The sequence below is a fragment of the Panthera tigris genome, chromosome A1, assembly GCF_018350195.1.
Source record: "Panthera tigris isolate Pti1 chromosome A1, P.tigris_Pti1_mat1.1, whole genome shotgun sequence".
Classification (NCBI taxonomy): Eukaryota; Metazoa; Chordata; class Mammalia; order Carnivora; family Felidae; genus Panthera; species Panthera tigris.
This window is the reverse complement of record NC_056660.1, coordinates 18,996,240-19,106,774: the sequence shown is the minus strand read 5'-3', so window position 1 is coordinate 19,106,774 and position 110,535 is coordinate 18,996,240. Positions and strand designations below refer to the sequence as shown.

Genomic DNA, 110,535 nt, shown 5'->3' with positions numbered 1-110,535 from the left:
CTTAAATACCAAATTTGAGTATTTTGCTTAGCATAACATACTCTAGTTCCATCCATGTTGTTGCAAATGGCAAGATTTCATTCTTTTTGATGGCCAAGTAATATTCCATTGTGTGTATATATGTGTGTGTGTGTGTGTGTGTGTGTGTGTGTGTGTGTGAGTGTGTGTGTATACCACATCTTAATCCATTCATTAGTCGATGGACATTTGGGTCCTTTCCACAATTTGGCTATTGTTGGTAGTGCTGCTATAAACATTGGGGTGTATGTGCCCCTTCGAATCAGCATTTTTGTATCCTTTGGATAAATACCCAGTAGTGCCATTGCTGGATGGTAGGGTAGCTCTGTTTCTAATTTTTTGAGTAACCTCCATATTGTTTTCCAGAGTGGCGTAACCTCCATATTGTTTTCCAGAGTGGCTGCACCAGTTTGCATAACCACCAACAGTGTAAGAGGGTTCCCCTTTCTCTGCATCCTCAGCAAAATTATTGTTTCTTGAGTTGTTAATTTTAGCTGTTCTGACAGGTGTGAGGTGGTAGCTCATTGTGGCTTTGATTTGTATTTCCCTGATGATGAGTGATGTGGAGCATCTTTTCATGTGTCTGTTAGCCATCTGGATGTCTTCTTTGGAAAAATGTCTATTCATGTCTTCTGCCCATTTCTTAATTATATTGCTTGTTTTTTGGGCGTTGAGTTTGATAAGTTCTCTATAATTCTGTAGAATCTATAGATTCTCTATACTAACTGTTTACCAGATGTGTCGTTTACAAATATCTTCTCCCAGTTGCCTTTTAGTTTTATTGATTGTTTCCTTTACTGAGCAGAAGCTTTATATCTTGATGAGATCCCAGTTGTTCATGTTTGCTTTTGTTTTCCCTGTCTCCAGAGACATGTTTAGTAGAAAGTTGCTGTGGCCAAGTTCAAAAAGGTTGCTGCCTGTGTTCTCCTCTAGGATTTTGATGGTTTCATGTCTTACATTTAGGTTTTTCACACATTTTGAATTTATTTCTGTGTATAGTATAAGAAAGTGGTCTATTTTCATTCTTTTGCATGTTGCTGTCCAGTTTTCCCAGCACCATTTGTTGAAGAGACTGTCTTTTTTCCATTGGATATTCTTTCCTGCTTTGTCAGCGATTAGTTGGTTGTACATTTGTGGGTCCATTTCTGAGTTCTCTATTCTGTTCCATTGATCTGTGTGTCTATTTTTGTGCCAGTACCATACTGTCTTGATGATTACAGCTTTGTAATGTACCTTGAAGTCCAGAACTGTGATGCCTCCAGCTTTGGTTTTCTTTTTCAACATTACTTTGGCTATTTGGGGTCTTTTCTGGTTCCATACAAATTTTAGAATTGTTTGTTCTAGTTCTGTGAAGAATGTTGTGCTATTTTGATAGGGATTGCATTGAACGGGTAGATTGCTTTGGGTAGTGGTAGTATAGATATTCTAACAAGATTAATTCTTCCAATCCATGAGCATGGAATGTCTTTCCATTTGTTTGTGTTGTCCTCAATTTCTCTCGTCAATGTTTTAATAGTTTTCAGAGTATAGGGCTTTCGCCTCCCTAGTTAAGTTTATTCCTAGGTATTGTATTCTTTTTGGTGCAATTATAAATGGAATTGTTTTTTAAATTTCTCTTTCTGCTACTTCATTATAAGTGTATAGAAATGCAACCGATTGCTGTGCTTTAATTTTGTAATCTGCAACTTTACAGAATTCATTTATTCTAGTAGTTTTTGGTTGGAGCCTTTAGACCTTTCTATATATAGTATCATGTCATCTGTAAATTGTTTTTAATCCCCAAACTACTCAAGTAAAACTTTTACCTGAGAATACTTTGTTCCATTAGTCTCACTTTATAGCTATCAAGATGAGTAATTTCTAATGTCATTTTTTCATGATCTCTTCTCTTAGAAAAAGAGAATTAGTGATGATGAGACTCCCCCACCCCACTTTTTTTAAAGTAGGCTCCACACCCAATGTGGGACTTGAACTAATGACTCTGAGATCAAGACCTAAAATCAAGAATTGGATGCTCTACCAACTGAGTCACGTAGGTGCCCAGAGACTCCTTTCTTTATGAATGAGAATGGCCATGCTCCCTGGAGGCAAAAACACATCATGCTTGTTCAGCATCACTATTTATTAGGGAAGTGCAAATCAAAAGTACAATGAGATATCACCTCACACCGCTTAGATTGACTATCATTGAAAAAAAAAAAAACAACCCAAGTATTGGCAAAGATGTGGAGAAAAGGAAACCCTTGTACACTGTTGGTGGGAATGTAAATTGGTTCAGAAATATGTTTACTTCTCAAAACTTTAAGAATAGTACTACCATGGGGTACCTAGGTGGCTCAGTCGGTTAAGCATCTGACTTCGCCTCAGGTCATGATCTCACAGTCCGTGAGTTCGAGCCCCGCGTCGGGCTCTGTGCTGACAGCTTGGAGCCTGGAGCCGGCTTCCAATTCTGTGTCTCCCTCTCTCTGACCCTCCCCCGTTCATGCTCTGTCTCTCTCTGTCTCAAAAATAAATAAATATTAAAAAAAAAAAAAGAATAGTACTACCATATGACCCAGTTACTCCGCTTCTGGGTATTTATCCAGAGTATGAAAACACTAATTCAAAAATATATATCACCCCTATGTTTATTGCAGCATCATTTACGATAGTCAAGATATGGAAGCAACCTAAGTGTCCATCGATGGCTGAATGGATAAAGAGGTGGTGGTGTGCATACACACACACACACACTCACACATTGACAGTGGAATATTAGTCATAAAAAGGTTTGCAATCTTGCCATCTGCAACAACATGGATGGATTTGAGGGTGTTATGTTTAGTGAAATAAGTCAGAGGGAGAAAGATAAGAAAACATATGATTTCACTCCTATGTGGAATCTAAAAATAAAAGAAAACAAAACAAATGAGCAAACAAAAGAAAAACTTATAGACACAAAGAGCTGATGGGTGGTTACCAGAGGGGAGGGGGTAGGGGTGGATCAAATGGGCAAAGGAGGTCAAATGTATGGTGATGGATGATAGCTAGACTTTCAGAGGCGATCACTTTATAATGAATAGAGAGGTCAGATTATACATACCAATTTCACCTCAGTCAAAAAACAAACACATCCTGCTTTTAGTTAAGAACTAGAGTTCCAAAAAATATAGCAACTATGATGATCTATATAGTCTTTTTTTAAAAAATGTTTATTTTTGAGAGAGAGAGACAGACAGACGGGGGGTGGGGGGCGCGGTGGGTAGGGGCAGAAACAGAGGGAGAGAGAATCCCTAGCAGGTTCCACACTGCCAGCGCTGAGCAGGGTCTGAACTCATGAACCGTGAGATCATGATCTGAGCCGCAAGACGCCTAACCGACCGAGCCACCCAAGTGCTCCAATGATAATCTATATAGTCTTATAACAACAAAAATCTTCCCATTACGTACTTCAAGAAAATCATAATGTAGAATAATTTTAAGCAGTGATAGTAGCAATACATGTACCAGTTGTTTTAAACACTCTACCACTATTACAGAGGCATATCGTAATTAAAAAATTATATTTTAGAAGGGGAACATAATGCCCACAGAAAAACAAAACTCAAAAATTAAGTTCTTCTACTATCTCTAGCTTTCTTCTCATATTTTTGACCTGGTTTTGGTCTCAAGTTTCTTGAGCTATGAAGATACTTAACTCAAAACATGTATAACCTGTGGTGTGTGGGGGGGGGGGCGGGGAGTGTAGTTTTGGTCATGTGATTGCATTCTAGGGCTTTCTCTCCCACAGCTCACAAGACACAGGGGTCCTGTACCATTTTCCATACATGGAGTGGAACCCTCGGATCACAGAACTCAACTGTCTACACTTTTATTATCTCTCTTCTTTTTAGGGAGCCGGGTTGAACAATTTTAATCTTGATTGTTGCATCCTGAGGAAAAGAGGGTCTTTTTCCTGTCCCTGCTGGCTTCTCAGATTTCCTTCTCCCTGGCTCTCATGTTTGAGCACTTCTCCTAAGTCAGCCCTGGGAATACTGACAGCCCTGTGCATTGGATTTCAACAACTTTCTGCTTTCAGCTAGTTGCAATGATGGTTAATTTTATATCAACTTGGCTGGGCCACAGGGTGCCCAGATATTTGGTCAAATATTATTTTTTTAAATGTTTTTATTTTTGAGACAGAGAGAGACAGAGCATGAGCAGGGGAGGGGCAGAGAGAGAGGGAGACACAGGATCTGAAGCAGGCTCCAGGCTCTGAGCTGTCAGCACAGAGCCTGATGTGGGGCTCAAACTCACGGACCACGAGATCACGACCTGAGCCGAAGTCAGATGCTTAACCAACTGAGCCACCCAGGCGCCCCTGGTCAAATATTATTCTGAGTGTTTCTGTGAGGGAGTTTTTGGGTGAGAATGACAGTTAAATTGGCAGACTCTGAGTAAAGCAGATTGCCCTTCATAATGTGGCGGGCCTCGTCTAATCAGCTGAAGGCCTGGACACAATAAAAGTCTGACTCTCCCCATTCCCAGCAAGAAAAATTCTGCAACAGATGGCCTTCAGATTCAAACTGGAACATCTGCTCTTTTTAGTTCTCCAGACTGATGGCCATGATGGCCTTTGGACTTGTACTGTACCATTAGCTCTCCTGAGTCTCCAGCCTGCCTGCCCTTACTGTAGATTTTGGACATGCCAGCATCCATAACCATATGCATTAATTCTTTATTCCATCTCTTTCTCTGGAGAACTCTGACTAATACAGATGCCCTGTTCTCATTCTTGGACGAACTACCAGGCAGGTACTCTGGCCTACTCCATTCTTATCTCTTAACATGTCTGAGACACATGACATTTTTCCTTGCTCCAGCCTAGAAAGAGAAAACCCTTGTACAGGCGTCTATCCCAGCAGCTGTCATGTGTCAGGCACATTTGTTTACTGTGAAGTGTATGCCCTTCAAGGGTAGGGTAGAATGCATACCTTGTTTTCATGTCCATACTACCCAGCATTTTGATCATTGCAAAATCCAGGAGAAACTGCACAATTCCACATCAGACTAGGACACTTAGCTTACATGATGCCACTTTTAATAGGAGAAAAGGCAAAAAGATATAAATAATCTAACGGTAAAAAATCAGGAAATGACAGTAAATGGTCACAGGTAATGATGGCATATTACCATGATTAAAATGTCAAATAGGGGTGCCTGGGTGGCTCAGTCATTTGAGCATCCAACTCTTGATTTTGGCTCAGGTCATGATCCCAGGATTGCTCCACACTCAGTGTGGATTCTTTCTCTCTCCCTCTGCCCCTCTCCCTTGCTTGCATGCTCTTTATCTCTAAAATGAAAATAAAAAATAAAATGTCAATGTTTAGTGCTTTGGGATACAGTCACGATATAAAATGAAAAGTATGAAAAGACAGAAGAAAAGAGTCATAAATAGACCAGAACATACACAGAATTTTAGAACATGATATCGGTGGTGACTTAATTCAGTGGAGAAAAGATGGTTTCTGTATGTTGGAAAGAGTCTTACCTTTCTTATAAAAACTCTGCTACAGATCAGTGACTCCATGATTAGGAGAAATGCAGAGCCATGGGAAAAGAGAGGGAGTCTTTCCTCCATCCCTCGGTCACATGGGCTGGCATGCAGCTTTGGGACTTGAAGGACAGACCAGGGTAAGGCAAGTAAGTGCCCTCACATGCATGGCCTGACTTCACTCTCCTTGCCGTAGTCCTGGACTGTTGATTTTGCCTTTAAAATGAGTATTTTGCTTATCATAGATTTTTTTTAATTCATCTTGTAAAAAAAAAAAAAAACATTGCTTTACTACACCAAAATAAAAAGCTTTTGGACAGCAAAGGATAGCATCAACAACACAAAACAACCTACTGAATGGGAGAAGTTATTTGCAAATGATACATCTGATAAGGGGTTAATATCCAAAATATATAAAGAACTTATACAACTGAACCCCCTCAAAAACAAATAACCCAACTAAAATGGGCAGGGGACCCAAATAGACATTTTTCCAAAGAAGATATACAGATGGCCAACACACACATGAAAAGACATTCAACATCACTAACCATTGGGAAAATGCAAACTAAAACCACAATGAAATGTCACCTTACACCTTTCAGAATGGCTACATTCAAAATGACAAGAAGTAACATGTGTTGGTGAGGATGTGGAGAAAAAGGAACCCTCATGCACTTTGGTGGGAGTGCAAATTCATGCAGCCACTGTGGAAAACAGTATGGAGGTTCATCAAAAAACTAAAAATAGAACTACCTTATGACCCAGTAACTCCACTACTGGGTATTTACCCAAAGAAAGTGAAAACGCTAATTCAAAAAGATATCTGCATCTCTATGTCTATTGCAGTATTAATTATAATAGCCAAGGTATGGAGGCAGCTCTACTGTCCATCGATAGACCAATGGATAAAGAGGTAGTATATATATACAAGGAGTATACACAAGGAGTATTACTCAGCCATAAAAAGGATGAGATCTTACCATTTGTGGCAACATGGGTGGATATAGAAGGCATGACACTAAGTGACATAAGTCAGACAGAGAAAGACAAATACCACATGATTTCACCCATATGTGGAATCTAGAAAACAAAATAAGTGAATACACAAAAAGCAGAAAGGGACCCATAAATACAGAGAACAAGATGATGGTTGCCAGAGGGGAAGGGGATGGGGGGAAGGGCAAAATGGGTGACGGGAGTGGGAGACACAGGCTTCCAGTTATGGAATGAATAGGTCATGGGGATACCAGGTACAGCATGGGGAATATAGTCAATTAAGAAAAAAGAATTTAAAAAAAAAAAACCAAACCTATTTCTTTAACATATCATTTTTCTCGATTACTGAATTTTTTTGGCACCTCCTCAAGTTTTGCACCTGTGAGGAGTGTCTCCCTCCCCTCGCCTGAGTGCCAGGCCTGCCCAGCTTGGGAGAAATCAGCGGCTTCTCTTGCCAGCAGCACTGGAAAGGAGTTGAACAGTGCCTGACACATAGCGGGTATTTAATGAGTAGTTTTTGAATACTGGTTTAATGAGTGAGTAGGTTGAAGTCAGAGAAGCCTGTCTTTAAATAGCTCCAAAGAGATGTTCTCAACTCACTGACCTACTTGCCTATGGTTCCCTGGGAAAAACCACCTGTCAGTCCTTGCCATGTGAGATTCTAGTAGGGTGCCTTGCATAGGCACCGGGAGATCTCACAGATATAGAAAAGCAAAAGCGATTATAAGACGCTTAAGGAAACAGCAGCTTTAAGAAGGAACAAGATGAATTAGAATAGGAGGCTACTGTGGAGTGTGAATTCAGGGATGTCATAGAAGAAAATGTTATTAAAAATGTGGTAAGAATTCTGTGTAGATATAATCAGAACATTCTAGTGTTTCTGGAACTAAAAAATATTTGAGAACTTCAAAAAGTCCCAATTAAAAAATTCAACAGAAGAATTGGAAAAATGAGTGGTCACTATTAACACAAATTTAGTCCCAAAATATATAGAAATGAACATGATAGGGTGAGAGGTAGGGGTCATGGGAAACAGCTATGATGGACCTAAAACACACAAGTAATCAAAGGTCCTAAAGGGGCAAAAAAGAACACATAGACCAGAAGTAATAATCAAAGAAATAACAGAGGAACACTTTCCTGAAGGGGACAGAAACTTGAGCCTTCAAATTTAAAAGGACCATCATCTCACAGGCAGGACAATGGAGAAGGATACAGGCCCACAATCTCTGACCTGGTGAAATTTCTGGACCTCAGGGGTAATGAGAAACTCTTAAACAGGTTCCAGGCAGAATGGATCACTTACAGAGAACGAAGTAATCTAGTACTGGGCTTGCTTATGCTTCGTTGCCTCTTTCAAGCCGTGGCGTGGCAAAACCACATGCCAAATCAAATTCATGTCTTTCCTACTCTCCCATTAGGTTTTGCCCCTGAATGGGGCTGGAGTATTGCTTCTCTGGCGTCACTTTAACTGCGTGTTAGCAAACTTCGAGCAGGCCAGGCAATCATAGTATCCTTAGGTATGCGCTCATACCTCCTCATGCCTCCCCCCCCTCTTCCAGTCTTGCTTCCTCCTCCGAGAAAATCAGTCCAGGGAATTTTTGCAGACTCCCACTGCAAAATCTCTCCGCCTCACATACCCTGCTCTCCTCTGATGATAGAAACGTCTCTGACCCTCTCTTGTGCCTTCTCATCTTCTCAAGGACGTCACCCAAGCACATCCCCCTCTCTCACCACCTACCAGTGCTTTGCCTTCAATCACTGCTCTCGGCATTCAGACATATGATTATTTTTTTCTACCTGGAAAATAAATGAACAAACAATCCAAACTTCTCAGCCTCACTCTGCCTTCCTGTTACCAACCCATTTCTTTGCTCTCCTTTGCAGCAAAGTCCTCAAAGGAGTGGTCTCTATTCCCTATCTACAATTCCTCTCCTCTTTTTCTCATTTAAGACCGCTCCATTAGGACTTGTTCTTCTGCCCCTCCATTGCACTCACTCTTGTCAAGGCCACCAATAACTCCACCAATAAGTCAACGCAGTGAGGAATACTCACTCCCATGGTCTTGACCCATGAGCAGATTTTTACACAGGCTCTTTCCTTCTCCTTAACAGTCTGTCTTTATTTGGCTTCCAGGACACCACGCTCTCCTGGTTGAATTCCTACCTCACCAGCGGCTCCTTCTCCATCTCCTTTTCTGTGCCTCTTCTTCTCCTGACCAGTTTAATTTGGTCTAAATTAATAATCCTATCCTCTTAAGTGGAGGCTGTCCAACTTCATATGGTGTTAGCCATTCTTCAGGACAAGGATTTTCTTTCGATTAAAAGGCATTGAGAAACAGCCTCATCAGTAAATGAAAAATAAAAGAATAAAATCACTATCAAGTAGCAAACATAACAAAAGTGATAACATCTAATATAGACAGAGCTACTTAGCCTGGGAAAAAGACCAATTTGCTGGTGGCACTGCATCCTGGTTAAATAAGTCCCCAATATGTAGCAAGCTAAAATTTGTGCAAACTCTTTAAATTTTTTTTTTTTTCAACGTTTATTTTATTTTTGGGACAGAGAGAGACAGAGCATGAACGGGGGAGGGGCAGAGAGAGAGGGAGACACAGAATCGGAAACAGGCTCCAGGCTCCAAGCCCTCAGCCCAGAGCCTGACGCGGGGCTCGAACTCACGGACCGCGAGATCGTGACCTGGCTGAAGTCGGACGCTTAACCGACTGCGCCACCCAGGCGCCCCTGTGCAAACTCTTTAAAGCAATAATTCTATTTTGGAAAGACCCGCTAAGAAAATAATCCTAAAAGTCAAAAAATATATCAATTGTAGCACTACAAATAATGCAAAGTGTATAAATAAAAGGAAAGGGGTAGCGACAGAAGCCCTGCAGGTGGGAGCCGCCAGGGTTTGTGGCGTTTGTGTTAATTTTTTCCAGATAAATTATGGAAGATGTACACATTAAAATATCGTCTAGAGTAAACTCATGATACTGAAAATGTTTAAATGAAAATGATTTTTTTTTTTAAAAGCAGGCTCCACTCCAGTGTGGGACTTGCACTCACCACTCTGAGATCAAGAGTCACATGCTCTACCAACGGAGCTAGCCAGGCACCCCTAAATGAAAATGGTTTTAATGGGGAAAAAGGAGGGGGGGGAACCAAGGTAGTACTTCCATACAGTGTGGAGAGAACAGTTCAGGCCACAAATCTTCATTTGGAAAGAAAAGTTCCAGTATTATTTACAGCCTTTTACGAACGTGGCAACATGCTGGGCAGTGACAAGAAAACGGCACAAATACAAGGGATAATGCACGATAAGGAAGTCCAAGCTGCGTCCTGGCCTCCCTTAAAGTCCCTTGCAAGCTCCGGGTTTGTGCCCGAACTGGACAAAGGATGGGGTGGACGACCCCGCCGGGCCACCGGCCGACTGACCGCCAGGAGGCGCTCCACGCACGACCCCAGGTTTCCCGGGCACGCTCCCTCCCTGCCCGCCTCCGCCCCGCCCGCCGCCAGGGGGCGCCGCAGGCTATTCAGCGCTGGGCTCGCGTCCCCGGAGCGCCGGCGCGGGCGAGCGGCGGAGGCCGGCCTGCCGGCGGCCATGGACCGCTTCGTGTGGACCAGCGGCCTCCTGGAGATCAACGAGACGCTGGTGATCCAGCAGCGCGGCGTGCGCATCTACGACGGCGAGGAGAAGGTAGAGGCGGCCTCGGGGACGGGTGCGCGGTCTGGCCAGCCTGAGGGGCCTCCGCCCGGGTGCCGGGTCCGCACGCCTCGGCGCTTGGGCGGCCGCGCTCAGGGAAGCGGCGGGGACGGCAGACGGCTTGGCCGGGTGCCTGCTCCTCGGGCCCGGATCCGGCGCGGTGACGGCGGGCCGCGCCGGGCCGGTGCCTCCTTTGTCCGGCTCGCTGGCCGGGGTGCCTCGCCGAGCCGGGTGCGGCCGGCGGGCGTGCGGTCTGCCCCAGCGAGCGGCGGGCAGTGCCCCGCAGGGGTTTCTGAGAAGCGTGTCCGGGTCTCACTGGTCGCCTTTCCGCGCCCCCCCCCCTTTTTTTTTCTTCCTGGAATGACTTAAGGAAGGAGTCTTGAGCGTTTGTTTAGTGAAGTGATGTGGTAGGCCATGCCTTGTCACCCGGGCGCAAACCTTGGGAGAGGCGCTTGCGAATGGAGACAAGTGTTACTAGCCCGGCGTGAGCGTCTGGTGGAGACTTCCGTCCGACTGTTACCTCCCGGGGAACCGGCTCGGCTCAGCCCGGGCGGCGCCCCGCGGGAAGATCCGTACTCCAGACACGAGCGCTGGGGGGACAGGCTGCTTTACTCAGGAGGCAGGCGGCCTGGGAAGACGGTGGACTCACATCCCGAAGCCTATCCTCCCCGTCCGGGCGAAGCCAGAAGGATTTAAAGGGGCGGGAGGGGGGGGGCGAGTAGGGGAGAGGGAGGGGTGCTCCGTGCAGGAGAAGCAGGTGCCCTGGCTTTGTCCCAGGTGGACGTGACCCTGAACAGACTTGCTGGCCTCAGCCGCAGCTGTTTGCCAATGCAGTCAGGCCGTATCTTCTGGGGAAGTTTGGTCCTGATCAGAAAAATGTTCAAAACCCGCTTATTCTAACCAGGATTTTTAGTTTCCAGAAGTTTTCACCTGCTCTCTCATCTTCTTTGTGGTGTTACTGATGAAACTTCCTTCCGTACTTTTGCATTTGTTCCTTGACCCATAGCTTTTCCTGGTCGGTGCTTGCAGAAGCTCGAGGCTTCCTTCCTCCTAGGTCATGGAGGGCAGGGGTTACCCAGCTGTCTACAGGCGCAGCTGACATGACACCGGACCCAGGTGCTCTGCCTCCCTGAGGGCATTTTCCACGTACTGTTTCCTCTCTTATCAAGGCAGGGTCTATTTTCTTAAATAACTTGCTTGGTTTTACTCCATTTCCTGCCTCAGCACTTTGGTTAACTTGATCGCAATTGGGTTTGCATCTCTTGGTCGGAGTGACAAGCTAAATGGTTTTTGAATGAAGGTTACACCCTTGGAACTGTTTTAAATAGGAAGCATGATCAACTTCAGCATTCAGAACTGAATGCTGACAATGATAGATTGGTCTTCAGAAACTCCCCTAAAGACAGTCCATGCTGGAAGTCACACTTTTGCAGAACACCACCCTCTGTTGTTGTATGTAACTCCAGTATGCAAATTAGGAGCATCTTGGCCGGCACATAATACAACCACGTCCGTTTAAGACCATAACAAGTCAAAACCATTAGGACCTGTATATGCAAAACCATTGCTCAATCAGTGAATTCTAGTGTTTCCTTTAAGGTTTTTGTTTTTGTTTTTGTTTTTGCCTATTTTAATGGACAAGTAGATATGGTTATCAGAGGATTAACAAAAAAAGTACTGGGAAGAATTTAGTTAAGATCCTTTGATCTCGTCGAGAATTCTTAACTGTTCTAAAGGCTGAGGGTAGTGAGGGAGGAATGTAGGTGTCCTGAAATGGAAGCAGAGCTCTAAGACAAGCTTGCTCACCGCTGTGGTCCCTGAGCTGCATCTAATGAGTCACTTGCTGAGCTGTCCCCAGTGTGACTGAGGGCTAGACTGATTCCTAGGGGGAAGTCCCATGTCCTGGCTTCCTCCATCTGCTGGAAAGCTTCCAGACCTCATGCAGTCTGAAGACTCTAGGAAGCGCCTTATCAGCCTCCAGATCTGGTCAAGTTCCCTTTCAGTGTCTTTCCCTGGCTCCCTTGGGCTAGGACACTCCAGTCCAGACTGCTTAGCCTTCGTAGCTTTGCGTCCCAACACGTTCCTCAGGCAGGCATGCACGTGGCTGTCTCATAGGCCAGGTGGACGCTCCTGGAGGGCAGAAAGTGTGCCTTACTCATCCTTCTATCTTTTGGCTCATCGTGGGTGTGAAATACGTGGAAAAAAAAAAAGACCTGAATAATAGGAGTACCTACTATGTGCCAGGAGCTTTACGTACAATCTCATTTAATCCTATTACTGGGCATATGAGGTGAGTATTTTATGGATGAGAAAATAACTCTTAGAAAGTGACTTGCCCACAGAGTTGGTTATCAGGAGAGACAGGAGTTAAATCTCTGTTGATCAGACTCCCAAAGGCTCTGCTTGATTGACTGTGCTACAATGCTTTCACAAATGTAGCAGTCACCAGTGCCAGACTCTTTATGTAATGCTTAATATAGTGAATCCTCCCAAAGATGAGGGCACTCAGTTGACAGTTGAGAAAACTGTGACCCATCTGAGGTGACACATTTAGAGTAGACTGGGCTCTTCCCACCGCCCAAGCGTCTCTTGTGAATAAATGAGCACCTGCTTGTTTCTACAGGCACAGTTTTCATGGGCCCGTTATGACCACACAGTATGTTTTCTTAAGTAGCGTAGACAGGTCATTTGTTTAAATTCACAAAAGCTTCTATAGCCTCAGCTAATTTAAATAATAATGAAAGCAGGTTAGTAGTGTATAAAGTGGCAAGTTGGCAGCATATACTGGGAGACTTAGAAAATGTTTATTTTCTTCCAGCTAGCTGTTTGACTTTTAGGGATTTACCCTTGGGAAGTAATCAGAGATGCATAAACATATAATGAATGAGGATGCTCATCTCAGCACTATTATATATATTATATATTATTACATATAGGGAAAATTGGAAGCAATCTCAGTGACCACCGTAGGGTTTTGTTAATTAAAATGGGATATGCCTTAATCAGCATGAGGAATTACTAATGAGAGGTTGCTAACTGAAAAAAGCTACTTATAAAACTACAAACATAATGGCTTCATTTTATTTAAAGATTATTTACACCTGCACACACATATACACACACACATACACACACCCTGGCTGGTATGATTATGAGTGATTTCATTTTCTTTTTTAGACTTCCATTTTTTTCTTCAAATTTTCTACACTGTATTCCTTTTATAAAAGAAAAATGTTGACTAAAAACAAAACAAAACAGGGTAAGAGCTTGTCCAGCAAAAGCCTAAGTTACATCAACTTTGAAGTAGTTAAAATTGTTCTAGCTCTGAGTGGCTGGAGCAAACCAGCCTAAACTTGTCTATCAGGTTCAGCTCATAATCCCTTGGAATCCCTGAAGGGAACTATTACACAATTTCTTCACTTGGAGCATCAGCATTACATGCGCACATTGTTAATTGACACGGGAATGGAATATACTCTGCCTTCAGCTTTAACTTACATCCTTATGCTTGAATTTCAGTGCGAGAAAGTGCATCTGCTTAATCAGAACTGTTGTGCTGTAACGTAGCACCAGGTACTCAAGTTGATAAAGTACTTGCTTTTGGAAAAGGGAAATCTTACTCATTGGCAAAAAAGAAGTTTTAAAAATCTCTTTTTTATGTGTATTTATTTTTGAGTGAGCGAGCGAGAGAGAGGAGAGGCAGAGGGTCCGAAGTGGGCTCTGCCCTGACAGCAGCAAGCCCGACGCGGGGCTCGAACTCAGTAATAGCTCATGCATGACCTGAGCCAAAATCATGAGTCAGATGCTTAACTGACTGAGCCACCCAGGTGCCCCTGTATTACAGTTTTTAAAAACATTTTTTACATTTATATTTTGGGTAGGTGATACAATCCCATGACAAAAATTCAAAAACCACAAAAAGAATAAAGTTAAAAGTCTCCCTTTCACCTTTGTCTCTTTGTCACTCAGTTCCCCCTCAGAGGCTAACCAGTGCATCATTCTGGAGAGCTGTGCATATGTATCATGCATAGGTATTTGTATAAATTGTGTTTCCTTTTTTAAGATGTAAATTTGTAATATGCTCTGCATACAGAGTGTTGCATCTGGCTTTTTTCACTTCATCTGTGTGGAGAATTTACCATATTTCATCAATTCTAAATGTCCATTCCCCACCTCCCCCCCCCCCCACACACACATTTTAACAACCAGAATCAGGATGCATTTCGTAATCAGTGGCATCTTAGATTTTATCAAATACTTTACTATGATAGAGCCTCCTGATTTCTTTGTAATCACTGAGTAGTAGTTCATTGTGTGGATGTATATTTCTCTGTTGATGGGCATTTAACTTATTTCCTATATTTTGCTTTTCACAAACAGCAATGAATAACCTAGTAGTGTATGATTATGCACGTGTGGATTCATCTGTAGATAAATTGGATCAAAGGATATGTGTATTTGTATTTTTGATAGATTAATCTATTGCCCTCAGTGGAGGTTGTCCCTTCCAACAAGGTGTGCAAGTGCTTATTTCGCTAACATTTCACTTGCACGGTGTTACCAAGCTTTTGGACCTCTGCCAATCTCCTGGATGGACTGCCCTCATGTTCTCTTAATTGGCTTTTTTCTTGTTATCTGCAAGGTTGGGCATCTATTAATGTGCTTAAGAGTCATTGTAGTTCCTTTTATGTGAACTTTCTGTTAATAGTCTTTGCCCATTTCTCTGATGGATTACAGGCTATTTTTTAAAAGTGATTTGTAAGAATACTTTATACGTTACAGAAATTAGCCCTTTGTCTCTGATGTGAGTTTCAGTTATTTTCCCCAGTCTGCCGTCTTCGCCTTGGTGTTTTTTTGCTACAAGGAATTTGTGTGCATGTGTGTGTGGAGTTCACTTTATAAATCTTTGCCTCTAATGCTAATGGGCTTAGTGTTTTCCTTAGAAAGACCTTCTCTTACATTATGTAAAAAATTCTCGGGGCGCCTGGGTGGCTCAGTCGGTTGAGCATCTGACTTCGGCTTAAGTCATGATCTTGCAGTACGTGAGTTTGAGCCCTGTGTCGGGCTCTGTGCTGACAGCTCAGAGCCTGGAGCCTGTTTTGGATTCTGTGTCTCCCTCTCTCTCTGCCCCTTCCCTGCTCATGCTCTGTCTCTCTCTGTCTCTCAAAAATGAATAAACGTTAAAAAAAAATTTTTTTTTAATTCTCTCATTTTTTCTAGTGCTTTTATAATTTTTCTTTTTTTTAACTCTAATATTTGATCTAGAATTTAATTTGGTTAAGTATATTAGGTATAAATCCAACATTATCATTATTATTATTTTTTTTCTCTACTGGAGAACCCAGTTGTCCCAGTGTCATTGATTGAATCTCCAGCCACACTTATTTTTGTAGGTTTATGTCTATTTTCTTATTATTTAAAAATTATTTTAAAAAATTATATGAGTGTTATATACAAATTCAATCTCACGGTAAAAAATTCAATCAGTAATGAAATGGATAGTTTAAAAAAGGGGGCCTCTGCTTCTCTTCTTCCCATTTCCTCACACTTTTTTGAGATAATCATTGTTAACAGATCACTGAATATTCCATTTATATCTTTTTCTACTGTGTGTGTGTGTGTGTGGGTGTGTATGTGTGTGTAGACACATGCATATATCTCACATGAAGTTTGGGATATGGAGATTATTTCTGTCTGATTACATTATATGTAATAGGCTGTAAATTGCTTCTTTCCCCACTAACTCTGTCATATAGTTCTGTGATAGTCCATAGAGCTATACCTCATTCTTCCTAACCTCTGCTTGGATTCCACAGTATGAGTGTATCATACTTGATTTGACTACTACCCTATTGTTACTCATTTGGTTGTTTGCAATTTTTTCCTCATTTTATCAGGGCTGTATATATACATATATATATATATATATATGTATATATACAGCTTATGAAGCGTATAGCATTGCTTCTCTTTAATTTGTGGTAAGCCTAATTCTCAAATGTTTATTTATATGATTAACTTTTTTGTGTGTAATTTATGAGGAAGAAAATCTGGACTGCATTAAGTGATACATCATTAATATTTTGTGATGATCTTGTCTTTCTAGATAAAATTTGATGCTGGGACGCTCCTTCTTAGTACACACCGACTAATTTGGAGAGATCAGAAAAATCATGTAAGATAAAGGTTTTTTGTTTTTTTTTTAATCTGTTGTAGGTTTTAAATCCCTGAAGTCTCTTTCTGTCTGTCTGTCTGTCTGTCTGTCAGAATTAAACAGATGCAATAAATTTCCATTTTCACGGGTGCCTGGGTGGCTCAGTTGGTTAAGTGTCCGACTTCGGCTCAGGTCATGATCTCACGGCTCATGAGTTGCAGCCCTGCGTCAGGCTCTCTGCTGACATCTCAGAGCCTGGAGTCTGCTTCGGATTCTGTGTCTCCCACTCTCTCTGCCCCTCCCCTGCTTGCTCTCTCTCTCTCTCTTTTTCTCTAAAATAAATAATAAAACATTAAAATTTTTTTTTAAATTTCTATTTTCACGATGTCAAGAAGTGTCTCATATGATCTCTCTGAATGGAGTGCAGATAGAGGCTGTCCTTCATTCAGCTCAGAAAAGCTATAGTTGCTAAACAGAGAGAGACTCATGGTCACTCCATTTTTAAACACCAGTCAGCCTACTGCATACCTGAATGTTCCGTGCGTAACGGCAGTATTTCTCCCACCTGTTGTCAGGGGTCCTCAAAACAAACTTCCTGACTGAGAATCTGGAGTATGGGTCTGCTGGGAAGTAGATACTTTAACCTAGATACTGATAAGAATGGCCTCAAAGTCATTCAGCAAGAGGAGAAACCTCCCTGTTTTTTCATTTCTAGGAAGAGAAAACAAGTTCCATGTATAAAGCTATTTTTATTCCAAAGAGCTTTAACTTGAAAGTGTGCGTGTGTGTATGTGCAAATTTCAGTGTTGCCAGTAAAATAAGCAATCTGTGTTATTTTCATAATTGCTGCCCCCCCACCATGACATTTTTATTTTATAGGCAAAGTATATACTGTACTGAGGCTCTTTAAAGGCCACTAACTATTGTAAAATCTGACTCTTTTTAGCCCCAAGAATCAATCTCCTTTCATGGGGATATTGACCTTGTTGGTAAGGCACACCCTAGAACTGTTAATGTTGTCTAATTCTTTTACTTTTTATTTATTTATTAAAAAAATGTTTTTTAATGTTTATTTTTGAGAGAGAGACAGAGCATGAGTGGGGAGGGACAGAGAGAGAGGGAGACACAGAACAGGTGTCTCACCCATATAGAACCACCCATATAGAACCACAGAATCACCCATATAGAATACTCCAGGTTTTGATTTACCTGTTCTGGGTTTTTTTTGTCTTCCCTATAAGAATATATATAAAAAGTTTTCATATAAGTAGTGCTTTTAAAAAGATGTACCTACTGTAAAAACAAAGGTAGATATAGTTTCTTTAAAAAAAAACTTTTTAATGTTTGTTTATTTTTGACACAGAGAGAGACAGAGTGTGAGTAGGGGAAGGGCAGAGAGAGACGGAGACACAGGATCTGAAGCAGGCTCCAGGCTCTGAGCCCTCAGCACAGAGCCCGATGCGGGGCTCGAACCCACAAGCTGTGAGATCATGACCTGAGCCGAAGTTGGATGCTTAACCAACTGAGCCACCCAGGCGCCCCATTTAAAAAAAATTTTTTTTAATGTTTATTTATTTTTGAGACAGAGACAGAGCGTGAGTGGGGGAAGGGCAGAGAGAGAGGGAGAACAGTTTCTCTGCAACCTCTTGTGTTCTTCTATGCAGCAAAATGCCACCACAGTACTGTTTCATTCAGTTTTTCTTCAGTTTACTTAAGGACTAAATTCATTTTATAATTTTTAAAATTGTTTTTATTATTAAGTACCTTAAAGGTATATGATGCTGTATTAAATGCTATAAAACAAGGATTTCTGATGAGTCTTTTTTTTTGTAATGTTTATTCTTGAGAGAGAGAGAGAGAGAGTGAGCGTGCAAGTGAAGGAGGGACAGGGAGAGAGAGGGAGACACAGAATCCGAAGCAGGCTCTAGGCTCTGAACTGTCAGCAGAGAGCCTGACCCGGTGCTCAAACTCACAAACGTGAGATCATGACCTGAGCCAAAGTTGGACGCTTAACTGACTGAGCCATCCAGGTACCCCCTCTGATGAGTCTGAAGAGTCATATTTTCTGTTGATTTCCTCCTAGGAGTGCTGCATGGCCATTCCTCTTTCCCAGATTGTGTTCATTGAAGAACAGGCAGCTGGAATTGGGAAAAGGTGAGGTGTTATATACTGCAGTCTTTTTCACAAAAAACATTCCAGTCAAGCTATTATTATTAGCCTGGTAGATATATTGCTGTGCCATGACTTCATATGTGGGAGTGAAGCTAATGATTGTGGTTTGGGGCTTTGTAAATAGTGGTCATTGGTCAGGAGCTCCCCTAAGAAGGTGTTTTCCTACATTAAACTCATGGGTAAATGGAAGTCATTCTTAAAGCACAAATCAAGTACCAAGGTTTGCTATATAATATCCTTGGATCAAAATAAATCAATGTCAGCCAGCTGTCACTGCATGTATTTCCACAAACATTTGCTTTTGCACCTCTGTGTATGTAGTACTTAAAATCAGAAAGGACTCATCTGAGAAAAATGACTGACTTTACTTCACTTTCTTTTAAAAAAATTTTTTTTAATGTTTATTGATTTTTGAGAGAGACAGAGAGCCAGAGTAGGGGAGGGGCAGAGAGAGAAAGAGAGGGAGACATAGAATCCAAAACAGGCTCCAGGCTCTGAGCTGTCAGTACAGAGCCCCATGCGGGCCTCAAACTCGGGAGCAGTGAGATCATGACCTAGACCAGAGTTGGACACTTAACCAACTGAGCCACCCAGGCGCCCCTTACTCCCATTTCTAGTTGATCAATTAAGTTTCTCCACTTTGACTTTTTCACATATAGAAAGTAGCATAGAAGTATCATAATAGTATCATAGAATAGAAGTATCGTAATAGTTATTGTCCAAAATGGGACATTTATAAAAGTAATAGGGGGTGCTGTTTATAATTGGACCAAGGAAGCATAAAATGGGGACTGTTTTAGGCAAACCGGGACATGTGATCACCCTGGTTTAAAGTCACACGTTCAAATGTTTCTGTTTAATCAAGTACATAAAAAATTCTGGGCTTATTTTTTCAGTACATGTAATTGAGGGCAGTTATGAACAAATATTGCTGATAACTTTTTTTTTCCATGTGGGCCCATCTTGAGCATTAGTATAGTTAACTTCAGTAGAGGTTAAATGGATGTTGAACTCCACTAGAAATGCAATGTGTCCCTTAATTATAATGTAGCTAGCATGAAAGATTGCTTATTTGACATAAAAGAAATTGACCAACATTTCAAAAAGATTAATAAAGGCATAGATTTTTAGAGTAGGCTATTTCTCTAATTTCTGTTTTTCCCCTCGTCATTTGTCTCCATCTCTTTAAGTTCTTTTTTTTTCAAATGGAGGTATAATTACATATAGCATTGTATGACTTTTAGGTGTACAACATAATGATTCAATATTTGTATGTATTACTTTTCTTAAGTTCTACAAAGTAAAACTTTAAGGTGTTCCAGATCATTTGAATTTTCCTCTGCTGTCTTCCAAGGGAATCTAAACTGTAACAAAAATATTTAAAATATTTACTTTCCCATTAGTGTCTTATTTTTAACCATGTCCAGTGAGTAAGAATTTAATAATATGCCAGGTTAACTTTTCTCAAACATTCTCTTTAGTTCTCATCTCTTCCCTCCCAAGCAATTACCATATTTCATTGATTCAAAGACACACACACACACACACACACACACACACACACACACATATATTTATCGTTTCACCTTTTAACATCTCATAACCTGGGGCGTGTGGGTGGCTCAGTCGGTTGAGCGTCCAATTCTTGATTTCAGCTCAGGTCATGATCCCACGGTAGTAGGACTGAGCCTTGTGTCAGGCTCCGTGCTAAGCATGGAGTCTGCTTAAGATTCATTCTTCCTCTGTCTCTCTCTCTTCTCTCTCCCTCTGACCCTCCCACACACATGGTGCTATCTCTTAAAAAAAAAAAAACACACCAAAACACCAAACATCTCATAACCCAAGATGCTTCTTTGATTTGGTGGTTTTTAAACTTGAAATATGGCAATTGAATGACCTGCGAAATGAATATACTTAAAAACTGGCCTGAAAATTTTATGCTGACTTTGGGATTTTTAACATTCATTTGACAAAAGGCTCTAAGCTAGGTATCCAAGATATTTTGACTGAGTGCTTTGGTTTTGTTAATTTTCGGAAGAAGATTGTTTATTGAGCGGGCTGGGGGAAAAAGAGGAAAAAAGGCTTATAAAATTGAACAAATATAGTGATATTTTTATTAGCATAGAACATAATGGTAGTCATAAAGATTATGGTAGTTTGTGTTTCTAGAGCAGCAACATTTTGAGAATTGTTTTTGCTCTTGGATTATCTTCTAGATCATGCTGTTGATTGAGTGGCATTTTCCAAAAATTATACTGTAGAATGTTAGTTTTGGACAGAGTTTTAACAAAATGTCAGCTAGCCGGTTTTATACAGATAAGTTTTCACATTTTGTTTTCAAATGAGTAAGGTAGTATGCTTTGGCAGAAATTAGAGGCCCCCCTGGTAACCTCTGGGGATGATTCTGTCCATGGAAAACCCTAATCATAAGCCAATGTAATGAACTATCCCAAATTTTACAAACTTATTTTGAACTTATTTTTGAAACCACCTTCTGAATTAATCTATAGAACTAGTAACTTGAACGTCTTGGTTCGTAGCTTATAAATTATAAGTAGAGGTATTTTTGAAAGGTTCATTAATACTGATGTAATAAAAAATGTAAATGAATTCCTTTCAAGATGTCCCTTGTTTCTACCTGAATTTTAAAAGTGAACTGAAATATATTAAAGGTTATGAAAATAGAATTAGTGATGCTTAAAGGTGATTAAATTCATTACATTTATTCCTTAGTGCCAAAATAGTGGTTCATCTTCACCCTGCTCCACCTAACAAAGAACCTGGTCCTTTCCAGAGTAGTAAGAACTCCTACATCAAACTCTCCTTCAAGGAACATGGCCAGATTGAGGTGAGCTTTTTTATGCATAAAATTGGACTAGAAATGTGTACTTGTGTGTATTTTTATTGTTTGTTAATACGATGGAAATCCGTATTGTACAACATACCAGGTTTCACCATATTTTTACAACAGAATTTTTCTAATAGATTAAGCCTTATCAGTAGAAAAATGAAGTTTAGGTTCCAGTGAGAACAGGAAGCAGGAGGGTGTGGTCACAAGGAAAACCCAGAAGCTGGCAATATGCTAAGTCATGCTATTAGGCCACTAGTAAACTCTCAGTGGTTTGGTTAAGGAGGCAGAGTATAATGCAGTGAAATGTTAAACTATCTTGGTATCTGATAGCTCATCAGCCTTAAATCAGGCAGTCTTTCTTTACGGACTCCATATAGATCTAATCACTTACCTACTTACTCCATGATATGATAGTTTACAGGTTCTGATTAGTAAGTGACTATATAAGTATTCCTCAGACATTTACAAGGGTATGTGTATCTCCCCCATTGATATCCTAAATTATTTATGTTTTTTTTTTCTATAACCCCTCACCGAGTGCTCCTCACACAGTAGGCACTAAGCAAATATAAGTGACTAATTGCAGTCATGCTCACTGTCGGTAAAAAATATAGTTGATTTTCTGTGAGTGTAGTGATGTTTTGGCTCTCATTTCTGGCTTCACATTTTAACTAGACAAATTATTCTCCGCTTCCTTCATGGATAATGGTTGTATATTTTTCTTGGCACTCTGTCTGTTTCACTATAGATTGAAAACAATCCACATATGCAGGATTGTTTAAAGTAAGTCTATTTATTCATTGTCACTCATCTCTTTGTTGAGAATAGCTCACTTAAATAGAAGGTCAGTTTCTTTCTTTCTTTTTTTTTTTTTCCCTTTGTGCTTTCTGAAGCTGATCCAAGAAGAGAACTTCCTTTGGTTTCTTTTGATGTCTCTGAGAATTCTAGGCTTTTTGCAATGACTGAACAGACCTTTCAACTAAAGAAATGTTAAGTAATAATTTGTATAAGGATACTATAACCTGACTGACTCATTTAAAGTGTATGTATGTGCGCAACAGTTTTATAGGCGTTTGTCTGAGGAAATGACACAGAGAAGATGGGAGAATATGCCAGTTTCCCAAGCTTTACCGACAAATAGAGGACCCCAGGTATTGTTGGAACTATTTCTTAACCCAATGTTTTCAATTCTGTACTTGCATCTTCATTAAGGGAAAAGATTTCTATGATTATAGAACTTGTGAGAAACAAAATGGTACTCTGATAAAACCTTTATTTTCAGAGAACCTAGTTTAGTGCTCTGCACACAGTAGATACTTAGCAAAAACAAATGACTACTTACCAGAGTAACTCTTGGGGTGGTCACAGTTAGATTCCATTCACTACATTCTGTTCTTCCTAATCAGTCTGGCATCAGAGAACAGACAGTGCCTCTAGGTGATGTTTTTCAGACCAGTCTAAATTAACCACCAACTGTGGACAGACACTCAAATGTGTGAAAGTACTTTGTGTAATAACGGTCAAATACCAGAATTTTTAACCATAATTTCTTGCATGTTTGAGACCCTATTAAATATGATACGTATATAATAGTTTACCAAAGAACAAAAATGAATTTAATTTCTATCTAAAATACAGAGTAAAATATGCCAGTTATTGTATATACAGTTTTTTTTTAATATTGATTTGAAGATCACTATGTATGACAAGAAACTGACAAATGTTTTGAAAGGAAACTAGATGTAATTGTATGCTGTTTTTCTTTGGTTCTTTGTGGGTCCTTTTCCACCATTGAAAACACATTATGGTGGGTTGCAAAAGATTGTGTCCTTCCTATTTTGTATGTTTTATTTTCTACTTTTGTTTCTCAGCCAGGAAGAATAAGGGCTGTGGGAATTGTAGGCATTGAAAGGAAGTTGGAAGAAAAAAGGAAAGAAACTGACAAAAACATTTCTGAGGTAACTCTTAACATAAGTTCCGGTCAGCTGTCTTTTTCAGCCATTTGTGTTTATTCTTTTGGATGTAGCTGATGACTAATTCCATTCTGTATATTGGAATATATTTAGTTTGCCTGAAGCCACAGTCTCTTATTCCAGGTCTTCTTCTGGGTGGCATAATTTAGCCAAATCATGTTTTAAAAAGCCTTTTCCAAAAAGAAATAAAAACAGTGCAAATTTGTTTTCTCTGATGTTAGAAAACATGGTGTGTTGTTGTGTAAGTTTTAAAGTGTAGATGGAGTTGATTGGATAATACTGCTAATGAATTCAGGGTCCTCTGTATAATTATTTTGGCTGTTTGGTTAACTTAGTTGAGGGAAAAATGCTGTTCTGTGGCTGTTAACCTGGTTAGATACCACACAGCTTTATGCTGATGACCACTCGGGGACCAGACACAGAGATAGTAAGAATGGCTCAAACCAGTCCGTTATTTCCACTAGGAGAACAACGCTGAGCATGTGCATAACAGTGTTTTTGAACCTTCATCATATATGAGGAAGTTCAAGTGAAAGGGGAAGAATTCTAATTAAGGAAACCAGTTATGCATATTAGACTCTGTGGTTAGTTAATACATCTGAACATACCATTTGTTTTCCTGTGTTTATATAAAGATGGTCTTGGATTTTTATGAAATTACTCTATGAAGTAATTCTTTAGTTTTTAATAATAGTGTTTAAGTTAAATCCCATTGACTAGTGCTGTTCATAGAATTTCAAGGATGTGTATCAGTCACATAAAGCCTAAACTGCAAATAGTTATTGAATACCTGTATTAATCAAGATTCTCCAGAGAGTGAGGATCTCTTTTGCACTGCTTGGTGGGAATGCAAACTGGTGCAGCCACTCTGGAAAACAGTATGGAGGTTCCTCAAAAAATTAAAAATAGAACTACCCTATGACCCAGCAATGGCACTACTAGGCATTTATCCAAGGGATACAGGTGTGCTGTTTCGAAGGGGCACGTGCACCCCCATGTTTATAGCAGCACTATCCACAATAGCCAAAGTATGGAAAGAGCCCAAATGTCCATTGATGGATGAATGGCTAAAGAAGATGTGTGTGTGTGTGTGTGTGTGTGTGTGTGTGTGTGTGTATATATGTAGCGAAATTAGAGAAAGACAAGTATCATATGACTTCACTCATATGAGGACTTCAAGACACAGAACAGATGAACACAAGGGAAGGGAAGCAAAAATAATATAACAACAGGGAGGGGGACAAAACATAAAAGACTCCTAAATACGGAGAACAAACAGAGGGTTACAGGAAGGGTTGTGAGGGGGGGATGGGCTAAATGGGTAAGGGACATTAAGGAATCTACTGAAATCATTGTTGCACTATTCGCTAACTAACTTGGATGTAAATTAAAAAAATAAAAAAAATAAAGAAAAGACTCTCCAGAGGGAAAAAAACAATGGGAGATATATAGATGTAGATATCAATATATACCTTTATATACATCTATCTTTCCATACACAGACACACACACAGACGTTTAAATTTTCTTTTAATGTTTATTTACTTTTGAGAGGGAGGGTAGGGGCAGAGAGAGAAGGAGACATAGAATCGGAAGCAGGCTGCAGGCTCTGAGCTGTCAGCACAGAGCTGGAACTCATGGACTGTGAGATCATGACCTGAGCTGAAGTTGGACATTTAACTGACTGAGCTACCCAGGTGCCCCCAAAGACATTTAATATAAGAAATTGGCTTGTTTGATTGTGGGGATTGAGAAATCCCACAATCTGCCAACTGCAAGCTGGTGACCCAAGAAAGTTGGTGATATAAATTCTAATCTGAGTATGAAGGCCTGCGAACCAGGAGCACTGACGGTTTAGGTCTAGTCCAAGGGCAGGGTAAGACTGCTGTCTTGGCTTAAGCAGTCAGGCAGAGAAAGAAAACGTGAGTTCTCCTTTCGACCTTTTGTTCCTTCAGACTCTCAGTGGATTGGGTGATGCCCGCCCACAGTCAGGAGAGCAGTTGTGCTTAAGTCTACCATTTCAAATGCCGACCTCATCTAGAAACATCCTCACAGACACATCAATAACGTCAAAACCTGGGAACCTCATCATCTGATCAAGTCGGCATGTAAAATTAACCATCATAGTACTAATTCTTGGCCCACTAAATTGAAAATATAGGTTATCATTGAGAAACCAAGGTCATTTGGCCTAGTAAGTGCCCGTGGTCTAGGTTTTGCTGATCTCACATTTATGGTAAAGTTGTACGTGTTCCTCGGCTCTGTGTATTTCCTGCAAATTGGCAGCTGGATCCAGAGGCTTCACCCGACCTCTCTTTGATCCCTTTGATAAGATTAGTGGTGATACTGTATTCTTTCCTCAGGAGGCACATCATGTCTTTGTTGATGTTGTCAGCAGCTGTTCATGTTCGGTGCATAGATCTTTTGGTTCTTTGGTGGTTACAAATGACAATATTTTAGGATTTATTTTTTATTTATTAGTTGAAATCCTTTTTGAAGAGCTGCTTCCCTTCATCTATTTGACTACTCATACGGGGCAAGATAAATGACTTTTTCTTTATCATCAGCATAATGAATTGGTTCCTTATCCTCCAATGGCAACTCATTGGAGTTTTTTACATATTATTGTGAACTCATAAATTGTAACGTATTTGGTGGGTTTCAATCAATTACAATTATTATCCTGTTTAAAGCCCACATTGTCCCATCTTTGGCCAGTGGGAGCCTCTTCAGGTTGGCCCCTTAGTATTTTTGATGTGACCTGGTGGACTTTGATAGCTTCCCTACTATTTGATGTGACAAAAGTTCTGGAACCATCTTGTATGTTTCCTGCCCCAATCTGGAATCAATCGTTACCTAAGAATCTCTGTTTGTTTTGTTTTGTTTTAGTGGTAAGTGATATTTTAAAACACAATCTGCCTGCTAGGACTCTATCTCTGCTGGGCTGATCTTTATTTATTTCTAGTCCTTTTTAGTGGAAAGAGCTAGGTGTTTGTTTGTTTATTTGTTTGAGTACAAGTGCCTCATAAGGTCATAGTGATACTTCCTGTTCAAAGTCAGGACACCACTACCAAATAATTACTAAAACAGTTAAAAAGATTGTGTGTGTGTGTGTGTGTATGTGAACTCCCCATTATTCCCAATTTTAAACATAGATGTGCAGTATCTGAAGATTCAGCCACTGGGTGCACTCTCTCCGCTCTGGCTCTCAGTGAGTCCTAGTTGTACAGGTAACTATGTGTGACACCACCAGTCCTGATGTGGACCTCCCTCCGGTAGATTTTTCAGAAGTGCTCACGGGAACAGTATTCCCTGAGTTCTGGCATGTTTGTATCCCTTGTACATGAAGTCATTTGGTGGATTTAAAATCCTTGGCTCACGTGTTCTTTCCTCAAGTGCCTTTAATCGGTTACTTTCAGTTTTGTGTCTGGCATGAAGTGTTGCTGTCAAAGGGGGAGGCTAATCTAATTCTTCACCACCGTAAAAGTCAGTATTTCTCCTAGATGCCCAAAGGCTTTTTTCCCCCTTTTTTAGAAAGCCCACTAATTTTAGCAGACTGTGTCAATGTGTTAGTCATTCTGGGTTGTTATTTTCAGGTACACGGGACGCTTTCAGAATTCGGTTCCAGAAGCTGTTTCTTTTAATTTCAGGGAGTTTTTTTTTCAATTTTATAGTTTTTAATAATTGCTTTTAATTTTTCTTCGGTGGCTCCTGTTAGCTGTATGCTGGAGCTCTACTGCCTAGCTTTACTGCTCGCAACTTTCTTTCAGACCCTTTTTATCGCTTTCATTTCTGTTCCATTTAGAAGATTTCCCTCTTTTTAAACTTTTGTTTCTCTTAATATACTATCTGTTGTGTTTATTCACTTTTGCGTTCTAATATAGTCATTATTTCTGAATTGATTTTTTAAAAATTCTTTCATGAATCCCGTCACCTCATTTCTGACTTATTGTGTCTACTGATGGCTTGTGTCATTTTATTAACGTCTTTTAGCTCATGTTGAAATAAAAGGTTATTTGATCTGATCTATGAGCATGTCAGTCTGGCTTGCTTTAATTGTCTGTAATGTTAGTCTCCTTATTTTCTTTTTTCTCATAATAACTTTGTGTGGCATTTGACCTTGATGCTTGGCTGTTGCTATTTTTCTTTTCTTTTTTTTTGAAACAGCTCTTTTTATTTTTAAAGCTTATTACTTATTTAGAGAGAAGTGTGAGCAGGGAAGGGGCAGAGAGAGAGGGAGAGAGAATCCCAAGCAGGCTCCGCACTGTCAGCGCAGAGCCTGACACAGGGCTTGATTCAGAAACCATGAGATCACGACCTGAGCCGAAGTCAGATGCTTAACTGACTGAGCCATCCAGGCGCCCCTGCTGTACTATTTTTTACGTTAAATTAGTTTTGCTGCCCTTTCAGAGGAAGGCCTAGTGTAGGGTAGCTGGTCTTATTCCACAGAGCCCACTTTTCTTCTGTGTTGATGCATTATTAAAAACGGTGGTGGCCTGCTTTCTGGTTTCCTGGCCCTATTCCCTTCCTCTGTTTTTTATCTGGACCCTTTTTCCCCCCTTCCTCTCTCTCTTTTTTTTTTTTTTTAAGTTTATTTATTTATTTTGAGAAAGAGAGCGTGCAAGAGCAAGGGTGGGGCAGAGAGAAAGGGAGAGAGAGAACCCTAAGTAGGCTCTGTGCCGACAGCACAGAGCCCCACTTGGGGCTCCATCCCACACACTGCGAGACCATGACCTGAGCTGAAATCGAGTCAGTCCCTTAACCGGCTAAGCCACCCAGGCACCCCTATCTCGAGGTTATTATAGCTATTTTGTCATTTCGTTTTATAGTATATGCTGCCTATGGGTTTTTGGTTTTGAGATCTAGTTGCGCTGTCTTGTTTCACGTTGGGATTTAGAGAGATTAAAAAACTATGCTGCCATAGCCACCATCTTTCCAGAATCTTTAAATTCATAAAATTCCAGCATTTTGGCATCAAAGGGGTTTTTTTCTATCCAGAGAAGTAGTCATCTCAGAGCTAGTGACTAGATTCAGAACCAGGGTTATGAGAACTCAGTCTTCTGATTTGCAGACAAGCGTAGTCGACTGCATCATAGCTACTCTCTTCATCATTCAGAAGGTACTATCACTGCCCTCTTTCAGTGACATTTACTGTCATCCTCTTGTGTGACACTTTTGGAGACGGCACAGAGCAGTGAACTAATTTTGTATTAGTATTCTTCTGAATCGTGCCATACTAATTTGGTGTTCAAAATAATGTTTTTCTTGGGGCACCTGGGTGGCTTCGTCAGTTAAGCATCAAACTTCCGCTCAGGTCATGATCTCACGGTTTTGTGAGTTCAAGCCCGATGTCGGGCTCTGCGCGGATGGTGCAGAGCCTGCTTGGGATTCTCTGTCTCTGTCCCTGCCCCACTCATTCTGTCTCTCTCTAAATAAATAAATTTAAAATTTTTTTTAATTAAAAAAACCCCAAATAATGTTTTTCTTAATTTATGAAATGCTGCTGTGTTTCAATCTAATTTCCATGGAGTTGCATAGCTCAAAGGATTCAATACAGTCATCGTGCTCGTTCATGCAGGTCAGTGATTTATTCAGCAGGTGGTCCTTGCTCTCCACTTTGTGCAAGCCCTGCATCAGGTTGATGTTTTAGATATTGTGATGATGCACCAGACGGGCAAGCAAACAGGCATTCTCTACAGCAGGAGAAATGCTGCGTTAGAGAAAATGGCGGCTGCAGCAGGAACACAGTATATGGCCTCTAACTTCCTTGGGGTTCAGGGAAGTCTTGTTAGCAAAAGTAATGGAAGTCAAGGCCTGAAAGTTTAGCAGGCACTAACAGAAGACTAGTAGAGATAAGAGGATCCAGGTAGAGGGAACAGAATATGTAAAGGTACAAAATCAAGAAAACCAAAACAATATTCAAGAATATATTAATAGTTACTAAAGCTGATAACCAAATTAATGACTGGAAACAAGAAATAATGCTATAAATCAGCATACGAGGGTACTTTTAAAGCAGATGTCATTGTTTTTTTAATTGGAGTAGAAATTTGACTGTGGACTTGGTAGAGGGTTAGAAAGTTCTATAAACTGGCAGATAAGATAGCAGAACGGGCACATCATCTGTTTTGCATTTGCACATGTGTTGCTTTTATTGTAGGTAGTTTCTCTACCTCTTTTTTTGGATAATTGGCTGACTCCTTATTTTAGAATAATAATATGGATAGATGTGAGGAAGCTTTCATTTGTGTTTTATGATTACTTAAAATATAGATAATTCTTCTAAGACACTAAAATATTTGTATTTGTCTTTTACAGACTGTAAGCAACAGGGCTAATTGATGTATTCTGTGTGGAATCACTATTACTTTTAGCATATTTTTTCTATGGAAATGTAACCTAGTAAATAAAGTGATTTACCATATAAAATTTTTAAAGTGTTGTCTTACTAGTGTTCCCTACCCCGGTAAAAGAAATCTGTAAATATTTTGTATATTCAAAGTAAAACTCTAAGTGTGTAAAGTGTTTGTGTCTTTTATTTTTGAAAACTAGGTTGGTGTGTGATTTGCCCTCCATTTAAATGTTAGAGTGGACTTAGTTTCAGAGCTGGTGCCCCGAGTTTCCCACAAAAGGTTTCCTGCATCTGCTGGCTGTTGCTGATAAGAATCCAGTGTTTAAGCCTTTTGTTTATCTGAGGAAATTCCTGTTAGGTGTGTGCACATTCCCCTTTGTTCTCAGTATTAGCCTTAGTAAGTCTGGCCATAAGAATCTTACACAACACTCTATTCTTTTAGCAAAATCCTTTTGCAGATGGGGGATACTTTTCTGTATGTGATTACGATGGGCATGGGCTTATCAGAATCTGCTGACCATTATTCTGTATCGACCAAAAGATTCTTCAGTTAATGCAAAGTTGCTTAATTGGCTTAAAAAATAACATTTGTGCACATCATTTGGCAGATGTTCTTCATTGGAAGTATGTTTTCGGCGATATGAAATAAATTTACTATAAATATGTCTGATTAAAGTTTGAAGAGGCCTTTGAAGTGGATATTCATTGTAGTAAATCAAACAATTAATGGGTTTTATTTAGGTATATTTTGGTGGTATTTGAATGTTTTTCTTTTGTGATATCCACTACATCCCAAGCTACAAGTATAAACTCTTCAATATTTAGAGGCTGAGGTTTACAGTTTCAGTTAAGTCACACCTGCTATTAAAGCCAAAATTGTTGTGCCCAAAGAAGTATTCTGGCAGCTGCACATTGCCATTTTCAACCAGGAAAGCTTTACAATGCCTTTGATTCTTGACCTCCCATCAGGAAATGGTTTTGGCAAGAACCAGTGACAAATTCTCTTACTTATGTGAAAGAACAGTAAACAATATTTTCTGAACGATTTATTACTTATGTCACCTTTTGTTTGTTTAATCAATCATAACCTTTTTCTTTGAAAATTTGAAAAGTTGTTTTTTGCAGTTTGTTTTGGAAAATTTATGGTTTCTTAGCTAAACTGAATCCTTAGAATAAGATAGGCTTATTACTTATGTAAATATTTATATAAATAGATATCTGTAAGAAGTTTGCATAAATTTTTGTCAAAGGGAAGAAAACAGAGTGCTTCATTGCTTAAAAACATCTTTAATCTTTAGATTCCAACAAAAACTCATTTCTCATTTCAGGCCTTTGAAGACCTCAGCAAGCTAATGGTCAAGGTATATGTAATTTATACCTATTAAATTCTTACCAATTATCATGTAAGTTTTGAACTTGTGTTTTGTTAGCAAGGCACTTTGGGGACTTTTTTTTTTTCAGTCTTTTACTGTTCTCTTCACAGGCTAAGGAAATGGTGGAGTTATCAAAATCAATTGCTAATAAGATTAAAGACAAGCAAGGTGACATCACAGAAGATGAGGTAAATAGATTGCTTTTTTAAGGCATTAGAAACCAGGTTACACAAATAACACAGTGATGTTTCAGTGGTTTAGCAGTTTCTTTCTTAATGTAGTGTTTTCTTTTAGGACTTGCAGGTATATGAAAGTGCTAACGAAAAAGTCAACCATAAAAACTTTGTTGGTTCTAGTAGGATTAAAGGATACTTCTGTACGTTCTCTTAGAGTGTGGAAAAGAGAGATATGGAAATGTGGAAGGAGTGGTTGTTTTATACATATCCATAAATTTGATACTTGTTTCGGTAAATTTCAGTACAATCTGGTCACAGCCATTTTCCTTTCTAAGTTTTTGCCTCTATCATTTGGTTGGCATTAAATACAGCATGGTTGTTCCCTAGCCACTTCTCACACCAAACTCATGAGCTCAGTGGAGTATGAGATATCAAGATAGAAAAAAGAAGAAGAATTAGCTTCACACAGGGAACTACTGGAAATCCACTTTCTTAGAATTCACGCTATCAAAACACAGTAGAAGAAATGGGTAGATACAGATATAATTGAGTAGCATTGAATTTATGATAGAAAGATTTTCAATGTTGGGGTGGAAAGACTAATTCTGCTTTTTAGTCTTTTTGTGCATTTTCTCCTCTTATTATAGACCATCAGGTTTAAATCCTATTTGCTGAGCATGGGAATAGCTAACCCAGTTACCAGGGAGACCTGTGGCTCGGGCACACAGTACCACATGCAGCTGGCCAAACAGCTGGCTGGGATACTGCAGGCGCCGCTGGAGGTAAAAACAAAACCTGAGTGGTCTCTTTCGGTTGTGTTAAATTATCTCCGTGTCATCAGAAATCTTAACAAGAGTTTAACTCCTTTCACAGTATGGTTACTATTCAACCAACACGTTATTTTTTGTTCAGGAATATTAAATTACTGGGTTTTTTTTTTTTTTTTGTCAAAATCTAAGTTGTTTTCAATTCCCATTTCAGATATCTGTAACTTCCTAAATCTATTTGATATAAAGTTTTTCTTCTCTCCTGTTTTCAAAAGGAAACATATGATCTCTAGATGTTTACATATATTTCTATATATCTAGTCTGAATATATAGTGTACTGTTATAATTTGATAACACAGATATATCTTCTAACATGACTCAGGCAATCAAAACTTTACTTATTAAAGCACTCATATTAAGAAGTATTTCCAACATGACAAAATAAGAAAAATATAATGAATCCCTGCATGCCCATCATCCAGGTTTATCTGTAAACATTGTCCACTGGAAATTATTTTAAAGCAGGGGCACCTAGGTGGTTTAGTCGGTAAGTGTCCTGACTCTTGATTTCAGTTCAGGTGATGATCTCACAGTTGGTGTGTTTGAGCCCCGTGTAAGGCTCTACACTGACAGTGCAGAGCCTGCTTGGATTGTCTGTCTTCCTCTCTGCCCCTCCCCGACTTGCAGGCCCACACTCACGCACTCTCTCAAAGCGAATAAATAAACATTAAAAAAATATGATTTTAAAGCAAATCCAAGACATCACATTACTTTATCTGTAAATTTTTCAGTATGTAATTACAAGGATAAAGATGCCTGTAATGTAATTATAATCCCATTTCACAAATTAAAAATTATTTTCAATATAATCAAATATCTACTTAGTGTTCACATTTTTTCTTATAGTTAGTTTGTTCAAATCAGGATACTTTGCAATTGGTCGATTTGCCACCCAGGTGTTTTGTTTTTGTTTTTTTTTTTAATTCCGTGGGTTTCCCTCTCCTCTTTTTTTCTCTCCTATAAAATTTATTTATTGAAGAAACTAGTGGTTTTTCTTATAGAGTGTCTCAGAGTCTGGATCTTGCTGACTTGTATGTTAACATACTTCCCTGCCTTATGTATTCCCTGTAGACTGGTAGTTATATCTAGAAGTTCTTTTTTTTTTTTTTTTTTTTTTCCTGCTGGATATTTCATAGAGGGTGCTGTGCATTTCCATCAGCAGGTACAGAATGTCTTTTTTTTGTGTGATGTTAGCAGCTACTAACACTCAATGTCTAGATCTGTTACTTCATTAGAGATTATAATGGTGATATTGCCATTTAATTCTATAATTTTTTCATTTATTAGTTGTAATAACTCAAAACATTTAAATACACTTTTTGAAACTTGGTGTAGAGGCCCTCTTTTCATTTATGTAAATGTTGAAACAGTAATAATGATGTTAAAGTCCAAATATTGAATTTGAAATGCTTCACGTATCTGGCTAGGTTTTCCTGTGTGCAAATTTAGTTTTTAAAAGGCTTCTTAGGAAATTTTATGAATCCTGATTTCACTCTGCTTATGATTTCTGTTAAGGAATGCTAACTTGTGTGAACTATAACATAATACTTTTTAAATTTTGTATTTTAACAGGAACGAGGGGGAATAATGTCACTTACGGAGGTATACTGTTTAGTAAACCGAGCTCGAGGAATGGAGGTAAGAATAGAACATTTAGATATTCTTTTAACTAAATATAGACTTTCTTAACATAATACAAGTTCCCCCACAGTGAATACAATTTGAGGAAGGGCTGAGAATATCAAAACCATCTGAGAAGCAGTGTGGTGCAGTGACAAGAATGCTGTCCTGCTCTGGGGATCTAGGAGGTAGACACTCTTCCTGGTTTTACCAGTGACATGCTGATTGACCTTGAGTAGCTTACTTAACTTCACTGAGACTCGGTTGTCCTACGTCTAAAACAAGGATTTGGACTGATTGATACCTTCTGGCTTTAATATTCTGTGTTTGTATTGTGATTAGTAAGGTTGTGTATGAGGCCTTTTCACTGTCATTCAGTGTTTGGACTAACTGGGTTGGACACAGATGGCCTGGAGAGAAACAGAGGGAAAGCTGCCCTCTGCCTTTGGCCGTGAATCAGCAGTGGCTGCTCTTCAGCTCTCATTGCCCCTTCACACCCACATGTGTATGGTCCGTGCACTCTTTGTGTCCTTCAGTCAGTTTTGCGGTGTCAGCAGTCACCTCTGTGCAGAGAACTCCTACATCTTTCAAGCGCCCACCCCAGGTTCACGAGCAAAGCCTCTGCTCTGTTTTTTATTTGAATAGTCCTCAAGACTGCCGTCAGTGAGTACCTCCTACTGACCAGGCCTCCCAGTACCTCAGTGAGGCAGCTACTTTTACTGTCCCCGTCTTGGGGATAATATGAGGATGAGGAACTTGAGGCTTCCAGAGATTAAATTATTTGACCAAAGCTGCACCTGGAAATAGAGGTTTGACAGGCATTTGGACCCAGGCTGGGCCTATGACTCAAAGCTGTATTTGTCAAACGCCACAGTGGGCTGATTCTTTAAGGTTGCATGGGTCTGGAAGGGTGGCCACTAGCTAGCTACATGTGACGACTGTGAACTTGAAATACACCTAATCCAAACTGAGATATGCTGTAAGTGTAAATTACACACCAGATTTAGAAGACTCGGTACAGAAGAAAGAAATGTTAAATATCTCATTGATAATTTTTATATTGATTATATGTTGATGTTTTAGATTTATTGGCTTAAATAAAATACATGTTTTAAAATTAATTTCACCTGTTTCTTTTTATTTTATGAATATGACTACCAGAAAACTTAGTTACATATACGGCTTGCATTGCTTTCTGTCGGATAGCACTGCTTCACTTCTTTGTTAATCCTTTTTTCCTTGTGGTGATTAAGGCAACATGAAAGCCTTGATAAATGATTATTTATTTATTTATTTATTTATTTTAAATTAAAAAAAAAAAATAGACTCCACACCCACCATGGGCCTTGAACACACGAGCATCACTCTATTAATTTGTAGTATAAACTGGATTTTCTTTCTATTAGTTGCTCTCACCAGAAGATCTAGTGAATGCATGCAAGATGCTGGAAGCACTACAGTTACCTCTCAGGTAAAAGAACCTCTGCAGGAAGCGTGCCAACTTGAGCCACTGTTCCTCACACAGTAGACAGGAAAACCCTGCCAGGTCTGCCCACACAGGTCTGTGCGTGGTGAACCAACACATCGCCCCTCTGGGAATTATACCGTGTGAGCAGAATTCACTTGTTCTCCTAGCTTCCCTCCTTACCCGGGCGGTACATGGCCTGAGGGGCTAGTGGGCCAACTCTTGTTGATTTGGGGCAATGAAAGAAGAATGTGGGCTCTCCTATGAGGTCAGAATAACCAGCCCCTCTGGGGCGCCTGGGTGGCTCAGTCGGTTAAACATCTGACTTCAGCTCAGGTCATGATCTCGCGGTCCGTGAGTTCGAGCCCCGCGTCGGGCTCTGGGCTGATGGCTCAGAGCCTGGAGCCTGCTTCTGATTCTGTGTCTCCCTCTCTCTCTGCCCCTCCCCCGGTCATGCTGTCTCTCTCTGTCTCAAAAATAAATAAACGTTAAAAAAAAATTTAAAAAAAAAAAAAAAAAAAAAAAAAAGAATAACCAGCCCCTCTGCTAGACATTTCGTGCTTGTTTCTGGAGATTTAAAACTACAGATGTTCAGCTGTGAATTGTATTTTCCTCCCTTCAGATTAAAAAAAAAAAAAAAAAAAGTGCCAGACATATTTTATTTAGCCTGTGGATTATAGTTCATAATGTTATTAACTGTATTTATTCGTGAGTTCCTAGTTATGCTGTAATTGCCTGTGGTTGTTACGTTTTAGATGCTGTTTTGTGTTAATATTGCCCTCATGCCCAGCATAAAAGAAAGTACAGGATATTTGTACCTCCTTAGTGGTTGAAGATCCTAGATACTCACAGCTTGGTTTTCCCATCTGCGGTTTTCAGGCTCCGAGTTTTTGACAGTGGCGTCATGGTAATTGAGCTTCAGTCCCACAAGGAAGAGGAAATGGTGGCCTCAGCCTTGGAGACCGTATGTGAACCAGTTTCCTCATTAGTCTGCCCACCAAGACGTGACTCCATAGCAACTTGAGAAACAGGCTTTCCTTTTGAATTTAATTTTTCTAAAAAGTAATGTTTGTAGACCCAATTAAAAACACCTATTAACACGAGTGAATACTAATCAAAATGATACTTTTAAAGCTTTTTGAGACTTGCCAAGGAGAATTAGAATTCCTGAGGTGTTATCTTTTTGTTTGAAACTCAGTCTTGTGGACAGGTTTTTAACTTTGTTCATCAGAATGTTACCCTTGACTGAACTTTTTCTGTCAGTACCACCTACATAAACAGTCTTATAAAACATCACAAGTTGTTTTATGAAATAATTGCTTCAAAAAAACACGAAAAGGAACTGTAGTTTAGATGGATTTTACCAGCCAAACTGCTGCTGTTACTCATTAGGAGACTTGAAACATTACTGCCTTCATAGCCTCTGTGGCGAGCCTGCCTAATTTAAATATTTATTACATTTATTTTAAATTAGAGGAAAACCTCAAGACTATAGATATTTCTACCGTATATTTTAAGCTAAACCTATATATAAGGACCCTATATGTGGGACATGCAGTATGTACTCCTTCAGAATTTATTATATGTTCCTTTTCAGAATATCAAGGGTTATTTTGGGGGTTTAGTACAGTGCCTTTGTAACTTTGTAGAGGGCTTCGTGATGTTTTAGGCTCTGCTATATTCATTCTGGGCCCTTCCACATTTGTGGAATTGAGCATTAGTGAAGAAGATTTAGTTCAATATTGAATATTCTTGAGTTTTATTAGGAAATCCAATATATTCTTTCCTGAGCATAATGGTAGACATTCTCCCTAGGTTAGTACCTAGGTGGCCAAATTATCATATTTTTTTCCTGCTGTGTTTCTGTTAGGTTTCAGAAAAGGGATCCCTGACATCAGAAGAGTTTGCTAAGCTGGTGGGAATGTCTGTCCTGCTGGCTAAGGAAAGGTAAGCGAGTCCTTGGTCTTCATTACAACTGTGTTTGTGTTTCTGAATGGACAGATGATTGTGGTTTTCCCCTTGATTCCTAGGTTGCTTCTGGCAGAGAAGATGGGCCATCTTTGCCGAGATGATTCAGTGGAAGGCTTGCGGTTTTACCCAAATTTATTTATGACACAGAGCTAAGGGTTTTGTATTTAAAATACTTCGTGTCCATACACTTGTATCATGTAGAGGTTGTATGACATTGAGCTCAGAGTAAACCTTGATGAACTGAGAATTTCTGGAACTTTACACTATAATATAAAACCCTTTTAATTTCTCCCTAAATATTATGGTCCAGGAAGTTTACTTAGGATAAATATAGGAAAATACAGAAAACTGAATGCCACAGTGAGTTGGAAATCATGCTACAGTTGTATAGAGCCCTCAGGGTTTAACTTGAAATATGGTGAATTTTAACTTGATCCTCAAATCTGTTTTTTTAAAGAAGGGAATCTAGTTATTAATGGGGGAAGAAGTTGAGTGTTTGGACAGGTTAGATCATTTTTCTGGTGTGACTAAAATTCACTGAATTATAAACAAAGTTTTTCCTCTGCATGTAATGTGCCCATTATGGGAGAGGGTTCATGAAGCAAGTCATACGTACAGTGTAGCTTAAGTGACGACACTGAACAGGACGTGAAACCACAGAACGCCACATGAGGCTTCTCCTAAGTAAGGGCTTTTCTTTAGAAGCAGTTATAAGCATGTCTTCAACAGACACCTTAAAAAAGGAGAGAGTTGTATTTGACTTACGTATGTATAGTCTGACTAGTTTTTTTTTTCCAAGTAATGATTTCATAGCTGGCATTTAAAGAATGCAACTATGTCATTTTGTTTTAAAAATGCTGTGGATTTTGAAACTGAATTAATGAGCTGTATAGACACGCCCAGAGATGTGATTACAAATTTGGAACTTAGAGGGTTCAGGAATTCCCTAGGGTTGTGTGGGGGAGGGGCCGGGAGAACCTTTAGGTCGCTTAAACAGGAACCTTGGTGCTCTTTGACCTGGAAAGCCAAGGACAGGAACATTGAAAGGGGACAAGTAATTGGTCTCCTTTTCCTACTCTTAAGGAGTTTCAACACTGCACTTTAAAAAAATATTTCATATCCCAGCAATATTTTTTTTCTTTACCCCATATATTAGAAGCTGTGTTGAGAAACTATGTCACTAGCAAGTATTACCAAGATAACAAAAACTGGCTACTCCTGAATTTCGATTGTTTGAGTTCTAAAGTGGGCTGCCTGACTTCATATGTCGGTGTGTTGGCATTACCTCAAACTCAGGGACCCCACAGGGACGCAAAGAGATCCCCTTCTAAGACTGCGTCGAAAGTGGGAAGCAGGGATGGTTTTCGGCCAAGCCTCCAGAAGGGATAGCGTCTGCACTGAGAGACCCATGGTGACCAGCAGGTGGGGATACCCAGGCTTAAGCTCTGGGATCCCTAAGATGTCACTGAGTGAGGTGGAGGGCCCCCTGCAGATGCCCTTTGGGGAGTTGCAGGGATCCTCAGCTGTAGACCCAGGGAATCCCTCCCACTGCAGCCAGAGTCAGTCTCTGATCCCCACCTGCAAAAGTGGCTGTTGCTGCTTCACATCCTCCAGCGTTACGGGAATGTCTTCATTTTCCAAACTTGTCGCTCATTCTGTATCGTGATGACAGATAGCCCCTAATGTCCTTATTGTTCAGCCTCAGGTTTGTTTTGGGGGAATTCAGTGTCTAGCCAAACAATGGCCCCATGTCTTTCAGGCCACCGTGTAGACTTGTTTGTGTGGCACTCCTGTTTCTGGGTTACACTCACACTGCTCTGGCAGACTTGTACACGCATGTTCATACGCACTTGCACACACGCTTACACACATGATGTCTCCTCTGGCTAAGGCTTTTCAGAAATTACAAAGGTAAATAATAATCTGTTTCAGCGGTTGGAATGAATTGCAGTTGAGATTGTTTGAGCTACTGGATCTAGCTCTTAGGATTTGGATTCATTACAGCAAACTCCCACGGTTCAACATATTTGTTTACATTAGTGTGACAACACATTAACAGAAGTGGAGCAGTCTAAATTGTATAAAGTGAACTAGGAGGAAGAAAAGTGACATGACTATATTTTGCACATGTCACATTAATTAGAAAACAAGTATGATTGATTTTACTGTTAAAGTGGGCATTCTTCACTGTTTCTAGACTTATATATGTATATTTTTGATTCCACCCACCCACCCATTCCCTCCCCCTCTTTTTTTTTTTTTTTTTTTTGCCAAATAAGATGTTATTTTGGTCTTCTATTGGTAGAAGTTATGTTTAAATACAACCAATCAGGCCCTAAATGCAAAAAAATTCATCTCGGTGCTTATCACTGGTATAATTATTATTTTTGCTTTACTAACTTTGCTCTTAGGAGCATAAATTTGTAGCTTTATGATAATGGAATTTTTCTAGTCACTATCAAAGATTTTTTTACACTGTACAAGTGCAGGTTGTTTTCAGGATTAAATGATTGGAATTAATGTATATAGAGTAAAATTACTGGAAAACTTGTAAATGATTTTTCTTACCTTGGTGTTCTTTTTAAAATACTCTGAAAAACATATGAAAATGATAAACTTTTAATCAGAATAAGCCAGTACGTTAAACATTTTTTCTTTATTTTTGACCTCAAGATCTTACTGTTTTAGTTGTTCTAAAAGAATGGGAAATGGCTCATGAACTTTTTTTTTTAATTCTTGATGTGAATTTCACGGTTGACTAACCCTGTGCATTCTCGTGAATGTACTGTCTCTCCAAGTATTGGTTCCCTATAACCAGACTCGCCTGACCAGACATGGATTCATCAGGTGGTCATTCTCATGCTCTGCCCAACAATATCAGCGTTTTCACTTTGGTACAGTAGAGTCACACATATAAGCTGGTTAGATTTTTAAAGACTGTGCCTTGGAATGAAATCAAGCATGCTTAAAATGATCCCTGAAACTCTTAAATTGCCAGCGAAGTTCTTTATATCGTCTTACAGGTCGAATCCCTATAGAGTGATACATGGGTATGAATATATTATGAATATAGTAAGTACAATATACAATAAAAACTACATAGCAACAGTAGACATTTATAACACCAATAAGTAAACTATTTAAATGTGTGTCTTGTTTTTGTTTTTTGGCCAAGAGTTATGGTTGAATTTCTGTGAATTTATTTGCTAATCCCATCCCTTATTAAGACAGATCTAGAGTGTGAGCTCCGTAAGGGGAGAGCTTTTTGTCTGGTGTGTTTGTGGATATATCCTCAGAGCCTAGAACAGAACCTGGCACACAATAAGCATTCAATAAATATTAACTGAATGAATGAACTCTCATGTATATACCTATTTATAACCTGGCTCCATTTATCCTACTTTATCTCCCATTCAATTCAATAAAAAAATTTTTTGTTAAAAATCCATATTGACTGTGTGAGGAATTACGTGGGCTGCCGGTGGGGGGTGGAAACAAAATGAATAAGATACAGTCCCCACCTTTAAAAGGGTGGCACAGTTAGGGAAATAGACATGTAAACAACCTTACCTGAAGATGGAATGGAAGGGGCACAGGTACATGCTGTGCAAGACAGAAGGAGGATCCTTTAGTTCTTGTGGGAGAGGAAGAGCCTCATAAACTAGGCTTACAAGGACCAAGAGATCGTCAGTAAGTGGAGGCTGTTGGGTTAGAGGAACAGCATGAGGTGTGCCCCTTCCCATTCCTGGGGCATACTTCCTTTGACTCTGCAGACTTCCCTTTCTTAACTGTTTCCCCATTCACTTCTCCATCTCCACCCCAATTATCATACTGTGCTCATTCCTACCTGCTTTAGAAAAATCTGTTTTCAGGGGCGCCTGGGTGGCGCAGTCGGTTAAGCGTCCGACTTCAGCCAGGTCACGATCTCGCGGTCCGTGAGTTCGAGCCCCGCGTCAGGCTCTGGGCTGATGGCTCGGAGCCTGGAGCCTGTTTCCGATTCTGTGTCTCCCTCTCTCTCTGCCCCTCCCCCGTTCATGCTCTGTCTCTCTCTGTCCCAAAAATAAATAAAAAACGTTGAAAAAAAAATTAAAAAAAAAAAAAGAAAAATCTGTTTTCAGTATATGACTCTATTTCTAAATTCCGTAATAGTTATTGTTTGTCCTGTGTACATGACTATATTTTGTCTTGGAGCCATAAAAAAATAGAGGAATTGGGTTTCTTTAAAGTTCAAAGATTCAAGGGGCGCCTCGGTGGCTCAGTCGGTTAAACATCCGATTTCAGCTCAGGTCATATCTCACAGTTCATGAGTTCGAGCCCCGCATCGGGCTTTGTGCTGACAGCTCAGAGCCTGGAGCCTGCTTTGGATTCTGTGTCTCCCTCTCTCTCTGCTCTTCCCCTGATCATGCTCTGTCTCTCTCTCCTTCAAAAATAAATAAGAACATTAAAAAAAAATAAAGCTCAAAGATTCATATAATTGAATCTTTTAAATCTTTTCTGGTTTAGGTCAGTGATTGTACATGGTAGGCTCCTAGTTAAGTATTAGCTGAATACTTGAATGATTTTTGGATTATGATGTGTCATGAATTTACTCGCAAACCTAAGTCTGTGTCCTTTACCATATGCCCAAGAGGTTTCTCAACCAGACTTGTCAGGACTCAGCCCGTCTGAGATACTGTGTCTTACATGACATGGGGCATATCCATGATGTGGGAAGCATGCCAGAAATCAGGTTAACACACGTGTAAGATCTTGTTATTACAGGTGAAAATTGGGTCATTTGTGTTCTTCCTTGAGTCCTGATAATCATGAGTCAGTTAAAGCTTTTCTCTCAGAGCATTATCTGAGGAAATAAAAGATCTCTCCATGTGTATAAAGGACACTGTTGAGATTGTGAATACGTTTTACACAATTTGCACAAAATTACTAGACCAGTCACTGACCCTGAAAGAGAATTAAAGGTACCTTGACAGCAGCTTGTTTTAATTAATCCCAGCAAGACCATATCACCGTTCTTTTGGAAGCTTTTTTTCCCTACATGCCTATGCCGCGTTCCTTTACCAAAAATTACACCCTTACATGTGCAACAAAGACAGAAACACAGTCTGGCAAGAATTCTGATTAAGACAAAAATGACCAAGCATCTCAATACAGCTGTTACTTAAAAAGTGTCCAAGTGCACTGATCCAGTCACTTGTACCTGGATTTAGGTCCTCCTAAATTCCAAGGGTGGATTTGTAGGGAGAGTGTGTGTCTGCAAGATTAATGCAGAGCAAGTTGCTTTCTATATATATATTCCACTTCGTCACCACACTACGTCAGTACACCTATGCCTTTTATGCTGGGGGAGAGGAGGGATTAAACGTTTGCCAAGGTTACTGAGGTAGGGCTGGAACGAAGCTTTCTGTAACTCCAAAGCCCACTCTTTATGTTGAGCTTTTACTTTCAAAAACGCCAAGGACTGTGGCATGTATTTGAAAAGAAATCCCAACTTGAGCTGATGAATGGATGTTGGACTAGATGATTCTGTCAGTGAAAGCTTGGATGGATTGAGTTGGTACTGATAGGATTAATTATTGGACAAGATAAGTACTTAGCAAATTTGGTACCTCAGACAACCTCTGATAACTCTGATAAAGAATTGTGCTATCTTTTCAAAGATTAAGTGACGGATTCAAGCACCTGCAAATGCTGTATTTTTGTTTGAAAAATTGAGGTAAAATTTCAGTGAAATGCACAGATCTTAAGATGGACGCATTTTAACAAATGCGTAATAGATCATGTAACTCACACCCCAGCCAACAGAACATATCTGACATCCCCAAAGTTCCCTGGTGCCTCTTTCCAGTCACCTGCTCCCTAGAGGCCACCACTATGTTCTGATTTCTATTACCACACACTACTTTTGTCTGTAAAATGGTATATTTTGCGTAAAAGAAAAGCAAATGGGAAACTATTCACATTTTTTTTTCCGTGTACTGAAAACCGAGCACAGCTGTTAAGGTGCAGCTCTATCCTCTAGCATTCTTTTCAAAAGACAACTTTAACACTTGAGAATTAAGAGTTTATTAAATGTCACTTTTTATGTTTTTAATTGAACCAACTCTGGCTCCTGAGAGAGAAAAATCGAAACTGAGATGCACTTGACCTGATTCTCTTTTGACAATCCCCAAGAACATTTGGGAAGCCAAAGTTTACTGCCCACCAGTTAGGCCACTTGGATGACCTACTTTTGTGGTCCCCCAGAAGAAAATGACACCGGGGGAGAAGAGAAGTGACTGAATCGGAACGAGGGGAGACCGCGGCTCGCCCTTGGCCCCGGCCGTTGGCCGTGGGCCGTGGGCCGCGGGCGAGGGCGCGTCGGGGCTCTGCCCGGCTTCCCGGGGCTCTGCCCGGCTCCCCGAGGCTCCGCCGGCCGCGCGCGCTTGGGAGGATGCGCAGCCCAGAGCGGGCGGGGTTGACTTCGCCCGCTGCCCGGCCCCCCGCCCTCCGGTGCCGCCCTCCCTGCGCCGTCCGTCGGGGGCGGGCCTGGGCGGGGCAGCGGAGCCGAGCGCCAGCGGGCTCAGGCGGGCAGTCCCGGGACGCGGGATGCTGTGCGCGTTTCCTCGCGGCCCCTGAGGCCACCAGCCCGCCGCCCGCCGCCCGCCGCCCGCCTCGCTCGCCCCAGCTCTGGCCGCTGCGCCCGCCGGTCCCGAGAGGTAGGAAGACCCTGCTGCCCCCCAGCCCCCGTGGGCGCTGCTGCGCTGCCGGAGTCCCCGGCGGCTCCGGGGGGTGGGGGTGGGGGGTCGGGCAATACCCCTTGGACCCTGCCCGCCCCGCCCTCCCCGCCGGCTCGGAGCGCAGGTGGACGTGCTGTTGCAGCTCCCTCCGCCGCTGGGTGCTCAGCCTCCGCCCCAGGGGATACTCTGTAGAAAGTGTCCGTCTGCGCGTCTCGGAGTCCCGGCTCTCTTGGCACAGGTGTTGGCGAGAGACCCGGGCTGGCTGCAGACTGGTGTTGAGTCCGATGGGTTGGGACCCTTGAAAGATAGCGTCTTGGGGGTGCTCCGCGTTTCTGAACAAGTTTGCCTATTTCCAGAAAGAAATCTTTTCTGGGGTACACACTGTATGAGATTTCAGCATTTCAGAACGGTCCTCATTTTAATGGAGCTCTGTGCTGACAACTTCGGCAGGGCTAGATTTCCAGGCATGAACTTGACTTGCGGGCCCTTGGGAAACTGTAGATGTGGGGAGCGCACAGCCTCCTAGGGAAGCTGCGTCCAGTCCGTGGGACCAGGGCAGAGCCCGCTGCACTGAGTGTATAAATAATGCCTGTTTACACAGGCTGCTTTGGAACTAGGGATTTCCGGTTAATAAATATTATTAGATGGATGCACACGAGCGTGTGCCTGTTTGTCAGAAGGGATAGAGTCACTTTGCTTCTTTTTGTTTTCCCTTTAATTCTTTGATAAATCATTGGTCCTAGTAGAGTTTAGGTTAATTCCTTTTCTTTTTCCGCAGCAATGAAGACACCGTAGGAATCAATCTTAACTGGTTTCAGCAAAAACAGGGGATCTGAGCTTGGCGTGATGCCATTAGCCACTGAAAATATTCACTACTTCTCCCTACCCTCTAGCTGATGCATTTGGAAGTTTTCTGTAAATGTTTATGTCTGAATGCTATATAGAAGTGTTTTTAAATGTGTGTAAAATAGACGTAGGTTTTTATTTTCTCAAAATGATTCTCAAGCCAAACATTGTAAAAGTAGACAGTCTTGGTATTGGGAACAACATGTTGGAAGACAATAAGCAAACAAAGTAAAAAGAGAGAGAGGAAGGAAGGAATCTTATTTAAAAAAAAAAAATGTGCTTTTTACCCAGCGTTCCATTCCATTGTGGGGTGCTCTCTTAAGGTCTTCAAATTAGTGAATGGGATAGTAAAACTTAAGCATTTATTTTCAAAAGCTTAAGAACATTTTAAAAATCCTTATGATTTTTAGGTAGGCTTATTTTTCCATTTCCATTCAGTTCTAAATACAGAGTATCACACTATTCTGTGTTTTACTCATCATTTTTATAAGAAGGAAAATGTGTTACAATCACAACATCAGTTGCGATTAGGAGCTTCTTTAAAAAATGGTTATCAAGGAAAATCAAGCAATTTGGGAGGAGGCCCATTCAACTTTTGGGAGCCAGGGATCCTTGCCCCTCCTTACTCTGGTTACTTGAGTATCAGTAATTCAAAAGGAAGCGTTTTATTGCCTTAAGTGCCCAAACTTGCCTGGGGGATATGGTGATGTTCACCTGCTGTCTTCGACCGTGTTTCCCAGTCCAGGTTCAAGGAAAAGATTGGGTCAAATCTATGCCTAATTCCAGCAAAGTGGAATTTTCTTTTTATGTTGGGGAGGGGAGTGACCCTTAATCATCTGCCTAATTACACTTCAAATCTCTGCTTCCCTTTGAGGAAGTACAGTGTTTCCTTTGTTCAACCAACTCCTACTGAAAGAAAGCTAATAGAGACAAATCAGTTCCCCCCCGCCCCCCCGTTGATTTTTTTTTTTTATTATTTCAACAGGCCTTTTAATTCTATTAATTTCTGTCTTTTCTGAAGAGATGTACATATATATTTGGAATATAGTATATTATTAAAGTAGACTGTGGATAATGGGGAAATGTAAACATTAAGAAAAGACCTGGTTGATTATGCTTACTAGCCCATAGTTTAGTAGATTTCAATTGAAAAAAATTGACAAGGGCCCTGAATCTTATTCTACAGTCTAGTCTATTTATAGACTAGTCTATTTATAGACAAAGTAAGTGCCCCCTCCCACAAATCGTTCTGAAGCACAGGCCAGCAAGGTATTTCCTACCCTCCTAGGTGGTCTGGCAAGACTGCTGCATGAAATCATCTGCCTCCTGATGCATTACTGACAGCAACAAGTATTGGGAAACTGACAGAAGATGATAATTGTTATTTATTTGTTTTCTCTTGAGAGTACCCTAAACAATGGAAGTCAGTGTCACAGGGAGTTCACATTTAAATGCAACACTCTGAGTATCTTTTTAAAAGGCTTGATAGTTTTGATATAGCTCCTAGGCATTGAGAAATGAAGCAATCCAGATAACGTGCAGGAAAGACAGTGGTTGTAAGTCCATTTGTAGAAGCGAGCCCGGTCCATGCAGCACAGTGCAAAATGAAAATTCGGCAAAATTTTAGCAAATTGATTGGCGTGAAATGCCAAACAGATAAATAGGTGAAAGTGTGTTATCCAGACTGGCTCTTAACTTTGATGAAATTCAGCACATAAACTCTCCACTTAAGCACGCGTTACAAAGATGAGAGACTTGGTGTTTTGCAAAAATAAGCTTGGTGTTGCACACACCTGAATGTGCTTAACAGGTGAGCTGTAATGGAACCAAAGGGACGTACAAGCACAAATCATTTCCCCGGGGAAAGTTAATGTCCTCCCTATTTTCAGTGGCACCCATGAAGTTTGACTTCTCAGAATGGTTTTGCCATTTCATGATTACTATTTTGTGAATCACGTTGAACAGAGGCATCATTTTTTGAGATTCTAATTTCAGGTGTTTTTGAAAAAAAAAACAACACAAAAAAACACAGTTTGGATGTGAGAAAGGACATGAGGAGACCAAAGACCTGGGATTTTGCTGATCAGAATGAAACAAATGTTGAAAGACTTTTCAAATCTACTCTTGGTGGTACTTTGTGACTATGGTGAGTATTATTAAGTATACGTCATGCTGTCAGTGTCAATGAAGAAACATAAACGTGGGGTTTATAAATGCATGGATGTTGATGACCCTGCATGAAGGAGGCAGGGCACGTCTATAGTGCAGTACCTTTTAAACTGGAATCCTTGCAACCCTGGGTTCTCTTAAGGTTCTATATATATTGATGCAAAATTCCCTTTAAATATATTTTTAAGCCTTTAAAAAGAGAATTTAAAAAAAGGCATTTCATTTATTAATTTTTTGAAAAATTTTAATGTTTATTTATTTTTGAGAGAGACAGACAGATAGACAGAGCATGCATGGGGATACAGGCAGAGAAAGAGAGAGACACAGAATCCGAAGCAGGCTCCAGGCTCTGAGCTGTCAGCACAGAGCCTGATGTGGGGCTTGAATCCATGAACCATGAGATCATAACCTGAGCCCCCCAAGTGCCCCTCATTTTCATTTAAGCAAACTGGAGACAAGCATGTTATGTTGAATTTTCTTTGACTGATGTCCTAGTAATTCAGTATTATACATTGAAACTCTCAGACACACATGAATGTGTGGTTGTTTGTTTGTTTGTTTGTTTGTTTTTAATTGGGATTCTCCGTTTGATTTCACTTTACAGGAGAGTTTTGCTGTTAAAATATCTTTGGAACCAGTCCAAATTTCTGTCCTTGCCAGTTGTTTGCCTTGGACAAGTTTCTTGTTGACATCACAGCGCTGTTGTGATGGAAAAATAGGAAAGGGAAAACACCTTGTCTGAGCCTAGAGTAGGTGATTACTGTTACTTTTCTTTATTCACTTTGTTTCAACTGAAAATTGAGTTCGTTACTCAGAGAGTTTTATGCAACTACTGAACCTTAACAGATTCAACAATGTACTACTTTTCTTTTGATGATTTCCAAATATTTCATAGACATCTAAGCAGTTCATGGTATAAGAGTGGAAATTGTTTTCAAATTGAAGAAACATGATCCAAGGGATCATGGCTTGTGTGATATCAGTGACACATCCACATAACTGGACCAGAGTGTGGACTGTTCATTTTGTCCATTGAATCGCTTTCCTCAGCCTTTTCGTTTGAAGAAGTTTATTTAAACAAGAAGATGCTTGATTTGTTGAAAATGAGCCTGGGATTCAATTATCTTAATGTTATTCATCCCTACTTAAAATCCCTATCACTCCATGTGTAACAACAGCCTCATACAAAAAATTACAAAAGTGTCCTTGGTTTCATAATGATAAAGACATCAGAATTTTCCATTTGTACACAGTGTGCAAGGATGTTTGTCGTTGAGACTAAATATCTTACTGGAATATGAGAATAAAAGTTCAATGAGCATAAAATAAGAACATAGAAGTTGGGTGCACATGCTGCTAATGGAAAAGGAAGTATTTTCCTAGACCTGGGTTTTTTCCCTCTCCATTTGATATTGATCAAAATATACCATTAACAGTTGTTGTTGTTTTTAGTGCAACATGCTTATATTGAGACACCAATTACTTTAAATATAATAAAGGAATGGGGAGAGGCGATCTAAAAGAATGGAGAAAACCACACCGTGGTAGCCAGAATGTGGTACAATTCAATTGCAGTTTTCTAAATGAGGATGTATTCTTGTCTATGAAAATAAGAGTTCTATAGTAAAGCAAGTTCTCTCCTCAGTACACCTGCTCTCTGGGCTGCTGGAACCCATCAACTGTATCTTTTTTTTCCATTACTGACTGGGCCTGTGTGTCTTTTCAATTTATTGGATGCCCATCAAATCAGAGTCTTATTTGCCTGGTTGACAATCTCTATCATGTTTGTTAGTTATCCTAAGTTGTGTGTGGTCTCAATCTTAAAATGCATTAAAAACTGTCCTGCCCCATGAGATTCAAGTCAATCTGATCTTTGTTCTCAGTCGTAACTCCTTCCTCCGTCTTAACTGCTTCTCTTTAGCCACCTGTTTACAAATAGGTGCTGGGTGGCCTCTGAACCAGGCACAGCTGTGTCAGAATCAGCACCCTTCCTCAACTTTGACTTCTCTCCCTCCAAACGAGAGTATCTCTCAACTTCCGTTTTAACTGAAGGAAAAAGAAAAAAAGAAAAAAAAAAACCTTCATTCTATTATGGTTTTCAAGCAAGTGTTGATCAAGCATTCCAGGTTATCCAAGTTTTATATATTTGATTTCGTCTCATCTCAAATAAGAAATGTGTAAAGCACTGAGCTGTTTAAAAAGGAAAAACAGGGGCATGTGGGGGGCTCAGTCGTTAAGCATCCGACTTTGATTCAGGTCCCGATCTCACGGCTCATGTTCGTGAGATGCGGTTTGAGACTCGCATCCAGTCTCTGTGCTGACAGCTCAGAGCCTGGAGCCTGCTTAGATTCTGTGTCTCCCTCTCTCTGTGCCAGTACCCTGCTCATGCTGTCTCTGTCTGTCTCTTTCACAAAAATAAATAAATAAACGTTCAAAAAAACACAAAAAACAAAAAAAACCTCTATGTGCCAATATATTCACGTACTGATTCTAATGATCATTAACCGAATACACGTAAGGGTATATTTAAAGATCACCAGCCCAGATAACACTTTGATGGCCTTTGGACATATATGTATGCCATGATATGTGTATATTATGTATGTATAAGATAATCACAATAAGAATAATAAATTCATGCTCACACATGTTATTTTTCAAGCCAAAAGAACCCTGGAGTGCCTTAAATCTAGAATTGTTTCTTACCCTAGCCATGGGCCCGCTGATTGTTGCCCTGCCAAATGCTGTCTCCTTTGATATGTATTTGGATAGGATTCAAAATAGAAACAAGGATTCCTGTGTGTCTGTGTTTTTTCCACTCTTGAGCTGCTCTGATGGGTTTCTTTTTTAAAAAGATATGATTGATCTTAACTGAGTGATAGTTGTGGGCTAGCAGTCATCTATCACATCGAGGCTAGCAATGGTTACTGTGATGTCACTAAAATTGCCGAGAAGCCTGCCTATTTCATAAACATTCACTCTATCCCTTGGATGACCTGTGCAGAAGAAAGTGTCAGCAATTCTTATTCATCTAAAAATTTCTGCTTCATACGAACCAAGGGCACTGGTTCCTTTACTGGTAGAAATGCTTAAGTACTTGGCTTGAATATCAGAAAATAACTTGGAAGTATATTTATGTCTTCCATTTTAAGTCATCTACAGCCGTCTGTATTGCATCATGTAAATCAAGTTTTCTCACTTTACTGTTTATCCATTTCCCCCAAATACCTAGACACCAGACTATGATTTATCAAAACAAAACACAACACAACTCAACTGAGTGAATTTGAAGATCTAATTGGCTTTATGAAGCAATTCCTGAATCAGGCAGCGCCCCATCTAGCAAGTAGCGATGGTCCTAAAAGTTGCACAAAATGGAAGGTTTTTATGGGAAGGAGGGTGGGGCAAGAAGTTCTTAGCAAAAGAACAGAAGGGATTATTTTCAGGCCAAGATGTCTTTTTTGCCGGGGGGCGGGGGGGGGGGGGGGGGGGGGTGGGGGGGGGGGGGGGGTGGGGGGTGTGTGGAGTTGGGTGTCTTTAGCAGGTATTTTTTATCATGGAGATAACCTCTCTAGTGCAAGAAATTTCAGATTGACTGTGAAAAGATCTTATTGCCAGGTAGGTTGAAACTATGAAGTCTGGGTTTGCCATCCTGGGGGGCAAATGTCTCCATGTAGGGCTTCCCCCCCCCTTTTCTTTTTAACAGATTAAAATGAGAAAAGTAAGGTATTGGATTTACATCTTGAGAATTATCAGTTGTTACTCTCGCTTTATAGATTTTCATTGCAGACGTGTTGCTTTGTTGAGTGCGGTGAATTCAGGGTATTTGTCTCTAATTCCTTGTTTTAAGCATAACCATGAAAGAGGATGAACGTGCACAGCCACTTTAGAATGAAAACAGTGCAGGTGCCCAACTAACAGAATCTGCACTCAGCATCACTCACGCACCCTTTGGCTGAGTTTCACACTTCTCTTATGTTTATTTTTTATTTATTTTTAATTTTTTTTTTAACGTTTATTTATTTTTGAGACAGAGAGAGACACAGCATGAACGGGGGAGGGGCAGAGAGAGAGGGAGACACAGAATCGGAAGCCAGCTCCAGGCTCTGAGCCGTCAGCCCAGAGCCCGACGCGGGGCTCGAACTCACGGACCTCGAGATCGTGACCTGAGCCGAAGTCGGACGCTCAACCGACTGAGCCACCCAGGCGCCCCTCTCTTATGTTTAAAGTGCTGCTTTCTTTGATGTCTCCAACAGTGCTGCTCAGAGATCCCTTTGTAAAACCAATTCTCACCATTTCGTTTCAGTTCTTGCAGAAGCTGAATACCTCCTCTTGGGAAAGCCCGGCCATGTAGCACTAAGCAACAATACAGTATCGGTGGGTTTCCAGTATGTCAGTGGGGCTAATGGGACGCTGAGGAATGTATCTATCCTGTTGTTGGAGGCCAACACCAATCAGACTGTTACCACCAAATACCTCCTGACCAACCAGTCCCGGGGAACACTGGAGTTCGAATGCTTCTACTTCAAGGAGGCGGGGGACTACTGGTTCACCATGACTCCAGAAGCGGCAGACAACAGCACTCCAGTCCACCTGTGGGAGCAAAGTGCCTTTCTCAAGGTGGAATGGCCTGTCTTTCATGTTGACCTGAATAGGACATCCAGGGCAGTGGAAGGCACCTTCCAGGTGGGACTTTTTACCAGTCAACCACTGTGCTCATTCCCTGCGGACCAACCTGACATCTTGGTGGATGTCATCTTTACCAACAGTCTTCCCGAGGCAAGAACGAGTCCAGGACAGCCGCTGGAGATAAGAACCAGCAAGAGGACACAACTCTCTCAAGGTCAGTGGGTTGAGTTTGGCTGTGCACCCGTGGGGCCGGAAGCCTACGTCACTGTGGTGCTGAAGCTGCTCGGCCAAGACTCGGTCATTACCTCCACGGGACCCATTGACCTGGCCCAGAAATTTGGATACAAACTGGTGACGGTGCCGGAACTCACATGTGAGTCGGTAGTGGAGGTGGTGGTGCTGCCTCCCCCGTGCGTCTTCGTCCAGGGAGTGATCGGGGTCTTCAAGGAGGCCCCCAGACGCCCTGGGGAAGGGACCATTCGGCTGGCTGAAAACAGCCTGACCTTGGGAGAGAGGAGAACAGTATTCAACTGCACTTTATTTGACATGGGGAGGAATAAATACTGCTTTGACTTTGGCGTTTCAAGCAGAAGCCATTTTTCCACAAAGGAGAGGGAGTGCATGCTAATCCAGAGAAACATAGGTTCGTATGGAGATTTTGTTTTTAAGTTTATTTATTTATTTTGAGAGAGAGCATGTGCGCGCAAGGTGCGGAGGGACAGGGGGAGAGAGAGAGAGAGAGAGAGAGAGAGAGAGAGAGAGAGAGAGAGAGAGTGAGTTCCAAGCAGGCTCCGCACTGTCAGCACGGAGCCTGATGTGGGGCTTGAACTCACAAACCACAAGATCATGACCTGAGCTGAAGTCCGTTGCTTAACCGAAAGGGCCGCCTAGGCCTCCAGGTTGGTATTGAGATTTCAAAAAATTTGTAATCAAACTGGTGCATTCATGCAGTCAAAATTATTATTTCGAATTTAGGTGAGCTGTACCATCGTTGTTATGGTTCCCTTCTCATAATGTCGCAAATGGCATTGTCCATCCTTATCTGAAAAACTAGGAGTAATGATAAGCAGACCCAGCTCCCTGCTTACCTCTCTAGGTCTCAGTTTCCCCACTAGTAAAACAGGGATAATAATGGTTTCTGCCTCAGAGTTGTGAGAATTCAGTGAAATACATGTGCACGGTTCTCCGCATTGTGCCTGGCATATAGGGACCAGGTGCTTCCAATAAACCTTAGCTGCTGTGCATTATAGTTAAAAAAGTTATATTATTACATCATATGGCAAATCCATGGCAGGGAAGAGCAGAATTCAAAGCTAAATCTCAAATTGTATGTAGTTAACTTCTGGCTTCCTCTAGCGGATCATGTCTCTTCACTGTTACATCTTTCATTCACAGGAATGAGTTTCTTTAGAAGGGAGATTTCAAAGCAAGATTTCCCAAAAGTTCAGATTCTAAATTCTTTGCATGATGCCCTACCTAATCACAAAGAAGTGGGGCTATTACCATTCCATCCATGCCCCATGCTCCTCTTTGCATTTCTTTTCCTTTTCCTGGGTGCAGGCCTGGTCTTGGCGAGAGAATCATCCGGCAGGGATTGTCCCGTTTGCTTACGTCTTCATCCCCGCTAAGCTCCGTGCACCCTGACGGCCCAAGCGCCTGTCTGTCTTTGGAACCCCAAGTGTTTCTTGCTCCAAATTCACCCACTTTCTCTCCTTGGAAGCTCATTTCCTTTGACTTTCTCTGCACCCTGTGGTCACTTCTCTGCTTGCACTTACCTCTCTGTCCAGCCTAGATTCTATGGCCCGTTTCATCTCTCTCCTACCAATACCCGAAACTCTTGTGCCCTGTTATCCTTCTGATGCACGAATCCAGCTGCCTGCCCACTGCATGGAGGCTGGACGAGAAGGTCACACCCGGGAGACAGGGGCACTGTGAGTGGGTTGCACCTCCCTCCTCAGCCGGGCCCACCATGCTACCCTGGCCAGCGCTGCTCCCATTCTCTAGAACACCGCCCCCTCAGACCTCAACCCCTGCCCCATGGCTGACTCTCAGAGCTGAGTTTGTCTCCTGCCACACAGGGCAGCTGGCAGCCATCTGGTACGAGCCACCTCACCCTCCCACTAAAATATCTGTGCGCCTGCAGCCATCGGTCCTCCTTTGTCACCACCGTGGAAGAAGTGTCACTCCTCCAGTGCGAGGTCAACCTTGCCCTCTGCTGTGGACCCCAGTGTCTTTGCTCATATCAGGAATCCTCTGTTAATCCTGATCCCCTCTCCCTCTTCTGTCTCTAACTGTCCCTTGATGGGCTTCTCCCCAACAGTTTTGAAATATGCTTAATTCTCTTATCTAAAAATACAGCCAACACCACCCCTCATCCCCTGGTTCTCCCCCACATAATACCGTCTTTCTCTCTCCTTCCTTTTATAGTCCAGGTTCTTGAAAAAGTCACCTATACACTGCGGTGTATTTCCTCACCTCACGTGTACTTTTCAGCCCACATCTAAGGCACACTCCTCCCCTGAAAGTGCTCTCACTAAAGCAGCCAGTGGATGACTTCCAAGGTCCCAAAACCCAGGGGCGCTTTGCAGCCTGTGTCTTCATTGACCTTGATTCCGTGACCTCACACTCGCCTTGCTTACCTCCCACTCGCCTCGCTTACCTCCCACCTGCCTGGCTGTTCCTTCATGGTCTCCTTCGCCTGCCAGTTCTACCACCTGGTCTCATCCATTAACGATTGGACTTCCTCGCCTTTTTTTTTTTTTTTTTTTAATGTTAATTTTTGAGAGAGAGACAGAGTGTGAGTGGGGGAGGGGCAGAGAGAGAGACACACAGAATCCAAAGGAGGCTCCACTCTGAGCTGTCAGGAGAGAATCCGATGGGGGGCTCGAACTCACAAACCATGAGATCATGACCCGAGCCAAAGTCGGACACTTAACCGACTGAGCCACCCAGGCGCCCCTGGACTTCTGCGCCTTATACTATTTACACACCCACTAGGTGATTACCATCCTGATGCCAGTGACTCCAGACTGGCATCCCTCCCCTGCATCTAAGTGCTGCTGCACAGCTGTCACCCCTCACGGGTCTCCCATCTCTCTCAAAAGCCACATACCTAGAATTCGACTCATCATCTTACCCCCTAAACCTGCTCCTCGGTAAGGCCTCCGCCACCCCTTTCATTGTTCAGACCGGTAGCCCAGGAGTCTTCCTCTTCTCCTTCACCTCCTATAAGTAATAAATCACCAAGTCCTATGAGTTTTGTCTCCTCGGTGTCTGAATCTCTCCACGTCTCCCCAATTCTGCGGATACCACTTGGTTTAAACCTCTGTCATCCCTTAGCTAACCTATTGCAACAGATTCCTAATCGATTCCAGCTCCCTCCGCTGTCCACTTCGTTCTCTCACTGCAGCCAGAGAGATTATGTAAAACTCAGGTCTGCTGAGGTTGTTCCCCCGCTTAAAATCAAACTGTCAGTCACCTCAATGGATATGAGGATGAGAATCCGCAGGGCCCTTTGTGGCCGGGCTGCCCAACCCACAGTCACCATCCCTGGGCGGGAGCCTCCTCCCGCCTTCACCTGGTTGACGTTAACCTGTCTCCCAAGTCCTCACTTGGGTCACTCTTCCTTGACCCCAGACTTGCTAAATTCCCTTGCCGTAAGCTGGCACGGCATCCTTCATTCCTCTTTCATGGCATTGATCATTTCTGTCGTGGTTTGTTCAGTGTCTTTCTCCCCCCGCCCTCAGCCTTATGCCCACCCTCACTCTCATGGGGGAAGCTCATTTGGTGGGAAAAGCCAACTTGCGCTGCCATGAAGCTATTTATGATATTTATTTGGCCCACTTAGTAGGCCTGGCACTTTAATAGCTGTTCAATACATGTTTTATTCAAGTGAAAATTGATGCAAATGTGGCCGGTCCAGATATTAGCATAGAAAAATTATATTAAGCTAATTTAATCATTCAAGCTACACTTGCCTTTTCAAAAGAAGTTAAGAGAAAAAAAAGTCTAATTGAATTTAGTGGAAACAAACCAAGGGATATAAAGACATTTGAGCCATTTGATTAGAAACACTGGGAGCAGGAGGTCTACCTTGTGGTTCTCCCAGCTGTTGGGGTTCCCGCTGATTCTTCTGCTCGTTTAAAGACTGAGTTTTCCCCACAGCAGCAGGGAGAAGACACTGGAGAGGGGCAGAAGGAAGGAGTGGTTCTCTGAGGTTCCAGCCTGAGGGTGGCGAAGGGCTCCCTATGGGGCTGCAGCAACCAGACACAACTGGCCACCAGGGCTGGACGCAACACCTGGAGGGACTAATGCTCCTGGAGACTCCAGGAGTGTGGCTCCGACTCCGGCTAATCACTGACATTTATGCTAGTAATGGGGACCTCAGTGCCTTCTCTGGTTTTAGTATAAAAAATGTATGACTGAATCGAGTTCTCTTCTTTTCATTTTCCACTTAAATTGGCAGCTGACTTTTTTTTTTTTTTTTTTTTTTTTTTTGGTAAATGGTATCATTTAGGGACCCCACTGAACCCACCATGACTTGTGTGAGCTGCTGCCTCCACTGAATTTCTTACTAGTTCCTTTGGACAATGGAGTAATGTGTTTGACATGTTTGTCTCTTTTTCCAAATATATCTTCAGACCTGAAGATAGTAAGTAAATAACAGTTTACAGGAAATGCAAAATAGATGTGCTGCATTTAAACCAAAAATTATTTATGATCTTCATTAATCCTACTTGGTGTGAATGTTCATATTTTTCTCTGCAGAAATGTTAATGTGTTTGGCTATGGGATGCTGCCTGAGATCCTGGTAGGGGAGTGTTAGTAATCTTGGCATAGCACTGTAATAACTTACAAAAATAAGTTGAGAAATCCTAAATTCTGAACACATCTGCCCAACATCCCGTTTCAGACGGGAGTATATAAATTTAGGGTAAAAGTTGATAATGAATGATAGAGGATATGAAGTCATAGTCACATAATTTTTTTTAACTTAGGTTTTTTTTTTTTTGGTAAATAAAAAGTGTATATATTTATAGTTTCCTTGATAATTTAATTTTTAGGCCATCTTCTTGTTTCTGTGATTAAATGGTATGGTTTTTCTTTTATAATGACTGAACAAGAGCTTTTTACCAAGGACAGAACTATCAACCCTGTCAGTTCCTTCCTGTTTGCACGTTGTGCATTATCTTTAATTCTCCGCCAGAATCTTTTTTAAGCTACTTGTCCACTTTGGGAGTTAGTTTACCTAAAGCTAGAAAATACAGTTGTAAAAATTCATGTAAGTAGACCCCTAGATGCTGCACTACTCCATATTCTTTGAAAGTGAATGAATATGTAAATCCTTCCAAGAATAAACTCTTCTTTTGGGATTCCTTAGGAATATCCTGTAGGATATCTGACATCCTGTGTGCGATCATCTGACATAATAAAGCTAATGTTTATATAGTGATTACTTTGTAACCAGGCACTGTTCTGAGTGATTTATAAATATTAACCTGTTTAATCTTCATAACAACCCTATTAGTTAGGCTTATAATTTTGTCAATTTTATAGGTGAAGAAATAGAAGCCCAAAATAAGTAACTTGCCTGAGCTCAATTGGTGGTTAAGTGGCTTAACCACTACTGATGGTTGACTGGCTTTTACCCTTATTCTTCACTGCCTCCCATATAATCAACTGTCAATTCATGTATTAAATAATGTAAAATGTTTAAATTGAAAAAAGTTATACTATTTTCTCATCTCACTGGCTTGTCTTGTGCTGTCCACCCCTCTTGAAACACACATAACCCACTTTGGAACCCACAAGCATGATTTGGCCGATATAAATGAGCCTTGTTCTGTGCACAGAGAGTCTGAACTGCTTATCCAGGTGCCTTTGCTCCATCTATTGCTTTTAGTTACTCTTGTCTAGAGAACTTTCTTTTCTTTCTTTCTTTTTTTTTTTTTTTTAAAGCTAATGTCTTTTTTTTTAATGTTTATTTTTTAAATTTATTAAAGAGAGAGAGCACAAGTGGGAGAGGGGCAGAGAAAGAGGGAGAAAGAAAATCCCTAGAAGGCTTTGCACTGTCATCACAGAGCCTGATGTGAGCCCATTGTGGGGCTTGAGCCCACAAACTGTGAGATCATGACCTGAGCTGAAACCAAGAGTCAGATGCTCAACTGACTGAGCCACCCAGGCGCCCCTAAAGAACTTTTTTTATAAGCGTGTTTTGTTTGGTTGCTTTAGTTTCTTGAGCAAAATGTCTTCCAGTTGTGAATGTTTCATGGGCTGTATTCTTTCAGATAGTCTTGAGGGGTGGAAACAAATTTCCCTTTTCCTATCCCAGACAAATTTGGCTCATTCAGAATTAATATCCTCTATAGTAGCCTGAAAGGTATTTATGCTGGCCAAACAGGTTTGTTATGTAGTGTGAGTGCATGTATGGACATCTAACCAGGACAAAACAAAACAGCTTTCATTCATGAAAAGTATTTGAAATATTGATCATCTTGCTCTTTATTTCTAAAACACGAACTACATTTATCTAATGACTTTTCATTTAGCCTGGTATTTCCCTCAAAGTTATTGGTAGAAATCTTCAGGGAACAGACAGAATTACTTAAAGCATTAAAAATGTTTGCCTGATTAAATTTGTTAATTGCTTTGATTGATTTCCTATGTTCCTGTTTGATTAATGTGGCTTAAAATTAAAGGACATAAGATGTAGCCTAAATGTTTACTTTTTATTGTTGATTGTCCTACAAACCATGATTTTACTTCCAAGGGAAAAAGATACAACATTTCAAAATGAAAATTGTTTTTATATAATTTATTGTCAAATGGGTTTCCATACAACACCCAATGCTCATCCCAACAAGTGCCTTCCTCAATGCCCATCACCCACTTTCCCCTCTCCCCCACCCCCATCATCCCTCAGTTCTCAGTATCCAAGAGTCTCTTGTGGTTTACCTCCCTCCCTCTCTTGTGGTTTGCCTTTTTTTTTTTCCCTCTTCCCCTCCCCCATGGTCTTCCGCTAAGTTTCTCAAGATCCACAGATGAGTGAAATGAAAACATATGGTATTTGTCTTTCTCTGTCTGGCTTATTTCACTTAACATAATACCCTCCAGTTCCATCCATGTTGCTGCAAATGGCCAGATTTCATTCTTTCTCATTGCCAAGTAGTATTCCATTGTATATATAAACCACATGTTCTTTATCCATTTGTCAGTTGATGGGCAGACATTTAGGCTCTTTCCATAATTTGGCTATTGTTGAAAGTGCTTCTATAAACATGAAATTTTTGACGTTAATATTCATGCTTTTATTAAAACTTTGATTTTTTTTTTCCTGGCCACTACTAGTGGAATTTTTGTTTTTAGTTTGACAAATAACTTTATATATTAAATACATTATATTTATGTAAAGTAAATGAGAGTTTACAAAAAGATTATTAGCATTTGTAATTCTACCTTTTGTGGTCTTAAATATGAGCATAAGAGAAGGATAAACTATGCACTGACTTAATTTTCAGTTTAGATTTCTCAGTAGTGGAATTCCCAGTTGATTTTTCAAAAATAAATCACCATACTTTCATTCAAAGAGAGTTTAATATGAGAGCCCCAAGGCTTTGCAGGCACGAGGGGCTTAGTGTCTGAATAGCTCTGCAGCTTAAGGACAAAGCTGGCTTATTGTTCTTCCATTTGCGGAGCTGCAGTGTAATCTGGAGACACAGAACCAATATTGTGTTCAGTTGGACCTCTGGATGGAACATAATTACCACACCTCAGTTGATGTTGGTCCAGGATCGTGGTTTGTAATGCTCCCACTCTTGTGAAAATCCCAGAGACTTTTAATTGCTTTAAAGAGCTCATACTCCATGACTCATTTCAAAGATTGCACCACTTGGATTACCTGAGAATGTATCTGCCCTATGTGTTCTTATGTTTTCCTAGTGCTTTATATACCTGTGACTGTATTGAACTTTTGTCCATAAATGATGAAGAAAGACTTTTATGCAGCGGGTGTTTTGGTGCCCAGGGTTGGTATGACCTGGGTCTTGAGGTTGGATGGGTACTGATAGAAAAGGGTCTTAGAACAATTTTTTTTGTAGGAGACTACTTAATTATTCTATCTGGCAGTGATTACATATATGCTTGGAAGAGATGCTTGCATGTGCCAGTCATTAAACTGTTCTGGGAATATTTGGTATGAATTTGAAGCTCTGGTGGTAGGTGCACCCCCATTTAAGATTGTTAAGACTCCTTTCTAGATTAACCCTTTTATCATTATGTAATAATGTCCCTCTTATTCCTGGTAGTATCCCTTGTTCTGCAGTCTACCTTGTCTGATGCTAATATCGTTACTCCAGTTTTCTGTTAATGAATGTTCATGGGTTTAACTTCTCCCAACTGTTAATATTTAACCTATTTATGTATTTAATATTTAAAGTAAGTTTTTTAGTGAAAAAATTTTTAACTGAGTATAGTTGACACACAATGTTACTTAGTTTCAGGTGTACAACATACATAGTGATTCAACTTCTCTATTTGTTATGCTTAGCTCAACACAAGTGTGACTACCATTTGTCACCATATGATGCTATTACAATGTCTTTGACTATTTTCTCTGTGTTGTGCCTTTTATTCCTATGACTTACTCATTTCTTCACTGGAAGCCTGTATTTCTCACTTCCTTTCATCCATTTTTCCCATCTCATCACCCCCTTCCTTCTGGCAACCATCAGGTTGTTTCTGTATTTATACATCTAGTTCTGCTTTTTGTTTGTTTATTCATTTGTTTTTTAGATTCCACATATGAGTGAAATCATATACTGTTTATTTTTCCCAGTCTGACTTATTTCACTTAGCATGATGCCCTATAGGTCCATCCATATTGGTGCAAATGGCAAGATCTCATCCTTTTTTGTGGATGAGTATTATTCCAGTGTGTGTGTGTATGTGTGTGTGTGTGTGTGTGTGTGTGTGTGTGTGTACCTACCTTACATCTTTTTTATCCATTCATCTATCAGTGGACACTTTGGTTACTTCCATATCTTGGGTATTGTAAATAATGCTGCAGTAAATATTGGAATGCATATATCTTTTTGAATTAGTGTTTTAAGTGAGTTTCTTTTAAGTAACATATAGTTAGGTCATGCTTTTTTACCCAATCTCACAATCTCTATCTTTTAAGAGGTGTGTTTAGATTATTTATATTTAGTGTAACCATTATATGGTTAGATTAACATCTGTCATCTTGGTAGTTTTCTGTTTCTTCTGTTCTTTGTTTCTTTTTCCTCATTTCTGCCTTCTTTTGTGTTAATTGAATATTTTTTATGAGTTAGTTTAACCACACTGTTGGTTTATTGTTTATACCTTAAAATGTTTTTTTGTGGTTGTCCTGGAGTTTACAATATATATCTTTAATTATTCTTGGTCTACCTTTGAGTAATAATGTTTTGCTTCACATGTAGTGTAAGGACCTTATTAATAGTACACTCCCAATTCATTACTCCCATTCTTTGTGTGATTATTGTCATACATTTTACTTTATATATGCTCTGAATACTATTATTCTTTAGCAGTTATAGTTTCGAGCATTTAAAAATAAGAAAAAATGAGTTTTATTTTTACCTTTATAAATGCCATTTCCAGCACTTTTCAGTTCTTTGTACAGACACAATTTTTTTCTGGTATCCTATTCCTTCTGCCTGAAGGATTTTCTATTAACATTTCTTGTAGTGAGGGTCTGCTGGTAATTAATTTTATTGATTTTTGTTTGTCTAAATCTTTATTTCTCCTTAATTTTTGGAAGAATTTGGGATTGGTCTTTTTTTTTTCTTTCATTACTTTAGAGATACTACTCCACTATCCTTGGATTACACGACAAGAAGTCTGCTGTATTTCTCATCTTTATTCTTCCATATACAATGTGTTTGCTCCTTCCACCTTCCCTCCTCCTCCCACAGCCTTAAAAGTTTTTTTTTTGTTTGTTTGTTTTTATCAGTTTAAATATAGTGTGTCTAACTTCTTTTAGTTTATTTGCTTTTTTGTATTTATTCTGCCTGATGTTTTCTGAGCATCTTGGATAGAGCTTAGTATATCTCATTAATTTTGGAAAATTCTTGGTCATTATTTGATTCTCTTTTTCTCTTCTGGGATTCTAATAACATGAGCAAGAGATTATTTGATATTGTCCCCCAGATCTTGGATATTCCATTCTGTTTTATTCACTCTCTCTTTTTATTTTTTTAATTTGATTTTTTTATTTTTTAAAAATGTTTTATTTTCAAGAGAGACAGAGACAGAGTGCAAACAGGGGAGGGCAGAGACAAAGGGAGACACAGAATCTGAAGCAGGCTGAGCATGTCTGCACACAGCCCGACATGGGGCTCAAACCCACGAACCATGAGATCATGACCTGAGCCAAGGTCAGACACTCAAGCAACTGAGCCACCCGGGCACCCCCACTCTCTCTTTTTAATCTTTGTGTCTCAGTTTGAGTGATTTCTATTGACCTATATTAAATTTACTGTTTCTTTCCTCAGTAAGTCTACTTATGAGCATTCTAGAAGGCATTCTTCATCTTTGTTCTGTGTTTTTCATTTCTAGCATTCCATTCACCTCTTCTTAGTTTATAACTCTCTAATGAAAATTTTTATCTATTCATCTTGTTTACCTTTCCACTAAAGTCTTTCATGTTAATCATAGTATTTTAACTTCTCTCTGATAGTTCTAATACCCGGATCACATTTGGGTCTGGTTCTCTTGATTATTTTATTTATTGGTAGTTTTTTTCTTGCTGCTTGTGTGTCTCATAATTTTTGGTTGAAAGTTGCACATCTTATTTAGAACTGTAGACAACAATAAATAGTACTTATGTGGGGAAATGGGCATACTCTATTTTTGCTAGTCCATTAGTGTGGGGATTGGGTCAGTGCACTAAGGAATTAAGCTGTGTTTGGGTTTGTGCTGTTGCTATGGCCATCCTCAGTACATGATAGAGTTCATCAGAATTTTCTAATGTTACTTTGCAGTTAGGGTAGGAGTTGGCTTGCCAGGCTTCTCCACCCTCAGCTTTAGGCTTGAGCCTGCACACAAGAGAGGTTGTTATCTGTCGCTCTTGCCCCTGCACTAGCAGTGGGTTGTTATTAGTGATACTTGGAAATTGCTAGCATGGTGCAGGGTAGGGTTTGGGTGATGGGAGCTGGAGAGCTTTTTCTTGTTCCATTTCATCCTTAGTCTTAGATAAATGCTGTGCCCCTGAGTCTCAGGGATGGGGCCTTCTTGATCTTGCCTCTCTTCAGTGGTGGAAGCTCTCTAATAGTCTGGACTCAGTATATTTTCTGCTCCTCTTCAGGGGTGAAGGATTTCCTTCTTTTTGCATTCCTTAGCAGCATTGTGTCTCAACTGGTGCCCTTAAAGTGACAGGGCTGCTGCTTTCCCCCCAGTGGTTGAGGCTTTTGTTGGTAGAGCAGATGGGGAGGAGAATCCACATGAGGTTTGTCTTTCCCACAGTGCCACTCCTTCTATCCTCAGGCCTGAACTAAAAGGAAGGCCCTCTCTGGCCTTGCACTTACCCTCAGTCCTTCTTGTGAGCATTTGATGAGATCCATGAAGAACCTGCAAGTGGGTACAAATTCCCATTGGATATGTGGCTCCCAGGGATTCTATATTCTCATGCTAGCCCACACTAGGCTTCTAGCAGTTCATATGTTTTCAGATGACTTCTTTTCACTAGCTTTTATGAGGCCTGGTATCTATCTCAGGAAGCAAGGTTTGCATCCTGTCTTGCCTTAGAGGAGGCTGTGTTTTCTTCAGGCCATTTGGTTGTCCTGTGACCTTTGCTGTCTGATGAGTTCCAAAAAGGTTAATATTTTGTAAATTATACAGCTTTCCTTTGTTTTAAGGGTGGTTACACACCCTTTCCAGCTTTCCGCGTCTTTGGGAATATTTTCATTTACTGACTTTTCAAGGCCTGAGATTTGAGTTTGCTGCTTCATTTGGGTACAGTTAAATTCTGATTCTCAAATGAACTAGCATTAAAAGCATGGCTAATGTCCTTGCAGAAACTTGGGGACTGTGGCAGCCGTGGAGCCAGTGTAGTGCCACGTGTGGGGATGGTGTCAGAGAGCGACGCCGCGTGTGCCTGACTTCCTTCCCCTCCAGACCTGGCTGCCCTGGAATGTCCTCGGAGACCTCCCTGTGTTCCCTGGAGGAGTGTGCTGGTAGGTATGCTTCTTTCTTCGGGAATCTCTCCACAGAGGGACTGTTGAACCTTGACCTGCCTGAAAATCACCAACCTGAGTTCAGAGGTGGACTCATTGACACTCTGTTATTGCTGCTGGCTTTACTAAGGCTATGCTCAGTAGTTTTTCTATGACTGGGAGTAGCTGGCCAGTGAGATGGCGGGGGATTTCACACTATGGAAGACAGGGAAATGACAAGGAAATCATTTTTAAAAATACAAAAATAGGAGGGATGATCTTTTCTTCCCGAGATATTTTTGGTTGTGCTTTTGTTTTCTTATTTATCCTTTACTGCTTCCTGCTAAAATTGTGGAAGAACATGTAAAAAATGCTTTTTCTCATCATCTCAGAGAAGCTCGAGGGGACCATATAGACGGTTATTTGTCAAAATGGGTCAAGTCACCCTGTCTTATCCCTGAATGGCCTTACATTTCCTCTTTATTACCCCTATTCAGGAGGAGAAGGTGGGGAGATTTCTTCTTGTCATCATCTAGAGACTGGCCTTTCTGTCATCCTCTCAGCATCTTGAAGGCACTCGTGGGTGTTCAGTGAGTTTTGATATGAATGGTTTATAGATGTAATGCTGACAAGCTCGGTTAGGTGTGCTTCAGCTTATGGAGTTGAATTCCATTCGTTTGCTACAGGTTACAGTAATACTAATCCTTGTTCTTTCCACACACCATCTCACCTACTGATCTACAAACAGCCCCCCACATTTAATTTGACAGCCTTTGCTTTGGTCCTGACCCTTAGATAAAGTCCTTCTGTCAAGTCCTGACTTCTTCCACTCTCCAATTCCAGGTTAGAAAACCATCCCTAGTTCTTTGTCCCTTAAGATCTGGGGGAGTTAGATTTTTTTCTGTGTTTGGATCTCAGAGCATCTTTAAGCAAAAACCACAGGCACGTGGTAACACCTTGGCCAGTGTCCCCCACATGTGATCTTACAAATTCATTTTTGCTGTCTCATTTTTCCAGCCAGACTTGTTCCCTTTATTCCAGCATCCTGAGGATGTTCTTTCTTCTGATTTCCCTCAGACTTAAGCTCTTCTGCTAGCCCTTAGCCTGCCCCTCTTCTTTCATAAGCCCTTGACCCCACTCTGAATCTGTTCTATCTCGAGTTATATTTTGTATAATTTTCTAGGCTCTATTCTCTGTCTACTCTTTCTTTATAAGCCCCCTTCACTTTCACAGCTCCTTTCTTGGGTATGAGTACCTTCAAATATATCTGTTCCTCTCAATTCTGGGATGGCATGTTGTGTTAAGATATTCTATCTAGAGTTCCATAATGAAGGAATAAATGAGTGAATGAATGGATGAACTCAATTGAATTTAAAATCAATTGTCACTGGCTTCTGTACCTTAGAAGCGACAAGATATAAATGGTTTGTTGACCATTTGCTATGTGCCAGCACTTTAAATACATTATCACACTTAATTGGGACTCTGTAGCATAGAGAGGATAACTGACCTGCCCAAGACCATAAAGCTAGAAAGCAGAGGATTAGATCTGACCCTTCTAAGCTACCTATCTTGAATAACTTGCCTTTCTGCACCGGCCAGTCTAGCTTTCTGGAAGCATCAACAACCTGGAATTAGCAATTAATTTTGAGGATATATGGAATTATTTCATGTTCTTTTGTCTTAACTCTTTAATATTGGGTGGGAACTAGAAATTTGTACTAGATTTTTGGAAAATTTGGGAACTAGAAATTATAAATTAGCAAAAAGGTCCTCAGATACATGCTTATGTGGATAAAGATGATAATTTCTTCCAAGTGTTCATCTTCGTATTCAGTCTATTTCACACTCCTTGGAAATGTAAAGATCTGTTCGTAGGCTGCTTAGCATCTGGAAATCTTCACTTCAAGTGAAAGAGGGAAGTAGATGAGGCAGAGAGGGGTGAGGTCAGCAGCTCTTGGGCTTTTCTCCAGCCATGGTTTTGAAGGGAGCCAGCACAGTCAAAGATAATAGCTAAATAAAGCGACCATGATGTGCAATTGAATTGCTGCTCCCCATGGAGGTAAGCAGCCACTGTACTTGAATGAAGTGATGTCAGGAAACAAGTCTTTCATCATTCAGCCAGGTTCACTTGGTTAAGAGTTTAGTTTTATTTGGCTTTGAAGGATGTTTTTTTGTCAAGTTCTATGTTAATTTGACCATCTCGTTCAAACTTGAGAATGGGAGGATCCACTGCCATATGTCCACATTCTGTCAGGTGGGATATTGATCATTTTGCTATTACCTTTTTAATAATGAATTAATCTAACATTTATTGGATACCAGCCATGTGTAAGTTACTATGACTGGGGTTGGGAATATAGTAAAATCTTAGATTGCGAGTAACTCGTCTACGAGTGTTCCACAAGATGAGCAAACATTTCTAATAAATTTTAACTTGATAAACAAGCAATGTCTTGCAGTACGAGTAGTACATGATGCCAAATGCCACATGATCACAATTGAGCCAATGGTTCTTGAAATTTGCTTTGATATACAAGTGCCTTGGATTACCAGCATGTTTCTGGAATGAATTATGCTCGCAAACCAAGGTTTTACTGTATGAAGATAAGGCATTGTTCCTATCTGGAAGGCACTTAGGATATAGTAGCTCAGCAGACACACAGGAATAATATACAGCACAGTGTAGAGCCTACAATGAAAAAAGTATCCACGGCTTACTATGGAAGCTTTCCGGGGTGAAAATCCATGCTGGGAATAACTCCTTTGTTGGAGGTGGTGATATCTGAGCTAAAGTTTGAGAGTTGAGTAGGTGTCACTGAGGTGAACCAAGTGAGAAAGGGAATTTAGCAAGGGGAACAATGGATGAAAACATGAAAGAAGATGGCACATTAAGAGAGCCAAAGAACTGAAAATAGTTTAATGTATCTAGAGCATAGTGTACCAGACGGAGTGGTAAAAATGAACCCAGACAGGTAGGTAGGAGCCAGATTCTAAGGGACTTTCAAGGTTTGGCCTGTATTTCAGAGGGATCTCTTAGCTATAGTATGGAGAATACATTGGAAGGGGTAGGAATGGCAGCAGCAAGGCCTGTTAAGTGTTTTTCAGGTGAAAACTCAGGTGAAAAATGAAATGATGACAGTGGAGAGGCAGAGGAGGGAAGGGGTCAAAGACTCTGGATGTGGAGAGGGATGGAGAGGGAAGTATCAAGGATTAAAACCAGGATTCTAGTACTGGCAACTTCATGGACAGCAGTGCCGTTTCCTTGAGATTGGATATATTGGATGAGAGCCAGGTTCTGGGGGAAAGAGGATGAGTCTTGGGCATGTGAAAGTGAAGGTGTTGATGGGACATTGGTGGAGAGAGTAGAGCTAATGGAGCCAGGATAGGAACTAGATCTCCTTGCTCCAAAGTCGATGTTCTTTGCTCCAAATTAAGTGAGTACTATCGTTGAAGCCAAGAAGAGAAAAAGTTTCAGGAAGTGTTGGGAAGTAGCCAATACTTCAGTCAAGGAATATCAGGACTAAATTTTTTTGAATTTAGCTACTAGATCATTAATGACCTCAGCAGAAATTATTTCACTGAAACTAATTCTGGAGGCAGGTTGCAGGACTCAGAGGTGATGATGTGGAAGGAGTAAGTCAGCAAATATAGACTCTTCTTTATTTAAGCTTTGCTGGGAGGACAAGGAATAAGATATGGTTGTGGCAGTAGTGAGAGGGTTCTGGAAGGGTCTTTTTAAAGTGAGAGGTTAAGCATGTTTGCACGGAGCTGCATAGGGGAGAAGCTGGAGAGAACTGGTACAGAGGGTTGATCCCCCTGGAGAAGGGTGACCGAGCGCACTTGGTGGACCCACCTTTCTAGGAAGATACTTCTTCCACTCCATAGAGAAAGAAGTAAATAGAAGTGTGGCTGCTCCCAAGTCTGCATGGGAGAAGAAAATGGCAAAAGAAGCTGGGGGTGTACTTTCCAGATAGCTTCTATTTTTGTGTGAATCAGTGGCATTCTGAGGAGGCGGGTTGGTAGGGGACTTGAGAAAAGTGGTGAAACTTGTAGGGAATGAAAGAATTGAGTTGCTTAGGAGCCCATGCTGCCCATGCTGTGGGCAGCTGAGGTTGGGGGCTGTCGGTAAGCAGAGGCGCTGACCCACACAGGTGCATTATTTTCTCCACCAGTGCTCCGCACCTTGGTGCAGCAGCTGGTAATTCACGTTTTGGTTTACCTAGGGATGGACTTTTGCTGTAGATCGGGGAAAGGAGTATGGCTCACTACTAAAGGTCAGAGAGAGGTTATTGGTAAGATAATGGTTTATGTAATGGATCATAAGTGTAGGGAGAGAAGTGAGGCCAGGAGTTGGCTGGCATATGGGGAGAAAATAAATGGATGAGTTGGGGAATCAGAAATTGCAGTGAGGTTGAGAAACCAGTGTAATAATATTGGCTGAGTGAGAGGAGAAGAAAATAGGCTATGAAATTGAATATTCATAAAATAGCTTGAAAATAGGCTCTGAAATTGAGTATTTCAGAAGAGGAGCAGCTGCAAACAATGGTAAGGCTTTATATGTTGGATGGGCACTGACATTGCCCAGTTGGGCCTACCTGTAGGATGGTAAGGAAGACTGAGACCCAGGTGCTAGTGACTGATGGCTGCCACAAGGTTGGAGGATGGCAATGTTGAGGGGGCATTAGGCGGATGGTCTGGGTAGATGGCATGGGCCTCAGAAGAGTAGAAGACACCTTGGATATCACCCTTAGTAACATATTTATGGATATTTATCCTCAGACAAGGGAAACAAAAGCAAAAATAAACAATTGGGACTACAAATAAAAAGCTTTTGCTGCACAACAGAGGAAACCATCAACAACACAAAAGGGCAACCTACTGAATAGAAGATATTTGCATATATCTGATAAGGGGTGAATATCCAAAAAATATAAAGAACCGACAAAACTCAACACCAAAAAAAAAAAAAAAAAAGAAAAGACAAAAACAAAAAACAACAACAAAGAATCCAATTCAAAAAGGGCAGAGGACATGAATAGACAGTTTTACAAAGAAGACGTACAGATGGCCAACAGACCAATGAGGAGATGGTCAAGATCACTCATCATCAGGGAAATACAAATAAAAACCACAATGAGATATCACCTCACAGCAGACAGAATGGCTAGTACGAAAAAGACAAGAAACAGTAAGTGTCGGTGAGGATATGGAGAAAAGAGAGCATCTTGTGCACTGTTGGTAGGAATGTGAATTGATGCAGCTACTGCAGAAATACTATGAAGGATCTTCAAAAATTAAAAAAATAGAAATATGATATGATCTAGCAGTTCCACTACTGAGTATTTACCCAAAGAAAATGAACACTAATTCTAAAAGATACATGCACCCTCTGTTTATTGCAGCAGCATTTACAATAGCCAAAATATGGAAGCAACCCAAGTGCTCATCAGTAGATGGAATGGATAAAGGAGAGGTATTATGATAAGTGAGACAAATACCACCTGATATCATTTATTTGTAGAATCTAAAAAACAAAACAAAAAAATGAATTCTTAAACAGAGAACAGACTGCTTGTTGCCTAAAGGAGGTGAGTGGGGGCAGATGGGCAAAATAAAGAAGATTAAGAGGTACAGACTTTACAGTTATAAAATAAATAAGTCATGGAAGTGAAAAGTACAGCATAGAGAATTTTTTTTTTTTAAGTAGAATTTTGACACGGAGGTATCAAACAGCTGAAAATGGCAATCAGAAATGAGAAGAGTGAGGAACACTCCGTGCTGCTGGTCTTGTTTGCTTATTATAAACAAGTGTGCATCACAGCTTCCACACAAGAGGGTGGGCAGGGGAAGCCGTGCCCCGCAGGAGATCCAGTCCCCTCAGGTAAGGCAAGGAAGGAGGCAAAGGGAAAGGTTCTGGATGCTGAGGAGTTTGGTTATCCCATTGGTGGGGGGAAGCAGAAAAGACAGGGAAGCAGTGGGAAAGTGGGTTATGGACATGACACACAGAGCTGGTAGTGGTAAGACTTAGGGGGCAATGGGACAGGACAGGTGACTGGAAGCCCCTGAAGGGTGGACAGTGACAAAGAGGTAAGAGAGGGGAGGCCTGGTGGCATTAGGTGGTCTCAGTTTCCTGGGTATTTCAGTGGCAGTACAGGCTGAGGCCCCAGCTGGTGTCTGAAGCTTGGTGAAACATTTTGATGACCATGGGACAAAGCAGTTGGAGACAGCAGGGAAGAAAAAGACAAATCAACACCCCACGGAAGGAGGCAAGAGGAGAGGACAGCTGGAAAGAGAAGAGTGAGCCGAAGAGGCTTCAACCAGGAAAGCAAGTTCTTTGACATTAGAAGGGAAACTGGAGTTGCATTACATTACCTAGAGACTTGTGCTTGTCTCCGCAGCACATGTACTAAAATTGGAACCATACAGAGATCAGCATGGCCCCTGTGCAAGGATGACACACATTCGTGGAGCGTTCGCTATTGCCTAAAGACTTATTTTCACCTATTAATTTCTTCAGATATGCGAACTGAGATACAACCTACCTGAATCATTTTGCATGTCAGGTTTTAATACTTGATAGGAATTTTCTGCTGTGCATCTCAAAGGTACATTTAACTATAGATATCCCGTGTTCACCATATCTTGATTTTACCCTGACACTTTCCTTATGCTGCTACTTTCTATGTGGAACATTTGAGACACGTGTTAGCAGGAGCCAGTGAGCCCCGAAGTCACCCCTGATTGTGGTTTATCTGCTCACCTCATTTCCGTGTGCCTTGGTGTTTTTTGTTTTGTTGTTGTTGTTGTTGTCGTTGTTGTTTCTGTTTTGGGGGTTTTTTTTGTTTTGTTTTGTTTTGTTTAAGCTGCCAGCAGAGACACGTGTGTTAAGACCCGAAATCCCAGTCCTTGTTTATTTTACGTTTTTTTTCTAGAACTGCTAGATAATCAGAACCTTAAAACCACGCAGAGAAATCAATACCAGAGAATACATTTGCTCTCCCTTGTCTTGTAGCTTTCCAGCCGTCCAGTGCATCCCCTCTTCAGCCCCAGGGTCCGGTGAAGTCCAACAACATCGTGACCGTCACTGGGATTTCCCTGTGCTTGTTCATCATCCTCGCCACCGTCCTCATCACGCTGTGGCGGAAGTTCGGCCGCACCCCGAAGTGCCGCACGCCGGCTCGACACAACTCCATCCACTCCCCCAGCTTCCGGAAGAACTCGGACGAGGAGAACATCTGCGAGCTGAGCGAGCAGCGCGGCAGCTTCTCGGACGGGGGCGACGGGCCCGCGGGGGGCCCGGGGGACGCGGGCATCCCCCTGACCTACAGGCGCAGTGTGCCCGCGGCTCCCGAGGACGACGCCTCCGGCAGCGAGAGCGTGCAGTCCAACGCCCAGAAGATCATCCCCCCGCTGTTCAGCTACCGCCTGGCCCAGCAGCAGCTGAAGGAGATGAAGAAGAAGGGCCTGACGGAAACCACCAAGGTGTACCACGTGTCTCAGAGTCCCCTGACGGACACGGCCATCGACGCCGCCGCCGTGCCCCCCTTAGACGTAGAAAGCCCAGACGAAGCCGCGGCAAACAAGTTCCGGATCAAATCCCCGTTTCTGGAGCAGCCGGCGGGCGGGGCCGCGGCCAGGCCCCCCTCCAGGCCCGACCACCCGGCGTGTCAGGCCAGTTGCGCCGTCAGCCCCAGCCAGACGGTGATCCGCAAGTCAGCCACGAGGCACGTGGGCGGCAGAGGGGCGCTGCCGGAGAGGAGCCACCCCAGGGGCTCCCACTTCAGGAGGACCGCTAGTTTTCACGAAGCCAAGCAGGCCCGGCCCTTCCGGGAGAGGAGCATGTCCACCCTGACTCCACGCCAGGCCCCGGCCTACAGTTCTAGGACGCGGACCTGGGACCAGGCCGAAGACAGATTTCGGCCTCACAGTCGAGGCGCCGCCCCGTTTCCCGAGAAACCGGAAGGGGCGGGTGCAACCAGAGGTCCATTGAGCCCTGCCCCTAAGTCCTACACCCTGGGGCAGCCCGTGCGGAAACCAGACCTGGGGGACAGCCAGGCAAGCTTCGTGGTAGGAGGTGAGAGAACAGAGCCTCACAGATCTCGGAGGGGACCGTCCCCCAGTCACAGGAGTGCCTCAAGGAAGCAGCCTTCCCCCACTGCCCCCAAAGACAGCTACCAGAGGGTCAGCCCCCTGAGCCCTTCTCAGGGTAGAAAAGACAAGTGTCAGAGTTTCCCAGCCCACCCTGAGTTTGCCTTCTATGATAATACGTCATTTGGCCTCACGGAGGCTGAGCAGAGGATGCTGGACCTCCCGGGCTATTTTGGGTCAAATGAAGAGGATGAAACCACGAGTAGTCTCAGTGTGGAGAAGTTAGTCATCTAGACCCACATCAGCCTGAGACTTCATACAGCTGGGGTCCTTTGCCCAGCTCCTGGTATCAGCTGCTCACAGAGCTCTATGGACTGTTTTGTATAGCTGTCTGTACATCAGGATTGGGTGGGGAGGGAGTAACTCAAGTGTGTGCATGTGTTTTCATTCATAAGGAAGAAGTTACTTATCTTGAACGTTTCCCTTTGTTATCCTAGTTCTATTGGTTTATTACTAATAACCACAATAATAAAATTTAAACAAGAGTGAAATAGGGCTTGGTCTCTCATGTGGATGTGAAAGGACAAGATGTGACTTGTAAGTATTAAGTGCTTTGAACACTTTGTTGGCGGTGTCGGACATGAAGGAAATTTGGAAGTCTCAACTTATTATAATAAGGGCTGGAACAAAGCTAACTTTGTTTATTAAGTTGTAAATAAGAATTTGACTCCTACAGGGGCAGTACTGAATGAGTTTCATGTTTGGCAGATCAAGTCAATTTTGACTGGTATGTACTAGACTACCTAGAAAATGCTGATGCCACAAGAGATTTCAGAAGAACCTTTCATGCTAGAGTTGGGTGATATCTTAATGTTTTTTATGCAACAAAGAGTCCTGGTGACTTGACACAAATTAGGCGAGTTGATTCTGCTTTGGATAAATAATATAAGAAGCTGATTGTTCAGGTAGTCAAATGAAGACCTATTCATATACTCATTGTTCGGAGCAAAGAGTATACATTTTAGAAAGGAAAGTATTGTCTCCTGAGAGAGTATCAACTAGAACATGGGTAGTGAATGCTGATAAGGACGCTGACTGGCATTAAGATTCTGACCGTGTGTGCCTGGACCAGACTGGCAGCCAAGACCCCAGAGGGTGTCCTTCTGAAACCAGTGTGTATATGTTTCTAAAGATGACTTTATCATGTTACTCAAAGTATGTGAATTAATCTCAGGTACATGGAAAGCAGGTAGACTAGACTGTTTTTAGTGCTTAACTTTTTTAATTGGAAGAACGAAGTAAAGGAAGTAGAAAAAAATAAGTCTTTTAGAAATAAATCTTTTGTTTTCTGGTTCAATCTGCCTACCACCCTTTTCAGGTGAAGAATGGGAGGCTCAGGGAAGGGAATTAACTCTTGCAGGATTAGATGGACAGAGACTCCTATTTTTATTCTAATGGCCATTATGCACGATGCCATCACAGCCTTTGCAACTCTTCTCTGACAGCAGGGACCTCAGGAGAAAGCTGGCCCTTTCGGCAAGAAGAGGGCATAGAGAGATGCTTTTACTAGCTTTTCCCAAAGGAAGGAAAACTTTCTACTGCTTGATGTTACGACTGGTCTTGCAGCTTGCTTTGTTTGGAAGCGAGGGCCAAGCAGAAAAACCTAAAGGTTGGGCTCTTTCCCTGGAAGTCTGTCATCAGGTATCACGTGGGCAATCTTCAATCTGGTGTACTTCCTTTCAGCCCTAGAACCTAATGCCTTATCTGCATACATTTGAGTAGCTGCACTTCTGGTTCACCATGACCTCTTTCGCGGCCACACCCACCTTGCCTTTTACATTGTTTTACTTCTTCCTTGTAGAGTTTATCAGGATATCAGCCTGCTGGTGAAGGTTCAAGGACCAACGGAGAGAATCGAATGAGGTGGGACAAAAAAAAAAAAAAATTCACAAATGCAAATACTGTACTTTTTAAATTTTCTCTTTTATTGTTGCATTGCCACTTCATTTGTGCCATTGTCCCAAATTAAAACATACTTCCTTTTGGAAATGCTTTCATAATGACATCTACCTTTCAGGAACAGGAGGAGTAGATTATTCAGTGGTATCTGACAGCTGTTATGTGCTGATGCAAAGAAGAGGAAACCAGGCTTCTTAATCTACATTTTCTTGGTTTACCATATTAGAAAGCTTTGTTCTCTTTCCAGGTTCACAGGCTTGCATGCCAACTTTTGAGGACAGAGGGCACATGCTCACTTGTTCCATACTTCACAGTGAATTTCCCTACAGTGTCAGACTAAAACCGAAACAGACAAAAAGAAGGTGAAAATTAGAGGAAAACACTATGAACAGAAAGATTTGCGTTCCAGTGATGTTCTTTCCCAATATAGCATGCATCTAAATTAATGTAACCGTGAAATAATATCAGTGTGTAACCTGTTCACCATCTACCTAGCACAGTTTTCTGTGGCTCTAATCAAAAGCCAACTTTACCATTCTAAGTTAAGCTAATTTGGCCCTTGTCTCGGAGAAAGAGAAAAGTAGATATTTGTCTTTGGCGGATAAGTGGTAAACTTCATCAGAAATAATCTCCTATAGAAGAATATGTTCCAAATGAAAGAATAAGATAAAACCTCAGAAAAAGACCTTAATGAAATGGGTATAAGTAGTTACGTGATAAAGAGTTCAAAGTAATAGTCATAAAGGTGCTAATTGAAAATGGAACAAAAATGGATGAACACAGTGAGAACTTAAATAGATAGAAAACATAAGAAAATACCAACCAGACTTCTGGGCAGATGGTGTAGAAGGAGGAGTATGAGGATTCTGAGTTTCCCTCATCCCACAGGCACACCTAGATAACAGCCCCATCCGTGCAACTAACCCAGAAAACAACCCAAAGTCTGGCAGAACAGACTTTCCACAGTTAATCATAGGGAGGAGACCACACTGAAAAGAGTGGGAGAGGTGGAGATGTGGTCAAGAACCACACTCCCAGTGAGACTTACCACAAATGGGAGGAAGAAGAGAGAGGAGCAGACCCCACAACAGTCACCACAGGCACAGCAGACCTGCACTGGGAAGATGAATCCCCATAACACTTGGCTTTGAAAACCAGCTGGGCTTAACTTACTGACCTTTTAAACTGTGGAGCTTAATTCCAAGTTCTTCAAAAACCAGCAGGCTTAGCTCTTTGAGAGCAAGAGGACAATCAGAAACCGAGTCCCTACCCTTGAAGAAACAGAATGACAATCCCACCAAGATAAGCATAGAAGCAGCAGTTCAAAAGTGTCTGGGATTTTTCTGAAGGAGATTTATTTACTAATCTCAGAGTGCGTGCTGGAGAGCAGGGATCTTTAGGCAACTTCTCCAAGAACAAATATCTAGTAGAGAACCATTTCTCTCCCCTGCCCTCCCAGCGTAGATACCTGGACACCTGCGGATACCAGCATGGACCCTCCACCTACCTTGCTAACACCACGTGCCCCATCCCCACCTTCTCCTGAGGATCCCTCTAACCTGCCCCACTCAGCAGAGGTTCCTCCAAAGTTCCTCCTGCCTCCTCTCATCCTGCAAGCAGCTCTGGCAGGAATTGGTGCCACTCTAAAGTGGCTCCTGCCTTGGGGAGAGGGAAAGATAAACACACACACCACTACACTTGCGGTGCCAGCAGCCAAACCCTATAACTGGCAGTGCAGAGAGAGGGCCCTGTCAATTAGTGTGTCTGTAGCCCCAGCAGGTGGACTGGGGACAGGCGTCTGATCTGACTGCTGGCCCCACCCACCAGCAAAAACCTCTCAAGGTGCAGTACACAGGGAAAGCCCTGCAGTTTGGGAGGCTGCAGCCCTGGTAGATTGGGGACAGGCATCTGGTCTAACTGCTGGCCCCATCCACCAACAAAATCCTCCTGGGGAAGAGACAGAACACCCCACAGGTTGGCGCTACCGTAACCCCAAAAGACAGATGGCGGACAGGCATCCGGTTTGACTGCAGGCCCCATCACCAATGAAAGCTTCTCAGGGGACAAGGTGGGGAGAATGCCCTGCAGTTTGGAGTGACAGCAGTGACAGCAAATGGGCTGAGGGCAGGCATCTGGTCTGACTACTGGCACCGCCTAACTAGAAGCCCATAGCAACTCCAAACTGGCTCCTTAACAGTACAGGGTCCAAACCCTGCCTACAACAAACTGGGCCATTGCAGATGACTAGACTGAAGGCAAACCAGGCTCAGCCACGACAATAAGGTGCACAAAACCCATACAGGAAACCAGAAGTGCCTGGTTCTGGTAAATGGGACGTTGCACTACAGGGCACCACAGGACTTCTCTTTCATAAGGTTACTACTTTGAAGATAAAGAGACATAGCTGGCTTTTCTAATACATAGACACAATGAGTTAGACAAAATGAGACTGAGAACTGTGTCCCAAATGAAAGAATAGGACAAAACCACAACAAAAGAGCTAAATGAAAGACAAGCAATATTCCTGATACAGAATTCAAAATAATGGTCATAAATACACTTACCGGACTTGAGAAAAGAGTGGAGGACCTCAGGGGGACCTTCAAGAAAGAGATATAAAATATTAAAAAGAACCAATCAGAGATGAAGAAATGAATAACTGACATGAAAAATACACTAAAGGGAATCAATAGCAGATTAGAGAAGGCAGAAGAATGGATCAGTGAGCTGAAAGAGTAATAGAAAACAACCAAACTGAACAGCAAGAGATAAAAAGAATAATAAAAAAAAAGAATAGGTTACGGGAATTCAGTGACATCATCATGCAAAATAACATTTGCATTACAGGAATCCCAGAAGGACAAGAGAGAGAAAAGGGGGCAGAAAACTTACTTGAAAAAATAATAGCTGAAAACTTCCTGCAACTGGAGATGGAAACAGACATCCAGATCCAGAAAGGACAAAAGGCCCCAACAAAATCAACCCAAGAAGGTCCATACCAAGACACATAGTAACTAAAATTACAAAATGTAGTCATAAAGACAAAAATTTTAAAGCAGCAAAAGAAAACAGTTATGTACAAGGGAAACCCCATAAGGCTATCAGCTGATTTTTCAGAAGAAACTCTTCAGGCAGAAGGGAGTAGAATGATATATTCTAAGTGCTGAAATGACTAAGCCTGCAATCGAGAATATTCTACCCACCAAGGCTGTCATTCAAAAAAGGAGACATCAAGAGTCTCCCAGACAAACAAAAGTGAACCAGACTTACAAGAAACATTGAGAGTTCTTTAAGCGAAAATAAAAGGCCATTATCAAGAATAAGAGAATTATGAAAGGAAAAAAATTCCACAGGCAAATACAAACATAATAAAAGTAGTAGATTGACATAAAGCCAGTATAGAGGTTAAAGCACAAAAGCAGTAAAGTCAATTAAATCTATAAAAATTAGTCAAGGATTTCACAAAATAAAAGGATATAAAGTATGACATCATATACATAAAATGGTGGGAGTTGAAAAAAGAGTAGTGTTTCTAGAAAGTGTTCAAATTTAAGTGACCATCAACTTAATATATAGACTGCTGTATACGTAAAATGTTATACATGAACATACTGGTAACCACAAATCAAAAACCTGTAATAGATATGCAAAAAATAAGGAAAAAAGAATCTAAGCATACCATTAAATAAGCCATCAAACCACAGGGGAAGAGAGAAAGAGAAGAAATGAACAGAGAAAAACTATAAGAACAACCATGAATCCAATAACAAAATGGCAGTAAGTACATCCCTATCATTAATTACTTTGGATGTAAATGAATTAAACACTTGATTCAAAATATATAGAATGATGGAATGGAAAAAAAACAAGACCAATCTCTATCCTGTCTACAAGAGACTCCTGCCAGGCCTAAATACACATCAAAAGTGAAGAGAGAAAAAAACATTTACCACGCAAATGGAAGTGAAAAGGTAACAGGGGTAGCAATACTCATATTGGAGAAAATAGACTTTTTAAAAAAAGACTATAATAAGACAATGGACGCTACATAGTGATAAAGAGAACAATCCAACAAGAAGATATAACAATTGTAAATATTTATGAACCCAACCTGGAAACAACATAAATACATAAAGCAGCTATTAACAGATATAAGGGAAGAAATTGACACCAATACAATAATAGTAGGGGACTTTAGCACCCACTTACATCAATAGATAGATCATCTGGATAGAGAATCAACAATGAAATAGTGCCTTTGAATAACACATTAGACCAGATGGACCTAAGAGATAGCTTCAGAACATTCCATCGAAAAACAGCAGAATACATAATCTTCTCAAGGGCACCTGAAAAATTCTCCAGAATAGTTCATATGTTAGGCCACAAAACAAGACTCAATAAATTTAAAAAATTTGAATCATATCATGTGTCTTTTCTGACCACAATGGTACGAAACTAGTTATCAATCACAAGAAAAGATCTGGAAACACACAAATACATGGAGGTTAAATAACATGCTACTAGAAAATGAATGGATCAGCCAAGATATCAAAGAGGAAATTTTAAAAAATGGAGACAAATGAAAATGTGAACACAAGGGTCCAACATCTTTGGGATGCAGCAAAACTGTTCTAAGAGGAAAGATTATACCAACAAGGGCCTACTTCAAGATGCAAGAAAAATTGCAAATAAACAACCTAACCTCATATCTAAAGGCGCTAGAAAAGAAAAATGAAGGCCAAAGCCAGAAGAAGGAAGGAAATAACAAAGAGCAAAAATAAATGAAATAGAGACTAACAACCAAAACAAAACAACACAAAAATGAACAAACAAAAACATTAGAACAGATCAATGAGACCAGCAGCTGCTTCTTGGAAAAGATCAACAGAATTCTTAAACCTTTAGGCAAACACATCAAAAAAAGAAGAGTGAGAAATAAATAAAATCAGAAATGAAGGAGGAGAAATAACAGATACCACAGAAATACAAAGGTTTTTAAAGAATATTATGAAAAATTATATGCCAACAAGTTGGACAACCTAGAAAAATGGAAACAACCTCCCAAAACCAAATTAGGAAAAAATAGGAAATTTGAACAGATTGATTACTAGCAGCAAAATTCAATCAGTAATCAAAAAAATTCCAAAAATACAGAAGTCTAGGACCCGAAGGATTCACAGGTGAATTCTCCCAAACATTTAAAGAAGAGTTAATCCCTATTCTTCTCAATCTATTCCAAAAAAAAAAAAAAAAAAAAAATAGAAAAAAGGAAGCATCCAAATTCATTCTACAAGACCACCATTACCCTTATACCAAAACTAGATAAAGACACTGCAGAAAAGAGAACTATAGCCAATAGCTCTAATAAACTCAGATGCAAAAAGCCTCAATAAAATATTTGTAAATCAAATCCAATAATACATTAAAAAATTCACTAATGATGATCAAGTGGGATTTATTCCAGGGATGCAAGGATAGTTCAATATTCATAAATCCATCAATATGGTATATCACCTTAATAAGAGAAAGGATAAAAACTATATGACCATCTCAATAGATGCAGAAAAAACATTAGACAAAGTAAAACATTCATTCATGATAAAAACTCTCAACAAAGTAGGTTTAGAGAGAACATACCTCAACATAATAATGGCCATATATGATCCATTTGTGGATAAATCCACAACTAACTTCTTACTGGTGAAAAAATGAGAGGTTTTCCTCTAAGATCAGGAACAAAACAAAGATGTCTACTCTGGCCACACTTATACAAAATAGTATGGAAAGTCCTAGCCACAGCACTCAGGCAAGAAAAAGAAATACAAGACATCTTGTATTTCTTTTCTTCTTTTTTTAAATAATTGATTGTCAATTTAGCTAACATACAGTGTATACAGTGTAGTCTTGGTTTGGGAGTGGATTCCCGTGATTCATCACTTACATACAACACCCAGTGCTCATCTCAACAAGTACCCTCCTCAATGTCCATCACCCATTTTCTCCACCCTCCCATCCCCCCACCTCCATCAACCCTCAGTTTGTTCTCTGTATTTGAGTCTCTTATGGTTTGCCTCCCTCTCTGTTTATAACATTTTTCCTTCCCTTTCCCTATGATATTCTGTTAAGTTTTTCAAATTCCGCATATGAATGAAAACATATGGTATCTGTCTTTTTTTCTGACTGATTTATTTCACTTAGCATAATACTCTCCAGTTCCATCCACGTTGTTGCAAATGGTAAGATTTCATTCTTTTTCATCACTGAGCAGTATGCTATTGTGTGTGTGTGTGTGTGTGTGTATACAACGCACACACACACACACACACACACACACACTATATCTTCTTTATCCATTCATCAGTTGATGGGCATTTGGGCTTTTTCCATAATTTGGATATTGTTGATAACACTGCTATAAACATTGTGGTACATGTGCCCCTACGATTCAGTACTCCTATATCCTTTGGATAAATTCCTAGTAGTGCAATTGCTGGGTCATAAGGTAGTTCAATTTTTAATTTTTTGAGGAACCTCCGTACTGTTTTCCAGAGTGGCTGCACTTGTTTGCATTCCCACCAACAGTGCAAGAGGGTTCCCCTTTGTCCACATCCTTGCCAACATCTGTTGTTTCCTGAGTTGTTCATTTTAGCCATTCTGACTGGTGTCAGGTGATATCTCAATGTGGTTTCAATTTGTATTTCCCTGATGATGAATGATGTTGAGCATCTTTTCAGGTGTCTGTTGGCCATCTAGATGTCTTCTTTGGAAAAGTGTCTAATCATGCCTTCTGCCTATTTCTTCACTGGATTATTTTTCAGGTGTTCAGTTTGGTAAATTCTTTATATTTTGGATACTAACACTTTATCCAATATGTCATTTACAAATATCTTTTCCCATTCTGTTGGTTGCCTTTTAGTTTTGTTGATTACTCCCTTTGCTGTGCAGAATCTTTTTATCTTGATGGGGTCCCAATAGTTCACTTTTGCCTTCATTTCCCTTCCTTTTAGAGACATGTCAAGTAAGAAGTTGCTGCAGTAGGGGTGCCTGGGTGGCTCAGTTGGTTAAGTGTCCAACTTCGGCTCAGCTCATGATCTCATGGTTCATGAGTTCTAGCCCCACGTTGGGCTCTGTGCTGACAGCTCAGAGCCTGGAGCTTGTTTCAGATTCTGTGTCTTCCTCTGTCTTTGTCTCTCTCTCTCTTTGCCCCTTCCCAGGTTGTGCTCTTTCTCTCAAAAATAAATAAACATTTAAAAAAATTAAAAAAAAAATTGAAGTTGCTGAGGCTGAGGTCAAAGAGGTTTTCTCCTCTAGGATTTTGATGGCTTCCTGTCTCACATTCAGGTCTTTTATCCATTTTGAATTTATTTTTGTGTTTGGTATAAGAAAGTGGTCCAGTTTGATTCTTCTGCATGTTGCTGTTCAGTTCTCCAAGAACCATTTGCTAAAAAGACTTTTTTCCCCCATTGGATACTGTTTCCTGCTTTGTCAAAGATCAGTTGGACATGTATTTGTGGGTCCGTTTCTGGGTTCTCTATTCTATTCCATTGGTCTATGTGTCTGTTTTTGTGCCAGTACCATACTGTCTTGATGATTACAGTTTTGTAATACAGCTTGAAGTCTGGGATTATGATGCCTCCAGCTGTGGTTTTCTTTTTCAACATTACTTTGGCTATTTGGGTTTTTTTTGTGGTTCAATACAAATTTTAGGATTGTTTGTTCTAGCTCTGTGAAGAGTATCGGTGCTATTTTGATTGGGACTGCATTGAATGTGTAGATTGCTTTGGGTAATAATTGACATTTTAACAATATTTGTTCTTCCAATCCATGAGCATGGAATGTTTTACCATTTCTTTGTGTCTTCTTCAATTTCTTTCATAAGCTTTCTATAGTTTTCAGGGTACAGATCTTTCACCTCTTTGGTTAGGTTTATTCCTAGGTATTTTATGGTTCTTGGTGGAACTGTAAATGGGATCTATTCCTTTATTTCTTTTTCTGTTGCTTCATTATTGGTGTATAGAAATGCAACTGATTTCTGTACATTGATTTTATATCCTGCAACTTTGCTGAATTCATGTATCAGTTCTAGCAGTCTTTTGGTGGAGTCTTTTGGGTTTTCCATCTACAGTATAATGTCATCCACGAAAAGTGAAAGTTTGACTACTTCTTTGCCAATTTGGATGCCTTTTGTTTTATTGTCTGATTGCTGAGGCTAGGACTTCCAATACTATATTAAACAACAGTGGTGAAAGTAGACATCCCTGTCATGTTCCTGATCTCAGAGGGAAAATTCAGTTTTTTCCCATTGAGGATGATATTAGCTGTGGGCCTTTCATATATGGCTTTTATGATATTAAAGTATGTTCCTTCTATCCTGACTTTCTTGAGGGTTTTTATTAAGAAATGATGTATTTTGTCAAATGCTTTCTCTGCATCCATTGACAAGATCATATGGTTCTTATCTTTTCTTCTATTAATGTGATGATCACATTGATTGATTTGAAGAAATATTGAACCAGCCCTGCAGCCCAGGAATGAATCTCACTTGATCATGGTGAATAATTATTTTAATATACTGTTGAATTTGATTTGCTAGTATCTTGTTGAGAATTTTTGCATCTATATTCATCAGGGATATTGGCCTGCTTTTTAGTGGGGTCTCTGGTTTGGGAATCAAGGTAATACTGGCTTCATAGAATTAGTCTGGAAGCTTTCCTTCCATTTCTATTTTTTTGGAACAGCTTGAGAAGGATAGGTATTAACTCTGCTTTAAATATCTGATAGAATCCTCCTGGGAAGCTATCTGACCCAGGACTCTTATTTGTTGGGAGATTTTTGATAACTGATTCCATTTCTTTGCTGGTTATTAGTCTGTTCAAATTTTATACTTCTTCCCATTTGGGTTGGTAGTGTGTGGGTATATAAGAATTTGTCCATTTCTTCTAGATTGTCCAGTTTGTTGGAGTATAATTTTTCATTGTATTCTCTGATAATTGTTTGTATTTCTGTGGTATTGGTTGTGATCTCTCCTTTTTCATTCATGATTTTATCTATTTGGGTCCTCTCTCTTTTCTTTTTAAGAAGTCTGGCTAGGGGGTTATTAATTTTGTTTATTCTTTCAAGAAACCAGCTCTTAGATTCATTGATCTGTTCACTGTTTTTTGGGCATTCTATATTGTTTGTTTCTGTTCTAATTTTTATTATTTCTCATCTTCTGCTGGCTTTGGGCTTTCTTTGCTGCTCTGTTTCTAGTTCCTTTAGGTGTGAGATTAGGTTCTGTTGTTGGGATCTTTCTTGTTTCATGAGATAGGCTGGGATTGCAATGTATTTTCCTCTTAGGACTGCCTTTGCTGCATCCCAAAGAGTTTGGACTGCCATGTTTTCATTTTCATTTGCTTCCATATATTTTTTTTTTATTTCTTCTTTAATTTCCTGGTTGACCCATTTATTCTTTAGTAGAATGTTCTTTAACCTCCATATATTTGGAGGCTTTCTAAATTTTTTCTTTTGGTTGATTTCAAGTTTTATAACATTGTGATCTGAAAATATGCATGGTATGACCTCAATTCTTTTATATTTTTTGAGGGCTGCTGTGTGACCCCATATGTGATCTATTTTGGAGAAAGTTCGATGTGCACTCGAGAAGAATGTGTATTCTGCTGCTTTGGGATGAAAAGTTTTGAATATACCCATCAAGTCCATCTGGTCCAGTGTATCATTCAAGGCCATTGTTTCCTTATTGATTTTCTGTGTAGATGATCTTTCCATTGCTATACGTGGAGTATTAAAGTCACTTACAATTACAGTAGAATTATACAGTATAATTATCAATAAGTTTGCTTATGTTTGTGATTAATTTATATATTTGGGTTTCTCACATTTGGGGCATAAATATTTACAATTATTACCTCTTCTTGATGGATCGACCCCTTAATTTTGATATAATGCCCTTCTTCATCTCTTGTTACAGTTTTGGTTTAAAATCTAGTCTGTCTGATATAAGTATGGCTACTCCAGCTTTCTTTTGACATCTAGTAGCATGATAGATGGTTCTCCATCCCCTCACTTTCAATCTGCAGATGTTTTTAGGTCTAAAATGAGTCTCTTGTAGGCAGCATATATATGGATCTTGTTTTTTTTTTATCCAACCTGATATCCTGTGTCTTTTGATTGGGGCATTTAGTCCATTTACATTCAGAGTTATTATTGAAAGATACGAATTTAGTGTCATTGTGTTATCTGTAGGTTTCATGGTTGTGGTGATGTCTCTGGTACTTTTTAGTTTTTGCTGCTTTCCACTCACAGAGTCTCCTTTAGGATCTCTTGCAGGGTTGGTTTAGTAGTCATGAACTCCTTTAGTTTTTGTTTGTCTGGGAAAGACTTTATTCTGAATGACAGTCTTGCTGGATAGATTCTTGGCTGTGTATTTTTCCTATTCAGCACATTAAATATTTCCTTCTGGCCTTCCAAGTTTCAGTGGACAGGTCTGCTACCACCCTTCTGTATTTACCCTTGTAGGTTAAGGCCCATTTGTCCCAAGCTGCTTTCAGAATTCTCTCTTTATCTTTGTATTTTGCCAGTTTCACTATGATATGTCTTGGTGTTACCTGTTTTTGTTGATTTTGAAGGGAGTTCTCTGTGCATCCTGGACTTGGATGTCTGCTTCCTTCCCCAGATCAGGGAAGTTCTCAGCTGTAAATTGTTCAAATAAGCCTTCTGCTCCTTTCTCTCTCTCTTCTTCTTCTGGAGCTCCTATGATATGGATACTACTTCATTTTGTTGAATCACATAGGTTTCTAATTCTCCCCTTGTGGTCTAGTAATTTCCTATCCCTCTTTTTCTCAGTTTCATCATTTTCCATAATTTTATCTTCTATTTCACTTATTCTCACCTCTGCTTCTTCCATCCTTGCTGTCACTGCATCTAGCTTATTGTGCATTTGCATCTCAATTACAGCATTTCTTAGTTTGTCGTGACTATTTCTTAGGTCCTTGATCTATGCAGCAATAGATTCTCTGCCGTATTCTATGCTTTTTTCAAGCCCAGCTATTAGTCTTATGACTATTATTCTAAATTCATGATCAGATATATTGTTTATATCTGTTTTGAGCAATTTGCTGGCTGTTATTTCTTCCTAGAATTTCTTTTGAGCAGAATTCTTCCTTTTGAACACTTTGGCTAGTTTTCTGTCTTTTATGTATTTTAATAGCTTGTTATGTGTCCTGAACCTGAGAGTACTACTATATTAAAAGGGGATCATACACTGTCCAGGACCTGGCAATTCAAGAAGTGTTTTTGGAGTGTGTTGGTACACTGTTGTGTCTTTGGTTGCTTTATCTCACTGGTTGTAGTGTTGGATTGGACCAGGTGTGTTTTGATTTGTTCGTTGAAGTAACCCTGGAAAAAAAGGGTGAGGGGAGGGAAGAAGTCTTATCCTATACAAAGACAGAAATGACAGGGGCAGAAAAAAATGAGACCAGGCAGAGAATCAAAGAAACTATAAGGCTTAATCCAGAGAGAGGGAGAGAAAGGAAAATAAAGGAGATACAGGAAAGGATAAAAAGAATAGAGTAAAAATGCTTGATTAAACAAAAAAACATCCAGAACAGAGAAAGAAAGACAAGAAGAAACAAACAAAAAACCCCAGACTAACATGCAAAACTGCAGGACAGTTGTCTCTTGGTGCCTGGGCCCCGTGGCTGTGCTGTTCTGGAGGAGAGGCCGTCTGGTTCAGTCAGTGTCAATCTCACTCTCGTACATAAGCATTTACAAGGCACGGGAGGGGCTGGGTTTGTGTAAGCAGTCCTGCCTCCACTGGGGGCCTCTGTCCTGTTCCCTGAAGTCCCACCATGCTGGTGATGGGGAGAACAATGGTGACACCCCAATCTCTCCTCTCCCCACCTGGTGTCTCAAATCATGCAGTCCAGGCAGCCCTCACTGAGTAACACTGACCAGCTGACTTGTCCTGTTCCAGTCTCCCACACCTCCTAGGTGCTCAGCTGGGATTTAAAACCCGATGTCTTAAAGAATCCTGTTCCCTATGGACCCGATTCTGGAATAGTGCCACTCTGCCCAGGTGACAAAGGGCCTCTGGCTGGCACCTGCAAGTCTTTTGTCCTTGGAGGGGCAATATATCCTCTTCCCACGGTATTCAAGGGAGGGGACTGCTGTTTCCCAGTGCACCGCAGGAAATTGATACTGAGCCCCGGGCTGGCTCCCCTTCCCCCGGGAGCATGCACACGGCCAGCTGCTCTGGTGGGAGAAAGTTGTGCAACCCTGAAAACTCCGGTCTTCACTCCTAAGGCTATTTGCAAAGTAGGAACTGGCTCTGTCCATATTTTTTTCCCCCAATCCATAGTCTAGAGAGGTTTTTCTCTTGTCCAACTACAATCCCACACTTCCACAGCCTCTCTTTTCCCTTTGCTTCTCCACCAAAAAAGATCCCCCTCCAGTGCCTATGCCACCCGTTTTCTCTCCCAATTTGCAAACACACACACCTCTGTCCCGCCAAATTTTTTCCATCTGTGGATATTTTTCTGTCACCCTGTATCTGGGATTCCTGGTATTCCAAGTGTTCTGACCTCAATACTGCTGCATTTGAGGGAGGAGGGAAATTCTGATCCCCCTACTTCTCTGCCACCTTGACTCACCCTTGGCATCCAAATTTTCAAGGCAGAAGTAAAACTTTCACTATTTGCAGAGGCCATAATATTATATATATAAATCCCTTAGGACCCCTCCAAAAAATTACTAGAACGGGGGAGGCCTGGCTGGCTCATTTGATAGAGCATGCAAACTCTTAATCTCAGGGTTGTGAGTTCAAACCCCATGCTGGGAATGAAGCCTACTTAAAAAAATTACTAGAACTAATAAATTCAGCAATGTTGCGGGCTACAAAATTAATATACAGAAATCTGTCTTACTTCTGCACAATAATAAAAAATAATAAATAAAAACATTTTAATAAAAAATTTATTTTTAATAATAAATAATTTTTAATAATTAAATATTTTAATATTTATTTTAATAAAAATATTTATTTTGTTTAATAAAAATACATACAAATGATGAAGTATCAGAGAAATTAAGAAAATAGTCCCATCTACAATTGTACCAAAAATAAAAACTACAAAAGACTAAACTTATCCAAAGAGGTGAAAGACTTCCACTCAAAAACTATAAAACACTGATCAGAGAAATTGAAGATCACACAGATGGGAAGATATAACATGCTCATGAATTGGAAGAACTAATCTTGTGAAAAAGTCCATAGTATCCCAAACAATCAACAGATTAAATGCAATACCCAACAGCAGTTTCACAGAACTAGAACAGATATTCCTAAAATTTGTATGGAACCACAAAAGATTTCAAATAGCCAAAGCAATCTGGAGAAAGAAGAATAAAGCTGGAGTTATCACTATCCCAGAATTTGAGACATACCTCAAAGTCGCACTAATCAAAATTGTATGGTATAGGAACAAAAATGAACACATAGATCAATGGAACAAAATAAAGAGTTCAGGAATAAACCTATAAATAAAGGAGGCATGAATATCCAAAGGGAAAAAGATAGTCTTTTCAACAAATGCTGGGAAAAATGGACAGCTACATGCAAAAGAATGGTACTAGACCACTTTCTTACCTTACACACAAATAAAATCACAATGGACTGAAGACCTAATGTGAGACCTGAAACCATAAAATTCCTAGATGAAAACACAGGCAGTAATTTCTTTGACATTGGCTGGAGAAACATTTTACTGGATACATCTCTGGCAAGGGAAACAAAAGCAAAATTAAACTCTTGGGAGTACACCAAAACATTTTGCACAGCGAAGGAAACTGTCAACAAAACGAAAAGGCAACCTACTAAATTAGAGAAGATATCTGCAAATGACATATCTGATAGGGGGTTAATATTCCAAATATATAAAGAACTTCTACAAATCAACACTAACCCTTCTCCACCCATAATAATCCAATGAAAAATGGGAAGAGGACCTGAATAGACATTTTCCCAAAGAATACATACAGATGGCCAACAGACACACAAAAAGATACTCTTCATCACTAATCGTGAGGGAAATGTAATGAAAGCAATGAGATATTACTTTACACTTGTCAGAATGTCTAAAATCAAGAAGACAAGAAATAACAAGTGTTGGTGAGGATGTGGAGGGGGAAAAAAAAAAACCTTCATGCACTGCTAGTCATAATGCAAATTGGTGAAGCCACTGTGGAAAACAGTCTGGAGGTTTCTCAAAAAATTAAAAATAGTTTTACCATATTATCCAGTAATTCCACAACTGGGTATTTACCCAAAGAAAACATGAACACTAATTTTAAAAGATATCTGCACCCCTATGTTTATTGTAGCATTATTTACAATACCGAAATATGGAAACAACCCACGTATCCATCAAAGATGAATGGCTAAAGAATAGGTGGCATATATATACAATGGAATATTATTCAGCTATTTAAAAAATGAAATCTTGTCATTTGCAGCTATATGGATGGACCTGGAGATTATAATGCTAAGTGAATTGAGTCAGTCAGAGAAAAACAAATAACCATATGATTTCACTCATATGTGGAATTTAAGAAAAAATAAATGAACAAAGAGAAAAAGAGACAAACAGAAAAACATATTCTTAAATACAGAGAGCAAACTGGTGGTTGCCAGAGAGAGGTGGGTGGGGAAACTGGTGAAATAATAAAGGGCATTAAAGTACACTTATCCTGATGAGCATTGAGCAATGTACAGAATTGTTGAATCATCATATTGAATGTACACCTGAAAGTACTATCACACTGTAAGTTAATTATACTTGATTTTTTTTAAGTGAAGATACTAGACAATTCATAGAGCTAAAAAGTACAATAACTGAACTGAAAAATGCACTAGAGGGGTTCAACAGCAGACTAATGAAGTAGAACAAATCAGTGACTGGAAGATAGGTCAGTGGAACTCATCCAAAAAAGAGCAACAAAAAGAAAAAGGAAATTTAAAATGTGAATATAGCTTAAGGGAAATGTGAGACAACATCAAGCAGAATAGCATTTGCAATATAGGATCTTAGAGGGAGAAGGGAGGAAGAAAGGAGCAGAAAATTTACTTGAAGAAATAGTGGTTGAAATGTTCCCTAACTTGTGGAAGGAAACAGATATTCATGCGCAAGATGTACAAAATTCCAAATAAGACGAACCCGAAGAGATCCACACCAGGCGCATTATAATTAAAATATTAAATTTAAAGAAATAATTTTTTAAATGGCAAGAGAATAACAACTTATTATGTATAAGATAACCAGCTGATATTTCATCAGAAGTTTTTCAGGCCAGAATAGAGTGGCACAATATATTCAAAGTGCTAAAAGCAAAAAAAATTTACAACCAAGAATACTTTACCTGGCAAGGTTATTGTTCAGAATTGAATATGAGATAAAGAGTTTTACAGACAAGTGAAAGCAAAAAGTCATCACCACTAAACTGGTCTTACCAAAAATGTTAAAGTGTCTTCTTTAGCAGAAAATAAAGTGCACTAAGTAACAAGAAAACATATGAAAGTGGAAATCTCACTGGTAAACGCAAAAATATAGCAAGGTTAGTGAATTAACCACTTATAAAGCTAGTATAAAAATTAAAAGACAAGAGCAGTAAAACTAACTATAACTACAATAATTACTTAAGGGATACACAAAATAAAAAGATGTAAAATGTGACACCAAAACATAAAATAGGAAGAAATGTAGAGTTTTCAGAATGGGAAAAGATTTCATTCTTTTTGATGGCTTGAGTAATATTCCATTGTATGGATATGTGTGTGTATATATCTATATGTAGATATATACCACATCTTTTTTATCCATTCATCAGTCAATAGACACTTGGGCTCTTTCCATAATTTGACTATTGTTGATAGGCTGCTATAAACATTGGGGTGCATGTGCCCTGTTCGAATCAGTATTTTTTATCCTTTGGATAAATACCTAGTGGTACAAATAATGGATCGTAAGTATTTCTATCTTTGACTTTTTTTTTTAAGTTCAATTATTTATTTTGAGAGAGACAGAGATGGCATGAGCAGGAGAGGGGCAGAGAGAGGGAGAGAAAGAGAATCCCAAGTAGGCGCTGCACTGTCAGCATAGAGCCTGAGTGGGGGCTCAAACTCAGAAACTGTGAGATCATCACCTGGGCTGAAACCAAGAATCCTACATTTAACCGACTGAGCCACCCAGGAGCCCCTCCATCTTTAAGTTTTTGAGGAACCTCCACACTGTTTTCCAGAGTGACTGCACCAGTTTGCATTCCCACCAACTGTGTAAGAGGGTTCCCCTTTCTCCACATCCTTGCCAATACCTGTTGTTTCCTGATTTGTTAATTGTATCCATTCTGACAGGTGTGAGGTGGCATCTCATTGTGGTTTTGATTTGTATTTCTCTGATGATGAGTGATGTTGAGCATCTTTTCATGAATCTGTTTGCCATCTGGATGTCTTCTTTGGAAAAGTATCTATTCATGTCTTCTGCCCATTTCTTAACTGGATTGTTTATTTTTTGGGTGTTGAGTTTCATGAGTGTTTTATAGATTTTGGATACTAGCCTTTTATCAGATATGCCATTTGTAAATATCTTCTTTCATTCTGTAGGCTACCTTTTAGTTTTGTTGATTGTTTCCTTTGCTGTGGAGAAGCTTTTTATCTTGATGAGGTCCCAATAGTTCATTTTTGCTTTTATTTTCCTCGCATCTGGAGATGTGTCTAGTAAGAGTTTAGTGTGGCTGCGCTCAAAAAGGTTGCTGCCTGTGTTGTTCTCTAGGACTTTGAAGCTTTCCTGTCTCACATTTAGGTCTTTCATCCATTTTGAATTTGTTTTTGTGTATGGTGTATGAAAGGGGTTTGGTTTCATTCTTCTGCATGTCACTGTCCAGTTTTCCCAACACCATTTGTTGAAGAAACTGTCTTTTTTCCATTGGATATTCTTTCATGCTTTGTCAAAATTGAGTTCACCATACAGTTGTGGGTCCATTTCTGGGTTCTCTATTCTGTTCTATTGATCTCTGTGTCTGTTTCTGTGGTCGTACCATCTTGTCTTGATTATTATAGCTTCCTAATACAGCTCAAAGTGTGCAGTTGTGATGCCTTCCACTTTGCTTTTCGTTTTCAACATTACTTTGGCTATTCAGGGTCTCTTCTGGTTCCATACGCATTTTGGGAGTATTTGTTCTATCTCTGTGAAAAAATTCTGGTAGTATTTTAATAGGGATTTCATTGAATGTGTAGATTGCTTTGGGTAGTATAGACAGTTTAACAATGTTTGTTCTTCCAATCCATGAGCATGGAATGTTTTACCATTTCTTTGTGTCTTCTTCAATTTCTTTCATAAGTATTTATAGTTTTTGGAGTACAGATCTTTTACCTCTTTGGTTAGGTTTATTCCTAGATATGTTTTTGGTGCAATTGTAAATAGGATTGATTCCTTGATTCTCTTTCTGCTGCTTCATTGTTGGCATATAGAAATGCAACAGATGTCTGTATTTTGATTTTACATCTTGCAACTTTGCTGAATTCATGTATCAGTTCTAGCACATTTTTGGTGGAGCCTTCAAGGTTTTCCATGTAGAGTATCATCCATGAAGAATGAAAGTTTGACGTCTTCCTTGCCGATTTGGATGTCTTTTATTTTTTATTTTTTGTTTTTGTCTGATTGCCAAGGTCAGGACTTCCAGTACTATGTTGAACAACAGTGATGACAGTGGACATCTCTGTTGTTCCTAACCTTTGGGGAAAAGCTCTCAGTTTTTCCCCATTGAGGATGATATTAGCTGTGGGTCTTTCATACATGGCCTTTATGATATTGAGATATGTTCCTTCCATCTCTACTTTCTTAAGGGTTTTTATCAAGAAAGGATGCCGTATTTTGTTAAATGCCTTTTCTGCCTCTATTGAGAGAAGCATATGGTTCTTATCCTTTCTTTTATTAATGTGGTGTATCACATTGATTGATTTGTGGATATTGAACACCTGTATAGTGCAGGAATGAATCTCACTTGATCATGGTGAATACTTCTTTTAATGTACTGTTGGATTCAATTTGCTAGTATCTTGTTGAGAATTTTTGCATCAATGTTCATCAGGGGTATTGGTCAGTAATTCTCCTTTTTAGTGGGGTCTTTGTCTGGTTTTGGAATCAAGGTAATGCTGGCCTCATAGAATGAATTTGGAAGTTTTCCTTCCATTTCTATTTTTTTGGAACAGTTTCAGAAGAATAGGTATTAATTCTTCTTTAAACATTTGTAGAATTCCCCTGGGAAGCCATAAGTCATTCAGAGAAAGAAAAATACCATGTGATTTCACTCATATGTGGAATTTAAGAAACAAAACAAATGAACATAGGGGAAGGGAAGGAAAAATAAAATAAGATACAAACAGAGAGGGAGGCAAACCATAAGAGACTCTTAAATACAGAGAACAAACTGAGGGTTGATGGAGGTGGGGGGTTGGGAGGGCGGGGAAAATGGGTGATGGACATTGAGGAGGGCACTTGTTGGGATGAGCACTGGGTGTTATATGTAAGCAATGAATCACTAGGTTCTACTCCTGAAACCAATACTACACTATATATTAACCAATTTGAATTTAAATAAAATCTCAGAAGAAAATAAAGGCTCAAATAAGTCAGAGAATAAAGAGGAGTTACAATTGATACCACAGAAATACAACAGATAATGAGATACTACTTGAACAGTTATATGCCAACAAACTGGACAACTTAGAAGAACTGAATAAATGCCTAGAAACATACAATCTTCCAAGACTGAATCATGAAGAAATAAAAAATATGAATAGGCTAATTACTAGTAAAGGGATTGAATCAATAAACAAAAACCTCCCAACAAACAACAGCTCAGGAATAGATAGCTTCACTGATGAATACTATCAAATATTCAGAAAGATTTAATAGCTATCTTCAAAATTTTCCAAAAAATTGAAGAGGATGGAATGGTTCTATACTCATTTTACGAGACCAGCATTACCTTGATACCCAAACAAGGACACTACAAGAAAATAAAATTACAGGTCAATATTCCTGATGAATATAGATGTAAACATCCTCAACAAACTATTAGCATACCTAATTCCCCCAATACATTAAAAGAATCATACATCATGGTCAAGTGAGATTTACTCTAGGAATGCAGAGATGGTTCACCATTTGCAAATCAATAAATGTGATACACTACATTAACAAAATGAAGGATAAAAAGCATATGATCATCTCAATATATGCAAATTTTTTTGACAAAATTTAACATTGTAATAAAAACTCTCAACAAGGTGAATATAGAGGGAACATACCTCAGCATAATAGAGGTCGTATATGACAAACCCACAGCAAACGTCATACCCAACAGTGAAAAGCTGAAAGTTTTTCCTCTAAGATGAGGAAGAAGACATGGATGCTCATTCTCACCACTTTTATTCAACATAGCTTTGGAAATCCTAGCCAGAGAATTAGGCAAGAAGAAATAAAAGGCATCCAAAATAGGAAAGGAAGAAGTAAAACTGCCACTATTTGCAGATGACAAATCCTAAAAACTTCACCAAAAATTTGTTAGAATAATAAATGAATTCAGTAGAAGTTGCAGGACACAAAATAAATATACAAAAATTGGTTGTTTCTATACACTAATAATAAACTATCAGGAAGAGAAATTAAGAAAACAATCTTGCTTCCAGTAGCATCAGAAAGAATAAGCACTTAGATACAATTTAGACAGAGAAGTAAAAGACCTGTACACTGAAAACTCTAAGACGTCGATGAAAGAAATTGAAGAAGGCACAAATAAATGGAAAGATATTCCATGCTCATAGGTTGAAATAATTAATATTGTTAAAATGTCCATACTACCCAATGCAAACCTCCAATGGCATTTTTTTTTTACAGAAGTAGAACAAATAAGTCTAAAATTTGCATGGGACCTCAATAGCCCAAACAATCTTGGGAAATAAGAATAAAGCTGGACATATCATGCTCCCTGATTTCAAACTATACTACAAAGCTGTAGTGTTCAAAACAATATAGTATTGGCATGAAAACAGACACATAGATCATTAGAATGGAATACAGCCCAGAAATAAACCCATGCATATATGGTCAATTAATTTATGGCAAAGAAGGCAAGAATATGCAATGGAGAAAGGGCAACTTCTTCAATTAATGGTGTTGGGAAAACTGGACAGCTACATGCAAAAGAATGAAACTAAATGGCTGTCTCACATTACACATAAAAATTAACTCAAAATTGATTAAAGACTTAAAATAAGAACATAAACTACAAAACTCCTTGAAGAAAACAAAGACATTAAGCTCCTTGACATTGGTCTTGGCAACATTTTTTTTTTTTTTTGCATCTGACTCCAAAGGCAGTGGCAACAAAAGCAAAAATAAATAAGTGTGACTACATCAAACTAAAAAGCTTCTACACAGTGAGGGATATCATTAAAAAATACATAAATAAATAAAAAGAGAACCTACTGAAAGGGAGAAAATATATCTGACAAAGAGCTAATACCCAAAATATATGAAGAATTTATGCAAATTAGTAACAAAACAATCTGATTAAAAAGTGGGAAGACGATCTGAATAGATTTTTTTCAAAGAAGACGTATAAATGGATAAGAGGCACATGAAAAGATGCTCAACATCACTAATCATCAGGGAAATGCAAATCAAAACCACAATGAGATATCATTTCATACCTGTCAGAATAGCTATTAACAAAAAGACAAGAAAGAACAAGTGTTGGAGAGGTTGTGGAGAGGAGAGAACCCTCCTACATTGTTGGTGGGATTGTGAATTAGTGCAGCCAGAATGTAAAGCCAGATGGAGGGTCCTCAAAAAATTACAAATAGAAATACCATATGATCCAACAATTCCAATTCTGGGTATTGATCTGCAGAATAGGAACACACTAATTTGAAAAGATATATGCACTCCATATGTTCACTGCAACATTATTTCTAATAGCAAAGCCATAGACACAACCTAAGTGCTCATCGATGGATGAATGGATAAAAGTGTGGCATATATACACACAGAATACTACTCAGCCACAAAAAAGAAGGAAATCTTATCATTTGTGACAACATGGATGGCCTAAAGGGTACTGTGCTAAGTAAAATAAGTTAAACAGATAAAGACAAATACTTGATGGTTTCGCTTACATGTGTAACCTAAAAAACAAAACAAAAGAACAAACAAGACAAAACTCACAGATACAGAGAACAGATTGGTGGTTATCAGAAGGGAAAGGGGCTGGAATGTGGACAAAAGGTGTGAAGGGGTCAGTCTTACGGTGGTGAATGATAACCAGACTTATTGTGGTGATCACCTTATAGTTTATACAAGTATCAAATTATTATGTTGTACACCTGAAACTAATATAATGTCAATTTTACCTCGATTAAACCAACAGACAGATAAAGTGGATTTCATGGATGTGAGATAGCCTGAGTGTGCTATGCCTTTGCCATAACTACCCAAGTATTAATTAATCCCGCCCTACCCGCCAATTTTGTCTCCTCAAGCTGTATTCTGCTCCAAGGTCACCCCCAAAATACAAAACCGTCTTATGATTTTAATGATTTCCCATTTTATTCTAGACACGTAACTTATAAAATGATATTTCACAGTTTTTAGTCTGGACAGTTTCCGAATTACTTTTGTACATAAATAACATTGTATTTAAAACTCATAGTATGATGTAAAGGCCTTATTCTCCAGGTCATACCAGCTGAGTCATGGTTTGGACAAAAAGAAGTAGTTTGACATAGTCAAAAGCATGGAAGTTTAATTTTGGCCCTTTCTGTGTGATCTGAGGCCAGTCACTTAATCACATGAGCCTCTGTTTTCCAACTGTAAAATGGGAATAGTCCCTACCTTTTCTAACTGGCTCAAGATGGGGACTTGAGCACACATATTTATTCCCTCTTCCTCTTAGGACTCAATTATAATTATACAAAGGAATATAAAAGTTACAATACAAAAATGGTTTGGAGAACAAAGGATAAGTACTATCCGTGAATTTCTGGAAGACAAATGGGACAAGACTGAGTGCAAGAAGCTGTAGCCCAGGATATGCTTGGAGGGTCTTGCAGAAGACGAGGAAGCCTCTGTATGTGCTAGGACCTGGCAGAGGTTGGGGACTCGGAGAAGTTAGTAGAGTGCAGAGAAGACAGAGGACAGTGAAAATCTGTATGTGAAACAGTCATCCTCCACACTACTCAAGTCTGGTGCCAAGAACACCCAGGAACTCGGTGCCCAACTACACACAGAAACCAACCAATAAATAACCAGAGGGGACCTTCCGAAAGACACTGAAGGATCTGTCTGAGAAAACGTGGGCAGTGGAGTCGTGGTTGGCGTCTAGCACAAAGCCATCTACATTCTGGCCTTTGAGAGACCTCAGCATAAGGATCAGGCCTCTAACTAGTCACCCTATATTGACACCTGCCACTCAGCAAGGTCCACAGGAGGCCTTACCCCTGTCTCATCTTTAGGAACAGCCTGATAACTGAGAATCACCTGAGAAAAGCCTACAATATGATGAAAAAAAGATAAACATAGAAAAACCAACCCCAGAGGAAAACAGAATTCAGGGAATATAACAAGAGTCAAATAAAAACCCTATAAAATTAACTATTTGTCCCTAAGGAGATGTGAAATGATACTCTATTAAACAAAACTATGATGCCATAGAAAGGAAAAATCAGAAAATGGGACAGATGGGGTGCCTGGCTGACTTTGTTGGTGGAGCATGCGACCCTTGATCTTGGGGTTGTGAGTTCAAGCACCACATTGGGTGTGGAGATCACTTAAATATAAAATCTTAAAAAAAAAAAAAAAAAAGAAAATGGGACAGAACCCTTGGAAATGAAAATTCAAGAGAGGATTGTAAGATAGATTAAAGGAAATCTCTCAAAACCTGGAGCAAAAAATATGTAAAATATGACAGCATGAACACACAAAAACACAAAGGGTAGATCCAGAGGGGATCCAATAAGAGACTAAAAGGAATTCCAGAAAGAACAGAGAAACTGAGAGGGAAAAGATCCCAAAGAAGTAATACAATGAAAATTCCACTACTAAAGATATGAGCTTTCAATTAAAGATAACTGCCTGAGGGGCGCCTGGGTGACTCAGTCAGCTAAGCTGCTGACTCTTGATTTTGGCTCTGGTCATGATCTCCCAGTTTGTGAGTTGAAGCCCCACATTGGGATTCTCTTTCTCTCCCTTTCTCTCTGTTCCTCGCCCACTTGTGCTCTCTCTCTCTCTCTAAAAATAAATACACTTAAAAAACAATGTTTGGAAAAAAGGGCCTCCTGAGTTTTGATTAGGGGGAGTGGAAAAGGCCACACATCATTTGGAAGTTTTAGAACAAGCTATAGAGAGGAGATCCCAAGAATTCTCCTGGGGTGAGGGAACTGCAGCTCCTACAAGAAACAAGAATCATAGTGGCATTAGATTTCTCAGTAGCCCCACTAGTAACAGTGGCATAATAGCCTCAACATTTGGGGGAACAATGATTTTCAACTTTGGAAACCTATACCCAGTCAAATCAGTTGTGAGGGCAAAATAAAAAACTCTGTTAGGCATGCAGGGACACCTGGGTAGCTCAGTGGGTTAAGCATCCGACGTTAGCTCAGGTCATGATCTCAAGGTTCATGAGATGGAGTCCCACATCAGGCTCTGTGCTGACAGCTCAGAGCCTGGAGCCTGCTTCAGATTCTGTGTCTCCCTCTTTCTCTCTCTGCCCCTCCCCTGCTCACACTGTCTCTGTCTCTGTCTTTCTCTCAAAACTAAACAAACATTAAAACACACACACACACACACACACACACGTCAGGCATGCAGAAACTCAGAAACCTTACTGGCCATACACCTTTCTTAGGAAGTTATTTGAGCCTGTCATCTAGTAAAATAGCCAAGTAAAGGCTCATGGGATCAGGAAACACATGTTACCAAGAATATTAGCTGTGTGGTGTCTCGTACTTGAAGAATAGGGCTCTAGGAAATAAAGGAATTTCATAGAGCATAGAGCTGGAGGATTCCAAGTATAGCATGGGCAAGATGGCACAGATTTTCTCTTTGATTAAAAAAACACTAGGAAGAGAAAAAGAAGGAAACTGAGCAACTTTGAACAGTTGAGTAGTACAGGGTTGCGACACTGAGTACAGCCAAGGAGTCACATTTCTTGGCTCTGCTGTGAAGGAAAGTTTTCATAAATATAATTGTGCTAATGCCATTTATTACAGTAAGTCTATTAGACTATAGTCTATAGACTGCTCTGACTCTACCCTAAGCACAAACTTTAGGAGACAATAATGGTTACAGAATGGAATGTAAATGTTCTCAGTCGTGGAAATCTAAGGCTCAGAGCACAGCTTTACGAAATGTTTGGAAATGGAAGTGGAGATGGGGGGTGCTTGGCTGGGTCAATCAGAAGAATATGTGACTCCTGATCTTGGGTTGTAAGTTTGAGCCCCACCTGGGCATAGAGGTTACTTGCATAAACAAACGTAAAAAAAGATAGAAGTGGAGGTGGGAGTTGTAAGAGTCACCGAGCTCAAATATCCTCTCACAAAAATCCTCCTCCACAGCACCAGAGATGCTGTTTCTGTTTAAAAGAACCGAAAGCAAAAGTTTAAGGAAATTAAAGTTGCAAAAATAAAAAATAGAACTAAAAATTAGTGATGTGTGTGTGTGTGTGTGTGTGTGTGTGTGTGTGTGTGTAGTGGGGGGTGATATTAAATGAGCTGCATCTTTACCTGTCATTCATTGCAAGAGTCCATAAGTAATGTCTGAAAAATGTGGCTCGGTCGTATTTGCATGGTTGGAGAGCACCAGCAAGAGAATTTGAAGCCAGGGAGTTAAAAGAGGTTTGCATGTACAAAGTAAGACAGAGGCTGGAACTAACAAGCAAGGAACTTTTTGTTGTAAATCTTCCTGTACTATTTTCCCCTCCCCGCTTGTTAACACAAAACCCAAACATAACAATCCTACCTTACAGGGTTATGGTGAGGGTCAGGATAACCTATTACTAATGTCTGGAAATCTAATCCGTGAGCCATCTTGTGGCTGTCATTAGCACAATTAGCTCCTGGTGTTGTTGCTGGACCTTGGCCCTCCCCACCCTGTTTTTTGTTTTTTGTTGTTGTTGTTTGTGTGTTTTGTTGTTGTTGTTGTTGTTGCTTTCCCTTCCTTGGGGAAACTGGATGGCTCCTACCTCCAGCTGCCCTGTCCTGTCTACTCTTTCTCCCAGCATCAGCTGTGAGACTTGTCTCTCACTGCCCACCTCTGCCCCGGATGCCACCCCCGCAGGATCCTGCCTGAAGTTACTGCTGTTGTCAGTTTCTCCCTCAGCTGTTGCCAAAACAATCAAGCAGCATTTTATTTTTCTTAATTGATGGACATAAATTTATAAGTTCAAATGCATGCACTGAAAATTTAATATTTAGGTCCCAATCATATAACTAACTACTCAATTAAAAATACAGCTCAAAATATACAAAACCTTGTATCTGTTTTTTGGTGTTTCTGAGCTTTACACTGCAGAACTGCTTTAAAAACAAAGTTCATTTTGTATGCTCGTTATAGAAGATTTGAAAAATAGATGTACTTGTTCCATTCATCGTCATCAGCTTGGGGCACAAAAAGAAATCCCATTGTGTTAAAATTAGGTAACCCTGAGCCCTTGTACCACTTCTGAAGAAGAGCCTCTTTTTCCTCCTTGAATCCTTTGGCCTGAAATCCTTCCCAAACCCCCAGGGAGGCTTACATCTCCTCTTTCTGAGGTGTCACTCTGGCCAGAAATCTGGAAGTCATCCTAAACTTCTCCCTCCTCTTCATTCTTCAGATCTACTCAGTATTAAGGCCTTGGGGAAATTAAATACCCTGCCCAGGTCACGTAGCTTCTTGTGGGTGGGCCCTAGGGGTCAAAATCTAGTATTTAGGAGGCTTAGGTTAAAGCACACTGCTCTTTGGTAGGCTTGTGCTTAGTGGGGCGATGTGGGTGGGGGCCCCACAGAAGATGTGAATGGAATAAAGCCTCTCCCAATTCCCCTCCACTTCCCTTTCCAAGAACCTTCTCTTGGCATCATTGCCCTCCTACCGCTACTAAGTGGCAAAGACAGGATTCACTGCCTTGGTGCATTTTCATGTCAAACTCTCATCTTTTTTCTTATTTTTTTCCCAAAATTTTATGAATAAAATGTTCAAATAATCAGAAGAGTTGAAGGCATGTACAGTCACACTCATCTATCCACCACCAGACTTCAATAACTGTTGACATTTGGTATATTTGTTTCATTGATCGGAAACAGTTGAATAGAAACAATTTCCTAGAGTTCAATCTTGGGTGTGTGTGTTGCTGAACAATTTGAAAATATGTTGCAGGTTTACATGACCCTTCAAAATGTATCTCCCAAGAATGACATTCTACAAAACCCATATTATTATCACCCCTAAGAAAACGATTCTCTAAAATAATCTGATATCCAATCCATATTCAATTTTCTCCAATTGCCCCCACGGAGTCTATTTCTGATTCAGGATGCAATCAAGATTTATGCATTGCATTTGCTTGTGTATTCTTTTACACTAGATCATCCCTCCACATACTCTTTTTATAAAATGATATTGAGGAGCACCTGGGTTGCTCAGTCAGTTAAGTGCCCTACTCTTAATTTCAGCTCAGGTCATGATCTCACGGTTCATGACACCAAGCCCCATGTCAGGCTCCATACTACCAGTGGGGAGCCTGCTTGGGATTCTCTCTCTCCCTCTTCTGCCTCTCTCTCTCTCTCTTAAAATAAATAAATAAATTTTTGAAAGAATTTAAAAACTAAAAAATGACATTGGCTTTTTAAATTGGGTCACTTGTCCAGTGCAGATTTGTCTGACTGCTTCCTGATGGTGGTAACTTACTCCTCTATTCCCTGTATTTTTTGTAACTTGGAAATTATGTCTAAAGACTTAACCAAATTCAACTGAAGATTCGTAGGAGTTTCTGTATTTTGGGTTGCGTCACATCAGGAGGCACAAGTATTCTATTATTAATGACGCTAGGTTTGAACTCTCGATTAAGGAGGCAGTGGCCAGATCTCTCCACTATAAATATGAATGGGGAAACAACTCTCCATGGTCTCTCACTTTTCTGTACAACTTATAAGCAAGGCACTGACTGCCTCCTCCCACAACTCCTCCCCCCTCCCCACTTCTTTTCAAGGAAGTTTGAATAGCAAGCAGCCTTGGAAGATACAGATCCTTTCTCCACCTACAGCCAAGGGAAGGCATGCTTACTGTCTGGTATAAAAAGTTAGGGTTCCTTAAGCTCAGGGTTCTTTTATTGTTATACAGTTCACTGTGTGCCGGTATCGTCTGGCCCTCTTCACTTTGCCCTGTGGATTTGGGGAAACCAGAACAAAAATACTGATACATTTTGAGGAATGAACCCTCACTAAGGTATCCAAAAACTGGCAGACTAATTTGTCTATTTGCAAGTAGGGTCTTCTCAGACCCTTCACAATTATTGATGTTTCCCTTGGCAATTACTTAAGTAATCTGTGGGTGATAGGGTGTACATGGGCACTGTGTCCACATCCTGTTCCCCCAAAACATTTTACCTAATGGTTTTAGATTCCATTTATAATTGCTTAAATCAACCAATTTGTTGGAGATAGCAAAATAGTGGTTTTTTGTTTCTATTATTCTTTCCACATTTATTAACTGTGTTTTTGGTTGAGTTTCCCTTCATCCACTGGCAATGAACTACAGTTCCTTACAAAAAGGTAGGATAAAAACCTACTTTTCCCCCCATGAATTATCAATCTGTTTGAGAAGGAGAGACAGAGAGAGAGAGAGAGAGAGAGAGAGAGAGAGAGAGAGAGAATATACAAGTGGGGAGGGGCAGAGAAAGAGGGAGAGAGAGAGAATCACCAGCAGGCTCCGCACTGCCAGTACAGAGCCCGATGTGGGGCTCAAACCCATAAACCCTGAGATCATGACCTGAGCCAAAGTTGAATGCTCAACCGACTGAGTCACCTAGGCACCCTAATTATTATTATTTTTAAATATAATTTATTGTCCAATTGGCTAACATACAGTGTGTGAAGTGTGCCCTTGGTTTTTGGGGTAGATTCCTGTGGTTCATCGCTTCCCATACAACACCCAGTGCTCATCCCAATAAGTGCCCTCCTCAATGCCATCTCCCGTTTTCCCTCTTCCCCACCTCCCATCCACCCTCAGTTTGTTCTCTGTATTTAAGTCTCTTATGGTTTGCCTCCCTCCCCTTCTGTTTGTAACTATTTTTTCCCCTTCCCCTCTCCCATGGTTTTCTGTTAAGTGTCTCAAGGTCCACATATGAGTGAAAATATATGATATCTGTCTTTCTCTGACTGACTTATTTCACTCAGCATAATATTTCCAGTTCCAGGAAAATAGGGTTGCTGCAAATGGCCAGATTTCATTCTCCCTCATTGCCAAGTAGTATTCCATTGTATATACAAACCACATCTTCTTTCTCCATTTGTCAGTTGATGGACATTTAGGCTCTTTCCATAATTTGGTTGTTGTTGAAAGTGCTGCTATAAACATTGGGGTACAAGTGCCTCTATGCATCAGCACTCCTGTGTCCTTTGGATAAATTCCTAGCAGGGCTATTGCTGGGTCGTAGGGTAGTTCTAATTTTAATTTTTTGAGGAACCTCCACACTTTTCCAGAGCAGCTGCACCAGTTTGCATTCCCACTGCCAGCCAGGCACCCTAATTATTAAATTTTAAAGTAAGTCACTAGTATAATCATTTCTGTATACATGAACTAACTCATGGAGTTTTAAAACAAAGTAATAGTTTATAATCAGTTATTCCTTTTGATGTCCAAACTGTTTGAATCTATCCAGTGGGGGCCTCTTCAGACTGGCTACTGTGTCCTCTTGGCAGATCCCTGTTAGTCTTTCTAACTTAGAGCTTTCTTGCTTTTTGGCACATTAAGATGTCCTGGGTTCAACTTGCGTTTCTCTGCCCAGGGCTGAAATCAGCCATGTCTTTAAAGAGTTCTGCTTTCTTTTGGTAGGAAATAGTGTTTAGAAACCAAGATCAAGGGTGCCTTTGCTTCTGGCCTTTTCAAAGGATAGTACTGGGAAACATATTTTTAAAAATCATGAGGTCATAATGCTATTTTGATTCCGGCTTGTAAAAATTGTGGTAAAGTACTTATAAAATTTACCATCTTAATTGTTAACTGTGCAGTTCAATACTGTTAAGTATATTCACATTATTATACTTAATCCCCAGAACTTTTTCATCTTGTAAAACTGAAACTCTATACCTGTTAAACAACTCCTTGTCCCTCCTATTTCCCCGCAGGCACTAGAAACTACCATTCTATTTCCTGTCTTTACGAATTTACCTACTCTTGTACCTCATATAAGGGGAATCATACGGTATTTGTCCTTTTGTAACTGGCTTATTTTACTTAACATAATGTCTTCAAGGTTCATCCGTGTTGCAGCATGTGTCAGAATTATCCTTCTTTTTAAGGCTGAATAATATTCCATTGTATGCAAAAACCAATTTTGTTTATCCATTCACCAACTAATGGTCATTTAAATTGTCTGACTATTCAGAGTGGCCAAAATGAACAAATCAGGAGACTATAGATGCTGGAGAGGATGTGGAGAAATGGGAACCCTCTTGCACTGTTGGTGGGAATGCAAATTGGTGCAGCCACTCTGGAAAACAGTGTGGAGGTTCCTCAGAAAATTAAAAATAGACCTACCCTATGACCCAGCAATAGCACTGCTAGGAATTTACCCAAGGGATACAGGAGTACTGATGCATAGGGGCACTTGTACCCCAATGTTTATAGCAGCACTCTCAACAATAGCCAAATTATGGAAAGAGCCTAAATGTCCATCAAATGATGAATGGATAAAGAAATTGTGGTTTATATACACCATGGAGTACTACATGGCAACGAGAAAGAAGGAAATCTGGCCCTTTGTAGCAACGTGGATGGAACTGGAGAGTGTGATGCTAAGTGAAATAAGCCATACAGAGAAAGACAGATACCATATGGTTTCACTCTTATGTGGATCCTGAGAAACTTAACAGAAACCCATGGGGGAGGGAAAGGAAAAAACAAAAAAAAGAGGTTAGAGTGGGAGAGAGCCAGAGCATAAGAGACTCTTAAAAACTGAGAACAAACTGAGGGTTGATGGGGGGTGGGAGGGAGGGGAGGGTGGGTGATGGGTATTGAGGAGGGCACCTTTTGGGATGAGCACTGGGTGTTGTATGGAAACCAATTTGACAATAAATTTCATATATTGAAAAAATAAAAATAAAAAAATAAAAAATAAAATAAAATAAAATAAAATAAATTGTCTGACTATTGTGAAAAATACTGCTATGAACAAGGATGTGCAAATATCCCTTCAAGATCCTGCTTTTTATTCCTCTGAGTATATACCCAGAGGCAGAATAGCTGGATTATATGATAATTTTGTGTTTAACTTTCTGGGGAACCACCATACTGTTTTTCATAGTGGCTGCACTATTTCACGTGTCTGTGGATAGTGTGCACAAAGGTTCCATTTTCTTTACATCTTCACCAACACTTGTTATTTTCTTTCTCTTTTTTTAAACAGTTGCCATCCTAATGGGTGTGAGGTGATACCTCAGTGTAATTTTGATTTGCATTCCCCTAATGACTAGTGATGTTGAACCAATATACTTATTGGTCATTTGTATATCTTCTTTAGAGACACATCTATTCAAGAACTTTGCCCATTTTTAAGTAAGATTCTCTTGCTTTTTTGTTGTTAAGTTGTAGGAGTTCTTTGTATATTCTGTATATTCATCCCTTATCAGTCAAAATTTATAAATATTTTCTTCCATTCTATAGGTTGCCTTTTGACCTCTGATCGTGTCCTTTGATGCATAAATCAATTCAGATTTTAACATTATTATATTTTTTAAAACTCTTAGACTTTTTTACACCATTTTCTCTTGCTAAACCTCTTGGTTCCTAAAAATATCAAAATATTAATTTGCTTTATCCCTAATATACACAAAATAGTCTCAAAAAGTGCTATAATTATAACTCAAAGTATCGGATGAAGTTTAGGATATCTTCAAAATTTCTTTTGCCCTTAGACTGTATTGTAATAAGGTATATAATTAGAGCATTGTGTTCAAAAATTCATTCAGGGGCACCTGGGTGGTTCAGTCAGTTAAGCATCCGACTTTGACTCAGGTCATGATCTCACGGTTCTTGAGTTTGAGCCCTGTGTTGGGCTCTGTGCTGACAGCTCAGAGCCTGGAGCCTGCTTTGATTTCTGTGTCTCTCTCTCTCTCTCTACCCCTCCCCTACTTGTGCTAGCTCTCTCTCTCTCTCTCTCTCTCTCAAAAATAAACATTCAAAAAAACATTCAAAATTCTTATCTCTGTGTGGTTATCTTATCAGTTTGATACACTGGTTGGTTTGTTTCACTCTGTTTTTAATTTTACAAACTTCTTGTTTCTTTTTTAAATAAATAAAGCATTTATATGGATCATAAATAAAAACTATAAAAATGTATACTCAGAAAAGTCTCACTTCCATCCCTATCCCTTCTAATCCATTCCCCATACACCTTACCTGGGAGGTTTCTGATTTGTCCTTCCAATGTTTCTTCACGCAGAAGTAAGATCTATGTTCATATCTATGCATTTATGTTCTTATTTCCCTCATTCTTTACACAGAATGTGAAGGTTTTGATATATTGAAGAAGTTCACTTTCAAAGTATGCATCTTAACCTGTCTGTTTTTAAAATCTGCATATAAGGCTCATCGTAACCAACCACATATAACCTTAAGAAATTGCTGATGTTAAATAAGTGTTGGATACACATTTTAAAAAGAAAGTGGCATTGAAGGATACTCACTGTGTCATCATGAGAATTTATTCATATTTTGCCTCTGTTATTCCTGTTCTCCCTCCTGGCTGACCACAAACACACAACTGCCTGGGAGAATTTACAAGCCTGTATTCCCACAGCACGTTGCTCATAAACCAGTTTCGCATTCATCTCATTGTTCTATAGTTGTTTATATGTTTTTATTCCCAATAGAGTGTGAGAGCTGAGAGCAGGGATTGTATCCCATTCCTGTTTGTATCTCAAGCAGCGTGTTGTAGGGGAAAGCTCACTCTGTCTGGAACCTTGGCATTGCTACCTCCCAGCTGCGTGAACTCGTGCACGGTGCCTCAGCACCGTGGGCTTGTGTTTTCTTACCATCAAGTAAGAATAGTCTCTTCTTGCCAGACTGGTGATAACATTAAGCGAGATGGTGTGAGTGAAAGGCCCAGTGTGTGGCCCAACTGTCCTCCAAGCTCTCAGTGCCACTTGGCCACCTAGATTCAACTTCCATTTCCATATCTGACTTCAGCTCTTTTGATACATTTTATGTATTTATTTCTTTATAGCCTGTGTCCCAGCCAGTTGAAACCTTCCAGGACATCCCTGTGCTCTGTCTTTTGAACATAGATGTTCTTCCTGGGGCGCCTGGGTGGCTCAGTTGGTTGAGCGGCTCAGATCATGATCTCGTGGTCCGTGAGTTCGAGCCCGGCATCGGGCTCTGTGCTGACAGCTCGGAGCCTGGAGCCTGCTTCAGATTCTGTGTCTCCCTCTCTCTCTGCCCCTCCCCCACTCATGCTCTGTCTCTCTCTGTCAACAACCTCCCTATTCACACTGCACCCACACCTCTCCCACACCCAACGCCAGACCTCCTGACCTGTTTTACTTCTCTGCAGAGTACTTATACAGCATATTAAAATTTCACATATTTCCATGTTTATTGTCTGTGTCCCTCACGAGAAATAAGACTAGAGGCAGGGATTTTTATTTTCTAATTCGTTCACGGATTTATCCTCAGCGCCTTGAATAGTGTGTGTACCTAATAGGTGCTTCACGCGTATTTGCTGACTTGAACAAATACGTGATTTTCTTGTTTCCAAACTCATTGTCTCCTTTTCAGACTGGGACCTACTTGGCCTCCCGGTGACATTTGACAGTTGCCACCCTGTGTTTCCAGGACCACAGTCTCTCCTGGGTGTCCTCCTATTTTCAGACCACTTCTTACTTCCCTTTGTCAGCTTCTTCTCTTCTTCTTACTCTTAAATATTGGTCCTCCTGGTATCATCCTTGTTATTTTTCTCCTTTCACTCTCCATACTTTTCCAGACAGGCTTATCCGCACTCAGGGCTCCAACCACCATCCATGAAAATTCTCAAACATGTATTTATAGCTCTTGGCTGTGCTCCTTCACCTCCAATCCGATGATTTGAAGAAGATCAGCAAAACTGTATCAATGTTACCCCTGCTTGTTTCAGCCCTATTGCACTGCCTTATAGTTTCTTGCTTGTACTGTTTCATTAATTTTCCAAAATTCCCCTGCCTCTGTCTTGCCCTCCTCTAATTCATGTGGCCCATGGCAGCCAGAGCATTCTTTTTATTGTTATTATCTTTTTTTTAATTTTTTTTTAAACGTTTATTTATTTTTGAGACAGAGAGAGACAGAGCATGAACAGGGGAGGGGCAGAGAGAGAGGGAGACACAGAATCTGAAACAGGCTCCAGGCTCTGAGCGGTCAGCACAGAGCCCAAAGTGGGGCTCGAACCCACAGACCGTGAGATCATGACCTGAGCCGAAGTCGGATGCTTAACCGATCAAGCCACCCAGGCGCCCCCAGAGCATTCTTTTTAAAGTGCACATCTGACCATGACAGTCCCCTTAGGGAAACCTCTGTAGTGATTTCCAACTGTCTGCAGAAATCATCCAAACTTCTTGGCATGCTTTGGAAGACCCTCAAGATCTGGCACAGATTTCCTGCGTTGACACAAATATCCTATACATTATGTGCAGTTCCTTAAAGAAGCCACACTCTCATTTCCTAGGCTTTGCAATGCTATTCCTGAAGTACGGGTGCCCTTCCATGCTTTGTCCATCTGGTGAACTCCTACTTAGGGCCTCCCTGATATTTCTGAGCAGAGATGAGGAGCTTCCTCTGTGTCCCCTCCCACCTTTAAGTACCTCCCTTACAGCATACATAGTCGCATTTGTTTTTCACATGTTTGCCTTCCTCAAGAAAATCAACTTTGTTAATAGTGGCCGGCACACAGGTTTCACTCAAATTTATTAGACTGAACAAAAAGAATACTCATCACCGTCTCATGCTTAACATAGATCCCTAAAACACTCTCTGGATGGCCCAGAGTTAGGCGGTTGTTATTATATACAGAAAGAAGGAAGCCATCCATGCGCACTGCAGAGAACAGCCTATCAGTCAAGAGCCTGAGTTCTCTCTTGGCTCTGTGTGGACTTTGCAGAGCATTTAACTGGGTAGGCTTCAGTTGCCTCACCTCCAGAATGAGGAAAGGAACAAGGGGTTCGAACAAAAAATGTAAGTGGAACTAAAGTAACAGTCACAGCTCTGTTGTGACAACCAATTTACCATTCCAAATTCAGTTCCGTGTATTTCATGTGTTTGTGTTGCAATTACAATTCTCTTATCTGTTGTATGTCTACCAGAGTCACAGGTGGTCATTTTAGATTGCAAACTCCATAAGGAAGAAAAGCCTTATAATCCTCTGCCTAGGGCGGAACAGGGTATCTGGGCCTTCATATACACTGGCTGAGGCTACTTGAACAGAGTTCAGAACAACTTTAGAGAGCAGGCTTGGAAATGGCAAGATTAGACTCAGATTTGCTGTGATTGTGTAATAACAAGGAAAAAATGTTGTGCTTCTGCTAAATGGGAAGGCAGCAGTGTATCTAAAGAAATAAGAAAGGAAAGTGATGGCATGATTTGCTAAATCCAAACCCTTTTAGTAAAACAGGGGCTGAAAAACAGAAAAACCTGCCTGGCTGCCCTTGTGATGTTTGGTAACGGGCAGGGTAGGCACTCCTTGAACGAATGTTGTTACTCCACTGGGTAGAGCTTCCGTGAGCTCCTAGGAGGTGCTAGCCACATTGCTGAATAGGGCCTTATTGCCGGCAGCTGCAAGATATGTGGTGTTAGCTCGTTGTTAGATGGTGCAGGAGGAGAAAGGCCAATCCTGAATGCACATCTTGGGGACTTCTGGGAGGATGGAGTTAGGAGTGTTACTGGTGGGAGAGTCTGTGCTGTATGAATGGAGATTTTGGCCCTTGGAATCCCCATGAGAAGATTTCCATGAGGATCCGTGCTCGAATAAAGAGGGGCAGAAGGAAAGTAGCAAGCAAAAAGTTTATTAAAGCGAGAGTACACTCTCAAGGTGGGAGAGCAGACAGGCTCCTCAAGGTGGGACCGGCCCTAGGTTGTTTTGGGATTGGATATTTGTTGCTAGTCTCTGGGCTGGGAGGAGCTGTGACGCATAGCTGGGTGGTCTCTAATGGAGGCTGATTCCAAACCTATGGGGGACTCCTCCCACAGGTTGGGATGGGGGGAGCTTTTGACCCTAGGAGATAGTACCAGAACCAGCAGAGCAGACTTGGGTCAGCGTCAGCGGGCAGGGCTGTACCGCTATGCAAATTTATTATAATGAGTGTAGGGGTTACCCTGGGGCAGCGGCGGAAGAGGAAAGCGCATGCTCCACACCTGTGGCGCTTGAACTTTCAGCCCCAAGGTCAGGCTGTCGTGCCCCAGGCTTCTCATGTGTAGCTTATTTCTTACCGTCCTTCCTAGGTCTACCAGCTCAGGTCTGTCATTCCCCTTCAAGAATTTGGGACTCTGCCTCCTGTCGTTCCTTCCACTGCTCATATCTAGCTTCTACCTAACAGAAGGAACCTGAGCTCACCTTGTCCCACCGACACAAGGAGATAACAGCCACATCAGAGCCGCTAACTCTGAAAGCAACCCGAAGACTGGCGGAACAGACTTTCCACAGTTCTTTGTAGAGAGGAGGCCACGTTGAAAAGGGTGGGTGGGGAGGAGATTCAGTGGGGAACAAAACTCCTGGCAAGACTAACCACAAACAGGAGGGGCCCCCCACAAGCGATGAGAAGGGAGAGGAGCGGACCCCACAGGGGGTACCCCAGACACAGGGGGGGCTGCACTGGGAAGATGAGCCTCCATAAGATTTGGCTTTGAAAACCAGTGGGGCTTAATTTCTTGAGTTTTTACAACCAGTGGGACGTAACCCTGGGTACTGAATAATTCTGTGTATTGCATATAGAATTTAGTAATAGTAGTTTAACAAAGAACTAATGTAAACCTCATTCTGTGGTAGAGCCCCTTCCTGAGGAACGTGATGGAGGCTTTCTCAGAACGAAAGAAGGCAACCTGCCACGTGGCCCAGTCAACTCCTATACACGTAAGCATAACCCTGACACGACTCTGTAACTTGGATTGTGTCCAATCAGACTATATGTGTCACCAGAAACAGGAGACAAAGAAGTAGAAATTGCATAAGAGGCTGCACCCCGCTGCACTCGGGGCTCAGTCTTTTTGCGGTCTTAGCTGGCTGAGCCCGTGCTGGCACGGATAAAGCTGTTTCCTGGAAAGAAGAGCCTCAGTGTCCCGTCTGTGTAAGAATCCTGCTACATTTCTTGGGGTCTTGCGTCCAGGATTCGGAGACGGTGCGTTTCCTCCTCCTTTGTCACTGGGGTGCGAACCTCAGAGCGCTGGGAGAAGCCACCTTTCCTGGTGCCAGCGGACGGCTTGATCTGTAGAAGACTAGCCCCTC

The 110,535-nt window shown here is 40.5% G+C and overlaps 2 protein-coding genes and 1 non-coding gene across 4 annotated transcripts; all 3 read left to right on the top strand.

Moving 5' to 3' along the window:
• The first annotated feature begins 10,102 nt into the window (after positions 1-10,102).
• VPS36 (vacuolar protein sorting 36 homolog) lies at positions 10,103-40,612 on the top strand. The gene is made up of 14 exons (XM_042961979.1): positions 10,103-10,225; positions 16,338-16,406; positions 18,469-18,539; positions 21,291-21,405; positions 22,470-22,559; positions 23,280-23,366; positions 31,062-31,094; positions 31,217-31,294; positions 31,930-32,064; positions 33,683-33,748; positions 35,137-35,201; positions 36,075-36,159; positions 37,066-37,142; positions 37,226-40,612. The coding sequence occupies exons 1-14, from the start codon at positions 10,130-10,132 to the stop codon at positions 37,317-37,319; spliced, it is 1,161 nt and encodes a 386-aa protein (XP_042817913.1). The 5' UTR covers positions 10,103-10,129; the 3' UTR covers positions 37,320-40,612.
• Positions 40,613-43,803: 3,191 nt separating this feature from the next.
• On the top strand, positions 43,804-110,163 carry THSD1 (thrombospondin type 1 domain containing 1). Of its 2 annotated transcripts, XM_042961818.1 has the most exons (6): positions 43,804-43,861; positions 46,724-46,874; positions 51,204-52,169; positions 63,580-63,738; positions 70,733-73,731; positions 110,080-110,163. In XM_042961818.1, the coding sequence occupies exons 2-5, from the start codon at positions 46,817-46,819 to the stop codon at positions 72,100-72,102; spliced, it is 2,553 nt and encodes an 850-aa protein (XP_042817752.1). In that variant the 5' UTR covers positions 43,804-43,861; positions 46,724-46,816; the 3' UTR covers positions 72,103-73,731; positions 110,080-110,163. The 2 variants fall into 2 exon arrangements, with proteins under 2 accessions (XP_042817752.1, XP_042817813.1); XM_042961879.1 differs by lacking the exons at positions 43,804-43,861; positions 63,580-63,738 and having other exon boundaries at positions 45,733-46,874.
• LOC122232106 lies at positions 70,103-70,204 on the top strand. The gene has a single exon (XR_006209461.1). It is a non-coding gene; the product is annotated as a U6 spliceosomal RNA (small nuclear RNA).
• Positions 110,164-110,535: the final 372 nt, after the last annotated feature.

Coding starts and splice junctions, on each gene's coding strand:
- THSD1 (XM_042961818.1), top strand. CDS start 46,817: ATGAAACAAATGTTGAAAGACTTTTCAAATCTACTCTTGGTGGTACTT. Junction 46,875..51,203: donor GGTGGTACTTTGTGACTATG/GTGAGTATTATT, acceptor ATTTCGTTTCAG/TTCTTGCAGAAGCTGAATAC. Junction 63,739..70,732: donor TTCCCTGGAGGAGTGTGCTG/GTAGGTATGCTT, acceptor CTTGTCTTGTAG/CTTTCCAGCCGTCCAGTGCA.
- VPS36 (XM_042961979.1), top strand. CDS start 10,130: ATGGACCGCTTCGTGTGGACCAGCGGCCTCCTGGAGATCAACGAGACG. Junction 33,749..35,136: donor ACCGAGCTCGAGGAATGGAG/GTAAGAATAGAA, acceptor TCTTTCTATTAG/TTGCTCTCACCAGAAGATCT. Junction 35,202..36,074: donor GCACTACAGTTACCTCTCAG/GTAAAAGAACCT, acceptor TGCGGTTTTCAG/GCTCCGAGTTTTTGACAGTG.